Source organism: Equus asinus, chromosome 1, assembly GCF_041296235.1.
Source record: "Equus asinus isolate D_3611 breed Donkey chromosome 1, EquAss-T2T_v2, whole genome shotgun sequence".
In the NCBI taxonomy this organism is placed as follows: domain Eukaryota; kingdom Metazoa; phylum Chordata; class Mammalia; order Perissodactyla; family Equidae; genus Equus; species Equus asinus.
The window spans coordinates 3,035,279-3,177,836 of record NC_091790.1 but is presented as its reverse complement, the minus strand read 5'-3'; positions in this window follow the sequence as shown (position 1 = coordinate 3,177,836).

Sequence of the window (142,558 nt, the reverse complement as noted above, 5' to 3'; positions counted from 1 at the left end):
TCTCGATTTCTTGTCGGTTTCTGTCTTGCCCCTCGAACTTTGGAAGGCCTGCTACATTCTCTCCAGACACTGGTTTCTGTCCTGTAAGATTATCCTGGGTTTCACCTCTTACATTTTATGTAGATGGCCAAGTGGGTGGACGTTCCCCAGAGAAAGTCCTGGACTCCCTCCCAGGTTGAAGTTGCCCGGGCCATCCTCTGATGCGCAATGATCGTGTCATCTCCTAGCACTCTGCCGATTCCACCTTGGCAGGTCCCATGTTTTCCTTCCTTCTTCCTCTGGGGAAGTGTACCAGAGGCGTTCATGGATTGTAAAAGCCTCACGGTTCTTTTTCTGGTGCGTATTGATAAGGTGACCTCACCATTGCTACTTAGTTTATGATCCCTGTCCGCACCGTACCATGAAATCTGTATTTCCTAACACTGCTAATGTGATCTGCACCCGTGATGTGAAACAGTGAGGCCTGGGCCGGCCAAGCAGAACGTGGGCACTTACCCGCTCCGCCACAGGGCCGGCCCTGAATTGGACTTTTGGACCAACCTTTTGCCTGAGCTTGGGAACACGTGGGCCTGTTTGGATTATTCGTGAAGGTCATTAGTAGTAACATCCTGGACGGTAACCTTTTCCGTGGGTGCATGGGTTTAGCAGGCAGCATGTTCTGTGGGTAGTATTCCTCTTCATCTATTTGGAATGGTCTACCTTTCTGTAGCATCAGTACGCATTTTGAGGTGATTTTCCAGCCTTGGAAGTTCACCTTCTCTAATCTCTTTCAGCCCCAAAGCTTTATGCCGTCATTCTGGACCCCATTTTGGATTTTTTTTCCTTTTAGGTGAATTTATTGCCACAACCCTGCACTAGAACATCCTATATCCTTCCGATTTGCATCCTCATCGATGTAGACTTCCGTGTAGCTGACATCATCTTCCCCTGCGTAAGCCTAATAGCAGGCCCTGACCACACACTTGTGCCTCATCATCTGTTTCACCCTCTCACACCTCCCCGCTTTGTCTCTGGGAACCCCCAATCAAATGTCCCGTGCCACCTGTTCCTGACCGCTTGTTTTTGCTTCTCCTCTTAAGTGAGGTCCTACGGTACTTGCCTTGCTCCCTGGGGCTTGTTTCACTTCCCTAAAACCCTCACAGCCATTCTGGTGCTCACAAATGGCTGGATTGCATCCTTGGTTCCGGCTGACTGGTATGCCATTGCGTGGCTACAGCCCATCTTCCTTCTGCACTCGTCCCTTGCTGGGCTCCAGGGAGGCTTCCAAGTCTTGGGTCGTGGGAGCGACGCTGTGGTGAACTCAGCGGTGCACATGTCTTTATGCAGGAGTGTTTCCGAGTTCTTTGGATCAACACGCCGCAGAGGAATAGCTGGATCATATGGGACATGGATTCTTCAAGTTCTGAGGCAGTTCCACACCGCTTGGCGTAGTGGCTGCACCGGTCTGCACTCCCACCAACGGTGCAGGAGGCTTCCCTTCTCTCCACCTCCTCTCTGACACTTGTGGCTTCCTGTCTGCTTCCTTATAGCCATTCTGACCACAGTGAGCTGCTGTGCCCTTGCAGTTTGCATTTGCATTGGCCTGAGACTTAATGACGGTGAACAAGTGTTCATGCACCCATTGGCCCTCTTTCGATCTTCTTGGCAGAAATCTCTGTTTCCATCTTCTGCCCAGGTTTTCATTGGCTTGTTGTTGTTTTTTTTTCCTGTGGGGACGTGCGAGTTGATTGCATCCTTGGGCTTTTCACCCCTTGTCCGATGTGTGGTTTGCAAACATCCTCCCCCAGTCGTTGTGCTATCTTTGCATTCAGTCGATGGTTTCCTTCACTGGGCAGAAGCGTCCGCATTTGACGTGGTCCCGTTGGTTTCTTGTTGACTTGGTTGCCCTGGCCCAGTCGGACTTGCTTCTTCCAAACAGGCGGCTCAGACAGATGGCAAAGAGCACTCTGCCTAGGTCTTCTGCTACAAGGTTCACGGTTTCAAGTCTGCCATTCAAGGCTTTGATCCATTTCAGGTGGTGTGTGTGCCAGGTGTAACATCATGGTGTACTCTCGTTGTGTTCCATGTGGCTGTGCAGGCTTCCCAGCACCGTTTATGGTAGAGACTCTCCTTTCTCCGCTGTCTCCTCTTGGCTCCCTGGTCGAAAATGGGCTGTCCATGTACGTTTGAGTGGGGCTCCGGGTTCTCGATTCTGTTGCATGGGTCTGTGTGCCTGTTTTGGGGCCCAGACTGTGCCGTCTCGGTACCTAGTGCTTCGTCCTATATGTTGAAATCGGAAAGTGTGCCACGTCCTGCTTTTTTCGTTTTCCTGAGGATTCCTTTGCCTAGTCAGGGTGTCTTGTTGCTGGCTAGAAGCTTTAGCATTCCCTCTTCTGTCTCTGTGGGAAACATTGCTGCAACTTTGACTGGGATTGCATGGAATCCAGAGATTCCTTGCTCTGGTAGGGACGTTTCCAGTGTGTTGATGCTTCCACTCCTAGATCCTGGAATCTCCTTCTTTCTCCTTGTGTCTTCTTGAATTTCTTTCCCCCAACGTTGGTTAGTTTTCCATTGCCATGGCTTTCACCTGTTTTGCTAAGTTTCTTCATAGAGATCTCATCCTTCTCACTGGCATGCAGTTTCTCACTTTTTCTTTTCAGCTTCAGTTTCTCTATGCTTTGCAACTTGGAATCGGTTTTGTTCTGGCAGAAGTGCATCGCTGCGCTCACATCTGCTGGCAATGCTCCTGTATTTGCTGTGGAAGTCTGGCCCTGTCTAACGTCCCTTCCCATCTGCCTCTACACTACCTCGGACGCCTGCCCCAGAATGCCTGAAGCAGTGGTGAGCAGGCCCACCCGAGGGTCCACCCGGATCACCACGGGCCACCGACCCAGAAGGTGCGGACCTCACCGCTGCACCCCCGGCCGGCCCCTTTCATGTTCCGTTGGCAACCTGCAGTTGAGGGCAATGGGACTTGAATATGCTACTTGAGCCCAACTCTGGCACTGTGTAGATGAGGCCAGGTTGTTTCTCGGGTCCACTGCGATGTCAGAGGATTTGTCATAATCGTGTCTCTGCTGTCCCGGCAAGCTTCACGCACACACGGTTTCCTGGCCCGCTTGGAGCAGTCTCATAACTCACCCTTCCCACTTAGCCCAGCCTTGACCTTCGCTGCCGTCTTTTGGCTTGTGAATTTCTCTGCCTTTCAAACGTTCCAGCAGAGTCTGTCTAAAGACGGACATCATCTTTCATTGTGGATTATCCAGGTGTGATTTCTGTTCGCCTTCCATTTTCTGGGACCTTTGTCTCTTTTCCATAGGAGAATCGTCATGGTATTTCTCAGCTATCCCCCTTAGACATGCTTATCAGTCCGTTCCCCTTCATTCCAAGTGATTGATTTTGCATTTCTGGAATCACCGTATGTTCTCTAGGCCGAGGTGTGAGTGCTTTCGTGACTCTTGGTTGTTGTCTTTGAATTTGCACCGGTCACTTGAAGGAGTCTTTGCTGTCCTAGCCTGGGTCAAACTAAGCACTGGGAACACGTGGTCGTCTGGGTTGGTTTGACATCCTGAGGTCCGAAACTCCAAACTCGAGGTCGTCCTGGCACCCCCCTTTACAGACACAATGTTTCCAGGACAAATTAGACGAGTCTGATGAATCCCTCTCTCCAGGAAAGATATTTTTCTGTCTCCTTTCCGGATTTGGGAAGTTTCGAACTTCACCCCTGATCCTGGAACGTTCCCCCAGGTGCCGTCTAGATACGGGCTTACTTTATTTCTATAGGCTGTGCCATTTGTTTGCCTTACATCCTCAGCCCTGGCCTGTTTATTTTTCTTGAAACAGAATTGTAATGTTCTCATTTTCAGCCCACTTCCTTACATGTGGTGTCAAAACACATAATCCATAATCCTTCTACGGCAAGAGGTAGGGGGAGAGAATTTCGATGGAGGCAAACTGAGCACACTAGCCTGGGAGGGCAGCCTTCACGAAGGAACGAAGCCCTGTGGAAAAGGGTGCTTTTCAGCACCCTTGTAGAGCACTTCCAAACAAAGAGACATAGCCCAAGCGTGACAGGGCTCCATTCCTTCAAGGCTCCCAAGACATCTCTTGGGACACATTAGCATGTACCCGGTGGGCCCCCGTGACGCCAGAGCTATGGAAAGTGAGACTGATCTGCAAAGAATGCCAGGGGCCTAGGAAAGGAGGCATCGAGTCTTCTCTTCAACGTCCTCAAGACCTCATTCTTGACTTTGGCTTATGCTTAAGGCAGAAGGACCACGTAGGTCTGATAAGGCCCAAGTCCGGCCTCTTGCTTCCAATCAAGTTGCAAGCTTGAATCAGCATGGCCTCCCCATAGACTTGAATAGATGACAACGTTCTCCTCTCGGGGCTTGTCCCTCTATTCTCGCTTCTTGCCAAGGATTCCTTTCTTACCCCTCGAATCAGCGTCTGTTTTATGTCTTCCAGTTTCTGTGTCCGCTTTCTGTTTCTCAAAGCTGTTTCTGGGTATCCCTCCCTTTAATAGCCTAGCCTAGGCCAATCCTCAGTCTGTAACCGTGCGGCCATCTTGGCGGACATGATCCTCGTGATGTCATAAACAACCTCAAAATTCGAAGTTGTCCTGACAACCTGCGTGCACACAGAGTTTCAGAGCCATCTCAGGCCAGGCTGACTCCTCACCCTTTCCTGGTAGGATAGTTTTCCTTTTTCTCGATTTCTTGTCGGTTTCTGTCTTGCCCCTCGAACTTTGGAAGGCCTGCTACATTCTCTCTAGACACTGGTTTCTGTCCTGTAAGATTATCCTGGGTTTCACCTCTTACATTTTATGTAGATGGCCAAGTGGGTGGACGTTCCCCAGAGAAAGTCCTGGACTCCCTCCCAGGTTGAAGTTGCCCGGGCCATCCTCTGATGCGCAATGATCGTGTCATCTCCTAGCACTCTGCCGATTCCACCTTGGCAGGTCCCATGTTTTCCTTCCTTCTTCCTCTGGGGAAGTGTACCAGAGGCGTTCATGGATTGTAAAAGCCTCACGGTTCTTTTTCTGGTGCGTATTGATAAGGTGACCTCACCATTGCTACTTAGTTTATGATCCCTGTCCGCACCGTACCATGAAATCTGTATTTCCTAACACTGCTAATGTGATCTGCACCCGTGATGTGAAACAGTGAGGCCTGGGCCGGCCAAGCAGAACGTGGGCACTTACCCGCTCCGCCACAGGGCCGGCCCTGAATTGGACTTTTGGACCAACCTTTTGCCTGAGCTTGGGAACACGTGGGCCTGTTTGGATTATTCGTGAAGGTCATTAGTAGTAACATCCTGGACGGTAACCTTTTCCGTGGGTGCATGGGTTTAGCAGGCAGCATGTTCTGTGGGTAGTATTCCTCTTCATCTATTTGGAATGGTCTACCTTTCTGTAGCATCAGTACGCATTTTGAGGTGATTTTCCAGCCTTGGAAGTTCACCTTCTCTAATCTCTTTCAGCCCCAAAGCTTTATGCCGTCATTCTGGACCCCATTTTGGATTTTTTTTCCTTTTAGGTGAATTTATTGCCACAACCCTGCACTAGAACATCCTATATCCTTCCGATTTGCATCCTCATCGATGTAGACTTCCGTGTAGCTGACATCATCTTCCCCTGCGTAAGCCTAATAGCAGGCCCTGACCACACACTTGTGCCTCATCATCTGTTTCACCCTCTCACACCTCCCCGCTTTGTCTCTGGGAACCCCCAATCAAATGTCCCGTGCCACCTGTTCCTGACCGCTTGTTTTTGCTTCTCCTCTTAAGTGAGGTCCTACGGTACTTGCCTTGCTCCCTGGGGCTTGTTTCACTTCCCTAAAACCCTCACAGCCATTCTGGTGCTCACAAATGGCTGGATTGCATCCTTGGTTCCGGCTGACTGGTATGCCATTGCGTGGCTACAGCCCATCTTCCTTCTGCACTCGTCCCTTGCTGGGCTCCAGGGAGGCTTCCAAGTCTTGGGTCGTGGGAGCGACGCTGTGGTGAACTCAGGGGTGCACATGTCTTTATGCAGGAGTGTTTCCGAGTTCTTTGGATCAACACGCCGCAGAGGAATAGCTGGATCATATGGGACATGGATTCTTCAAGTTCTGAGGCAGTTCCACACCGCTTGGCGTAGTGGCTGCACCGGTCTGCACTCCCACCAACGGTGCAGGAGGCTTCCCTTCTCTCCACCTCCTCTCTGACACTTGTGGCTTCCTGTCTGCTTCCTTATAGCCATTCTGACCACAGTGAGCTGCTGTGCCCTTGCAGTTTGCATTTGCATTGGCCTGAGACTTAATGACGGTGAACAAGTGTTCATGCACCCGTTGGCCCTCTTTCGATCTTCTTGGCAGAAATCTCTGTTTCCATCTTCTGCCCAGGTTTTCATTGGCTTGTTGTTGTTTTTTTTTCCTGTGGGGACGTGCGAGTTGATTGCATCCTTGGGCTTTTCACCCCTTGTCCGATGTGTGGTTTGCAAACATCCTCCCCCAGTCGTTGTGCTATCTTTGCATTCAGTCGATGGTTTCCTTCACTGGGCAGAAGCGTCCGCATTTGACGTGGTCCCGTTGGTTTCTTGTTGACTTGGTTGCCCTGGCCCAGTCGGACTTGCTTCTTCCAAACAGGCGGCTCAGACAGATGGCAAAGAGCACTCTGCCTAGGTCTTCTGCTACAAGGTTCACGGTTTCAAGTCTGCCATTCAAGGCTTTGATCCATTTCAGGTGGTGTGTGTGCCAGGTGTAACATCATGGTGTACTCTCGTTGTGTTCCATGTGGCTGTGCAGGCTTCCCAGCACCGTTTATGGTTGAGACTCTCCTTTCTCCGCTGTCTCCTCTTGGCTCCCTGGTCGAAAATGGGCTGTCCATGTACGTTTGAGTGGGGCTCCGGGTTCTCGATTCTGTTGCATGGGTCTGTGTGCCTGTTTTGGGGCCCAGACTGTGCCGTCTCGGTACCTAGTGCTTCGTCCTATATGTTGAATTCGGAAAGTGTGCCACGTCCTGCTTTTTTCGTTTTCCTGAGGATTCCTTTGCCTAGTCAGGGTGTCTTGTTGCTGGCTAGAAGCTTTAGCATTCCCTCTTCTGTCTCTGTGGGAAACATTGCTGCAACTTTGACTGGGATTGCATGGAATCCAGAGATTCCTTGCTCTGGTAGGGACGTTTCCAGTGTGTTGATGCTTCCACTCCTAGATCCTGGAATCTCCTTCTTTCTCCTTGTGTCTTCTTGAATTTCTTTCCCCCAACGTTGGTTAGTTTTCCATTGCCATGGCTTTCACCTGTTTTGCTAAGTTTCTTCATAGAGATCTCATCCTTCTCACTGGCATGCAGTTTCTCACTTTTTCTTTTCAGCTTCAGTTTCTCTATGCTTTGCAACTTGGAATCGGTTTTGTTCTGGCAGAAGTGCATCGCTGAGCTCACATCTGCTGGCAATGCTCCTGTATTTGCTGTGGAAGTCTGGCCCTGTCTAACGTCCCTTCCCATCTGCCTCTACACTACCTCGGACGCCTGCCCCAGAATGCCTGAAGCAGTGGTGAGCAGGCTCAGCCGAGGGTCCACCCGGCCCACCACAGGCCACCGACCCAGAAGGTGCGGACCTCACCGCTGCGCCACCGGCCGGCCCCTTTCATGTTCCGTTGGCAACCTGCAGTTGAGGGCAATGGGACTTGAATATGCTACTTGAGCCCAACTCTGGCACTGTGTAGATGAGGCCAGGTTGTTTCTCGGGTCCACTGCGATGTCAGAGGATTTGTCATAATCGTGTCTCTGCTGTCCCGGCAAGCTTCACGCACACACGGTTTCCTGGCCCGCTTGGAGCAGTCTCATAACTCACCCTTCCCACTTAGCCCAGCCTTGACCTTCGCTGCCGTCTTTTGGCTTGTGAATTTCTCTGCCTTTCAAACGTTCCAGCAGAGTCTGTCTAAAGACGGACATCATCTTTCATTGTGGATTATCCAGGTGTGATTTCTGTTCGCCTTCCATTTTCTGGGACCTTGGTCTCTTTTCCATAGGAGAATCGTCATGGTATTTCTCAGCTATCCCCCTTAGACATGCTTATCAGTCCGTTCCCCTTCATTCCAAGTGATTCATTTTGCATTTCTGGAATCACCGTATGTTCTCTAGGCCGAGGTGTGAGTGCTTTCGTGACTCTTGGTTGTTGTCTTTGAATTTGCACCGGTCACTTGAAGGAGTCTTTGCTGTCCTAGCCTGGGTCAAACTAAGCACTGGGAACACGTGGTCGTCTGGGTTGGTTTGACATCCTGAGGTCAGAAACTCCAAACTCGAGGTCGTCCTGGCACCCCCCTTTACAGACACAATGTTTCCAGGACAAATTAGACGAGTCTGATGAATCCCTCTCTCCAGGAAAGATATTTTTCTGTCTCCTTTCCGGATTTGGGAAGTTTCGAACTTCACCCCTGATCCTGGAACGTTCCCCCAGGTGCCGTCTAGATACGGGCTTACTTTATTTCTATAGGCTGTGCCATTTGTTTGCCTTACATCCTCAGCCCTGGCCTGTTTATTTTTCTTGAAACAGAATTGTAATGTTCTCATTTTCAGCCCACTTCCTTACATGTGGTGTCAAAACACATAATCCATAATCCTTCTACGGCAAGAGGTAGGGGGAGAGAATTTCGATGGAGGCAAACTGAGCACACTAGCCTGGGAGGGCAGCCTTCACGAAGGAACGAAGCCCTGTGGAAAAGGGTGCTTTTCAGCACCCTTGTAGAGCACTTCCAAACAAAGAGACATAGCCCAAGCGTGACAGGGCTCCATTCCTTCAAGGCTCCCAAGACATCTCTTGGGACACATTAGCATGTACCCAGTGGGCCCCCGTGACGCCAGAGCTATGGAAAGTGAGACTGATCTGCAAAGAATGCCAGGGGCCTAGGAAAGGAGGCATCGAGTCTTCTCTTCAACGTCCTCAAGACCTCATTCTTGACTTTGGCTTATGCTTAAGGCAGAAGGACCACGTAGGTCTGATAAGGCCCAAGTCCGGCCTCTTGCTTCCAATCAAGTTGCAAGCTTGAATCAGCATGGCCTCCCCATAGACTTGAATAGATGACAACGTTCTCCTCTCGGGGCTTGTCCCTCTATTCTCGCTTCTTGCCAAGGATTCCTTTCTTACCCCTCGAATCAGCGTCTGTTTTATGTCTTCCAGTTTCTGTGTCCGCTTTCTGTTTCTCAAAGCTGTTTCTGGGTATCCCTCCCTTTAATAGCCTAGCCTAGGCCAATCCTCAGTCTGTAACCGTGCGGCCATCTTGGCGGACATGATCCTCGTGATGTCATAAACAACCTCAAAATTCGAAGTTGTCCTGACAACCTGCGTGCACACAGAGTTTCAGAGCCATCTCAGGCCAGGCTGACTCCTCACCCTTTCCTGGTAGGATAGTTTTCCTTTTTCTCGATTTCTTGTCGGTTTCTGTCTTGCCCCTCGAACTTTGGAAGGCCTGCTACATTCTCTCTAGACACTGGTTTCTGTCCTGTAAGATTATCCTGGGTTTCACCTCTTACATTTTATGTAGATGGCCAAGTGGGTGGACGTTCCCCAGAGAAAGTCCTGGACTCCCTCCCAGGTTGAAGTTGCCCGGGCCATCCTCTGATGCGCAATGATCGTGTCATCTCCTAGCACTCTGCCGATTCCACCTTGGCAGGTCCCATGTTTTCCTTCCTTCTTCCTCTGGGGAAGTGTACCAGAGGCGTTCATGGATTGTAAAAGCCTCACGGTTCTTTTTCTGGTGCGTATTGATAAGGTGACCTCACCATTGCTACTTAGTTTATGATCCCTGTCCGCACCGTACCATGAAATCTGTATTTCCTAACACTGCTAATGTGATCTGCACCCGTGATGTGAAACAGTGAGGCCTGGGCCGGCCAAGCAGAACGTGGGCACTTACCCGCTCCGCCACAGGGCCGGCCCTGAATTGGACTTTTGGACCAACCTTTTGCCTGAGCTTGGGAACACGTGGGCCTGTTTGGATTATTCGTGAAGGTGATTAGTAGTAACATCCTGGACGGTAACCTTTTCCGTGGGTGCATGGGTTTAGCAGGCAGCATGTTCTGTGGGTAGTATTCCTCTTCATCTATTTGGAATGGTCTACCTTTCTGTAGCATCAGTACGCATTTTGAGGTGATTTTCCAGCCTTGGAAGTTCACCTTCTCTAATCTCTTTCAGCCCCAAAGCTTTATGCCGTCATTCTGGACCCCATTTTGGATTTTTTTTCCTTTTAGGTGAATTTATTGCCACAACCCTGCACTAGAACATCCTATATCCTTCCGATTTGCATCCTCATCGATGTAGACTTCCGTGTAGCTGACATCATCTTCCCCTGCGTAAGCCTAATAGCAGGCCCTGACCACACACTTGTGCCTCATCATCTGTTTCACCCTCTCACACCTCCCCGCTTTGTCTCTGGGAACCCCCAATCAAATGTCCCGTGCCACCTGTTCCTGACCGCTTGTTTTTGCTTCTCCTCTTAAGTGAGGTCCTACGGTACTTGCCTTGCTCCCTGGGGCTTGTTTCACTTCCCTAAAACCCTCACAGCCATTCTGGTGCTCACAAATGGCTGGATTGCATCCTTGGTTCCGGCTGACTGGTATGCCATTGCGTGGCTACAGCCCATCTTCCTTCTGCACTCGTCCCTTGCTGGGCTCCAGGGAGGCTTCCAAGTCTTGGGTCGTGGGAGTGACGCTGTGGTGAACTCAGCGGTGCACATGTCTTTATGCAGGAGTGTTTCCGAGTTCTTTGGATCAACACGCCACAGAGGAATAGCTGGATCATATGGGACATGGATTCTTCAAGTTCTGAGGCAGTTCCACACCGCTTGGCGTAGTGGCTGCACCGGTCTGCACTCCCACCAACGGTGCAGGAGGCTTCCCTTCTCTCCACCTCCTCTCTGACACTTGTGGCTTCCTGTCTGCTTCCTTATAGCCATTCTGACCACAGTGAGCTGCTGTGCCCTTGCAGTTTGCATTTGCATTGGCCTGAGACTTAATGACGGTGAACAAGTGTTCATGCACCCGTTGGCCCTCTTTCGATCTTCTTGGCAGAAATCTCTGTTTCCATCTTCTGCCCAGGTTTTCATTGGCTTGTTGTTGTTTTTTTTTCCTGTGGGGACGTGCGAGTTGATTGCATCCTTGGGCTTTTCACCCCTTGTCCGATGTGTGGTTTGCAAACATCCTCCCCCAGTCGTTGTGCTATCTTTGCATTCAGTCGATGGTTTCCTTCACTGGGCAGAAGCGTCCGCATTTGACGTGGTCCCGTTGGTTTCTTGTTGACTTGGTTGCCCTGGCCCAGTCGGACTTGCTTCTTCCAAACAGGCGGCTCAGACAGATGGCAAAGAGCACTCTGCCTAGGTCTTCTGCTACAAGGTTCACGGTTTCAAGTCTGCCATTCAAGGCTTTGATCCATTTCAGGTGGTGTGTGTGCCAGGTGTAACATCATGGTGTACTCTCGTTGTGTTCCATGTGGCTGTGCAGGCTTCCCAGCACCGTTGATGGTTGAGACTCTCCTTTCTCCGCTGTCTCCTCTTGGCTCCCTGGTCGAAAATGGGCTGTCCATGTACGTTTGAGTGGGGCTCTGGGTTCTCGATTCTGTTGCATGGGTCTGTGTGCCTGTTTTGGGGCCCAGACTGTGCCGTCTCGGTACCTAGTGCTTCGTCCTATATGTTGAAATCGGAAAGTGTGCCACGTCCTGCTTTTTTCGTTTTCCTGAGGATTCCTTTGCCTAGTCAGGGTGTCTTGTTGCTGGCTAGAAGCTTTAGCATTCCCTCTTCTGTCTCTGTGGGAAACATTGCTGCAACTTTGACTGGGATTGCATGGAATCCAGAGATTCCTTGCTCTGGTAGGGACGTTTCCAGTGTGTTGATGCTTCCACTCCTAGATCCTGGAATCTCCTTCTTTCTCCTTGTGTCTTCTTGAATTTCTTTCCCCCAACGTTGGTTAGTTTTCCATTGCCATGGCTTTCACCTGTTTTGCTAAGTTTCTTCATAGAGATCTCATCCTTCTCACTGGCATGCAGTTTCTCACTTTTTCTTTTCAGCTTCAGTTTCTCTATGCTTTGCAACTTGGAATCGGTTTTGTTCTGGCAGAAGTGCATCGCTGAGCTCACATCTGCTGGCAATGCTCCTGTATTTGCTGTGGAAGTCTGGCCCTGTCTAACGTCCCTTCCCATCTGCCTCTACACTACCTCGGACGCCTGCCCCAGAATGCCTGAAGCAGTGGTGAGCAGGCTCAGCCGAGGGTCCACCCGGCCCACCACAGGCCACCGACCCAGAAGGTGCGGACCTCACCGCTGCGCCACCGGCCGGCCCCTTTCATGTTCCGTTGGCAACCTGCAGTTGAGGGCAATGGGACTTGAATATGCTACTTGAGCCCAACTCTGGCACTGTGTAGATGAGGCCAGGTTGTTTCTCGGGTCCACTGCGATGTCAGAGGATTTGTCATAATCGTGTCTCTGCTGTCCCGGCAAGCTTCACGCACACACGGTTTCCTGGCCCGCTTGGAGCAGTCTCATAACTCACCCTTCCCACTTAGCCCAGCCTTGACCTTCGCTGCCGTCTTTTGGCTTGTGAATTTCTCTGCCTTTCAAACGTTCCAGCAGAGTCTGTCTAAAGACGGACATCATCTTTCATTGTGGATTATCCAGGTGTGATTTCTGTTCGCCTTCCATTTTCTGGGACCTTTGTCTCTTTTCCATAGGAGAATCGTCATGGTATTTCTCAGCTATCCCCCTTAGACATGCTTATCAGTCCGTTCCCCTTCATTCCAAGTGATTGATTTTGCATTTCTGGAATCACCGTATGTTCTCTAGGCCGAGGTGTGAGTGCTTTCGTGACTCTTGGTTGTTGTCTTTGAATTTGCACCGGTCACTTGAAGGAGTCTTTGCTGTCCTAGCCTGGGTCAAACTAAGCACTGGGAACACGTGGTCGTCTGGGTTGGTTTGACATCCTGAGGTCAGAAACTCCAAACTCGAGGTCGTCCTGGCACCCCCCTTTACAGACACAATGTTTCCAGGACAAATTAGACGAGTCTGATGAATCCCTCTCTCCAGGAAAGATATTTTTCTGTCTCCTTTCCGGATTTGGGAAGTTTCGAACTTCACCCCTGATCCTGGAACGTTCCCCCAGGTGCCGTCTAGATACGGGCTTACTTTATTTCTATAGGCTGTGCGATTTGTTTGCCTTACATCCTCAGCCCTGGCCTGTTTATTTTTCTTGAAACAGAATTGTAATGTTCTCATTTTCAGCCCACTTCCTTACATGTGGTGTCAAAACACATAATCCATAATCCTTCTACGGCAAGAGGTAGGGGGAGAGAATTTCGATGGAGGCAAACTGAGCACACTAGCCTGGGAGGGCAGCCTTCACGAAGGAACGAAGCCCTGTGGAAAAGGGTGCTTTTCAGCACCCTTGTAGAGCACTTCCAAACAAAGAGACATAGCCCAAGCGTGACAGGGCTCCATTCCTTCAAGGCTCCCAAGACATCTCTTGGGACACATTAGCATGTACCCGGTGGGCCCCCGTGACGCCAGAGCTATGGAAAGTGAGACTGATCTGCAAAGAATGCCAGGGGCCTAGGAAAGGAGGCATCGAGTCTTCTCTTCAACGTCCTCAAGACCTCATTCTTGACTTTGGCTTATGCTTAAGGCAGAAGGACCACGTAGGTCTGATAAGGCCCAAGTCCGGCCTCTTGCTTCCAATCAAGTTGCAAGCTTGAATCAGCATGGCCTCCCCATAGACTTGAATAGATGACAACGTTCTCCTCTCGGGGCTTGTCCCTCTATTCTCGCTTCTTGCCAAGGATTCCTTTCTTACCCCTCGAATCAGCGTCTGTTTTATGTCTTCCAGTTTCTGTGTCCGCTTTCTGTTTCTCAAAGCTGTTTCTGGGTATCCCTCCCTTTAATAGCCTAGCCTAGGCCAATCCTCAGTCTGTAACCGTGCGGCCATCTTGGCGGACATGATCCTCGTGATGTCATAAACAACCTCAAAATTCGAAGTTGTCCTGACAACCTGCGTGCACACAGAGTTTCAGAGCCATCTCAGGCCAGGCTGACTCCTCACCCTTTCCTGGTAGGATAGTTTTCCTTTTTCTCGATTTCTTGTCGGTTTCTGTCTTGCCCCTCGAACTTTGGAAGGCCTGCTACATTCTCTCTAGACACTGGTTTCTGTCCTGTAAGATTATCCTGGGTTTCACCTCTTACATTTTATGTAGATGGCCAAGTGGGTGGACGTTCCCCAGAGAAAGTCCTGGACTCCCTCCCAGGTTGAAGTTGCCCGGGCCATCCTCTGATGCGCAATGATCGTGTCATCTCCTAGCACTCTGCCGATTCCACCTTGGCAGGTCCCATGTTTTCCTTCCTTCTTCCTCTGGGGAAGTGTACCAGAGGCGTTCATGGATTGTAAAAGCCTCACGGTTCTTTTTCTGGTGCGTATTGATAAGGTGACCTCACCATTGCTACTTAGTTTATGATCCCTGTCCGCACCGTACCATGAAATCTGTATTTCCTAACACTGCTAATGTGATCTGCACCCGTGATGTGAAACAGTGAGGCCTGGGCCGGCCAAGCAGAACGTGGGCACTTACCCGCTCCGCCACAGGGCCGGCCCTGAATTGGACTTTTGGACCAACCTTTTGCCTGAGCTTGGGAACACGTGGGCCTGTTTGGATTATTCGTGAAGGTCATTAGTAGTAACATCCTGGACGGTAACCTTTTCCGTGGGTGCATGGGTTTAGCAGGCAGCATGTTCTGTGGGTAGTATTCCTCTTCATCTATTTGGAATGGTCTACCTTTCTGTAGCATCAGTACGCATTTTGAGGTGATTTTCCAGCCTTGGAAGTTCACCTTCTCTAATCTCTTTCAGCCCCAAAGCTTTATGCCGTCATTCTGGACCCCATTTTGGATTTTTTTTCCTTTTAGGTGAATTTATTGCCACAACCCTGCACTAGAACATCCTATATCCTTCCGATTTGCATCCTCATCGATGTAGACTTCCGTGTAGCTGACATCATCTTCCCCTGCGTAAGCCTAATAGCAGGCCCTGACCACACACTTGTGCCTCATCATCTGTTTCACCCTCTCACACCTCCCCGCTTTGTCTCTGGGAACCCCCAATCAAATGTCCCGTGCCACCTGTTCCTGACCGCTTGTTTTTGCTTCTCCTCTTAAGTGAGGTCCTACGGTACTTGCCTTGCTCCCTGGGGCTTGTTTCACTTCCCTAAAACCCTCACAGCCATTCTGGTGCTCACAAATGGCTGGATTGCATCCTTGGTTCCGGCTGACTGGTATGCCATTGCGTGGCTACAGCCCATCTTCCTTCTGCACTCGTCCCTTGCTGGGCTCCAGGGAGGCTTCCAAGTCTTGGGTCGTGGGAGCGACGCTGTGGTGAACTCAGCGGTGCACATGTCTTTATGCAGGAGTGTTTCCGAGTTCTTTGGATCAACACGCCGCAGAGGAATAGCTGGATCATATGGGACATGGATTCTTCAAGTTCTGAGGCAGTTCCACACCGCTTGGCGTAGTGGCTGCACCGGTCTGCACTCCCACCAACGGTGCAGGAGGCTTCCCTTCTCTCCACCTCCTCTCTGACACTTGTGGCTTCCTGTCTGCTTCCTTATAGCCATTCTGACCACAGTGAGCTGCTGTGCCCTTGCAGTTTGCATTTGCATTGGCCTGAGACTTAATGACGGTGAACAAGTGTTCATGCACCCGTTGGCCCTCTTTCGATCTTCTTGGCAGAAATCTCTGTTTCCATCTTCTGCCCAGGTTTTCATTGGCTTGTTGTTGTTTTTTTTTCCTGTGGGGACGTGCGAGTTGATTGCATCCTTGGGCTTTTCACCCCTTGTCCGATGTGTGGTTTGCAAACATCCTCCCCCAGTCGTTGTGCTATCTTTGCATTCAGTCGATGGTTTCCTTCACTGGGCAGAAGCGTCCGCATTTGACGTGGTCCCGTTGGTTTCTTGTTGACTTGGTTGCCCTGGCCCAGTCGGACTTGCTTCTTCCAAACAGGCGGCTCAGACAGATGGCAAAGAGCACTCTGCCTAGGTCTTCTGCTACAAGGTTCACGGTTTCAAGTCTGCCATTCAAGGCTTTGATCCATTTCAGGTGGTGTGTGTGCCAGGTGTAACATCATGGTGTACTCTCGTTGTGTTCCATGTGGCTGTGCAGGCTTCCCAGCACCGTTGATGGTTGAGACTCTCCTTTCTCCGCTGTCTCCTCTTGGCTCCCTGGTCGAAAATGGGCTGTCCATGTACGTTTGAGTGGGGCTCCGGGTTCTCGATTCTGTTGCATGGGTCTGTGTGCCTGTTTTGGGGCCCAGACTGTGCCGTCTCGGTACCTAGTGCTTCGTCCTATATGTTGAATTCGGAAAGTGTGCCACGTCCTGCTTTTTTCGTTTTCCTGAGGATTCCTTTGCCTAGTCAGGGTGTCTTGTTGCTGGCTAGAAGCTTTAGCATTCCCTCTTCTGTCTCTGTGGGAAACATTGCTGCAACTTTGACTGGGATTGCATGGAATCCAGAGATTCCTTGCTCTGGTAGGGACGTTTCCAGTGTGTTGATGCTTCCACTCCTAGATCCTGGAATCTCCTTCTTTCTCCTTGTGTCTTCTTGAATTTCTTTCCCCCAACGTTGGTTAGTTTTCCATTGCCATGGCTTTCACCTGTTTTGCTAAGTTTCTTCATAGAGATCTCATCCTTCTCACTGGCATGCAGTTTCTCACTTTTTCTTTTCAGCTTCAGTTTCTCTATGCTTTGCAACTTGGAATCGGTTTTGTTCTGGCAGAAGTGCATCGCTGAGCTCACATCTGCTGGCAATGCTCCTGTATTTGCTGTGGAAGTCTGGCCCTGTCTAACGTCCCTTCCCATCTGCCTCTACACTACCTCGGACGCCTGCCCCAGAATGCCTGAAGCAGTGGTGAGCAGGCTCAGCCGAGGGTCCACCCGGCCCACCACAGGCCACCGACCCAGAAGGTGCGGACCTCACCGCTGCGCCACCGGCCGGCCCCTTTCATGTTCCGTTGGCAACCTGCAGTTGAGGGCAATGGGACTTGAATATGCTACTTGAGCCCAACTCTGGCACTGTGTAGATGAGGCCAGGTTGTTTCTCGGGTCCACTGCGATGTCAGAGGATTTGTCATAATCGTGTCTCTGCTGTCCCGGCAAGCTTCACGCACACACGGTTTCCTGGCCCGCTTGGAGCAGTCTCATAACTCACCCTTCCCACTTAGCCCAGCCTTGACCTTCGCTGCCGTCTTTTGGCTTGTGAATTTCTCTGCCTTTCAAACGTTCCAGCAGAGTCTGTCTAAAGACGGACATCATCTTTCATTGTGGATTATCCAGGTGTGATTTCTGTTCGCCTTCCATTTTCTGGGACCTTGGTCTCTTTTCCATAGGAGAATCGTCATGGTATTTCTCAGCTATCCCCCTTAGATATGCTTATCAGTCCGTTCCCCTTCATTCCAAGTGATTGATTTTGCATTTCTGGAATCACCGTATGTTCTCTAGGCCGAGGTGTGAGTGCTTTCGTGACTCTTGGTTGTTGTCTTTGAATTTGCACCGGTCACTTGAAGGAGTCTTTGCTGTCCTAGCCTGGGTCAAACTAAGCACTGGGAACACGTGGTCGTCTGGGTTGGTTTGACATCCTGAGGTCAGAAACTCCAAACTCGAGGTCGTCCTGGCACCCCCCTTTACAGACACAATGTTTCCAGGACAAATTAGACGAGTCTGATGAATCCCTCTCTCCAGGAAAGATATTTTTCTGTCTCCTTTCCGGATTTGGGAAGTTTCGAACTTCACCCCTGATCCTGGAACGTTCCCCCAGGTGCCGTCTAGATACGGGCTTACTTTATTTCTATAGGCTGTGCCATTTGTTTGCCTTACATCCTCAGCCCTGGCCTGTTTATTTTTCTTGAAACAGAATTGTAATGTTCTCATTTTCAGCCCACTTCCTTACATGTGGTGTCAAAACACATAATCCATAATCCTTCTACGGCAAGAGGTAGGGGGAGAGAATTTCGATGGAGGCAAACTGAGCACACTAGCCTGGGAGGGCAGCCTTCACGAAGGAACGAAGCCCTGTGGAAAAGGGTGCTTTTCAGCACCCTTGTAGAGCACTTCCAAACAAAGAGACATAGCCCAAGCGTGACAGGGCTCCATTCCTTCAAGGCTCCCAAGACATCTCTTGGGACACATTAGCATGTACCCGGTGGGCCCCCGTGACGCCAGAGCTATGGAAAGTGAGACTGATCTGCAAAGAATGCCAGGGGCCTAGGAAAGGAGGCATCGAGTCTTCTCTTCAACGTCCTCAAGACCTCATTCTTGACTTTGGCTTATGCTTAAGGCAGAAGGACCACGTAGGTCTGATAAGGCCCAAGTCCGGCCTCTTGCTTCCAATCAAGTTGCAAGCTTGAATCAGCATGGCCTCCCCATAGACTTGAATAGATGACAACGTTCTCCTCTCGGGGCTTGTCCCTCTATTCTCGCTTCTTGCCAAGGATTCCTTTCTTACCCCTCGAATCAGCGTCTGTTTTATGTCTTCCAGTTTCTGTGTCCGCTTTCTGTTTCTCAAAGCTGTTTCTGGGTATCCCTCCCTTTAATAGCCTAGCCTAGGCCAATCCTCAGTCTGTAACCGTGCGGCCATCTTGGCGGACATGATCCTCGTGATGTCATAAACAACCTCAAAATTCGAAGTTGTCCTGACAACCTGCGTGCACACAGAGTTTCAGAGCCATCTCAGGCCAGGCTGACTCCTCACCCTTTCCTGGTAGGATAGTTTTCCTTTTTCTCGATTTCTTGTCGGTTTCTGTCTTGCCCCTCGAACTTTGGAAGGCCTGCTACATTCTCTCTAGACACTGGTTTCTGTCCTGTAAGATTATCCTGGGTTTCACCTCTTACATTTTATGTAGATGGCCAAGTGGGTGGACGTTCCCCAGAGAAAGTCCTGGACTCCCTCCCAGGTTGAAGTTGCCCGGGCCATCCTCTGATGCGCAATGATCGTGTCATCTCCTAGCACTCTGCCGATTCCACCTTGGCAGGTCCCATGTTTTCCTTCCTTCTTCCTCTGGGGAAGTGTACCAGAGGCGTTCATGGATTGTAAAAGCCTCACGGTTCTTTTTCTGGTGCGTATTGATAAGGTGACCTCACCATTGCTACTTAGTTTATGATCCCTGTCCGCACCGTACCATGAAATCTGTATTTCCTAACACTGCTAATGTGATCTGCACCCGTGATGTGAAACAGTGAGGCCTGGGCCGGCCAAGCGGAACGTGGGCACTTACCCGCTCCGCCACAGGGCCGGCCCTGAATTGGACTTTTGGACCAACCTTTTGCCTGAGCTTGGGAACACGTGGGCCTGTTTGGATTATTCGTGAAGGTCATTAGTAGTAACATCCTGGACGGTAACCTTTTCCGTGGGTGCATGGGTTTAGCAGGCAGCATGTTCTGTGGGTAGTATTCCTCTTCATCTATTTGGAATGGTCTACCTTTCTGTAGCATCAGTACGCATTTTGAGGTGATTTTCCAGCCTTGGAAGTTCACCTTCTCTAATCTCTTTCAGCCCCAAAGCTTTATGCCGTCATTCTGGACCCCATTTTGGATTTTTTTTCCTTTTAGGTGAATTTATTGCCACAACCCTGCACTAGAACATCCTATATCCTTCCGATTTGCATCCTCATCGATGTAGACTTCCGTGTAGCTGACATCATCTTCCCCTGCGTAAGCCTAATAGCAGGCCCTGACCACACACTTGTGCCTCATCATCTGTTTCACCCTCTCACACCTCCCCGCTTTGTCTCTGGGAACCCCCAATCAAATGTCCCGTGCCACCTGTTCCTGACCGCTTGTTTTTGCTTCTCCTCTTAAGTGAGGTCCTACGGTACTTGCCTTGCTCCCTGGGGCTTGTTTCACTTCCCTAAAACCCTCACAGCCATTCTGGTGCTCACAAATGGCTGGATTGCATCCTTGGTTCCGGCTGACTGGTATGCCATTGCGTGGCTACAGCCCATCTTCCTTCTGCACTCGTCCCTTGCTGGGCTCCAGGGAGGCTTCCAAGTCTTGGGTCGTGGGAGCGACGCTGTGGTGAACTCAGCGGTGCACATGTCTTTATGCAGGAGTGTTTCCGAGTTCTTTGGATCAACACGCCACAGAGGAATAGCTGGATCATATGGGACATGGATTCTTCAAGTTCTGAGGCAGTTCCACACCGCTTGGCGTAGTGGCTGCACCGGTCTGCACTCCCACCAACGGTGCAGGAGGCTTCCCTTCTCTCCACCTCCTCTCTGACACTTGTGGCTTCCTGTCTGCTTCCTTATAGCCATTCTGACCACAGTGAGCTGCTGTGCCCTTGCAGTTTGCATTTGCATTGGCCTGAGACTTAATGACGGTGAACAAGTGTTCATGCACCCGTTGGCCCTCTTTCGATCTTCTTGGCAGAAATCTCTGTTTCCATCTTCTGCCCAGGTTTTCATTGGCTTGTTGTTGTTTTTTTTTCCTGTGGGGACGTGCGAGTTGATTGCATCCTTGGGCTTTTCACCCCTTGTCCGATGTGTGGTTTGCAAACATCCTCCCCCAGTCGTTGTGCTATCTTTGCATTCAGTCGATGGTTTCCTTCACTGGGCAGAAGCGTCCGCATTTGACGTGGTCCCGTTGGTTTCTTGTTGACTTGGTTGCCCTGGCCCAGTCGGACTTGCTTCTTCCAAACAGGCGGCTCAGACAGATGGCAAAGAGCACTCTGCCTAGGTCTTCTGCTACAAGGTTCACGGTTTCAAGTCTGCCATTCAAGGCTTTGATCCATTTCAGGTGGTGTGTGTGCCAGGTGTAACATCATGGTGTACTCTCGTTGTGTTCCATGTGGCTGTGCAGGCTTCCCAGCACCGTTGATGGTTGAGACTCTCCTTTCTCCGCTGTCTCCTCTTGGCTCCCTGGTCGAAAATGGGCTGTCCATGTACGTTTGAGTGGGGCTCTGGGTTCTCGATTCTGTTGCATGGGTCTGTGTGCCTGTTTTGGGGCCCAGACTGTGCCGTCTCGGTACCTAGTGCTTCGTCCTATATGTTGAAATCGGAAAGTGTGCCACGTCCTGCTTTTTTCGTTTTCCTGAGGATTCCTTTGCCTAGTCAGGGTGTCTTGTTGCTGGCTAGAAGCTGTAGCATTCCCTCTTCTGTCTCTGTGGGAAACATTGCTGCAACTTTGACTGGGATTGCATGGAATCCAGAGATTCCTTGCTCTGGTAGGGACGTTTCCAGTGTGTTGATGCTTCCACTCCTAGATCCTGGAATCTCCTTCTTTCTCCTTGTGTCTTCTTGAATTTCTTTCCCCCAACGTTGGTTAGTTTTCCATTGCCATGGCTTTCACCTGTTTTGCTAAGTTTCTTCATAGAGATCTCATCCTTCTCACTGGCATGCAGTTTCTCACTTTTTCTTTTCAGCTTCAGTTTCTCTATGCTTTGCAACTTGGAATCGGTTTTGTTCTGGCAGAAGTGCATCGCTGAGCTCACATCTGCTGGCAATGCTCCTGTATTTGCTGTGGAAGTCTGGCCCTGTCTAACGTCCCTTCCCATCTGCCTCTACACTACCTCGGACGCCTGCCCCAGAATGCCTGAAGCAGTGGTGAGCAGGCTCAGCCGAGGGTCCACCCGGCCCACCACAGGCCACCGACCCAGAAGGTGCGGACCTCACCGCTGCGCCACCGGCCGGCCCCTTTCATGTTCCGTTGGCAACCTGCAGTTGAGGGCAATGGGACTTGAATATGCTACTTGAGCCCAACTCTGGCACTGTGTAGATGAGGCCAGGTTGTTTCTCGGGTCCACTGCGATGTCAGAGGATTTGTCATAATCGTGTCTCTGCTGTCCCGGCAAGCTTCACGCACACACGGTTTCCTGGCCCGCTTGGAGCAGTCTCATAACTCACCCTTCCCACTTAGCCCAGCCTTGACCTTCGCTGCCGTCTTTTGGCTTGTGAATTTCTCTGCCTTTCAAACGTTCCAGCAGAGTCTGTCTAAAGACGGACATCATCTTTCATTGTGGATTATCCAGGTGTGATTTCTGTTCGCCTTCCATTTTCTGGGACCTTTGTCTCTTTTCCATAGGAGAATCGTCATGGTATTTCTCAGCTATCCCCCTTAGACATGCTTATCAGTCCGTTCCCCTTCATTCCAAGTGATTGATTTTGCATTTCTGGAATCACCGTATGTTCTCTAGGCCGAGGTGTGAGTGCTTTCGTGACTCTTGGTTGTTGTCTTTGAATTTGCACCGGTCACTTGAAGGAGTCTTTGCTGTCCTAGCCTGGGTCAAACTAAGCACTGGGAACACGTGGTCGTCTGGGTTGGTTTGACATCCTGAGGTCAGAAACTCCAAACTCGAGGTCGTCCTGGCACCCCCCTTTACAGACACAATGTTTCCAGGACAAATTAGACGAGTCTGATGAATCCCTCTCTCCAGGAAAGATATTTTTCTGTCTCCTTTCCGGATTTGGGAAGTTTCGAACTTCACCCCTGATCCTGGAACGTTCCCCCAGGTGCCGTCTAGATACGGGCTTACTTTATTTCTATAGGCTGTGCGATTTGTTTGCCTTACATCCTCAGCCCTGGCCTGTTTATTTTTCTTGAAACAGAATTGTAATGTTCTCATTTTCAGCCCACTTCCTTACATGTGGTGTCAAAACACATAATCCATAATCCTTCTACGGCAAGAGGTAGGGGGAGAGAATTTCGATGGAGGCAAACTGAGCACACTAGCCTGGGAGGGCAGCCTTCACGAAGGAACGAAGCCCTGTGGAAAAGGGTGCTTTTCAGCACCCTTGTAGAGCACTTCCAAACAAAGAGACATAGCCCAAGCGTGACAGGGCTCCATTCCTTCAAGGCTCCCAAGACATCTCTTGGGACACATTAGCATGTACCCGGTGGGCCCCCGTGACGCCAGAGCTATGGAAAGTGAGACTGATCTGCAAAGAATGCCAGGGGCCTAGGAAAGGAGGCATCGAGTCTTCTCTTCAACGTCCTCAAGACCTCATTCTTGACTTTGGCTTATGCTTAAGGCAGAAGGACCACGTAGGTCTGATAAGGCCCAAGTCCGGCCTCTTGCTTCCAATCAAGTTGCAAGCTTGAATCAGCATGGCCTCCCCATAGACTTGAATAGATGACAACGTTCTCCTCTCGGGGCTTGTCCCTCTATTCTCGCTTCTTGCCAAGGATTCCTTTCTTACCCCTCGAATCAGCGTCTGTTTTATGTCTTCCAGTTTCTGTGTCCGCTTTCTGTTTCTCAAAGCTGTTTCTGGGTATCCCTCCCTTTAATAGCCTAGCCTAGGCCAATCCTCAGTCTGTAACCGTGCGGCCATCTTGGCGGACATGATCCTCGTGATGTCATAAACAACCTCAAAATTCGAAGTTGTCCTGACAACCTGCGTGCACACAGAGTTTCAGAGCCATCTCAGGCCAGGCTGACTCCTCACCCTTTCCTGGTAGGATAGTTTTCCTTTTTCTCGATTTCTTGTCGGTTTCTGTCTTGCCCCTCGAACTTTGGAAGGCCTGCTACATTCTCTCTAGACACTGGTTTCTGTCCTGTAAGATTATCCTGGGTTTCACCTCTTACATTTTATGTAGATGGCCAAGTGGGTGGACGTTCCCCAGAGAAAGTCCTGGACTCCCTCCCAGGTTGAAGTTGCCCGGGCCATCCTCTGATGCGCAATGATCGTGTCATCTCCTAGCACTCTGCCGATTCCACCTTGGCAGGTCCCATGTTTTCCTTCCTTCTTCCTCTGGGGAAGTGTACCAGAGGCGTTCATGGATTGTAAAAGCCTCACGGTTCTTTTTCTGGTGCGTATTGATAAGGTGACCTCACCATTGCTACTTAGTTTATGATCCCTGTCCGCACCGTACCATGAAATCTGTATTTCCTAACACTGCTAATGTGATCTGCACCCGTGATGTGAAACAGTGAGGCCTGGGCCGGCCAAGCAGAACGTGGGCACTTACCCGCTCCGCCACAGGGCCGGCCCTGAATTGGACTTTTGGACCAACCTTTTGCCTGAGCTTGGGAACACGTGGGCCTGTTTGGATTATTCGTGAAGGTGATTAGTAGTAACATCCTGGACGGTAACCTTTTCCGTGGGTGCATGGGTTTAGCAGGCAGCATGTTCTGTGGGTAGTATTCCTCTTCATCTATTTGGAATGGTCTACCTTTCTGTAGCATCAGTACGCATTTTGAGGTGATTTTCCAGCCTTGGAAGTTCACCTTCTCTAATCTCTTTCAGCCCCAAAGCTTTATGCCGTCATTCTGGACCCCATTTTGGATTTTTTTTCCTTTTAGGTGAATTTATTGCCACAACCCTGCACTAGAACATCCTATATCTTTCCGATTTGCATCCTCATCGATGTAGACTTCCGTGTAGCTGACATCATCTTCCCCTGCGTAAGCCTAATAGCAGGCCCTGACCACACACTTGTGCCTCATCATCTGTTTCACCCTCTCACACCTCCCCGCTTTGTCTCTGGGAACCCCCAATCAAATGTCCCGTGCCACCTGTTCCTGACCGCTTGTTTTTGCTTCTCCTCTTAAGTGAGGTCCTACGGTACTTGCCTTGCTCCCTGGGGCTTGTTTCACTTCCCTAAAACCCTCACAGCCATTCTGGTGCTCACAAATGGCTGGATTGCATCCTTGGTTCCGGCTGACTGGTATGCCATTGCGTGGCTACAGCCCATCTTCCTTCTGCACTCGTCCCTTGCTGGGCTCCAGGGAGGCTTCCAAGTCTTGGGTCGTGGGAGCGACGCTGTGGTGAACTCAGCGGTGCACATGTCTTTATGCAGGAGTGTTTCCGAGTTCTTTGGATCAACACGCCGCAGAGGAATAGCTGGATCATATGGGACATGGATTCTTCAAGTTCTGAGGCAGTTCCACACCGCTTGGCGTAGTGGCTGCACCGGTCTGCACTCCCACCAACGGTGCAGGAGGCTTCCCTTCTCTCCACCTCCTCTCTGACACTTGTGGCTTCCTGTCTGCTTCCTTATAGCCATTCTGACCACAGTGAGCTGCTGTGCCCTTGCAGTTTGCATTTGCATTGGCCTGAGACTTAATGACGGTGAACAAGTGTTCATGCACCCGTTGGCCCTCTTTCGATCTTCTTGGCAGAAATCTCTGTTTCCATCTTCTGCCCAGGTTTTCATTGGCTTGTTGTTGTTTTTTTTTCCTGTGGGGACGTGCGAGTTGATTGCATCCTTGGGCTTTTCACCCCTTGTCCGATGTGTGGTTTGCAAACATCCTCCCCCAGTCGTTGTGCTATCTTTGCATTCAGTCGATGGTTTCCTTCACTGGGCAGAAGCGTCCGCATTTGACGTGGTCCCGTTGGTTTCTTGTTGACTTGGTTGCCCTGGCCCAGTCGGACTTGCTTCTTCCAAACAGGCGGCTCAGACAGATGGCAAAGAGCACTCTGCCTAGGTCTTCTGCTACAAGGTTCACGGTTTCAAGTCTGCCATTCAAGGCTTTGATCCATTTCAGGTGGTGTGTGTGCCAGGTGTAACATCATGGTGTACTCTCGTTGTGTTCCATGTGGCTGTGCAGGCTTCCCAGCACCGTTGATGGTTGAGACTCTCCTTTCTCCGCTGTCTCCTCTTGGCTCCCTGGTCGAAAATGGGCTGTCCATGTACGTTTGAGTGGGGCTCCGGGTTCTCGATTCTGTTGCATGGGTCTGTGTGCCTGTTTTGGGGCCCAGACTGTGCCGTCTCGGTACCTAGTGCTTCGTCCTATATGTTGAATTCGGAAAGTGTGCCACGTCCTGCTTTTTTCGTTTTCCTGAGGATTCCTTTGCCTAGTCAGGGTGTCTTGTTGCTGGCTAGAAGCTTTAGCATTCCCTCTTCTGTCTCTGTGGGAAACATTGCTGCAACTTTGACTGGGATTGCATGGAATCCAGAGATTCCTTGCTCTGGTAGGGACGTTTCCAGTGTGTTGATGCTTCCACTCCTAGATCCTGGAATCTCCTTCTTTCTCCTTGTGTCTTCTTGAATTTCTTTCCCCCAACGTTGGTTAGTTTTCCATTGCCATGGCTTTCACCTGTTTTGCTAAGTTTCTTCATAGAGATCTCATCCTTCTCACTGGCATGCAGTTTCTCACTTTTTCTTTTCAGCTTCAGTTTCTCTATGCTTTGCAACTTGGAATCGGTTTTGTTCTGGCAGAAGTGCATCGCTGAGCTCACATCTGCTGGCAATGCTCCTGTATTTGCTGTGGAAGTCTGGCCCTGTCTAACGTCCCTTCCCATCTGCCTCTACACTACCTCGGACGCCTGCCCCAGAATGCCTGAAGCAGTGGTGAGCAGGCTCAGCCGAGGGTCCACCCGGCCCACCACAGGCCACCGACCCAGAAGGTGCGGACCTCACCGCTGCGCCACCGGCCGGCCCCTTTCATGTTCCGTTGGCAACCTGCAGTTGAGGGCAATGGGACTTGAATATGCTACTTGAGCCCAACTCTGGCACTGTGTAGATGAGGCCAGGTTGTTTCTCGGGTCCACTGCGATGTCAGAGGATTTGTCATAATCGTGTCTCTGCTGTCCCGGCAAGCTTCACGCACACACGGTTTCCTGGCCCGCTTGGAGCAGTCTCATAACTCACCCTTCCCACTTAGCCCAGCCTTGACCTTCGCTGCCGTCTTTTGGCTTGTGAATTTCTCTGCCTTTCAAACGTTCCAGCAGAGTCTGTCTAAAGACGGACATCATCTTTCATTGTGGATTATCCAGGTGTGATTTCTGTTCGCCTTCCATTTTCTGGGACCTTGGTCTCTTTTCCATAGGAGAATCGTCATGGTATTTCTCAGCTATCCCCCTTAGACATGCTTATCAGTCCGTTCCCCTTCATTCCAAGTGATTGATTTTGCATTTCTGGAATCACCGTATGTTCTCTAGGCCGAGGTGTGAGTGCTTTCGTGACTCTTGGTTGTTGTCTTTGAATTTGCACCGGTCACTTGAAGGAGTCTTTGCTGTCCTAGCCTGGGTCAAACTAAGCACTGGGAACACGTGGTCGTCTGGGTTGGTTTGACATCCTGAGGTCCGAAACTCCAAACTCGAGGTCGTCCTGGCACCCCCCTTTACAGACACAATGTTTCCAGGACAAATTAGACGAGTCTGATGAATCCCTCTCTCCAGGAAAGATATTTTTCTGTCTCCTTTCCGGATTTGGGAAGTTTCGAACTTCACCCCTGATCCTGGAACGTTCCCCCAGGTGCCGTCTAGATACGGGCTTACTTTATTTCTATAGGCTGTGCCATTTGTTTGCCTTACATCCTCAGCCCTGGCCTGTTTATTTTTCTTGAAACAGAATTGTAATGTTCTCATTTTCAGCCCACTTCCTTACATGTGGTGTCAAAACACATAATCCATAATCCTTCTACGGCAAGAGGTAGGGGGAGAGAATTTCGATGGAGGCAAACTGAGCACACTAGCCTGGGAGGGCAGCCTTCACGAAGGAACGAAGCCCTGTGGAAAAGGGTGCTTTTCAGCACCCTTGTAGAGCACTTCCAAACAAAGAGACATAGCCCAAGCGTGACAGGGCTCCATTCCTTCAAGGCTCCCAAGACATCTCTTGGGACACATTAGCATGTACCCGGTGGGCCCCCGTGACGCCAGAGCTATGGAAAGTGAGACTGATCTGCAAAGAATGCCAGGGGCCTAGGAAAGGAGGCATCGAGTCTTCTCTTCAACGTCCTCAAGACCTCATTCTTGACTTTGGCTTATGCTTAAGGCAGAAGGACCACGTAGGTCTGATAAGGCCCAAGTCCGGCCTCTTGCTTCCAATCAAGTTGCAAGCTTGAATCAGCATGGCCTCCCCATAGACTTGAATAGATGACAACGTTCTCCTCTCGGGGCTTGTCCCTCTATTCTCGCTTCTTGCCAAGGATTCCTTTCTTACCCCTCGAATCAGCGTCTGTTTTATGTCTTCCAGTTTCTGTGTCCGCTTTCTGTTTCTCAAAGCTGTTTCTGGGTATCCCTCCCTTTAATAGCCTAGCCTAGGCCAATCCTCAGTCTGTAACCGTGCGGCCATCTTGGCGGACATGATCCTCGTGATGTCATAAACAACCTCAAAATTCGAAGTTGTCCTGACAACCTGCGTGCACACAGAGTTTCAGAGCCATCTCAGGCCAGGCTGACTCCTCACCCTTTCCTGGTAGGATAGTTTTCCTTTTTCTCGATTTCTTGTCGGTTTCTGTCTTGCCCCTCGAACTTTGGAAGGCCTGCTACATTCTCTCTAGACACTGGTTTCTGTCCTGTAAGATTATCCTGGGTTTCACCTCTTACATTTTATGTAGATGGCCAAGTGGGTGGACGTTCCCCAGAGAAAGTCCTGGACTCCCTCCCAGGTTGAAGTTGCCCGGGCCATCCTCTGATGCGCAATGATCGTGTCATCTCCTAGCACTCTGCCGATTCCACCTTGGCAGGTCCCATGTTTTCCTTCCTTCTTCCTCTGGGGAAGTGTACCAGAGGCGTTCATGGATTGTAAAAGCCTCACGGTTCTTTTTCTGGTGCGTATTGATAAGGTGACCTCACCATTGCTACTTAGTTTATGATCCCTGTCCGCACCGTACCATGAAATCTGTATTTCCTAACACTGCTAATGTGATCTGCACCCGTGATGTGAAACAGTGAGGCCTGGGCCGGCCAAGCGGAACGTGGGCACTTACCCGCTCCGCCACAGGGCCGGCCCTGAATTGGACTTTTGGACCAACCTTTTGCCTGAGCTTGGGAACACGTGGGCCTGTTTGGATTATTCGTGAAGGTCATTAGTAGTAACATCCTGGACGGTAACCTTTTCCGTGGGTGCATGGGTTTAGCAGGCAGCATGTTCTGTGGGTAGTATTCCTCTTCATCTATTTGGAATGGTCTACCTTTCTGTAGCATCAGTACGCATTTTGAGGTGATTTTCCAGCCTTGGAAGTTCACCTTCTCTAATCTCTTTCAGCCCCAAAGCTTTATGCCGTCATTCTGGACCCCATTTTGGATTTTTTTTCCTTTTAGGTGAATTTATTGCCACAACCCTGCACTAGAACATCCTATATCCTTCCGATTTGCATCCTCATCGATGTAGACTTCCGTGTAGCTGACATCATCTTCCCCTGCGTAAGCCTAATAGCAGGCCCTGACCACACACTTGTGCCTCATCATCTGTTTCACCCTCTCACACCTCCCCGCTTTGTCTCTGGGAACCCCCAATCAAATGTCCCGTGCCACCTGTTCCTGACCGCTTGTTTTTGCTTCTCCTCTTAAGTGAGGTCCTACGGTACTTGCCTTGCTCCCTGGGGCTTGTTTCACTTCCCTAAAACCCTCACAGCCATTCTGGTGCTCACAAATGGCTGGATTGCATCCTTGGTTCTGGCTGACTGGTATGCCATTGCGTGGCTACAGCCCATCTTCCTTCTGCACTCGTCCCTTGCTGGGCTCCAGGGAGGCTTCCAAGTCTTGGGTCGTGGGAGCGACGCTGTGGTGAACTCAGCGGTGCACATGTCTTTATGCAGGAGTGTTTCCGAGTTCTTTGGATCAACACGCCGCAGAGGAATAGCTGGATCATATGGGACATGGATTCTTCAAGTTCTGAGGCAGTTCCACACCGCTTGGCGTAGTGGCTGCACCGGTCTGCACTCCCACCAACGGTGCAGGAGGCTTCCCTTCTCTCCACCTCCTCTCTGACACTTGTGGCTTCCTGTCTGCTTCCTTATAGCCATTCTGACCACAGTGAGCTGCTGTGCCCTTGCAGTTTGCATTTGCATTGGCTTGAGACTTAATGACGGTGAACAAGTGTTCATGCACCCGTTGGCCCTCTTTCGATCTTCTTGGCAGAAATCTCTGTTTCCATCTTCTGCCCAGGTTTTCATTGGCTTGTTGTTGTTTTTTTTTTCCTGTGGGGACGTGCGAGTTGATTGCATCCTTGGGCTTTTCACCCCTTGTCCGATGTGTGGTTTGCAAACATCCTCCCCCAGTCGTTGTGCTATCTTTGCATTCAGTCGATGGTTTCCTTCACTGGGCAGAAGCGTCCGCATTTGACGTGGTCCCGTTGGTTTCTTGTTGACTTGGTTGCCCTGGCCCAGTCGGACTTGCTTCTTCCAAACAGGCGGCTCAGACAGATGGCAAAGAGCACTCTGCCTAGGTCTTCTGCTACAAGGTTCACGGTTTCAAGTCTGCCATTCAAGGCTTTGATCCATTTCAGGTGGTGTGTGTGCCAGGTGTAACATCATGGTGTACTCTCGTTGTGTTCCATGTGGCTGTGCAGGCTTCCCAGCACCGTTTATGGTTGAGACTCTCCTTTCTCCGCTGTCTCCTCTTGGCTCCCTGGTCGAAAATGGGCTGTCCATGTACGTTTGAGTGGGGCTCCGGGTTCTCGATTCTGTTGCATGGGTCTGTGTGCCTGTTTTGGGGCCCAGACTGTGCCGTCTCGGTACCTAGTGCTTCGTCCTATATGTTGAAATCGGAAAGTGTGCCACGTCCTGCTTTTTTCGTTTTCCTGAGGATTCCTTTGCCTAGTCAGGGTGTCTTGTTGCTGGCTAGAAGCTTTAGCATTCCCTCTTCTGTCTCTGTGGGAAACATTGCTGCAACTTTGACTGGGATTGCATGGAATCCAGAGATTCCTTGCTCTGGTAGGGACGTTTCCAGTGTGTTGATGCTTCCACTCCTAGATCCTGGAATCTCCTTCTTTCTCCTTGTGTCTTCTTGAATTTCTTTCCCCCAACGTTGGTTAGTTTTCCATTGCCATGGCTTTCACCTGTTTTGCTAAGTTTCTTCATAGAGATCTCATCCTTCTCACTGGCATGCAGTTTCTCACTTTTTCTTTTCAGCTTCAGTTTCTCTATGCTTTGCAACTTGGAATCGGTTTTGTTCTGGCAGAAGTGCATCGCTGAGCTCACATCTGCTGGCAATGCTCCTGTATTTGCTGTGGAAGTCTGGCCCTGTCTAACGTCCCTTCCCATCTGCCTCTACACTACCTCGGACGCCTGCCCCAGAATGCCTGAAGCAGTGGTGAGCAGGCTCAGCCGAGGGTCCACCCGGCCCACCACAGGCCACCGACCCAGAAGGTGCGGACCTCACCGCTGCGCCACCGGCCGGCCCCTTTCATGTTCCGTTGGCAACCTGCAGTTGAGGGCAATGGGACTTGAATATGCTACTTGAGCCCAACTCTGGCACTGTGTAGATGAGGCCAGGTTGTTTCTCGGGTCCACTGCGATGTCAGAGGATTTGTCATAATCGTGTCTCTGCTGTCCCGGCAAGCTTCACGCACACACGGTTTCCTGGCCCGCTTGGAGCAGTCTCATAACTCACCCTTCCCACTTAGCCCAGCCTTGACCTTCGCTGCCGTCTTTTGGCTTGTGAATTTCTCTGCCTTTCAAACGTTCCAGCAGAGTCTGTCTAAAGACGGACATCATCTTTCATTGTGGATTATCCAGGTGTGATTTCTGTTCGCCTTCCATTTTCTGGGACCTTTGTCTCTTTTCCATAGGAGAATCGTCATGGTATTTCTCAGCTATCCCCCTTAGACATGCTTATCAGTCCGTTCCCCTTCATTCCAAGTGATTGATTTTGCATTTCTGGAATCACCGTATGTTCTCTAGGCCGAGGTGTGAGTGCTTTCGTGACTCTTGGTTGTTGTCTTTGAATTTGCACCGGTCACTTGAAGGAGTCTTTGCTGTCCTAGCCTGGGTCAAACTAAGCACTGGGAACACGTGGTCGTCTGGGTTGGTTTGACATCCTGAGGTCAGAAACTCCAAACTCGAGGTCGTCCTGGCACCCCCCTTTACAGACACAATGTTTCCAGGACAAATTAGACGAGTCTGATGAATCCCTCTCTCCAGGAAAGATATTTTTCTGTCTCCTTTCCGGATTTGGGAAGTTTCGAACTTCACCCCTGATCCTGGAACGTTCCCCCAGGTGCCGTCTAGATACGGGCTTACTTTATTTCTATAGGCTGTGCCATTTGTTTGCCTTACATCCTCAGCCCTGGCCTGTTTATTTTTCTTGAAACAGAATTGTAATGTTCTCATTTTCAGCCCACTTCCTTACATGTGGTGTCAAAACACATAATCCATAATCCTTCTACGGCAAGAGGTAGGGGGAGAGAATTTCGATGGAGGCAAACTGAGCACACTAGCCTGGGAGGGCAGCCTTCACGAAGGAACGAAGCCCTGTGGAAAAGGGTGCTTTTCAGCACCCTTGTAGAGCACTTCCAAACAAAGCGACATAGCCCAAGCGTGACAGGGCTCCATTCCTTCAAGGCTCCCAAGACATCTCTTGGGACACATTAGCATGTACCCGGTGGGCCCCCGTGACGCCAGAGCTATGGAAAGTGAGACTGATCTGCAAATAATGCCAGGGGCCTAGGAAAGGAGGCATCGAGTCTTCTCTTCAACGTCCTCAAGACCTCATTCTTGACTTTGGCTTATGCTTAAGGCAGAAGGACCACGTAGGTCTGATAAGGCCCAAGTCCGGCCTCTTGCTTCCAATCAAGTTGCAAGCTTGAATCAGCATGGCCTCCCCATAGACTTGAATAGATGACAACGTTCTCCTCTCGGGGCTTGTCCCTCTATTCTCGCTTCTTGCCAAGGATTCCTTTCTTACCCCTCGAATCAGCGTCTGTTTTATGTCTTCCAGTTTCTGTGTCCGCTTTCTGTTTCTCAAAGCTGTTTCTGGGTATCCCTCCCTTTAATAGCCTAGCCTAGGCCAATCCTCAGTCTGTAACCGTGCGGCCATCTTGGCGGACATGATCCTCGTGATGTCATAAACAACCTCAAAATTCGAAGTTGTCCTGACAACCTGCGTGCACACAGAGTTTCAGAGCCATCTCAGGCCAGGCTGACTCCTCACCCTTTCCTGGTAGGATAGTTTTCCTTTTTCTCGATTTCTTGTCGGTTTCTGTCTTGCCCCTCGAACTTTGGAAGGCCTGCTACATTCTCTCCAGACACTGGTTTCTGTCCTGTAAGATTATCCTGGGTTTCACCTCTTACATTTTATGTAGATGGCCAAGTGGGTGGACGTTCCCCAGAGAAAGTCCTGGACTCCCTCCCAGGTTGAAGTTGCCCGGGCCATCCTCTGATGCGCAATGATCGTGTCATCTCCTAGCACTCTGCCGATTCCACCTTGGCAGGTCCCATGTTTTCCTTCCTTCTTCCTCTGGGGAAGTGTACCAGAGGCGTTCATGGATTGTAAAAGCCTCACGGTTCTTTTTCTGGTGCGTATTGATAAGGTGACCTCACCATTGCTACTTAGTTTATGATCCCTGTCCGCACCGTACCATGAAATCTGTATTTCCTAACACTGCTAATGTGATCTGCACCCGTGATGTGAAACAGTGAGGCCTGGGCCGGCCAAGCAGAACGTGGGCACTTACCCGCTCCGCCACAGGGCCGGCCCTGAATTGGACTTTTGGACCAACCTTTTGCCTGAGCTTGGGAACACGTGGGCCTGTTTGGATTATTCGTGAAGGTCATTAGTAGTAACATCCTGGACGGTAACCTTTTCCGTGGGTGCATGGGTTTAGCAGGCAGCATGTTCTGTGGGTAGTATTCCTCTTCATCTATTTGGAATGGTCTACCTTTCTGTAGCATCAGTACGCATTTTGAGGTGATTTTCCAGCCTTGGAAGTTCACCTTCTCTAATCTCTTTCAGCCCCAAAGCTTTATGCCGTCATTCTGGACCCCATTTTGGATTTTTTTTCCTTTTAGGTGAATTTATTGCCACAACCCTGCACTAGAACATCCTATATCCTTCCGATTTGCATCCTCATCGATGTAGACTTCCGTGTAGCTGACATCATCTTCCCCTGCGTAAGCCTAATAGCAGGCCCTGACCACACACTTGTGCCTCATCATCTGTTTCACCCTCTCACACCTCCCCGCTTTGTCTCTGGGAACCCCCAATCAAATGTCCCGTGCCACCTGTTCCTGACCGCTTGTTTTTGCTTCTCCTCTTAAGTGAGGTCCTACGGTACTTGCCTTGCTCCCTGGGGCTTGTTTCACTTCCCTAAAACCCTCACAGCCATTCTGGTGCTCACAAATGGCTGGATTGCATCCTTGGTTCCGGCTGACTGGTATGCCATTGCGTGGCTACAGCCCATCTTCCTTCTGCACTCGTCCCTTGCTGGGCTCCAGGGAGGCTTCCAAGTCTTGGGTCGTGGGAGCGACGCTGTGGTGAACTCAGCGGTGCACATGTCTTTATGCAGGAGTGTTTCCGAGTTCTTTGGATCAACACGCCGCAGAGGAATAGCTGGATCATATGGGACATGGATTCTTCAAGTTCTGAGGCAGTTCCACACCGCTTGGCGTAGTGGCTGCACCGGTCTGCACTCCCACCAACGGTGCAGGAGGCTTCCCTTCTCTCCACCTCCTCTCTGACACTTGTGGCTTCCTGTCTGCTTCCTTATAGCCATTCTGACCACAGTGAGCTGCTGTGCCCTTGCAGTTTGCATTTGCATTGGCCTGAGACTTAATGACGGTGAACAAGTGTTCATGCACCCGTTGGCCCTCTTTCGATCTTCTTGGCAGAAATCTCTGTTTCCATCTTCTGCCCAGGTTTTCATTGGCTTGTTGTTGTTTTTTTTTTCCTGTGGGGACGTGCGAGTTGATTGCATCCTTGGGCTTTTCACCCCTTGTCCGATGTGTGGTTTGCAAACATCCTCCCCCAGTCGTTGTGCTATCTTTGCATTCAGTCGATGGTTTCCTTCACTGGGCAGAAGCGTCCGCATTTGACGTGGTCCCGTTGGTTTCTTGTTGACTTGGTTGCCCTGGCCCAGTCGGACTTGCTTCTTCCAAACAGGCGGCTCAGACAGATGGCAAAGAGCACTCTGCCTAGGTCTTCTGCTACAAGGTTCACGGTTTCAAGTCTGCCATTCAAGGCTTTGATCCATTTCAGGTGGTGTGTGTGCCAGGTGTAACATCATGGTGTACTCTCGTTGTGTTCCATGTGGCTGTGCAGGCTTCCCAGCACCGTTTATGGTTGAGACTCTCCTTTCTCCGCTGTCTCCTCTTGGCTCCCTGGTCGAAAATGGGCTGTCCATGTACGTTTGAGTGGGGCTCCGGGTTCTCGATTCTGTTGCATGGGTCTGTGTGCCTGTTTTGGGGCCCAGACTGTGCCGTCTCGGTACCTAGTGCTTCGTCCTATATGTTGAAATCGGAAAGTGTGCCACGTCCTGCTTTTTTCGTTTTCCTGAGGATTCCTTTGCCTAGTCAGGGTGTCTTGTTGCTGGCTAGAAGCTTTAGCATTCCCTCTTCTGTCTCTGTGGGAAACATTGCTGCAACTTTGACTGGGATTGCATGGAATCCAGAGATTCCTTGCTCTGGTAGGGACGTTTCCAGTGTGTTGATGCTTCCACTCCTAGATCCTGGAATCTCCTTCTTTCTCCTTGTGTCTTCTTGAATTTCTTTCCCCCAACGTTGGTTAGTTTTCCATTGCCATGGCTTTCACCTGTTTTGCTAAGTTTCTTCATAGAGATCTCATCCTTCTCACTGGCATGCAGTTTCTCACTTTTTCTTTTCAGCTTCAGTTTCTCTATGCTTTGCAACTTGGAATCGGTTTTGTTCTGGCAGAAGTGCATCGCTGAGCTCACATCTGCTGGCAATGCTCCTGTATTTGCTGTGGAAGTCTGGCCCTGTCTAACGTCCCTTCCCATCTGCCTCTACACTACCTCGGACGCCTGCCCCAGAATGCCTGAAGCAGTGGTGAGCAGGCTCAGCCGAGGGTCCACCCGGCCCACCACAGGCCACCGACCCAGAAGGTGCGGACCTCACCGCTGCGCCACCGGCCGGCCCCTTTCATGTTCCGTTGGCAACCTGCAGTTGAGGGCAATGGGACTTGAATATGCTACTTGAGCCCAACTCTGGCACTGTGTAGATGAGGCCAGGTTGTTTCTCGGGTCCACTGCGATGTCAGAGGATTTGTCATAATCGTGTCTCTGCTGTCCCGGCAAGCTTCACGCACACACGGTTTCCTGGCCCGCTTGGAGCAGTCTCATAACTCACCCTTCCCACTTAGCCCAGCCTTGACCTTCGCTGCCGTCTTTTGGCTTGTGAATTTCTCTGCCTTTCAAACGTTCCAGCAGAGTCTGTCTAAAGACGGACATCATCTTTCATTGTGGATTATCCAGGTGTGATTTCTGTTCGCCTTCCATTTTCTGGGACCTTGGTCTCTTTTCCATAGGAGAATCGTCATGGTATTTCTCAGCTATCCCCCTTAGACATGCTTATCAGTCCGTTCCCCTTCATTCCAAGTGATTGATTTTGCATTTCTGGAATCACCGTATGTTCTCTAGGCCGAGGTGTGAGTGCTTTCGTGACTCTTGGTTGTTGTCTTTGATTTTGCACCGGTCACTTGAAGGAGTCTTTGCTGTCCTAGCCTGGGTCAAACTAAGCACTGGGAACACGTGGTCGTCTGGGTTGGTTTGACATCCTGAGGTCAGAAACTCCAAACTCGAGGTCGTCCTGGCACCCCCCTTTACAGACACAATGTTTCCAGGACAAATTAGACGAGTCTGATGAATCCCTCTCTCCAGGAAAGATATTTTTCTGTCTCCTTTCCGGATTTGGGAAGTTTCGAACTTCACCCCTGATCCTGGAACGTTCCCCCAGGTGCCGTCTAGATACGGGCTTACTTTATTTCTATAGGCTGTGCCATTTGTTTGCCTTACATCCTCAGCCCTGGCCTGTTTATTTTTCTTGAAACAGAATTGTAATGTTCTCATTTTCAGCCCACTTCCTTACATGTGGTGTCAAAACACATAATCCATAATCCTTCTACGGCAAGAGGTAGGGGGAGAGAATTTCGATGGAGGCAAACTGAGCACACTAGCCTGGGAGGGCAGCCTTCACGAAGGAACGAAGCCCTGTGGAAAAGGGTGCTTTTCAGCACCCTTGTAGAGCACTTCCAAACAAAGAGACATAGCCCAAGCGTGACAGGGCTCCATTCCTTCAAGGCTCCCAAGACATCTCTTGGGACACATTAGCATGTACCCGGTGGGCCCCCGTGACGCCAGAGCTATGGAAAGTGAGACTGATCTGCAAAGAATGCCAGGGGCCTAGGAAAGGAGGCATCGAGTCTTCTCTTCAACGTCCTCAAGACCTCATTCTTGACTTTGGCTTATGCTTAAGGCAGAAGGACCACGTAGGTCTGATAAGGCCCAAGTCCGGCCTCTTGCTTCCAATCAAGTTGCAAGCTTGAATCAGCATGGCCTCCCCATAGACTTGAATAGATGACAACGTTCTCCTCTCGGGGCTTGTCCCTCTATTCTCGCTTCTTGCCAAGGATTCCTTTCTTACCCCTCGAATCAGCGTCTGTTTTATGTCTTCCAGTTTCTGTGTCCGCTTTCTGTTTCTCAAAGCTGTTTCTGGGTATCCCTCCCTTTAATAGCCTAGCCTAGGCCAATCCTCAGTCTGTAACCGTGCGGCCATCTTGGCGGACATGATCCTCGTGATGTCATAAACAACCTCAAAATTCGAAGTTGTCCTGACAACCTGCGTGCACACAGAGTTTCAGAGCCATCTCAGGCCAGTCTGACTCCTCACCCTTTCCTGGTAGGATAGTTTTCCTTTTTCTCGATTTCTTGTCGGTTTCTGTCTTGCCCCTCGAACTTTGGAAGGCCTGCTACATTCTCTCCAGACACTGGTTTCTGTCCTGTAAGATTATCCTGGGTTTCACCTCTTACATTTTATGTAGATGGCCAAGTGGGTGGACGTTCCCCAGAGAAAGTCCTGGACTCCCTCCCAGGTTGAAGTTGCCCGGGCCATCCTCTGATGCGCAATGATCGTGTCATCTCCTAGCACTCTGCCGATTCCACCTTGGCAGGTCCCATGTTTTCCTTCCTTCTTCCTCTGGGGAAGTGTACCAGAGGCGTTCATGGATTGTAAAAGCCTCACGGTTCTTTTTCTGGTGCGTATTGATAAGGTGACCTCACCATTGCTACTTAGTTTATGATCCCTGTCCGCACCGTACCATGAAATCTGTATTTCCTAACACTGCTAATGTGATCTGCACCCGTGATGTGAAACAGTGAGGCCTGGGCCGGCCAAGCGGAACGTGGGCACTTACCCGCTCCGCCACAGGGCCGGCCCTGAATTGGACTTTTGGACCAACCTTTTGCCTGAGCTTGGGAACACGTGGGCCTGTTTGGATTATTCGTGAAGGTCATTAGTAGTAACATCCTGGACGGTAACCTTTTCCGTGGGTGCATGGGTTTAGCAGGCAGCATGTTCTGTGGGTAGTATTCCTCTTCATCTATTTGGAATGGTCTACCTTTCTGTAGCATCAGTACGCATTTTGAGGTGATTTTCCAGCCTTGGAAGTTCACCTTCTCTAATCTCTTTCAGCCCCAAAGCTTTATGCCGTCATTCTGGACCCCATTTTGGATTTTTTTTCCTTTTAGGTGAATTTATTGCCACAACCCTGCACTAGAACATCCTATATCCTTCCGATTTGCATCCTCATCGATGTAGACTTCCGTGTAGCTGACATCATCTTCCCCTGCGTAAGCCTAATAGCAGGCCCTGACCACACACTTGTGCCTCATCATCTGTTTCACCCTCTCACACCTCCCCGCTTTGTCTCTGGGAACCCCCAATCAAATGTCCCGTGCCACCTGTTCCTGACCGCTTGTTTTTGCTTCTCCTCTTAAGTGAGGTCCTACGGTACTTGCCTTGCTCCCTGGGGCTTGTTTCACTTCCCTAAAACCCTCACAGCCATTCTGGTGCTCACAAATGGCTGGATTGCATCCTTGGTTCCGGCTGACTGGTATGCCATTGCGTGGCTACAGCCCATCTTCCTTCTGCACTCGTCCCTTGCTGGGCTCCAGGGAGGCTTCCAAGTCTTGGGTCGTGGGAGCGACGCTGTGGTGAACTCAGCGGTGCACATGTCTTTATGCAGGAGTGTTTCCGAGTTCTTTGGATCAACACGCCGCAGAGGAATAGCTGGATCATATGGGACATGGATTCTTCAAGTTCTGAGGCAGTTCCACACCGCTTGGCGTAGTGGCTGCACCGGTCTGCACTCCCACCAATGGTGCAGGAGGCTTCCCTTCTCTCCACCTCCTCTCTGACACTTGTGGCTTCCTGTCTGCTTCCTTATAGCCATTCTGACCACAGTGAGCTGCTGTGCCCTTGCAGTTTGCATTTGCATTGGCCTGAGACTTAATGACGGTGAACAAGTGTTCATGCACCCGTTGGCCCTCTTTCGATCTTCTTGGCAGAAATCTCTGTTTCCATCTTCTGCCCAGGTTTTCATTGGCTTGTTGTTGTTTTTTTTTCCTGTGGGGACGTGCGAGTTGATTGCATCCTTGGGCTTTTCACCCCTTGTCCGATGTGTGGTTTGCAAACATCCTCCCCCAGTCGTTGTGCTATCTTTGCATTCAGTCGATGGTTTCCTTCACTGGGCAGAAGCGTCCGCATTTGACGTGGTCCCATTGGTTTCTTGTTGACTTGGTTGCCCTGGCCCAGTCGGACTTGCTTCTTCCAAACAGGCGGCTCAGACAGATGGCAAAGAACACTCTGCCTAGGTCTTCTGCTACAAGGTTCACGGTTTCAAGTCTGCCATTCAAGGCTTTGATCCATTTCAGGTGGTGTGTGTGCCAGGTGTAACATCATGGTGTACTCTCGTTGTGTTCCATGTGGCTGTGCAGGCTTCCCAGCACCGTTTATGGTAGAGACTCTCCTTTCTCCGCTGTCTCCTCTTGGCTCCCTGGTCGAAAATGGGCTGTCCATGTACGTTTGAGTGGGGCTCCGGGTTCTCGATTCTGTTGCATGGGTCTGTGTGCCTGTTTTGGGGCCCAGACTGTGCCGTCTCGGTACCTAGTGCTTCGTCCTATATGTTGAATTCGGAAAGTGTGCCACGTCCTGCTTTTTTCGTTTTCCTGAGGATTCCTTTGCCTAGTCAGGGTGTCTTGTTGCTGGCTAGAAGCTTTAGCATTCCCTCTTCTGTCTCTGTGGGAAACATTGCTGCAACTTTGACTGGGATTGCATGGAATCCAGAGATTCCTTGCTCTGGTAGGGACGTTTCCAGTGTGTTGATGCTTCCACTCCTAGATCCTGGAATCTCCTTCTTTCTCCTTGTGTCTTCTTGAATTTCTTTCCCCCAACGTTGGTTAGTTTTCCATTGCCATGGCTTTCACCTGTTTTGCTAAGTTTCTTCATAGAGATCTCATCCTTCTCACTGGCATGCAGTTTCTCACTTTTTCTTTTCAGCTTCAGTTTCTCTATGCTTTGCAACTTGGAATCGGTTTTGTTCTGGCAGAAGTGCATCGCTGAGCTCACATCTGCTGGCAATGCTCCTGTATTTGCTGTGGAAGTCTGGCCCTGTCTAACGTCCCTTCCCATCTGCCTCTACACTACCTCGGACGCCTGCCCCAGAATGCCTGAAGCAGTGGTGAGCAGGCTCAGCCGAGGGTCCACCCGGCCCACCACAGGCCACCGACCCAGAAGGTGCGGACCTCACCGCTGCGCCCCCGGCCGGCCCCTTTCATGTTCCGTTGGCAACCTGCAGTTGAGGGCAATGGGACTTGAATATGCTACTTGAGCCCAACTCTGGCACTGTGTAGATGAGGCCAGGTTGTTTCTCGGGTCCACTGCGATGTCAGAGGATTTGTCATAATCGTGTCTCTGCTGTCCCGGCAAGCTTCACGCACACACGGTTTCCTGGCCCGCTTGGAGCAGTCTCATAACTCACCCTTCCCACTTAGCCCAGCCTTGACCTTCGCTGCCGTCTTTTGGCTTGTGAATTTCTCTGCCTTTCAAACGTTCCAGCAGAGTCTGTCTAAAGACGGACATCATCTTTCATTGTGGATTATCCAGGTGTGATTTCTGTTCGCCTTCCATTTTCTGGGACCTTGGTCTCTTTTCCATAGGAGAATCGTCATGGTATTTCTCAGCTATCCCCCTTAGACATGCTTATCAGTCCGTTCCCCTTCATTCCAAGTGATTGATTTGGCATTTCTGGAATCACCGTATGTTCTCTAGGCCGAGGTGTGAGTGCTTTCGTGACTCTTGGTTGTTGTCTTTGAATTTGCACCGGTCACTTGAAGGAGTCTTTGCTGTCCTAGCCTGGGTCAAACTAAGCACTGGGAACACGTGGTCGTCTGGGTTGGTTTGACATCCTGAGGTCAGAAACTCCAAACTCGAGGTCGTCCTGGCACCCCCCTTTACAGACACAATGTTTCCAGGACAAATTAGACGAGTCTGATGAATCCCTCTCTCCAGGAAAGATATTTTTCTGTCTCCTTTCCGGATTTGGGAAGTTTCGAACTTCACCCCTGATCCTGGAACGTTCCCCCAGGTGCCGTCTAGATACGGGCTTACTTTATTTCTATAGGCTGTGCCATTTGTTTGCCTTACATCCTCAGCCCTGGCCTGTTTATTTTTCTTGAAACAGAATTGTAATGTTCTCATTTTCAGCCCACTTCCTTACATGTGGTGTCAAAACACATAATCCATAATCCTTCTACGGCAAGAGGTAGGGGGAGAGAATTTCGATGGAGGCAAACTGAGCACACTAGCCTGGGAGGGCAGCCTTCACGAAGGAACGAAGCCCTGTGGAAAAGGGTGCTTTTCAGCACCCTTGTAGAGCACTTCCAAACAAAGAGACATAGCCCAAGCGTGACAGGGCTCCATTCCTTCAAGGCTCCCAAGACATCTCTTGGGACACATTAGCATGTACCCGGTGGGCCCCCGTGACGCCAGAGCTATGGAAAGTGAGACTGATCTGCAAAGAATGCCAGGGGCCTAGGAAAGGAGGCATCGAGTCTTCTCTTCAACGTCCTCAAGACCTCATTCTTGACTTTGGCTTATGCTTAAGGCAGAAGGACCACGTAGGTCTGATAAGGCCCAAGTCCGGCCTCTTGCTTCCAATCAAGTTGCAAGCTTGAATCAGCATGGCCTCCCCATAGACTTGAATAGATGACAACGTTCTCCTCTCGGGGCTTGTCCCTCTATTCTCGCTTCTTGCCAAGGATTCCTTTCTTACCCCTCGAATCAGCGTCTGTTTTATGTCTTCCAGTTTCTGTGTCCGCTTTCTGTTTCTCAAAGCTGTTTCTGGGTATCCCTCCCTTTAATAGCCTAGCCTAGGCCAATCCTCAGTCTGTAACCGTGCGGCCATCTTGGCGGACATGATCCTCGTGATGTCATAAACAACCTCAAAATTCGAAGTTGTCCTGACAACCTGCGTGCACACAGAGTTTCAGAGCCATCTCAGGCCAGTCTGACTCCTCACCCTTTCCTGGTAGGATAGTTTTCCTTTTTCTCGATTTCTTGTCGGTTTCTGTCTTGCCCCTCGAACTTTGGAAGGCCTGCTACATTCTCTCCAGACACTGGTTTCTGTCCTGTAAGATTATCCTGGGTTTCACCTCTTACATTTTATGTAGATGGCCAAGTGGGTGGACGTTCCCCAGAGAAAGTCCTGGACTCCCTCCCAGGTTGAAGTTGCCCGGGCCATCCTCTGATGCGCAATGATCGTGTCATCTCCTAGCACTCTGCCGATTCCACCTTGGCAGGTCCCATGTTTTCCTTCCTTCTTCCTCTGGGGAAGTGTACCAGAGGCGTTCATGGATTGTAAAAGCCTCACGGTTCTTTTTCTGGTGCGTATTGATAAGGTGACCTCACCATTGCTACTTAGTTTATGATCCCTGTCCGCACCGTACCATGAAATCTGTATTTCCTAACACTGCTAATGTGATCTGCACCCGTGATGTGAAACAGTGAGGCCTGGGCCGGCCAAGCGGAACGTGGGCACTTACCCGCTCCGCCACAGGGCCGGCCCTGAATTGGACTTTTGGACCAACCTTTTGCCTGAGCTTGGGAACACGTGGGCCTGTTTGGATTATTCGTGAAGGTCATTAGTAGTAACATCCTGGACGGTAACCTTTTCCGTGGGTGCATGGGTTTAGCAGGCAGCATGTTCTGTGGGTAGTATTCCTCTTCATCTATTTGGAATGGTCTACCTTTCTGTAGCATCAGTACGCATTTTGAGGTGATTTTCCAGCCTTGGAAGTTCACCTTCTCTAATCTCTTTCAGCCCCAAAGCTTTATGCCGTCATTCTGGACCCCATTTTGGATTTTTTTTCCTTTTAGGTGAATTTATTGCCACAACCCTGCACTAGAACATCCTATATCCTTCCGATTTGCATCCTCATCGATGTAGACTTCCGTGTAGCTGACATCATCTTCCCCTGCGTAAGCCTAATAGCAGGCCCTGACCACACACTTGTGCCTCATCATCTGTTTCACCCTCTCACACCTCCCCGCTTTGTCTCTGGGAACCCCCAATCAAATGTCCCGTGCCACCTGTTCCTGACCGCTTGTTTTTGCTTCTCCTCTTAAGTGAGGTCCTACGGTACTTGCCTTGCTCCCTGGGGCTTGTTTCACTTTCCTAAAACCCTCACAGCCATTCTGGTGCTCACAAATGGCTGGATTGCATCCTTGGTTCCGGCTGACTGGTATGCCATTGCGTGGCTACAGCCCATCTTCCTTCTGCACTCGTCCCTTGCTGGGCTCCAGGGAGGCTTCCAAGTCTTGGGTCGTGGGAGCGACGCTGTGGTGAACTCAGCGGTGCACATGTCTTTATGCAGGAGTGTTTCCGAGTTCTTTGGATCAACACGCCGCAGAGGAATAGCTGGATCATATGGGACATGGATTCTTCAAGTTCTGAGGCAGTTCCACACCGCTTGGCGTAGTGGCTGCACCGGTCTGCACTCCCACCAATGGTGCAGGAGGCTTCCCTTCTCTCCACCTCCTCTCTGACACTTGTGGCTTCCTGTCTGCTTCCTTATAGCCATTCTGACCACAGTGAGCTGCTGTGCCCTTGCAGTTTGCATTTGCATTGGCCTGAGACTTAATGACGGTGAACAAGTGTTCATGCACCCGTTGGCCCTCTTTCGATCTTCTTGGCAGAAATCTCTGTTTCCATCTTCTGCCCAGGTTTTCATTGGCTTGTTGTTGTTTTTTTTTCCTGTGGGGACGTGCGAGTTGATTGCATCCTTGGGCTTTTCACCCCTTGTCCGATGTGTGGTTTGCAAACATCCTCCCCCAGTCGTTGTGCTATCTTTGCATTCAGTCGATGGTTTCCTTCACTGGGCAGAAGCGTCCGCATTTGACGTGGTCCCATTGGTTTCTTGTTGACTTGGTTGCCCTGGCCCAGTCGGACTTGCTTCTTCCAAACAGGCGGCTCAGACAGATGGCAAAGAACACTCTGCCTAGGTCTTCTGCTACAAGGTTCACGGTTTCAAGTCTGCCATTCAAGGCTTTGATCCATTTCAGGTGGTGTGTGTGCCAGGTGTAACATCATGGTGTACTCTCGTTGTGTTCCATGTGGCTGTGCAGGCTTCCCAGCACCGTTTATGGTAGAGACTCTCCTTTCTCCGCTGTCTCCTCTTGGCTCCCTGGTCGAAAATGGGCTGTCCATGTACGTTTGAGTGGGGCTCCGGGTTCTCGATTCTGTTGCATGGGTCTGTGTGCCTGTTTTGGGGCCCAGACTGTGCCGTCTCGGTACCTAGTGCTTCGTCCTATATGTTGAATTCGGAAAGTGTGCCACGTCCTGCTTTTTTCGTTTTCCTGAGGATTCCTTTGCCTAGTCAGGGTGTCTTGTTGCTGGCTAGAAGCTTTAGCATTCCCTCTTCTGTCTCTGTGGGAAACATTGCTGCAACTTTGACTGGGATTGCATGGAATCCAGAGATTCCTTGCTCTGGTAGGGACGTTTCCAGTGTGTTGATGCTTCCACTCCTAGATCCTGGAATCTCCTTCTTTCTCCTTGTGTCTTCTTGAATTTCTTTCCCCCAACGTTGGTTAGTTTTCCATTGCCATGGCTTTCACCTGTTTTGCTAAGTTTCTTCATAGAGATCTCATCCTTCTCACTGGCATGCAGTTTCTCACTTTTTCTTTTCAGCTTCAGTTTCTCTATGCTTTGCAACTTGGAATCGGTTTTGTTCTGGCAGAAGTGCATCGCTGAGCTCACATCTGCTGGCAATGCTCCTGTATTTGCTGTGGAAGTCTGGCCCTGTCTAACGTCCCTTCCCATCTGCCTCTACACTACCTCGGACGCCTGCCCCAGAATGCCTGAAGCAGTGGTGAGCAGGCTCAGCCGAGGGTCCACCCGGCCCACCACAGGCCACCGACCCAGAAGGTGCGGACCTCACCGCTGCGCCCCCGGCCGGCCCCTTTCATGTTCCGTTGGCAACCTGCAGTTGAGGGCAATGGGACTTGAATATGCTACTTGAGCCCAACTCTGGCACTGTGTAGATGAGGCCAGGTTGTTTCTCGGGTCCACTGCGATGTCAGAGGATTTGTCATAATCGTGTCTCTGCTGTCCCGGCAAGCTTCACGCACACACGGTTTCCTGGCCCGCTTGGAGCAGTCTCATAACTCACCCTTCCCACTTAGCCCAGCCTTGACCTTCGCTGCCGTCTTTTGGCTTGTGAATTTCTCTGCCTTTCAAACGTTCCAGCAGAGTCTGTCTAAAGACGGACATCATCTTTCATTGTGGATTATCCAGGTGTGATTTCTGTTCGCCTTCCATTTTCTGGGACCTTGGTCTCTTTTCCATAGGAGAATCGTCATGGTATTTCTCAGCTATCCCCCTTAGACATGCTTATCAGTCCGTTCCCCTTCATTCCAAGTGATTGATTTGGCATTTCTGGAATCACCGTATGTTCTCTAGGCCGAGGTGTGAGTGCTTTCGTGACTCTTGGTTGTTGTCTTTGAATTTGCACCGGTCACTTGAAGGAGTCTTTGCTGTCCTAGCCTGGGTCAAACTAAGCACTGGGAACACGTGGTCGTCTGGGTTGGTTTGACATCCTGAGGTCAGAAACTCCAAACTCGAGGTCGTCCTGGCACCCCCCTTTACAGACACAATGTTTCCAGGACAAATTAGACGAGTCTGATGAATCCCTCTCTCCAGGAAAGATATTTTTCTGTCTCCTTTCCGGATTTGGGAAGTTTCGAACTTCACCCCTGATCCTGGAACGTTCCCCCAGGTGCCGTCTAGATACGGGCTTACTTTATTTCTATAGGCTGTGCCATTTGTTTGCCTTACATCCTCAGCCCTGGCCTGTTTATTTTTCTTGAAACAGAATTGTAATGTTCTCATTTTCAGCCCACTTCCTTACATGTGGTGTCAAAACACATAATCCATAATCCTTCTACGGCAAGAGGTAGGGGGAGAGAATTTCGATGGAGGCAAACTGAGCACACTAGCCTGGGAGGGCAGCCTTCACGAAGGAACGAAGCCCTGTGGAAAAGGGTGCTTTTCAGCACCCTTGTAGAGCACTTCCAAACAAAGAGACATAGCCCAAGCGTGACAGGGCTCCATTCCTTCAAGGCTCCCAAGACATCTCTTGGGACACATTAGCATGTACCCGGTGGGCCCCCGTGACGCCAGAGCTATGGAAAGTGAGACTGATCTGCAAAGAATGCCAGGGGCCTAGGAAAGGAGGCATCGAGTCTTCTCTTCAACGTCCTCAAGACCTCATTCTTGACTTTGGCTTATGCTTAAGGCAGAAGGACCACGTAGGTCTGATAAGGCCCAAGTCCGGCCTCTTGCTTCCAATCAAGTTGCAAGCTTGAATCAGCATGGCCTCCCCATAGACTTGAATAGATGACAACGTTCTCCTCTCGGGGCTTGTCCCTCTATTCTCGCTTCTTGCCAAGGATTCCTTTCTTACCCCTCGAATCAGCGTCTGTTTTATGTCTTCCAGTTTCTGTGTCCGCTTTCTGTTTCTCAAAGCTGTTTCTGGGTATCCCTCCCTTTAATAGCCTAGCCTAGGCCAATCCTCAGTCTGTAACCGTGCGGCCATCTTGGCGGACATGATCCTCGTGATGTCATAAACAACCTCAAAATTCGAAGTTGTCCTGACAACCTGCGTGCACACAGAGTTTCAGAGCCATCTCAGGCCAGTCTGACTCCTCACCCTTTCCTGGTAGGATAGTTTTCCTTTTTCTCGATTTCTTGTCGGTTTCTGTCTTGCCCCTCGAACTTTGGAAGGCCTGCTACATTCTCTCCAGACACTGGTTTCTGTCCTGTAAGATTATCCTGGGTTTCACCTCTTACATTTTATGTAGATGGCCAAGTGGGTGGACGTTCCCCAGAGAAAGTCCTGGACTCCCTCCCAGGTTGAAGTTGCCCGGGCCATCCTCTGATGCGCAATGATCGTGTCATCTCCTAGCACTCTGCCGATTCCACCTTGGCAGGTCCCATGTTTTCCTTCCTTCTTCCTCTGGGGAAGTGTACCAGAGGCGTTCATGGATTGTAAAAGCCTCACGGTTCTTTTTCTGGTGCGTATTGATAAGGTGACCTCACCATTGCTACTTAGTTTATGATCCCTGTCCGCACCATACCATGAAATCTATATTTCCAACACTGCTAATGTGATCTGCACCCGTGATGTGAAACAGTGAGGCCTGGGCCGGCCAAGCGGAACGTGGTCACTTACCCACTCCGCCACATGGCCGGCCCTGAATTGGACTTTTGGACCAACCTTTTGCCTGAGCTTGGGAACACGTGGGCCTGTTTGGATTATTCGTGAAGGTCATTAGTAGTAACATCCTGGACGGTAACCTTTTCCGTGGGTGCATGGGTTTAGCAGGCAGCATGTTCTGTGGGTAGTATTCCTCTTCATCTATTTGGAATGGTCTACCTTTCTGTAGCATCAGTACGCATTTTGAGGTGATTTTCCAGCCTTGGAAGTTCACCTTCTCTAATCTCTTTCAGCCCCAAAGCTTTATGCCGTCATTCTGGACCCCATTTTGGATCTTTTTTGCCTTTAGGTGAATTTATTGCCACAACCCTGCACTAGAACATCCTATATCCTTCCGATTTGCATCCTCATCGATGTAGACTTCCGTGTAGCTGACATCATCTTCCCCTGCGTAAGCCTAATAGCAGGCCCTGACCACACACTTGTGCCTCATCATCTGTTTCACCCTCTCACACCTCCCCGCTTTGTCTCTGGGAACCCCCAATCAAATGTCCCGTGCCACCTGTTCCTGACCGCTTGTTTTTGCTTCTCCTCTTAAGTGAGGTCCTACGGTACTTGCCTTGCTCCCTGGGGCTTGTTTCACTTCCCTAAAACCCTCACAGCCATTCTGGTGCTCACAAATGGCTGGATTGCATCCTTGGTTCCGGCTGACTGGTATGCCATTGCGTGGCTATAGCCCATCTTCCTTCTGCCCTCGTCCCTTGCTGGGCTCCAGGGAGGCTTCCAAGTCTTGGGTCGTGGGAGCGACGCTGTGGTGAACTCAGGGGTGCACATGTCTTTATGCAGGAGTGTTTCCGAGTTCTTTGGATCAACACGCCGCAGAGGAATAGCTGGATCATATGGGACATGGATTCTTCAAGTTCTGAGGCAGTTCCACACCGCTTGGCGTAGTGGCTGCACAGGTCTGCACTCCCACCAACGGTGCAGGAGGCTTCCCTTCTCTCCACCTCCTCTCTGACACTTGTGGCTTCCTGTCTGCTTCCTTATAGCCATTCTGACCACAGTGAGCTGCTGTGCCCTTGCAGTTAGCATTTGCATTGGCCTGAGACTTAATGACGGTGAACAAGTGTTCATGCACCCATTGGCCCTCTTTCGATCTTCTTGGCAGAAATCTCTGTTTCCATCTTCTGCCCAGGTTTTCATTGGCTTGTTGTTGTTTATTTTCCTGTGGGGACGTGCGAGTTGATTGCATCCTTGGGCTTTTCACCCCTTGTCCGATGTGTGGTTTGCAAACATCCTCCCCCAGTCGTTGTGCTATCTTTGCATTCAGTCGATGGTTTCCTTCACTGGGCAGAAGCGTCCGCATTTGACGTGGTCCCGTTGGTTTCTTGTTGACTTGGTTGCCCTGGCCCAGTCGGACTTGCTTCTTCCAAACAGGCGGCTCAGACAGATGGCAAAGAGCACTCTGCCTAGGTCTTCTGCTACAAGGTTCACGGTTTCAAGTCTGCCATTCAAGGCTTTGATCCATTTCAGGTGGTGTGTGTGCCAGGTGTAACATCATGGTGTACTCTCGTTGTGTTCCATGTGGCTGTGCAGGCTTCCCAGCACCGTTTATGGTAGAGACTCTCCTTTCTCCGCTGTCTCCTCTTGGCTCCCTGGTCGAAAATGGGCTGTCCATGTACGTTTGAGTGGGGCTCCGGGTTCTCGATTCTGTTGCATGGGTCTGTGTGCCTGTTTTGGGGCCCAGACTGTGCCGTCTCGGTACCTAGTGCTTCGTCCTATATGTTGAATTCGGAAAGTGTGCCACGTCCTGCTTTTTTCGTTTTCCTGAGGATTCCTTTGCCTAGTCAGGGTGTCTTGTTGCTGGCTAGAAGCTTTAGCATTCCCTCTTCTGTCTCTGTGGGAAACATTGCTGCAACTTTGACTGGGATTGCATGGAATCCAGAGATTCCTTGCTCTGGTAGGGACGTTTCCAGTGTGTTGATGCTTCCACTCCTAGATCCTGGAATCTCCTTCTTTCTCCTTGTGTCTTCTTGAATTTCTTTCCCCCAACGTTGGTTAGTTTTCCATTGCCATGGCTTTCACCTGTTTTGCTAAGTTTCTTCATAGAGATCTCATCCTTCTCACTGGCATGCAGTTTCTCACTTTTTCTTTTCAGCTTCAGTTTCTCTATGCTTTGCAACTTGGAATCGGTTTTGTTCTGGCAGAAGTGCATCGCTGAGCTCACATCTGCTGGCAATGCTCCTGTATTTGCTGTGGAAGTCTGGCCCTGTCTAACGTCCCTTCCCATCTGCCTCTACACTACCTCGGACGCCTGCCCCAGAATGCCTGAAGCAGTGGTGAGCAGGCTCAGCCGAGGGTCCACCCGGCCCACCACAGGCCACCGACCCAGAAGGTGCGGACCTCACCGCTGCGCCACCGGCCGGCCCCTTTCATGTTCCGTTGGCAACCTGCAGTTGAGGGCAATGGGACTTGAATATGCTACTTGAGCCCAACTCTGGCACTGTGTAGATGAGGCCAGGTTGTTTCTCGGGTCCACTGCGATGTCAGAGGATTTGTCATAATCGTGTCTCTGCTGTCCCGGCAAGCTTCACGCACACACGGTTTCCTGGCCCGCTTGGAGCAGTCTCATAACTCACCCTTCCCACTTAGCCCAGCCTTGACCTTCGCTGCCGTCTTTTGGCTTGTGAATTTCTCTGCCTTTCAAACGTTCCAGCAGAGTCTGTCTAAAGACGGACATCATCTTTCATTGTGGATTATCCAGGTGTGATTTCTGTTCGCCTTCCATTTTCTGGGACCTTGGTCTCTTTTCCATAGGAGAATCGTCATGGTATTTCTCAGCTATCCCCCTTAGACATGCTTATCAGTCCGTTCCCCTTCATTCCAAGTGATTGATTTTGCATTTCTGGAATCACCGTATGTTCTCTAGGCCGAGGTGTGAGTGCTTTCGTGACTCTTGGTTGTTGTCTTTGAATTTGCACCGGTCACTTGAAGGAGTCTTTGCTGTCCTAGCCTGGGTCAAACTAAGCACTGGGAACACGTGGTCGTCTGGGTTGGTTTGACATCCTGAGGTCAGAAACTCCAAACTCGAGGTCGTCCTGGCACCCCCCTTTACAGACACAATGTTTCCAGGACAAATTAGACGAGTCTGATGAATCCCTCTCTCCAGGAAAGATATTTTTCTGTCTCCTTTCCGGATTTGGGAAGTTTCGAACTTCACCCCTGATCCTGGAACGTTCCCCCAGGTGCCGTCTAGATACGGGCTTACTTTATTTCTATAGGCTGTGCCATTTGTTTGCCTTACATCCTCAGCCCTGGCCTGTTTATTTTTCTTGAAACAGAATTGTAATGTTCTCATTTTCAGCCCACTTCCTTACATGTGGTGTCAAAACACATAATCCATAATCCTTCTACGGCAAGAGGTAGGGGGAGAGAATTTCGATGGAGGCAAACTGAGCACACTAGCCTGGGAGGGCAGCCTTCACGAAGGAACGAAGCCCTGTGGAAAAGGGTGCTTTTCAGCACCCTTGTAGAGCACTTCCAAACAAAGAGACATAGCCCAAGCGTGACAGGGCTCCATTCCTTCAAGGCTCCCAAGACATCTCTTGGGACACATTAGCATGTACCCGGTGGGCCCCCGTGACGCCAGAGCTATGGAAAGTGAGACTGATCTGCAAAGAATGCCAGGGGCATAGGAAAGGAGGCATCGAGTCTTCTCTTCAACGTCCTCAAGACCTCATTCTTGACTTTGGCTTATGCTTAAGGCAGAAGGACCACGTAGGTCTGATAAGGCCCAAGTCCGGCCTCTTGCTTCCAATCAAGTTGCAAGCTTGAATCAGCATGGCCTCCCCATAGACTTGAATAGATGACAACGTTCTCCTCTCGGGGCTTGTCCCTCTATTCTCGCTTCTTGCCAAGGATTCCTTTCTTACCCCTCGAATCAGCGTCTGTTTTATGTCTTCCAGTTTCTGTGTCCGCTTTCTGTTTCTCAAAGCTGTTTCTGGGTATCCCTCCCTTTAATAGCCTAGCCTAGGCCAATCCTCAGTCTGTAACCGTGCGGCCATCTTGGCGGACATGATCCTCGTGATGTCATAAACAACCTCAAAATTCGAAGTTGTCCTGACAACCTGCGTGCACACAGAGTTTCAGAGCCATCTCAGGCCAGGCTGACTCCTCACCCTTTCCTGGTAGGATAGTTTTCCTTTTTCTCGATTTCTTGTCGGTTTCTGTCTTGCCCCTCGAACTTTGGAAGGCCTGCTACATTCTCTCTAGACACTGGTTTCTGTCCTGTAAGATTATCCTGGGTTTCACCTCTTACATTTTATGTAGATGGCCAAGTGGGTGGACGTTCCCCAGAGAAAGTCCTGGACTCCCTCCCAGGTTGAAGTTGCCCAGGCCATCCTCTGCTGCGCAATGATCGTGTCATCTCCCAGCACTCTGCCGATTCCACCTTGGCAGGTCCCATGTTTTCCTTCCTTCTTCCTCTGGGGAAGTGTACCAGAGGCGTTCATGGATTGTAAAAGCCTCACGGTTCTTTTTCTGGTGCGTATTGATAAGGTGACCTCACCATTGCTACTTAGTTTATGATCCCTGTCCGCACCGTACCATGAAATCTGTATTTCCTAACACTGCTAATGTGATCTGCACCCGTGATGTGAAACAGTGAGGCCTGGGCCGGCCAAGCAGAACGTGGGCACTTACCCACTCCGCCACAGGGCCGGCCCTGAATTGGACTTTTGGACCAACCTTTAGCCTGAGCTTGGGAACACGTGGGCCTGTTTGGATTATTCGTGAAGGTCATTAGTAGTAACATCCTGGACGGTAACCTTTTCCGTGGGTGCATGGGTTTAGCAGGCAGCATGTTCTGTGGGTAGTATTCCTCTTCATCTATTTGGAATGGTCTACCTTTCTGTAGCATCAGTACGCATTTTGAGGTGATTTTCCAGCCTTGGAAGTTCACCTTCTCTAATCTCTTTCAGCCCCAAAGCTTTATGCCGTCATTCTGGACCCCATTTTGGATTTTTTTTCCTTTTAGGTGAATTTATTGCCACAACCCTGCACTAGAACATCCTATATCTTTCCGATTTGCATCCTCATCGATGTAGACTTCCGTGTAGCTGACATCATCTTCCCCTGCGTAAGCCTAATAGCAGGCCCTGACCACACACTTGTGCCTCATCATCTGTTTCACCCTCTCACACCTCCCCGCTTTGTCTCTGGGAACCCCCAATCAAATGTCCCGTGCCACCTGTTCCTGACCGCTTGTTTTTGCTTCTCCTCTTAAGTGAGGTCCTACGGTACTTGCCTTGCTCCCTGGGGCTTGTTTCACTTCCCTAAAACCCTCACAGCCATTCTGGTGCTCACAAATGGCTGGATTGCATCCTTGGTTCCGGCTGACTGGTATGCCATTGCGTGGCTACAGCCCATCTTCCTTCTGCACTCGTCCCTTGCTGGGCTCCAGGGAGGCTTCCAAGTCTTGGGTCGTGGGAGCGACGCTGTGGTGAACTCAGCGGTGCACATGTCTTTATGCAGGAGTGTTTCCGAGTTCTTTGGATCAACACGCCACAGAGGAATAGCTGGATCATATGGGACATGGATTCTTCAAGTTCTGAGGCAGTTCCACACCGCTTGGCGTAGTGGCTGCACCGGTCTGCACTCCCACCAACGGTGCAGGAGGCTTCCCTTCTCTCCACCTCCTCTCTGACACTTGTGGCTTCCTGTCTGCTTCCTTATAGCCATTCTGACCACAGTGAGCTGCTGTGCCCTTGCAGTTTGCATTTGCATTGGCCTGAGACTTAATGACGGTGAACAAGTGTTCATGCACCCGTTGGCCCTCTTTCGATCTTCTTGGCAGAAATCTCTGTTTCCATCTTCTGCCCAGGTTTTCATTGGCTTGTTGTTGTTTTTTTTTCCTGTGGGGACGTGCGAGTTGATTGCATCCTTGGGCTTTTCACCCCTTGTCCGATGTGTGGTTTGCAAACATCCTCCCCCAGTCGTTGTGCTATCTTTGCATTCAGTCGATGGTTTCCTTCACTGGGCAGAAGCGTCCGCATTTGACGTGGTCCCGTTGGTTTCTTGTTGACTTGGTTGCCCTGGCCCAGTCGGACTTGCTTCTTCCAAACAGGCGGCTCAGACAGATGGCAAAGAGCACTCTGCCTAGGTCTTCTGCTACAAGGTTCACGGTTTCAAGTCTGCCATTCAAGGCTTTGATCCATTTCAGGTGGTGTGTGTGCCAGGTGTAACATCATGGTGTACTCTCGTTGTGTTCCATGTGGCTGTGCAGGCTTCCCAGCACCGTTTATGGTAGAGACTCTCCTTTCTCCGCTGTCTCCTCTTGGCTCCCTGGTCGAAAATGGGCTGTCCATGTACGTTTGAGTGGGGCTCCGGGTTCTCGATTCTGTTGCATGGGTCTGTGTGCCTGTTTTGGGGCCCAGACTGTGCCGTCTCGGTACCTAGTGCTTCGTCCTATATGTTGAAATCGGAAAGTGTGCCACGTCCTGCTTTTTTCGTTTTCCTGAGGATTCCTTTGCCTAGTCAGGGTCTCTTGTTGCTGGCTAGAAGCTTTAGGATTCCCTCTTCTGTCTCTGTGGGAAACATTGCTGCAACTTTGACTGGGATTGCATGGAATCCAGAGATTCCTTGCTCTGGTAGGGACGTTTCCAGTGTGTTGATGCTTCCACTCCTAGATCCTGGAATCTCCTTCTTTCTCCTTGTGTCTTCTTGAATTTCTTTCCCCCAACGTTGGTTAGTTTTCCATTGCCATGGCTTTCACCTGTTTTGCTAAGTTTCTTCATAGAGATCTCATCCTTCTCACTGGCATGCAGTTTCTCACTTTTTCTTTTCAGCTTCAGTTTCTCTATGCTTTGCAACTTGGAATCGGTTTTGTTCTGGCAGAAGTGCATCGCTGAGCTCACATCTGCTGGCAATGCTCCTGTATTTGCTGTGGAAGTCTGGCCCTGTCTAACGTCCCTTCCCATCTGCCTCTACACTACCTCGGACGCCTGCCCCAGAATGCCTGAAGCAGTGGTGAGCAGGCTCAGCCGAGGGTCCACCCGGCCCACCACAGGCCACCGACCCAGAAGGTGCGGACCTCACCGCTGCGCCACCGGCCGGCCCCTTTCATGTTCCGTTGGCAACCTGCAGTTGAGGGCAATGGGACTTGAATATGCTACTTGAGCCCAACTCTGGCACTGTGTAGATGAGGCCAGGTTGTTTCTCGGGTCCACTGCGATGTCAGAGGATTTGTCATAATCGTGTCTCTGCTGTCCCGGCAAGCTTCACGCACACACGGTTTCCTGGCCCGCTTGGAGCAGTCTCATAACTCACCCTTCCCACTTAGCCCAGCCTTGACCTTCGCTGCCGTCTTTTGGCTTGTGAATTTCTCTGCCTTTCAAACGTTCCAGCAGAGTCTGTCTAAAGACGGACATCATCTTTCATTGTGGATTATCCAGGTGTGATTTCTGTTCGCCTTCCATTTTCTGGGACCTTGGTCTCTTTTCCATAGGAGAATCGTCATGGTATTTCTCAGCTATCCCCCTTAGACATGCTTATCAGTCCGTTCCCCTTCATTCCAAGTGATTGATTTTGCATTTCTGGAATCACCGTATGTTCTCTAGGCCGAGGTGTGAGTGCTTTCGTGACTCTTGGTTGTTGTCTTTGAATTTGCACCGGTCACTTGAAGGAGTCTTTGCTGTCCTAGCCTGGGTCAAACTAAGCACTGGGAACACGTGGTCGTCTGGGTTGGTTTGACATCCTGAGGTCAGAAACTCCAAACTCGAGGTCGTCCTGGCACCCCCCTTTACAGACACAATGTTTCCAGGACAAATTTGATGAGTCTGATGAATCCCTCTCTCCAGGAAAGATATTTTTCTGTCTCCTTTCCGGATTTGGGAAGTTTCGAACTTCACCCCTGATCCTGGAACGTTCCCCCAGGTGCCGTCTAGATACGGGCTTACTTTATTTCTATAGGCTGTGCCATTTGTTTGCCTTACATCCTCAGCCCTGGCCTGTTTATTTTTCTTGAAACAGAATTGTAATGTTCTCATTTTCAGCCCACTTCCTTACATGTGGTGTCAAAACACATAATCCATAATCCTTCTACGGCAGGAGGTAGGGGGAGAGAATTTCGATGGAGGCAAACTGAGCACACTAGCCTGGGAGGGCAGCCTTCACGAAGGAACGAAGCCCTGTGGAAAAGGGTGCTTTTCAGCACCATTGTAGAGCACTTCCAAACAAAGAGACATAGCCCAAGCGTGACAGGGCTCCATTCCTTCAAGGCTCCCAAGACATCTCTTGGGACACATTAGCATGTACCCGGTGGGCCCCCGTGACGCCAGAGCTATGGAAAGTGAGACTGATCTGCAAAGAATGCCAGGGGTCTAGGAAAGGAGGCATCGAGTCTTCTCTTCAATGTCCTCAAGACCTCATTCTTGACTTTGGCTTATGCTTAAGGCAGAAGGACCACGTAGGTCTGATAAGGCCCAAGTCCGGCCTCTTGCTTCCAATCAAGTTGCAAGCTTGAATCAGCATGGCCTCCCCATAGACTTGAATAGATGACAACGTTCTCCTCTCGGGGCTTGTCCCTCTATTCTCGCTTCTTGCCAAGGATTCCTTTCTTACCCCTCGAATCAGCGTCTGTTTTATGTCTTCCAGTTTCTGTGTCCGCTTTCTGTTTCTCAAAGCTGTTTCTGGGTATCCCTCCCTTTAATAGCCTAGCCTAGGCCAATCCTCAGTCTGTAACCGTGCGGCCATCTTGGCGGACATGATCCTCGTGATGTCATAAACAACCTCAAAATTCGAAGTTGTCCTGACAACCTGCGTGCACACAGAGTTTCAGAGCCATCTCAGGCCAGGCTGACTCCTCACCCTTTCCTGGTAGGATAGTTTTCCTTTTTCTCGATTTCTTGTCGGTTTCTGTCTTGCCCCTCGAACTTTGGAAGGCCTGCTACATTCTCTCTAGACACTGGTTTCTGTCCTGTAAGATTATCCTGGGTTTCACCTCTTACATTTTATGTAGATGGCCAAGTGGGTGGACGTTCCCCAGAGAAAGTCCTGGACTCCCTCCCAGGTTGAAGTTGCCCGGGCCATCCTCTGATGCGCAATGATCGTGTCATCTCCTAGCACTCTGCCGATTCCACCTTGGCAGGTCCCATGTTTTCCTTCCTTCTTCCTCTGGGGAAGTGTACCAGAGGCGTTCATGGATTGTAAAAGCCTCACGGTTCTTTTTCTGGTGCGTATTGATAAGGTGACCTCACCATTGCTACTTAGTTTATGATCCCTGTCCGCACCGTACCATGAAATCTGTATTTCCTAACACTGCTAATGTGATCTGCACCCGTGATGTGAAACAGTGAGGCCTGGGCCGGCCAAGCAGAACGTGGGCACTTACCCGCTCCGCCACAGGGCCGGCCCTGAATTGGACTTTTGGACCAACCTTTTGCCTGAGCTTGGGAACACGTGGGCCTGTTTGGATTATTCGTGAAGGTCATTAGTAGTAACATCCTGGACGGTAACCTTTTCCGTGGGTGCATGGGTTTAGCAGGCAGCATGTTCTGTGGGTAGTATTCCTCTTCATCTATTTGGAATGGTCTACCTTTCTGTAGCATCAGTACGCATTTTGAGGTGATTTTCCAGCCTTGGAAGTTCACCTTCTCTAATCTCTTTCAGCCCCAAAGCTTTATGCCGTCATTCTGGACCCCATTTTGGATTTTTTTTCCTTTTAGGTGAATTTATTGCCACAACCCTGCACTAGAACATCCTATATCCTTCCGATTTGCATCCTCATCGATGTAGACTTCCGTGTAGCTGACATCATCTTCCCCTGCGTAAGCCTAATAGCAGGCCCTGACCACACACTTGTGCCTCATCATCTGTTTCACCCTCTCACACCTCCCCGCTTTGTCTCTGGGAACCCCCAATCAAATGTCCCGTGCCACCTGTTCCTGACCGCTTGTTTTTGCTTCTCCTCTTAAGTGAGGTCCTACGGTACTTGCCTTGCTCCCTGGGGCTTGTTTCACTTCCCTAAAACCCTCACAGCCATTCTGGTGCTCACAAATGGCTGGATTGCATCCTTGGTTCCGGCTGACTGGTATGCCATTGCGTGGCTACAGCCCATCTTCCTTCTGCACTCGTCCCTTGCTGGGCTCCAGGGAGGCTTCCAAGTCTTGGGTCGTGGGAGCGACGCTGTGGTGAACTCAGCGGTGCACATGTCTTTATGCAGGAGTGTTTCCGAGTTCTTTGGATCAACACGCCGCAGAGGAATAGCTGGATCATATGGGACATGGATTCTTCAAGTTCTGAGGCAGTTCCACACCGCTTGGCGTAGTGGCTGCACCGGTCTGCACTCCCACCAACGGTGCAGGAGGCTTCCCTTCTCTCCACCTCCTCTCTGACACTTGTGGCTTCCTGTCTGCTTCCTTATAGCCATTCTGACCACAGTGAGCTGCTGTGCCCTTGCAGTTTGCATTTGCATTGGCCTGAGACTTAATGACGGTGAACAAGTGTTCATGCACCCGTTGGCCCTCTTTCGATCTTCTTGGCAGAAATCTCTGTTTCCATCTTCTGCCCAGGTTTTCATTGGCTTGTTGTTGTTTTTTTTTCCTGTGGGGACGTGCGAGTTGATTGCATCCTTGGGCTTTTCACCCCTTGTCCGATGTGTGGTTTGCAAACATCCTCCCCCAGTCGTTGTGCTATCTTTGCATTCAGTCGATGGTTTCCTTCACTGGGCAGAAGCGTCCGCATTTGACGTGGTCCCGTTGGTTTCTTGTTGACTTGGTTGCCCTGGCCCAGTCGGACTTGCTTCTTCCAAACAGGCGGCTCAGACAGATGGCAAAGAGCACTCTGCCTAGGTCTTCTGCTACAAGGTTCACGGTTTCAAGTCTGCCATTCAAGGCTTTGATCCATTTCAGGTGGTGTGTGTGCCAGGTGTAACATCATGGTGTACTCTCGTTGTGTTCCATGTGGCTGTGCAGGCTTCCCAGCACCGTTTATGGTAGAGACTCTCCTTTCTCCGCTGTCTCCTCTTGGCTCCCTGGTCGAAAATGGGCTGTCCATGTACGTTTGAGTGGGGCTCCGGGTTCTCGATTCTGTTGCATGGGTCTGTGTGCCTGTTTTGGGGCCCAGACTGTGCCGTCTCGGTACCTAGTGCTTCGTCCTATATGTTGAAATCGGAAAGTGTGCCACGTCCTGCTTTTTTCGTTTTCCTGAGGATTCCTTTGCCTAGTCAGGGTCTCTTGTTGCTGGCTAGAAGCTTTAGGATTCCCTCTTCTGTCTCTGTGGGAAACATTGCTGCAACTTTGACTGGGATTGCATGGAATCCAGAGATTCCTTGCTCTGGTAGGGACGTTTCCAGTGTGTTGATGCTTCCACTCCTAGATCCTGGAATCTCCTTCTTTCTCCTTGTGTCTTCTTGAATTTCTTTCCCCCAACGTTGGTTAGTTTTCCATTGCCATGGCTTTCACCTGTTTTGCTAAGTTTCTTCATAGAGATCTCATCCTTCTCACTGGCATGCAGTTTCTCACTTTTTCTTTTCAGCTTCAGTTTCTCTATGCTTTGCAACTTGGAATCGGTTTTGTTCTGGCAGAAGTGCATCGCTGAGCTCACATCTGCTGGCAATGCTCCTGTATTTGCTGTGGAAGTCTGGCCCTGTCTAACGTCCCTTCCCATCTGCCTCTACACTACCTCGGACGCCTGCCCCAGAATGCCTGAAGCAGTGGTGAGCAGGCTCAGCCGAGGGTCCACCCGGCCCACCACAGGCCACCGACCCAGAAGGTGCGGACCTCACCGCTGCGCCACCGGCCGGCCCCTTTCATGTTCCGTTGGCAACCTGCAGTTGAGGGCAATGGGACTTGAATATGCTACTTGAGCCCAACTCTGGCACTGTGTAGATGAGGCCAGGTTGTTTCTCGGGTCCACTGCGATGTCAGAGGATTTGTCATAATCGTGTCTCTGCTGTCCCGGCAAGCTTCACGCACACACGGTTTCCTGGCCCGCTTGGAGCAGTCTCATAACTCACCCTTCCCACTTAGCCCAGCCTTGACCTTCGCTGCCGTCTTTTGGCTTGTGAATTTCTCTGCCTTTCAAACGTTCCAGCAGAGTCTGTCTAAAGACGGACATCATCTTTCATTGTGGATTATCCAGGTGTGATTTCTGTTCGCCTTCCATTTTCTGGGACCTTTGTCTCTTTTCCATAGGAGAATCGTCATGGTATTTCTCAGCTATCCCCCTTAGACATGCTTATCAGTCCGTTCCCCTTCATTCCAAGTGATTCATTTTGCATTTCTGGAATCACCGTATGTTCTCTAGGCCGAGGTGTGAGTGCTTTCGTGACTCTTGGTTGTTGTCTTTGAATTTGCACCGGTCACTTGAAGGAGTCTTTGCTGTCCTAGCCTGGGTCAAACTAAGCACTGGGAACACGTGGTCGTCTGGGTTGGTTTGACATCCTGAGGTCAGAAACTCCAAACTCGAGGTCGTCCTGGCACCCCCCTTTACAGACACAATGTTTCCAGGACAAATTAGACGAGTCTGATGAATCCCTCTCTCCAGGAAAGATATTTTTCTGTCTCCTTTCCGGATTTGGGAAGTTTCGAACTTCACCCCTGATCCTGGAACGTTCCCCCAGGTGCCGTCTAGATACGGGCTTACTTTATTTCTATAGGCTGTGCCATTTGTTTGCCTTACATCCTCAGCCCTGGCCTGTTTATTTTTCTTGAAACAGAATTGTAATGTTCTCATTTTCAGCCCACTTCCTTACATGTGGTGTCAAAACACATAATCCATAATCCTTCTACGGCAAGAGGTAGGGGGAGAGAATTTCGATGGAGGCAAACTGAGCACACTAGCCTGGGAGGGCAGCCTTCACGAAGGAACGAAGCCCTGTGGAAAAGGGTGCTTTTCAGCACCCTTGTAGAGCACTTCCAAACAAAGAGACATAGCCCAAGCGTGACAGGGCTCCATTCCTTCAAGGCTCCCAAGACATCTCTTGGGACACATTAGCATGTACCCGGTGGGCCCCCGTGACGCCAGAGCTATGGAAAGTGAGACTGATCTGCAAAGAATGCCAGGGGCCTAGGAAAGGAGGCATCGAGTCTTCTCTTCAACGTCCTCAAGACCTCATTCTTGACTTTGGCTTATGCTTAAGGCAGAAGGACCACGTAGGTCTGATAAGGCCCAAGTCCGGCCTCTTGCTTCCAATCAAGTTGCAAGCTTGAATCAGCATGGCCTCCCCATAGACTTGAATAGATGACAACGTTCTCCTCTCGGGGCTTGTCCCTCTATTCTCGCTTCTTGCCAAGGATTCCTTTCTTACCCCTCGAATCAGCGTCTGTTTTATGTCTTCCAGTTTCTGTGTCCGCTTTCTGTTTCTCAAAGCTGTTTCTGGGTATCCCTCCCTTTAATAGCCTAGCCTAGGCCAATCCTCAGTCTGTAACCGTGCGGCCATCTTGGCGGACATGATCCTCGTGATGTCATAAACAACCTCAAAATTCGAAGTTGTCCTGACAACCTGCGTGCACACAGAGTTTCAGAGCCATCTCAGGCCAGGCTGACTCCTCACCCTTTCCTGGTAGGATAGTTTTCCTTTTTCTCGATTTCTTGTCGGTTTCTGTCTTGCCCCTCGAACTTTGGAAGGCCTGCTACATTCTCTCTAGACACTGGTTTCTGTCCTGTAAGATTATCCTGGGTTTCACCTCTTACATTTTATGTAGATGGCCAAGTGGGTGGACGTTCCCCAGAGAAAGTCCTGGACTCCCTCCCAGGTTGAAGTTGCCCGGGCCATCCTCTGATGCGCAATGATCGTGTCATCTCCTAGCACTCTGCCGATTCCACCTTGGCAGGTCCCATGTTTTCCTTCCTTCTTCCTCTGGGGAAGTGTACCAGAGGCGTTCATGGATTGTAAAAGCCTCACGGTTCTTTTTCTGGTGCGTATTGATAAGGTGACCTCACCATTGCTACTTAGTTTATGATCCCTGTCCGCACCGTACCATGAAATCTGTATTTCCTAACACTGCTAATGTGATCTGCACCCGTGATGTGAAACAGTGAGGCCTGGGCCGGCCAAGCAGAACGTGGGCACTTACCCGCTCCGCCACAGGGCCGGCCCTGAATTGGACTTTTGGACCAACCTTTTGCCTGAGCTTGGGAACACGTGGGCCTGTTTGGATTATTCGTGAAGGTCATTAGTAGTAACATCCTGGACGGTAACCTTTTCCGTGGGTGCATGGGTTTAGCAGGCAGCATGTTCTGTGGGTAGTATTCCTCTTCATCTATTTGGAATGGTCTACCTTTCTGTAGCATCAGTACGCATTTTGAGGTGATTTTCCAGCCTTGGAAGTTCACCTTCTCTAATCTCTTTCAGCCCCAAAGCTTTATGCCGTCATTCTGGACCCCATTTTGGATTTTTTTTCCTTTTAGGTGAATTTATTGCCACAACCCTGCACTAGAACATCCTATATCCTTCCGATTTGCATCCTCATCGATGTAGACTTCCGTGTAGCTGACATCATCTTCCCCTGCGTAAGCCTAATAGCAGGCCCTGACCACACACTTGTGCCTCATCATCTGTTTCACCCTCTCACACCTCCCCGCTTTGTCTCTGGGAACCCCCAATCAAATGTCCCGTGCCACCTGTTCCTGACCGCTTGTTTTTGCTTCTCCTCTTAAGTGAGGTCCTACGGTACTTGCCTTGCTCCCTGGGGCTTGTTTCACTTCCCTAAAACCCTCACAGCCATTCTGGTGCTCACAAATGGCTGGATTGCATCCTTGGTTCCGGCTGACTGGTATGCCATTGCGTGGCTACAGCCCATCTTCCTTCTGCACTCGTCCCTTGCTGGGCTCCAGGGAGGCTTCCAAGTCTTGGGTCGTGGGAGCGACGCTGTGGTGAACTCAGCGGTGCACATGTCTTTATGCAGGAGTGTTTCCGAGTTCTTTGGATCAACACGCCGCAGAGGAATAGCTGGATCATATGGGACATGGATTCTTCAAGTTCTGAGGCAGTTCCACACCGCTTGGCGTAGTGGCTGCACCGGTCTGCACTCCCACCAACGGTGCAGGAGGCTTCCCTTCTCTCCACCTCCTCTCTGACACTTGTGGCTTCCTGTCTGCTTCCTTATAGCCATTCTGACCACAGTGAGCTGCTGTGCCCTTGCAGTTTGCATTTGCATTGGCCTGAGACTTAATGACGGTGAACAAGTGTTCATGCACCCGTTGGCCCTCTTTCGATCTTCTTGGCAGAAATCTCTGTTTCCATCTTCTGCCCAGGTTTTCATTGGCTTGTTGTTGTTTTTTTTTCCTGTGGGGACGTGCGAGTTGATTGCATCCTTGGGCTTTTCACCCCTTGTCCGATGTGTGGTTTGCAAACATCCTCCCCCAGTCGTTGTGCTATCTTTGCATTCAGTCGATGGTTTCCTTCACTGGGCAGAAGCGTCCGCATTTGACGTGGTCCCGTTGGTTTCTTGTTGACTTGGTTGCCCTGGCCCAGTCGGACTTGCTTCTTCCAAACAGGCGGCTCAGACAGATGGCAAAGAGCACTCTGCCTAGGTCTTCTGCTACAAGGTTCACGGTTTCAAGTCTGCCATTCAAGGCTTTGATCCATTTCAGGTGGTGTGTGTGCCAGGTGTAACATCATGGTGTACTCTCGTTGTGTTCCATGTGGCTGTGCAGGCTTCCCAGCACCGTTTATGGTTGAGACTCTCCTTTCTCCGCTGTCTCCTCTTGGCTCCCTGGTCGAAAATGGGCTGTCCATGTACGTTTGAGTGGGGCTCTGGGTTCTCGATTCTGTTGCATGGGTCTGTGTGCCTGTTTTGGGGCCCAGACTGTGCCGTCTCGGTACCTAGTGCTTCGTCCTATATGTTGAAATCGGAAAGTGTGCCACGTCCTGCTTTTTTCGTTTTCCTGAGGATTCCTTTGCCTAGTCAGGGTGTCTTGTTGCTGGCTAGAAGCTTTAGCATTCCCTCTTCTGTCTCTGTGGGAAACATTGCTGCAACTTTGACTGGGATTGCATGGAATCCAGAGATTCCTTGCTCTGGTAGGGACGTTTCCAGTGTGTTGATGCTTCCACTCCTAGATCCTGGAATCTCCTTCTTTCTCCTTGTGTCTTCTTGAATTTCTTTCCCCCAACGTTGGTTAGTTTTCCATTGCCATGGCTTTCACCTGTTTTGCTAAGTTTCTTCATAGAGATCTCATCCTTCTCACTGGCATGCAGTTTCTCACTTTTTCTTTTCAGCTTCAGTTTCTCTATGCTTTGCAACTTGGAATCGGTTTTGTTCTGGCAGAAGTGCATCGCTGAGCTCACATCTGCTGGCAATGCTCCTGTATTTGCTGTGGAAGTCTGGCCCTGTCTAACGTCCCTTCCCATCTGCCTCTACACTACCTCGGACGCCTGCCCCAGAATGCCTGAAGCAGTGGTGAGCAGGCTCAGCCGAGGGTCCACCCGGCCCACCACAGGCCACCGACCCAGAAGGTGCGGACCTCACCGCTGCGCCACCGGCCGGCCCCTTTCATGTTCCGTTGGCAACCTGCAGTTGAGGGCAATGGGACTTGAATATGCTACTTGAGCCCAACTCTGGCACTGTGTAGATGAGGCCAGGTTGTTTCTCGGGTCCACTGCGATGTCAGAGGATTTGTCATAATCGTGTCTCTGCTGTCCCGGCAAGCTTCACGCACACACGGTTTCCTGGCCCGCTTGGAGCAGTCTCATAACTCACCCTTCCCACTTAGCCCAGCCTTGACCTTCGCTGCCGTCTTTTGGCTTGTGAATTTCTCTGCCTTTCAAACGTTCCAGCAGAGTCTGTCTAAAGACGGACATCATCTTTCATTGTGGATTATCCAGGTGTGATTTCTGTTCGCCTTCCATTTTCTGGGACCTTTGTCTCTTTTCCATAGGAGAATCGTCATGGTATTTCTCAGCTATCCCCCTTAGACATGCTTATCAGTCCGTTCCCCTTCATTCCAAGTGATTCATTTTGCATTTCTGGAATCACCGTATGTTCTCTAGGCCGAGGTGTGAGTGCTTTCGTGACTCTTGGTTGTTGTCTTTGAATTTGCACCGGTCACTTGAAGGAGTCTTTGCTGTCCTAGCCTGGGTCAAACTAAGCACTGGGAACACGTGGTCGTCTGGGTTGGTTTGACATCCTGAGGTCAGAAACTCCAAACTCGAGGTCGTCCTGGCACCCCCCTTTACAGACACAATGTTTCCAGGACAAATTAGACGAGTCTGATGAATCCCTCTCTCCAGGAAAGATATTTTTCTGTCTCCTTTCCGGATTTGGGAAGTTTCGAACTTCACCCCTGATCCTGGAACGTTCCCCCAGGTGCCGTCTAGATACGGGCTTACTTTATTTCTATAGGCTGTGCGATTTGTTTGCCTTACATCCTCAGCCCTGGCCTGTTTATTTTTCTTGAAACAGAATTGTAATGTTCTCATTTTCAGCCCACTTCCTTACATGTGGTGTCAAAACACATAATCCATAATCCTTCTACGGCAAGAGGTAGGGGGAGAGAATTTCGATGGAGGCAAACTGAGCACACTAGCCTGGGAGGGCAGCCTTCACGAAGGAACGAAGCCCTGTGGAAAAGGGTGCTTTTCAGCACCCTTGTAGAGCACTTCCAAACAAAGAGACATAGCCCAAGCGTGACAGGGCTCCATTCCTTCAAGGCTCCCAAGACATCTCTTGGGACACATTAGCATGTACCCGGTGGGCCCCCGTGACGCCAGAGCTATGGAAAGTGAGACTGATCTGCAAAGAATGCCAGGGGCCTAGGAAAGGAGGCATCGAGTCTTCTCTTCAACGTCCTCAAGACCTCATTCTTGACTTTGGCTTATGCTTAAGGCAGAAGGACCACGTAGGTCTGATAAGGCCCAAGTCCGGCCTCTTGCTTCCAATCAAGTTGCAAGCTTGAATCAGCATGGCCTGCCCATAGACTTGAATAGATGACAACGTTCTCCTCTCGGGGCTTGTCCCTCTATTCTCGCTTCTTGCCAAGGATTCCTTTCTTACCCCTCGAATCAGCGTCTGTTTTATGTCTTCCAGTTTCTGTGTCCGCTTTCTGTTTCTCAAAGCTGTTTCTGGGTATCCCTCCCTTTAATAGCCTAGCCTAGGCCAATCCTCAGTCTGTAACCGTGCGGCCATCTTGGCGGACATGATCCTCGTGATGTCATAAACAACCTCAAAATTCGAAGTTGTCCTGACAACCTGCGTGCACACAGAGTTTCAGAGCCATCTCAGGCCAGGCTGACTCCTCACCCTTTCCTGGTAGGATAGTTTTCCTTTTTCTCGATTTCTTGTCGGTTTCTGTCTTGCCCCTCGAACTTTGGAAGGCCTGCTACATTCTCTCTAGACACTGGTTTCTGTCCTGTAAGATTATCCTGGGTTTCACCTCTTACATTTTATGTAGATGGCCAAGTGGGTGGACGTTCCCCAGAGAAAGTCCTGGACTCCCTCCCAGGTTGAAGTTGCCCGGGCCATCCTCTGATGCGCAATGATCGTGTCATCTCCTAGCACTCTGCCGATTGCACCTTGGCAGGTCCCATGTTTTCCTTCCTTCTTCCTCTGGGGAAGTGTACCAGAGGCGTTCATGGATTGTAAAAGCCTCACGGTTCTTTTTCTTGTGCGTATTGATAAGGTGACCTCACCATTGCTACTTAGTTTATGATCCCTGTCCGCACCGTACCATGAAATCTGTATTTCCTAACACTGCTAATGTGATCTGCACCCGTGATGTGAAACAGTGAGGCCTGGGCCGGCCAAGCAGAACGTGGGCACTTACCCGCTCCGCCACAGGGCCGGCCCTGAATTGGACTTTTGGACCAACCTTTTGCCTGAGCTTGGGAACACGTGGGCCTGTTTGGATTATTCGTGAAGGTGATTAGTAGTAACATCCTGGACGGTAACCTTTTCCGTGGGTGCATGGGTTTAGCAGGCAGCATGTTCTGTGGGTAGTATTCCTCTTCATCTATTTGGAATGGTCTACCTTTCTGTAGCATCAGTACGCATTTTGAGGTGATTTTCCAGCCTTGGAAGTTCACCTTCTCTAATCTCTTTCAGCCCCAAAGCTTTATGCCGTCATTCTGGACCCCATTTTGGATTTTTTTTCCTTTTAGGTGAATTTATTGCCACAACCCTGCACTAGAACATCCTATATCCTTCCGATTTGCATCCTCATCGATGTAGACTTCCGTGTAGCTGACATCATCTTCCCCTGCGTAAGCCTAATAGCAGGCCCTGACCACACACTTGTGCCTCATCATCTGTTTCACCCTCTCACACCTCCCCGCTTTGTCTCTGGGAACCCCCAATCAAATGTCCCGTGCCACCTGTTCCTGACCGCTTGTTTTTGCTTCTCCTCTTAAGTGAGGTCCTACGGTACTTGCCTTGCTCCCTGGGGCTTGTTTCACTTCCCTAAAACCCTCACAGCCATTCTGGTGGTCACAAATGGCTGGATTGCATCCTTGGTTCCGGCTGACTGGTATGCCATTGCGTGGCTACAGCCCATCTTCCTTCTGCACTCGTCCCTTGCTGGGCTCCAGGGAGGCTTCCAAGTCTTGGGTCGTGGGAGCGACGCTGTGGTGAACTCAGCGGTGCACATGTCTTTATGCAGGAGTGTTTCCGAGTTCTTTGGATCAACACGCCGCAGAGGAATAGCTGGATCATATGGGACATGGATTCTTCAAGTTCTGAGGCAGTTCCACACCGCTTGGCGTAGTGGCTGCACCGGTCTGCACTCCCACCAACGGTGCAGGAGGCTTCCCTTCTCTCCACCTCCTCTCTGACACTTGTGGCTTCCTGTCTGCTTCCTTATAGCCATTCTGACCACAGTGAGCTGCTGTGCCCTTGCAGTTTGCATTTGCATTGGCCTGAGACTTAATGACGGTGAACAAGTGTTCATGCACCCGTTGTCCCTCTTTCGATCTTCTTGGCAGAAATCTCTGTTTCCATCTTCTGCCCAGGTTTTCATTGGCTTGTTGTTGTTTTTTTTTCCTGTGGGGACGTGCGAGTTGATTGCATCCTTGGGCTTTTCACCCCTTGTCCGATGTGTGGTTTGCAAACATCCTCCCCCAGTCGTTGTGCTATCTTTGCATTCAGTCGATGGTTTCCTTCACTGGGCAGAAGCGTCCGCATTTGACGTGGTCCCGTTGGTTTCTTGTTGACTTGGTTGCCCTGGCCCAGTCGGACTTGCTTCTTCCAAACAGGCGGCTCAGACAGATGGCAAAGAGCACTCTGCCTAGGTCTTCTGCTACAAGGTTCACGGTTTCAAGTCTGCCATTCAAGGCTTTGATCCATTTCAGGTGGTGTGTGTGCCAGGTGTAACATCATGGTGTACTCTCGTTGTGTTCCATGTGGCTGTGCAGGCTTCCCAGCACCGTTTATGGTTGAGACTCTCCTTTCTCCGCTGTCTCCTCTTGGCTCCCTGGTCGAAAATGGGCTGTCCATGTACGTTTGAGTGGGGCTCTGGGTTCTCGATTCTGTTGCATGGGTCTGTGTGCCTGTTTTGGGGCCCAGACTGTGCCGTCTCGGTACCTAGTGCTTCGTCCTATATGTTGAAATCGGAAAGTGTGCCACGTCCTGCTTTTTTCGTTTTCCTGAGGATTCCTTTGCCTAGTCAGGGTGTCTTGTTGCTGGCTAGAAGCTTTAGCATTCCCTCTTCTGTCTCTGTGGGAAACATTGCTGCAACTTTGACTGGGATTGCATGGAATCCAGAGATTCCTTGCTCTGGTAGGGACGTTTCCAGTGTGTTGATGCTTCCACTCCTAGATCCTGGAATCTCCTTCTTTCTCCTTGTGTCTTCTTGAATTTCTTTCCCCCAACGTTGGTTAGTTTTCCATTGCCATGGCTTTCACCTGTTTTGCTAAGTTTCTTCATAGAGATCTCATCCTTCTCACTGGCATGCAGTTTCTCACTTTTTCTTTTCAGCTTCAGTTTCTCTATGCTTTGCAACTTGGAATCGGTTTTGTTCTGGCAGAAGTGCATCGCTGAGCTCACATCTGCTGGCAATGCTCCTGTATTTGCTGTGGAAGTCTGGCCCTGTCTAACGTCCCTTCCCATCTGCCTCTACACTACCTCGGACGCCTGCCCCAGAATGCCTGAAGCAGTGGTGAGCAGGCTCAGCCGAGGGTCCACCCGGCCCACCACAGGCCACCGACCCAGAAGGTGCGGACCTCACCGCTGCGCCACCGGCCGGCCCCTTTCATGTTCCGTTGGCAACCTGCAGTTGAGGGCAATGGGACTTGAATATGCTACTTGAGCCCAACTCTGGCACTGTGTAGATGAGGCCAGGTTGTTTTTCGGGTCCACTGCGATGTCAGAGGATTTGTCATAATCGTGTCTCTGCTGTCCCGGCAAGCTTCACGCACACACGGTTTCCTGGCCCGCTTGGAGCAGTCTCATAACTCACCCTTCCCACTTAGCCCAGCCTTGACCTTCGCTGCCGTCTTTTGGCTTGTGAATTTCTCTGCCTTTCAAACGTTCCAGCAGAGTCTGTCTAAAGACGGACATCATCTTTCATTGTGGATTATCCAGGTGTGATTTCTGTTCGCCTTCCATTTTCTGGGACCTTTGTCTCTTTTCCATAGGAGAATCGTCATGGTATTTCTCAGCTATCCCCCTTAGACATGCTTATCAGTCCGTTCCCCTTCATTCCAAGTGATTCATTTTGCATTTCTGGAATCACCGTATGTTCTCTAGGCCGAGGTGTGAGTGCTTTCGTGACTCTTGGTTGTTGTCTTTGAATTTGCACCGGTCACTTGAAGGAGTCTTTGCTGTCCTAGCCTGGGTCAAACTAAGCACTGGGAACACGTGGTCGTCTGGGTTGGTTTGACATCCTGAGGTCAGAAACTCCAAACTCGAGGTCGTCCTGGCACCCCCCTTTACAGACACAATGTTTCCAGGACAAATTAGACGAGTCTGATGAATCCCTCTCTCCAGGAAAGATATTTTTCTGTCTCCTTTCCGGATTTGGGAAGTTTCGAACTTCACCCCTGATCCTGGAACGTTCCCCCAGGTGCCGTCTAGATACGGGCTTACTTTATTTCTATAGGCTGTGCGATTTGTTTGCCTTACATCCTCAGCCCTGGCCTGTTTATTTTTCTTGAAACAGAATTGTAATGTTCTCATTTTCAACCCACTTCCTTACATGTGGTGTCAAAACACATAATCCATAATCCTTCTACGGCAAGAGGTAGGGGGAGAGAATTTCGATGGAGGCAAACTGAGCACACTAGCCTGGGAGGGCAGCCTTCACGAAGGAACGAAGCCCTGTGGAAAAGGGTGCTTTTCAGCACCCTTGTAGAGCACTTCCAAACAAAGAGACATAGCCCAAGCGTGACAGGGCTCCATTCCTTCAAGGCTCCCAAGACATCTCTTGGGACACATTAGCATGTACCCGGTGGGCCCCGTGACGCCAGAGCTATGGAAAGTGAGACTGATCTGCAAAGAATGCCAGGGGCCTAGGAAAGGAGGCATCGAGTCTTCTCTTCAACGTCCTCAAGACCTCATTCTTGACTTTGGCTTATGCTTAAGGCAGAACGACCACATAGGTCTGATAAGGCCCAAGTCCGGCCTCTTGCTTCCAATCAAGTTGCAAGCTTGAATCAGCATGGCCTCCCCATAGACTTGAATAGATGACAACGTTCTCCTCTCGGGGCTTGTCCCTCTATTCTCGCTTCTTGCCAAGGATTCCTTTCTTACCCCTCGAATCAGCGTCTGTTTTATGTCTTCCAGTTTCTGTGTCCGCTTTCTGTTTCTCAAAGCTGTTTCTGGGTATCCCTCCCTTTAATAGCCTAGCCTAGGCCAATCCTCAGTCTGTAACCGTGCGGCCATCTTGGCGGACATGATCCTCGTGATGTCATAAACAACCTCAAAATTCGAAGTTGTCCTGACAACCTGCGTGCACACAGAGTTTCAGAGCCATCTCAGGCCAGGCTGACTCCTCACCCTTTCCTGGTAGGATAGTTTTCCTTTTTCTCGATTTCTTGTCGGTTTCTGTCTTGCCCCTCGAACTTTGGAAGGCCTGCTACATTCTCTCCAGACACTGGTTTCTGTCCTGTAAGATTATCCTGGGTTTCACCTCTTACATTTTATGTAGATGGCCAAGTGGGTGGACGTTCCCCAGAGAAAGTCCTGGACTCCCTCCCAGGTTGAAGTTGCCCGGGCCATCCTCTGATGCGCAATGATCGTGTCATCTCCTAGCACTCTGCCGATTCCACCTTGGCAGGTCCCATGTTTTCCTTCCTTCTTCCTCTGGGGAAGTGTACCAGAGGCGTTCATGGATTGTAAAAGCCTCACGGTTCTTTTTCTGGTGCGTATTGATAAGGTGACCTCACCATTGCTACTTAGTTTATGATCCCTGTCCGCACCGTACCATGAAATCTGTATTTCCTAACACTGCTAATGTGATCTGCACCCGTGATGTGAAACAGTGAGGCCTGGGCCGGCCAAGCAGAACGTGGGCACTTACCCGCTCCGCCACAGGGCCGGCCCTGAATTGGACTTTTGGACCAACCTTTTGCCTGAGCTTGGGAACACGTGGGCCTGTTTGGATTATTCGTGAAGGTCATTAGTAGTAACATCCTGGACGGTAACCTTTTCCGTGGGTGCATGGGTTTAGCAGGCAGCATGTTCTGTGGGTAGTATTCCTCTTCATCTATTTGGAATGGTCTACCTTTCTGTAGCATCAGTACGCATTTTGAGGTGATTTTCCAGCCTTGGAAGTTCACCTTCTCTAATCTCTTTCAGCCCCAAAGCTTTATGCCGTCATTCTGGACCCCATTTTGGATTTTTTTTCCTTTTAGGTGAATTTATTGCCACAACCCTGCACTAGAACATCCTATATCCTTCCGATTTGCATCCTCATCGATGTAGACTTCCGTGTAGCTGACATCATCTTCCCCTGCGTAAGCCTAATAGCAGGCCCTGACCACACACTTGTGCCTCATCATCTGTTTCACCCTCTCACACCTCCCCGCTTTGTCTCTGGGAACCCCCAATCAAATGTCCCGTGCCACCTGTTCCTGACCGCTTGTTTTTGCTTCTCCTCTTAAGTGAGGTCCTACGGTACTTGCCTTGCTCCCTGGGGCTTGTTTCACTTCCCTAAAACCCTCACAGCCATTCTGGTGGTCACAAATGGCTGGATTGCATCCTTGGTTCCGGCTGACTGGTATGCCATTGCGTGGCTACAGCCCATCTTCCTTCTGCACTCGTCCCTTGCTGGGCTCCAGGGAGGCTTCCAAGTCTTGGGTCGTGGGAGCGACGCTGTGGTGAACTCAGTGGTGCACATGTCTTTATGCAGGAGTGTTTCCGAGTTCTTTGGATCAACACGCCGCAGAGGAATAGCTGGATCATATGGGACATGGATTCTTCAAGTTCTGAGGCAGTTCCACACCGCTTGGCGTAGTGGCTGCACCGGTCTGCACTCCCACCAACGGTGCAGGAGGCTTCCCTTCTCTCCACCTCCTCTCTGACACTTGTGGCTTCCTGTCTGCTTCCTTATAGCCATTCTGACCACAGTGAGCTGCTGTGCCCTTGCAGTTTGCATTTGCATTGGCCTGAGACTTAATGACGGTGAACAAGTGTTCATGCACCCGTTGTCCCTCTTTCGATCTTCTTGGCAGAAATCTCTGTTTCCATCTTCTGCCCAGGTTTTCATTGGCTTGTTGTTGTTTTTTTTTCCTGTGGGGACGTGCGAGTTGATTGCATCCTTGGGCTTTTCACCCCTTGTCCGATGTGTGGTTTGCAAACATCCTCCCCCAGTCGTTGTGCTATCTTTGCATTCAGTCGATGGTTTCCTTCACTGGGCAGAAGCGTCCGCATTTGACGTGGTCCCGTTGGTTTCTTGTTGACTTGGTTGCCCTGGCCCAGTCGGACTTGCTTCTTCCAAACAGGCGGCTCAGACAGATGGCAAAGAGCACTCTGCCTAGGTCTTCTGCTACAAGGTTCACGGTTTCAAGTCTGCCATTCAAGGCTTTGATCCATTTCAGGTGGTGTGTGTGCCAGGTGTAACATCATGGTGTACTCTCGTTGTGTTCCATGTGGCTGTGCAGGCTTCCCAGCACCGTTTATGGTTGAGACTCTCCTTTCTCCGCTGTCTCCTCTTGGCTCCCTGGTCGAAAATGGGCTGTCCATGTACGTTTGAGTGGGGCTCTGGGTTCTCGATTCTGTTGCATGGGTCTGTGTGCCTGTTTTGGGGCCCAGACTGTGCCGTCTCGGTACCTAGTGCTTCGTCCTATATGTTGAAATCGGAAAGTGTGCCACGTCCTGCTTTTTTCGTTTTCCTGAGGATTCCTTTGCCTAGTCAGGGTGTCTTGTTGCTGGCTAGAAGCTTTAGCATTCCCTCTTCTGTCTCTGTGGGAAACATTGCTGCAACTTTGACTGGGATTGCATGGAATCCAGAGATTCCTTGCTCTGGTAGGGACGTTTCCAGTGTGTTGATGCTTCCACTCCTAGATCCTGGAATCTCCTTCTTTCTCCTTGTGTCTTCTTGAATTTCTTTCCCCCAACGTTGGTTAGTTTTCCATTGCCATGGCTTTCACCTGTTTTGCTAAGTTTCTTCATAGAGATCTCATCCTTCTCACTGGCATGCAGTTTCTCACTTTTTCTTTTCAGCTTCAGTTTCTCTATGCTTTGCAACTTGGAATCGGTTTTGTTCTGGCAGAAGTGCATCGCTGAGCTCACATCTGCTGGCAATGCTCCTGTATTTGCTGTGGAAGTCTGGCCCTGTCTAACGTCCCTTCCCATCTGCCTCTACACTACCTCGGACGCCTGCCCCAGAATGCCTGAAGCAGTGGTGAGCAGGCTCAGCCGAGGGTCCACCCGGCCCACCACAGGCCACCGACCCAGAAGGTGCGGACCTCACCGCTGCGCCACCGGCCGGCCCCTTTCATGTTCCGTTGGCAACCTGCAGTTGAGGGCAATGGGACTTGAATATGCTACTTGAGCCCAACTCTGGCACTGTGTAGATGAGGCCAGGTTGTTTCTCGGGTCCACTGCGATGTCAGAGGATTTGTCATAATCGTGTCTCTGCTGTCCCGGCAAGCTTCACGCACACACGGTTTCCTGGCCCGCTTGGAGCAGTCTCATAACTCACCCTTCCCACTTAGCCCAGCCTTGACCTTCGCTGCCGTCTTTTGGCTTGTGAATTTCTCTGCCTTTCAAACGTTCCAGCAGAGTCTGTCTAAAGACGGACATCATCTTTCATTGTGGATTATCCAGGTGTGATTTCTGTTCGCCTTCCATTTTCTGGGACCTTTGTCTCTTTTCCATAGGAGAATCGTCATGGTATTTCTCAGCTATCCCCCTTAGACATGCTTATCAGTCCGTTCCCCTTCATTCCAAGTGATTCATTTTGCATTTCTGGAATCACCGTATGTTCTCTAGGCCGAGGTGTGAGTGCTTTCGTGACTCTTGGTTGTTGTCTTTGAATTTGCACCGGTCACTTGAAGGAGTCTTTGCTGTCCTAGCCTGGGTCAAACTAAGCACTGGGAACACGTGGTCGTCTGGGTTGGTTTGACATCCTGAGGTCAGAAACTCCAAACTCGAGGTCGTCCTGGCACCCCCCTTTACAGACACAATGTTTCCAGGACAAATTAGACGAGTCTGATGAATCCCTCTCTCCAGGAAAGATATTTTTCTGTCTCCTTTCCGGATTTGGGAAGTTTCGAACTTCACCCCTGATCCTGGAACGTTCCCCCAGGTGCCGTCTAGATACGGGCTTACTTTATTTCTATAGGCTGTGCCATTTGTTTGCCTTACATCCTCAGCCCTGGCCTGTTTATTTTTCTTGAAACAGAATTGTAATGTTCTCATTTTCAGCCCACTTCCTTACATGTGGTGTCAAAACACATAATCCATAATCCTTCTACGGCAAGAGGTAGGGGGAGAGAATTTCGATGGAGGCAAACTGAGCACACTAGCCTGGGAGGGCAGCCTTCACGAAGGAACGAAGCCCTGTGGAAAAGGGTGCTTTTCAGCACCCTTGTAGAGCACTTCCAAACAAAGAGACATAGCCCAAGCGTGACAGGGCTCCATTCCTTCAAGGCTCCCAAGACATCTCTTGGGACACATTAGCATGTACCCGGTGGGCCCCCGTGACGCCAGAGCTATGGAAAGTGAGACTGATCTGCAAAGAATGCCAGGGGCCTAGGAAAGGAGGCATCGAGTCTTCTCTTCAATGTCCTCAAGACCTCATTCTTGACTTTGGCTTATGCTTAAGGCAGAAGGACCACGTAGGTCTGATAAGGCCCAAGTCCGGCCTCTTGCTTCCAATCAAGTTGCAAGCTTGAATCAGCATGGCCTCCCCATAGACTTGAATAGATGACAACGTTCTCCTCTCGGGGCTTGTCCCTCTATTCTCGCTTCTTGCCAAGGATTCCTTTCTTACCCCTCGAATCAGCGTCTGTTTTATGTCTTCCAGTTTCTGTGTCCGCTTTCTGTTTCTCAAAGCTGTTTCTGGGTATCCCTCCCTTTAATAGCCTAGCCTAGGCCAATCCTCAGTCTGTAACCGTGCGGCCATCTTGGCGGACATGATCCTCGTGATGTCATAAACAACCTCAAAATTCGAAGTTGTCCTGACAACCTGCGTGCACACAGAGTTTCAGAGCCATCTCAGGCCAGGCTGACTCCTCACCCTTTCCTGGTAGGATAGTTTTCCTTTTTCTCGATTTCTTGTCGGTTTCTGTCTTGCCCCTCGAACTTTGGAAGGCCTGCTACATTCTCTCTAGACACTGGTTTCTGTCCTGTAAGATTATCCTGGGTTTCACCTCTTACATTTTATGTAGATGGCCAAGTGGGTGGACGTTCCCCAGAGAAAGTCCTGGACTCCCTCCCAGGTTGAAGTTGCCCGGGCCATCCTCTGATGCGCAATGATCGTGTCATCTCCTAGCACTCTGCCGATTCCACCTTGGCAGGTCCCATGTTTTCCTTCCTTCTTCCTCTGGGGAAGTGTACCAGAGGCGTTCATGGATTGTAAAAGCCTCACGGTTCTTTTTCTGGTGCGTATTGATAAGGTGACCTCACCATTGCTACTTAGTTTATGATCCCTGTCCGCACCGTACCATGAAATCTGTATTTCCTAACACTGCTAATGTGATCTGCACCCGTGATGTGAAACAGTGAGGCCTGGGCCGGCCAAGCAGAACGTGGGCACTTACCCGCTCCGCCACAGGGCCGGCCCTGAATTGGACTTTTGGACCAACCTTTTGCCTGAGCTTGGGAACACGTGGGCCTGTTTGGATTATTCGTGAAGGTCATTAGTAGTAACATCCTGGACGGTAACCTTTTCCGTGGGTGCATGGGTTTAGCAGGCAGCATGTTCTGTGGGTAGTATTCCTCTTCATCTATTTGGAATGGTCTACCTTTCTGTAGCATCAGTACGCATTTTGAGGTGATTTTCCAGCCTTGGAAGTTCACCTTCTCTAATCTCTTTCAGCCCCAAAGCTTTATGCCGTCATTCTGGACCCCATTTTGGATTTTTTTTCCTTTTAGGTGAATTTATTGCCACAACCCTGCACTAGAACATCCTATATCCTTCCGATTTGCATCCTCATCGATGTAGACTTCCGTGTAGCTGACATCATCTTCCCCTGCGTAAGCCTAATAGCAGGCCCTGACCACACACTTGTGCCTCATCATCTGTTTCACCCTCTCACACCTCCCCGCTTTGTCTCTGGGAACCCCCAATCAAATGTCCCGTGCCACCTGTTCCTGACCGCTTGTTTTTGCTTCTCCTCTTAAGTGAGGTCCTACGGTACTTGCCTTGCTCCCTGGGGCTTGTTTCACTTCCCTAAAACCCTCACAGCCATTCTGGTGGTCACAAATGGCTGGATTGCATCCTTGGTTCCGGCTGACTGGTATGCCATTGCGTGGCTACAGCCCATCTTCCTTCTGCACTCGTCCCTTGCTGGGCTCCAGGGAGGCTTCCAAGTCTTGGGTCGTGGGAGCGACGCTGTGGTGAACTCAGCGGTGCACATGTCTTTATGCAGGAGTGTTTCCGAGTTCTTTGGATCAACACGCCGCAGAGGAATAGCTGGATCATATGGGACATGGATTCTTCAAGTTCTGAGGCAGTTCCACACCGCTTGGCGTAGTGGCTGCACCGGTCTGCACTCCCACCAACGGTGCAGGAGGCTTCCCTTCTCTCCACCTCCTCTCTGACACTTGTGGCTTCCTGTCTGCTTCCTTATAGCCATTCTGACCACAGTGAGCTGCTGTGCCCTTGCAGTTTGCATTTGCATTGGCCTGAGACTTAATGACGGTGAACAAGTGTTCATGCACCCGTTGGCCCTCTTTCGATCTTCTTGGCAGAAATCTCTGTTTCCATCTTCTGCCCAGGTTTTCATTGGCTTGTTGTTGTTTTTTTTTCCTGTGGGGACGTGCGAGTTGATTGCATCCTTGGGCTTTTCACCCCTTGTCCGATGTGTGGTTTGCAAACATCCTCCCCCAGTCGTTGTGCTATCTTTGCATTCAGTCGATGGTTTCCTTCACTGGGCAGAAGCGTCCGCATTTGACGTGGTCCCGTTGGTTTCTTGTTGACTTGGTTGCCCTGGCCCAGTCGGACTTGCTTCTTCCAAACAGGCGGCTCAGACAGATGGCAAAGAGCACTCTGCCTAGGTCTTCTGCTACAAGGTTCACGGTTTCAAGTCTGCCATTCAAGGCTTTGATCCATTTCAGGTGGTGTGTGTGCCAGGTGTAACATCATGGTGTACTCTCGTTGTGTTCCATGTGGCTGTGCAGGCTTCCCAGCACCGTTTATGGTTGAGACTCTCCTTTCTCCGCTGTCTCCTCTTGGCTCCCTGGTCGAAAATGGGCTGTCCATGTACGTTTGAGTGGGGCTCTGGGTTCTCGATTCTGTTGCATGGGTCTGTGTGCCTGTTTTGGGGCCCAGACTGTGCCGTCTCGGTACCTAGTGCTTCGTCCTATATGTTGAAATCGGAAAGTGTGCCACGTCCTGCTTTTTTCGTTTTCCTGAGGATTCCTTTGCCTAGTCAGGGTGTCTTGTTGCTGGCTAGAAGCTTTAGCATTCCCTCTTCTGTCTCTGTGGGAAACATTGCTGCAACTTTGACTGGGATTGCATGGAATCCAGAGATTCCTTGCTCTGGTAGGGACGTTTCCAGTGTGTTGATGCTTCCACTCCTAGATCCTGGAATCTCCTTCTTTCTCCTTGTGTCTTCTTGAATTTCTTTCCCCCAACGTTGGTTAGTTTTCCATTGCCATGGCTTTCACCTGTTTTGCTAAGTTTCTTCATAGAGATCTCATCCTTCTCACTGGCATGCAGTTTCTCACTTTTTCTTTTCAGCTTCAGTTTCTCTATGCTTTGCAACTTGGAATCGGTTTTGTTCTGGCAGAAGTGCATCGCTGAGCTCACATCTGCTGGCAATGCTCCTGTATTTGCTGTGGAAGTCTGGCCCTGTCTAACGTCCCTTCCCATCTGCCTCTACACTACCTCGGACGCCTGCCCCAGAATGCCTGAAGCAGTGGTGAGCAGGCTCAGCCGAGGGTCCACCCGGCCCACCACAGGCCACCGACCCAGAAGGTGCGGACCTCACCGCTGCGCCACCGGCCGGCCCCTTTCATGTTCCGTTGGCAACCTGCAGTTGAGGGCAATGGGACTTGAATATGCTACTTGAGCCCAACTCTGGCACTGTGTAGATGAGGCCAGGTTGTTTCTCGGGTCCACTGCGATGTCAGAGGATTTGTCATAATCGTGTCTCTGCTGTCCCGGCAAGCTTCACGCACACACGGTTTCCTGGCCCGCTTGGAGCAGTCTCATAACTCACCCTTCCCACTTAGCCCAGCCTTGACCTTCGCTGCCGTCTTTTGGCTTGTGAATTTCTCTGCCTTTCAAACGTTCCAGCAGAGTCTGTCTAAAGACGGACATCATCTTTCATTGTGGATTATCCAGGTGTGATTTCTGTTCGCCTTCCATTTTCTGGGACCTTTGTCTCTTTTCCATAGGAGAATCGTCATGGTATTTCTCAGCTATCCCCCTTAGACATGCTTATCAGTCCGTTCCCCTTCATTCCAAGTGATTCATTTTGCATTTCTGGAATCACCGTATGTTCTCTAGGCCGAGGTGTGAGTGCTTTCGTGACTCTTGGTTGTTGTCTTTGAATTTGCACCGGTCACTTGAAGGAGTCTTTGCTGTCCTAGCCTGGGTCAAACTAAGCACTGGGAACACGTGGTCGTCTGGGTTGGTTTGACATCCTGAGGTCAGAAACTCCAAACTCGAGGTCGTCCTGGCACCTCCCTTTACAGACACAATGTTTCCAGGACAAATTAGACGAGTCTGATGAATCCCTCTCTCCAGGAAAGATATTTTTCTGTCTCATTTCCGGATTTGGGAAGTTTCGAACTTCACCCCTGATCCTGGAACGTTCCCCCAGGTGCCGTCTAGATACGGGCTTACTTTATTTCTATAGGCTGTGCCATTTGTTTGCCTTACATCCTCAGCCCTGGCCTGTTTATTTTTCTTGAAACAGAATTGTAATGTTCTCATTTTCAGCCCACTTCCTTACATGTGGTGTCAAAACACATAATCCATAATCCTTCTACGGCAAGAGGTAGGGGGAGAGAATTTCGATGGAGGCAAACTGAGCACACTAGCCTGGGAGGGCAGCCTTCACGAAGGAACGAAGCCCTGTGGAAAAGGGTGCTTTTCAGCACCCTTGTAGAGCCCTTCCAAACAAAGAGACATAGCCCAAGCGTGACAGGGCTCCATTCCTTCAAGGCTCCCAAGACATCTCTTGGGACACATTAGCATGTACCCGGTGGGCCCCCGTGACGCCAGAGCTATGGAAAGTGAGACTGATCTGCAAAGAATGCCAGGGGCCTAGGAAAGGAGGCATCGAGTCTTCTCTTCAACGTCCTCAAGACCTCATTCTTGACTTTGGCTTATGCTTAAGGCAGAAGGACCACGTAGGTCTGATAAGGCCCAAGTCCGGCCTCTTGCTTCCAATCAAGTTGCAAGCTTGAATCAGCATGGCCTCCCCATAGACTTGAATAGATGACAACGTTCTCCTCTCGGGGCTTGTCCCTCTATTCTCGCTTCTTGCCAAGGATTCCTTTCTTACCCCTCGAATCAGCGTCTGTTTTATGTCTTCCAGTTTCTGTGTCCGCTTTCTGTTTCTCAAAGCTGTTTCTGGGTATCCCTCCCTTTAATAGCCTAGCCTAGGCCAATCCTCAGTCTGTAACCGTGCGGCCATCTTGGCGGACATGATCCTCGTGATGTCATAAACAACCTCAAAATTCGAAGTTGTCCTGACAACCTGCGTGCACACAGAGTTTCAGAGCCATCTCAGGCCAGGCTGACTCCTCACCCTTTCCTGGTAGGATAGTTTTCCTTTTTCTCGATTTCTTGTCGGTTTCTGTCTTGCCCCTCGAACTTTGGAAGGCCTGCTACATTCTCTCCAGACACTGGTTTCTGTCCTGTAAGATTATCCTGGGTTTCACCTCTTACATTTTATGTAGATGGCCAAGTGGGTGGACGTTCCCCAGAGAAAGTCCTGGACTCCCTCCCAGGTTGAAGTTGCCCGGGCCATCCTCTGATGCGCAATGATCGTGTCATCTCCTAGCACTCTGCCGATTCCACCTTGGCAGGTCCCATGTTTTCCTTCCTTCTTCCTCTGGGGAAGTGTACCAGAGGCGTTCATGGATTGTAAAAGCCTCACGGTTCTTTTTCTGGTGCGTATTGATAAGGTGACCTCACCATTGCTACTTAGTTTATGATCCCTGTCCGCACCGTACCATGAAATCTGTATTTCCTAACACTGCTAATGTGATCTGCACCCGTGATGTGAAACAGTGAGGCCTGGGCCGGCCAAGCAGAACGTGGGCACTTACCCGCTCCGCCACAGGGCCGGCCCTGAATTGGACTTTTGGACCAACCTTTTGCCTGAGCTTGGGAACACGTGGGCCTGTTTGGATTATTCGTGAAGGTCATTAGTAGTAACATCCTGGACGGTAACCTTTTCCGTGGGTGCATGGGTTTAGCAGGCAGCATGTTCTGTGGGTAGTATTCCTCTTCATCTATTTGGAATGGTCTACCTTTCTGTAGCATCAGTACGCATTTTGAGGTGATTTTCCAGCCTTGGAAGTTCACCTTCTCTAATCTCTTTCAGCCCCAAAGCTTTATGCCGTCATTCTGGACCCCATTTTGGATTTTTTTTCCTTTTAGGTGAATTTATTGCCACAACCCTGCACTAGAACATCCTATATCCTTCCGATTTGCATCCTCATCGATGTAGACTTCCGTGTAGCTGACATCATCTTCCCCTGCGTAAGCCTAATAGCAGGCCCTGACCACACACTTGTGCCTCATCATCTGTTTCACCCTCTCACACCTCCCCGCTTTGTCTCTGGGAACCCCCAATCAAATGTCCCGTGCCACCTGTTCCTGACCGCTTGTTTTTGCTTCTCCTCTTAAGTGAGGTCCTACGGTACTTGCCTTGCTCCCTGGGGCTTGTTTCACTTCCCTAAAACCCTCACAGCCATTCTGGTGCTCACAAATGGCTGGATTGCATCCTTGGTTCCGGCTGACTGGTATGCCATTGCGTGGCTACAGCCCATCTTCCTTCTGCACTCGTCCCTTGCTGGGCTCCAGGGAGGCTTCCAAGTCTTGGGTCGTGGGAGCGACGCTGTGGTGAACTCAGCGGTGCACATGTCTTTATGCAGGAGTGTTTCCGAGTTCTTTGGATCAACACGCCGCAGAGGAATAGCTGGATCATATGGGACATGGATTCTTCAAGTTCTGAGGCAGTTCCACACCGCTTGGCGTAGTGGCTGCACCGGTCTGCACTCCCACCAACGGTGCAGGAGGCTTCCCTTCTCTCCACCTCCTCTCTGACACTTGTGGCTTCCTGTCTGCTTCCTTATAGCCATTCTGACCACAGTGAGCTGCTGTGCCCTTGCAGTTTGCATTTGCATTGGCCTGAGACTTAATGACGGTGAACAAGTGTTCATGCACCCGTTGGCCCTCTTTCGATCTTCTTGGCAGAAATCTCTGTTTCCATCTTCTGCCCAGGTTTTCATTGGCTTGTTGTTGTTTTTTTTTCCTGTGGGGACGTGCGAGTTGATTGCATCCTTGGGCTTTTCACCCCTTGTCCGATGTGTGGTTTGCAAACATCCTCCCCCAGTCGTTGTGCTATCTTTGCATTCAGTCGATGGTTTCCTTCACTGGGCAGAAGCGTCCGCATTTGACGTGGTCCCGTTGGTTTCTTGTTGACTTGGTTGCCCTGGCCCAGTCGGACTTGCTTCTTCCAAACAGGCGGCTCAGACAGATGGCAAAGAGCACTCTGCCTAGGTCTTCTGCTACAAGGTTCACGGTTTCAAGTCTGCCATTCAAGGCTTTGATCCATTTCAGGTGGTGTGTGTGCCAGGTGTAACATCATGGTGTACTCTCGTTGTGTTCCATGTGGCTGTGCAGGCTTCCCAGCACCGTTTATGGTAGAGACTCTCCTTTCTCCGCTGTCTCCTCTTGGCTCCCTGGTCGAAAATGGGCTGTCCATGTACGTTTGAGTGGGGCTCCGGGTTCTCGATTCTGTTGCATGGGTCTGTGTGCCTGTTTTGGGGCCCAGACTGTGCCGTCTCGGTACCTAGTGCTTCGTCCTATATGTTGAAATCGGAAAGTGTGCCACGTCCTGCTTTTTTCGTTTTCCTGAGGATTCCTTTGCCTAGTCAGGGTGTCTTGTTGCTGGCTAGAAGCTTTAGCATTCCCTCTTCTGTCTCTGTGGGAAACATTGCTGCAACTTTGACTGGGATTGCATGGAATCCAGAGATTCCTTGCTCTGGTAGGGACGTTTCCAGTGTGTTGATGCTTCCACTCCTAGATCCTGGAATCTCCTTCTTTCTCCTTGTGTCTTCTTGAATTTCTTTCCCCCAACGTTGGTTAGTTTTCCATTGCCATGGCTTTCACCTGTTTTGCTAAGTTTCTTCATAGAGATCTCATCCTTCTCACTGGCATGCAGTTTCTCACTTTTTCTTTTCAGCTTCAGTTTCTCTATGCTTTGCAACTTGGAATCGGTTTTGTTCTGGCAGAAGTGCATCGCTGAGCTCACATCTGCTGGCAATGCTCCTGTATTTGCTGTGGAAGTCTGGCCCTGTCTAACGTCCCTTCCCATCTGCCTCTACACTACCTCAGATGCCTGCCCCAGAATGCCTGAAGCAGTGGTGAGCAGGCCCACCCGAGGGTCCACCCGGCCCACCACGGGCCACCGACCCAGAAGGTGCGGACCTCACTGCTGCGCCCCCGGCCGGCCCCTTTCATGTTCCGTTGGCAACCTGCAGTTGAGGGCAATGGGACTTGAATATGCTACTTGAGCCCAACTCTGGCACTGTGTAGATGAGGCCAGGTTGTTTTTCGGGTCCACTGCGATGTCAGAGGATTTGTCATAATCGTGTCTCTGCTGTCCCGGCAAGCTTCACGGACACACGGTTTCCTGGCCCGCTTGGAGCAGTCTCATAACTCACCCTTCCCACTTAGCCCAGCCTTGACCTTCGCTGCCGTCTTTTGGCTTGTGAATTTCTCTGCCTTTCAAACGTTCCAGCAGAGTCTGTCTAAAGACGGACATCATCTTTCATTGTGGATTATCCAGGTGTGATTTCTGTTCGCCTTCCATTTTCTGGGACCTTTGTCTCTTTTCCATAGGAGAATCGTCATGGTATTTCTCAGCTATCCCCCTTAGACATGCTTATCAGTCCGTTCCCCTTCATTCCAAGTGATTCATTTTGCATTTCTGGAATCACCGTATGTTCTCTAGGCCGAGGTGTGAGTGCTTTCGTGACTCTTGGTTGTTGTCTTTGAATTTGCACCGGTCACTTGAAGGAGTCTTTGCTGTCCTAGCCTGGGTCAAACTAAGCACTGGGAACACGTGGTCGTCTGGGTTGGTTTGACATCCTGAGGTCAGAAACTCCAAACTCGAGGTCGTCCTGGCACCCCCCTTTACAGACACAATGTTTCCAGGACAAATTAGACGAGTCTGATGAATCCCTCTCTCCAGGAAAGATATTTTTCTGTCTCCTTTCCGGATTTGGGAAGTTTCGAACTTCACCCCTGATCCTGGAACGTTCCCCCAGGTGCCGTCTAGATACGGGCTTACTTTATTTCTATAGGCTGTGCCATTTGTTTGCCTTACATCCTCAGCCCTGGCCTGTTTATTTTTCTTGAAACAGAATTGTAATGTTCTCATTTTCAGCCCACTTCCTTACATGTGGTGTCAAAACACATAATCCATAATCCTTCTACGGCAAGAGGTAGGGGGAGAGAATTTCGATGGAGGCAAACTGAGCACACTAGCCTGGGCGGGCAGCCTTCACGAAGGAACGAAGCCCTGTGGAAAAGGGTGCTTTTCAGCACCCTTGTAGAGCACTTCCAAACAAAGAGACATAGCCCAAGCGTGACAGGGCTCCATTCCTTCAAGGCTCCCAAGACATCTCTTGGGACACATTAGCATGTACCCGGTGGGCCCCCGTGACGCCAGAGCTATGGAAAGTGAGACTGATCTGCAAAGAATGCCAGGGGCCTAGGAAAGGAGGCATCGAGTCTTCTCTTCAACGTCCTCAAGACCTCATTCTTGACTTTGGCTTATGCTTAAGGCAGAAGGACCACGTAGGTCTGATAAGGCCCAAGTCCGGCCTCTTGCTTCCAATCAAGTTGCAAGCTTGAATCAGCATGGCCTCCCCATAGACTTGAATAGATGACAACGTTCTCCTCTCGGGGCTTGTCCCTCTATTCTCGCTTCTTGCCAAGGATTCCTTTCTTACCCCTCGAATCAGCGTCTGTTTTATGTCTTCCAGTTTCTGTGTCCGCTTTCTGTTTCTCAAAGCTGTTTCTGGGTATCCCTCCCTTTAATAGCCTAGCCTAGGCCAATCCTCAGTCTGTAACCGTGCGGCCATCTTGGCGGACATGATCCTCGTGATGTCATAAACAACCTCAAAATTCGAAGTTGTCCTGACAACCTGCATGCACACAGAGTTTCAGAGCCATCTTAGGCCAGGCTGACTCCTCACCCTTTCCTGGTAGGATAGTTTTCCTTTTTCTCGATTTCTTGTCGGTTTCTGTCTTGCCCCTCGAACTTTGGAAGGCCTGCTACATTCTCTCTAGACACTGGTTTCTGTCCTGTAAGATTATCCTGGGTTTCACCTCTTACATTTTATGTAGATGGCCAAGTGGGTGGACGTTCCCCAGAGAAAGTCCTGGACTCCCTCCCAGGTTGAAGTTGCCCGGGCCATCCTCTGATGCGCAATGATCGTGTCATCTCCTAGCACTCTGCCGATTCCACCTTGGCAGGTCCCATGTTTTCCTTCCTTCTTCCTCTGGGGAAGTGTACCAGAGGCGTTCATGGATTGTAAAAGCCTCACGGTTCTTTTTCTGGTGCGTATTGATAAGGTGACCTCACCATTGCTACTTAGTTTATGATCCCTGTCCGCACCGTACCATGAAATCTGTATTTCCTAACACTGCTAATGTGATCTGCACCCGTGATGTGAAACAGTGAGGCCTGGGCCGGCCAAGCAGAACGTGGGCACTTACCCACTCCGCCACAGGGCCGGCCCTGAATTGGACTTTTGGACCAACCTTTAGCCTGAGCTTGGGAACACGTGGGCCTGTTTGGATTATTCGTGAAGGTGATTAGTAGTAACATCCTGGACGGTAACCTTTTCCGTGGGTGCATGGGTTTAGCAGGCAGCATGTTCTGTGGGTAGTATTCCTCTTCATCTATTTGGAATGGTCTACCTTTCTGTAGCATCAGTACGCATTTTGAGGTGATTTTCCAGCCTTGGAAGTTCACCTTCTCTAATCTCTTTCAGCCCCAAAGCTTTATGCCGTCATTCTGGACCCCATTTTGGATTTTTTTTGCTTTTAGGTGAATTTATTGCCACAACCCTGCACTAGAACATCCTATATCTTTCCGATTTGCATCCTCATCGATGTAGACTTCCGTGTAGCTGACATCATCTTCCCCTGCGTAAGCCTAATAGCAGGCCCTGACCACACACTTGTGCCTCATCATCTGTTTCACCCTCTCACACCTCCCCGCTTTGTCTCTGGGAACCCCCAATCAAATGTCCCGTGCCACCTGTTCCTGACCGCTTGTTTTTGCTTCTCCTCTTAAGTGAGGTCCTACGGTACTTGCCTTGCTCCCTGGGGCTTGTTTCACTTCCCTAAAACCCTCACAGCCATTCTGGTGCTCACAAATGGCTGGATTGCATCCTTGGTTCCGGCTGACTGGTATGCCATTGCGTGGCTACAGCCCATCTTCCTTCTGCACTCGTCCCTTGCTGGGCTCCAGGGAGGCTTCCAAGTCTTGGGTCGTGGGAGCGACGCTGTGGTGAACTCAGCGGTGCACATGTCTTTATGCAGGAGTGTTTCCGAGTTCTTTGGATCAACACGCCGCAGAGGAATAGCTGGATCATATGGGACATGGATTCTTCAAGTTCTGAGGCAGTTCCACACCGCTTGGCGTAGTGGCTGCACCGGTCTGCACTCCCACCAACGGTGCAGGAGGCTTCCCTTCTCTCCACCTCCTCTCTGACACTTGTGGCTTCCTGTCTGCTTCCTTATAGCCATTCTGACCACAGTGAGCTGCTGTGCCCTTGCAGTTTGCATTTGCATTGGCCTGAGACTTAATGACGGTGAACAAGTGTTCATGCACCCGTTGGCCCTCTTTCGATCTTCTTGGCAGAAATCTCTGTTTCCATCTTCTGCCCAGGTTTTCATTGGCTTGTTGTTGTTTTTTTTTCCTGTGGGGACGTGCGAGTTGATTGCATCCTTGGGCTTTTCACCCCTTGTCCGATGTGTGGTTTGCAAACATCCTCCCCCAGTCGTTGTGCTATCTTTGCATTCAGTCGATGGTTTCCTTCACTGGGCAGAAGCGTCCGCATTTGACGTGGTCCCGTTGGTTTCTTGTTGACTTGGTTGCCCTGGCCCAGTCGGACTTGCTTCTTCCAAACAGGCGGCTCAGACAGATGGCAAAGAGCACTCTGCCTAGGTCTTCTGCTACAAGGTTCACGGTTTCAAGTCTGCCATTCAAGGCTTTGATCCATTTCAGGTGGTGTGTGTGCCAGGTGTAACATCATGGTGTACTCTCGTTGTGTTCCATGTGGCTGTGCAGGCTTCCCAGCACCGTTTATGGTAGAGACTCTCCTTTCTCCGCTGTCTCCTCTTGGCTCCCTGGTCGAAAATGGGCTGTCCATGTACGTTTGAGTGGGGCTCCGGGTTCTCGATTCTGTTGCATGGGTCTGTGTGCCTGTTTTGGGGCCCAGACTGTGCCGTCTCGGTACCTAGTGCTTCGTCCTATATGTTGAAATCGGAAAGTGTGCCACGTCCTGCTTTTTTCGTTTTCCTGAGGATTCCTTTGCCTAGTCAGGGTCTCTTGTTGCTGGCTAGAAGCTTTAGGATTCCCTCTTCTGTCTCTGTGGGAAACATTGCTGCAACTTTGACTGGGATTGCATGGAATCCAGAGATTCCTTGCTCTGGTAGGGACGTTTCCAGTGTGTTGATGCTTCCACTCCTAGATCCTGGAATCTCCTTCTTTCTCCTTGTGTCTTCTTGAATTTCTTTCCCCCAACGTTGGTTAGTTTTCCATTGCCATGGCTTTCACCTGTTTTGCTAAGTTTCTTCATAGAGATCTCATCCTTCTCACTGGCATGCAGTTTCTCACTTTTTCTTTTCAGCTTCAGTTTCTCTATGCTTTGCAACTTGGAATCGGTTTTGTTCTGGCAGAAGTGCATCGCTGAGCTCACATCTGCTGGCAATGCTCCTGTATTTGCTGTGGAAGTCTGGCCCTGTCTAACGTCCCTTCCCATCTGCCTCTACACTACCTCGGACGCCTGCCCCAGAATGCCTGAAGCAGTGGTGAGCAGGCTCAGCCGAGGGTCCACCCGGCCCACCACAGGCCACCGACCCAGAAGGTGCGGACCTCACCGCTGCGCCCCCGGCCGGCCCCTTTCATGTTCCGTTGGCAACCTGCAGTTGAGGGCAATGGGACTTGAATATGCTACTTGAGCCCAACTCTGGCACTGTGTAGATGAGGCCAGGTTGTTTCTCGGGTCCACTGCGATGTCAGAGGATTTGTCATAATCGTGTCTCTGCTGTCCCGGCAAGCTTCACGCACACACGGTTTCCTGGCCCGCTTGGAGCAGTCTCATAACTCACCCTTCCCACTTAGCCCAGCCTTGACCTTCGCTGCCGTCTTTTGGCTTGTGAATTTCTCTGCCTTTCAAACGTTCCAGCAGAGTCTGTCTAAAGACGGACATCATCTTTCATTGTGGATTATCCAGGTGTGATTTCTGTTCGCCTTCCATTTTCTGGGACCTTGGTCTCTTTTCCATAGGAGAATCGTCATGGTATTTCTCAGCTATCCCCCTTAGACATGCTTATCAGTCCGTTCCCCTTCATTCCAAGTGATTCATTTTGCATTTCTGGAATCACCGTATGTTCTCTAGGCCGAGGTGTGAGTGCTTTCGTGACTCTTGGTTGTTGTCTTTGAATTTGCACCGGTCACTTGAAGGAGTCTTTGCTGTCCTAGCCTGGGTCAAACTAAGCACTGGGAACACGTGGTCGTCTGGGTTGGTTTGACATCCTGAGGTCAGAAACTCCAAACTCGAGGTCGTCCTGGCATCCCCCTTTACAGACACAATGTTTCCAGGACAAATTAGACGAGTCTGATGAATCCCTCTCTCCAGGAAAGATATTTTTCTGTCTCCTTTCCGGATTTGGGAAGTTTCGAACTTCACCCCTGATCCTGGAACGTTCCCCCAGGTGCCGTCTAGATACGGGCTTACTTTATTTCTATAGGCTGTTCCATTTGTTTGCCTTACATCCTCAGCCCTGGCCTGTTTATTTTTCTTGAAACAGAATTGTAATGTTCTCATTTTCAGCCCACTTCCTTACATGAGGTGTCAAAACACATAATCCATAATACTTCTACGGCAAGAGGTAGGGGGAGAGAATTTCGATGGAGGCAAACTGAGCACACTAGCCTGGGAGGGCAGCCTTCACGAAGGAATGAAGCCCTGTGGGAAAGGGTGCTTTTCAGCACCCTTGTAGAGCACTTCCAAACAAAGAGACATAGCCCAAGCGTGACAGGGCTCCATTCCTTCAAGGCTCCCAAGACATCTCTTGGGACACATTAGCATGTACCCGGTGGGCCCCCGTGACGCCAGAGCTATGGAAAGTGAGACTGATCTGCAAAGAATGCCAGGGGCCTAGGAAAGGAGGCATCGAGTCTTCTCTTCAACGTCCTCAAGACCTCATTCTTGACTTTGGCTTATGCTTAAGGCAGAAGGACCACGTAGGTCTGATAAGGCCCAAGTCCGGCCTCTTGCTTCCAATCAAGTTGCAAGCTTGAATCAGCATGGCCTCCCCATAGACTTGAATAGATGACAACGTTCTCCTCTCGGGGCTTGTCCCTCTATTCTCGCTTCTTGCCAAGGATTCCTTTCTTACCCCTCGAATCAGCGTCTGTTTTATGTCTTCCAGTTTCTGTGTCCGCTTTCTGTTTCTCAAAGCTGTTTCTGGGTATCCCTCCCTTTAATAGCCTAGCCTAGGCCAATCCTCAGTCTGTAACCGTGCGGCCATCTTGGCGGACATGATCCTCGTGATGTCATAAACAACCTCAAAATTCGAAGTTGTCCTGACAACCTGCGTGCACACAGAGTTTCAGAGCCATCTCAGGCCAGGCTGACTCCTCACCCTTTCCTGGTAGGATAGTTTTCCTTTTTCTCGATTTCTTGTCGGTTTCTGTCTTGCCCCTCGAACTTTGGAAGGCCTGCTACATTCTCTCTAGACACTGGTTTCTGTCCTGTAAGATTATCCTGGGTTTCACCTCTTACATTTTATGTAGATGGCCAAGTGGGTGGACGTTCCCCAGAGAAAGTCCTGGACTCCCTCCCAGGTTGAAGTTGCCCGGGCCATCCTCTGATGCGCAATGATCGTGTCATCTCCTAGCACTCTGCCGATTCCACCTTGGCAGGTCCCATGTTTTCCTTCCTTCTTCCTCTGGGGAAGTGTACCAGAGGCGTTCATGGATTGTAAAAGCCTCACGGTTCTTTTTCTGGTGCGTATTGATAAGGTGACCTCACCATTGCTACTTAGTTTATGATCCCTGTCCGCACCGTACCATGAAATCTGTATTTCCTAACACTGCTAATGTGATCTGCACCCGTGATGTGAAACAGTGAGGCCTGGGCCGGCCAAGCAGAACGTGGGCACTTACCCACTCCGCCACAGGGCCGGCCCTGAATTGGACTTTTGGACCAACCTTTAGCCTGAGCTTGGGAACACGTGGGCCTGTTTGGATTATTCGTGAAGGTCATTAGTAGTAACATCCTGGACGGTAACCTTTTCCGTGGGTGCATGGGTTTAGCAGGCAGCATGTTCTGTTGGTAGTATTCCTCTTCATCTATTTGGAATGGTCTACATTTCTGTAGCATCAGTACGCATTTTGAGGTGATTTTCCAGCCTTGGAAGTTCACCTTCTCTAATCTCTTTCAGCCCCAAAGCTTTATGCCGTCATTCTGGACCCCATTTTGGATTTTTTTTGCTTTTAGGTGAATTTATTGCCACAACCCTGCACTAGAACATCCTATATCTTTCCGATTTGCATCCTCATCGATGTAGACTTCCGTGTAGCTGACATCATCTTCCCCTGCGTAAGCCTAATAGCAGGCCCTGACCACACACTTGTGCCTCATCATCTGTTTCACCCTCTCACACCTCCCCGCTTTGTCTCTGGGAACCCCCAATCAAATGTCCCGTGCCACCTGTTCCTGACCGCTTGTTTTTGCTTCTCCTCTTAAGTGAGGTCCTACGGTACTTGCCTTGCTCCCTGGGGCTTGTTTCACTTCCCTAAAACCCTCACAGCCATTCTGGTGCTCACAAATGGCTGGATTGCATCCTTGGTTCCGGCTGACTGGTATGCCATTGCGTGGCTACAGCCCATCTTCCTTCTGCACTCGTCCCTTGCTGGGCTCCAGGGAGGCTTCCAAGTCTTGGGTCGTGGGAGCGACGCTGTGGTGAACTCAGCGGTGCACATGTCTTTATGCAGGAGTGTTTCCGAGTTCTTTGGATCAACACGCCGCAGAGGAATAGCTGGATCATATGGGACATGGATTCTTCAAGTTCTGAGGCAGTTCCACACCGCTTGGCGTAGTGGCTGCACCGGTCTGCACTCCCACCAACGGTGCAGGAGGCTTCCCTTCTCTCCACCTCCTCTCTGACACTTGTGGCTTCCTGTCTGCTTCCTTATAGCCATTCTGACCACAGTGAGCTGCTGTGCCCTTGCAGTTTGCATTTGCATTGGCCTGAGACTTAATGACGGTGAACAAGTGTTCATGCACCCGTTGGCCCTCTTTCGATCTTCTTGGCAGAAATCTCTGTTTCCATCTTCTGCCCAGGTTTTCATTGGCTTGTTGTTGTTTTTTTTTCCTGTGGGGACGTGCGAGTTGATTGCATCCTTGGGCTTTTCACCCCTTGTCCGATGTGTGGTTTGCAAACATCCTCCCCCAGTCGTTGTGCTATCTTTGCATTCAGTCGATGGTTTCCTTCACTGGGCAGAAGCGTCCGCATTTGACGTGGTCCCGTTGGTTTCTTGTTGACTTGGTTGCCCTGGCCCAGTCGGACTTGCTTCTTCCAAACAGGCGGCTCAGACAGATGGCAAAGAGCACTCTGCCTAGGTCTTCTGCTACAAGGTTCACGGTTTCAAGTCTGCCATTCAAGGCTTTGATCCATTTCAGGTGGTGTGTGTGCCAGGTGTAACATCATGGTGTACTCTCGTTGTGTTCCATGTGGCTGTGCAGGCTTCCCAGCACCGTTTATGGTAGAGACTCTCCTTTCTCCGCTGTCTCCTCTTGGCTCCCTGGTCGAAAATGGGCTGTCCATGTACGTTTGAGTGGGGCTCCGGGTTCTCGATTCTGTTGCATGGGTCTGTGTGCCTGTTTTGGGGCCCAGACTGTGCCGTCTCGGTACCTAGTGCTTCGTCCTATATGTTGAATTCGGAAAGTGTGCCACGTCCTGCTTTTTTCATTTTCCTGAGGATTCCTTTGCCTAGTCAGGGTGTCTTGTTGCTGGCTAGAAGCTTTAGCATTCCCTCTTCTGTCTCTGTGGGAAACATTGCTGCAACTTTGACTGGGATTGCATGGAATCCAGAGATTCCTTGCTCTGGTAGGGACGTTTCCAGTGTGTTGATGCTTCCACTCCTAGATCCTGGAATCTCCTTCTTTCTCCTTGTGTCTTCTTGAATTTCTTTCCCCCAACGTTGGTTAGTTTTCCATTGCCATGGCTTTCACCTGTTTTGCTAAGTTTCTTCATAGAGATCTCATCCTTCTCACTGGCATGCAGTTTCTCACTTTTTCTTTTCAGCTTCAGTTTCTCTATGCTTTGCAACTTGGAATCGGTTTTGTTCTGGCAGAAGTGCATCGCTGAGCTCACATCTGCTGGCAATGCTCCTGTATTTGCTGTGGAAGTCTGGCCCTGTCTAACGTCCCTTCCCATCTGCCTCTAAACTACCTCAGATGCATGCCCCAGAATGCCTGAAGCAGTGGTGAGCAGGCCCACCCGAGGGTCCACCCGGCCCACCACGGGACACCGACCCAGAAGGTGCGGACCTCACTGCTGCGCCCCCGGCCGGCCCCTTTCATGTTCCGTTGGCAACCTGCAGTTGAGGGCAATGGGACTTGAATATGCTACTTGAGCCCAACTCTGGCACTGTGTAGATGAGGCCAGGTTGTTTTTCGGGTCCACTGCGATGTCAGAGGATTTGTCATAATCGTGTCTCTGCTGTCCCGGCAAGCTTCACGGACACACGGTTTCCTGGCCCGCTTGGAGCAGTCTCATAACTCACCCTTCCCACTTAGCCCAGCCTTGACCTTCGCTGCCGTCTTTTGGCTTGTGAATTTCTCTGCCTTTCAAACGTTCCAGCAGAGTCTGTCTAAAGACGGACATCATCTTTCATTGTGGATTATCCAGGTGTGATTTCTGTTCGCCTTCCATTTTCTGGGACCTTTGTCTCTTTTCCATAGGAGAATCGTCATGGTATTTCTCAGCTATCCCCCTTAGACATGCTTATCAGTCCGTTCCCCTTCATTCCAAGTGATTCATTTTGCATTTCTGGAATCACCGTATGTTCTCTAGGCCGAGGTGTGAGTGCTTTCGTGACTCTTGGTTGTTGTCTTTGAATTTGCACCGGTCACTTGAAGGAGTCTTTGCTGTCCTAGCCTGGGTCAAACTAAGCACTGGGAACACGTGGTCGTCTGGGTTGGTTTGACATCCTGAGGTCAGAAACTCCAAACTCGAGGTCGTCCTGGCACCCCCCTTTACAGACACAATGTTTCCAGGACAAATTAGACGAGTCTGATGAATCCCTCTCTCCAGGAAAGATATTTTTCTGTCTCCTTTCCGGATTTGGGAAGTTTCGAACTTCACCCCTGATCCTGGAACGTTCCCCCAGGTGCCGTCTAGATACGGGCTTACTTTATTTCTATAGGCTGTGCCATTTGTTTGCCTTACATCCTCAGCCCTGGCCTGTTTATTTTTCTTGAAACAGAATTGTAATGTTCTCATTTTCAGCCCACTTCCTTACATGTGGTGTCAAAACACATAATCCATAATCCTTCTACGGCAAGAGGTAGGGGGAGAGAATTTCGATGGAGGCAAACTGAGCACACTAGCCTGGGCGGGCAGCCTTCACGAAGGAACGAAGCCCTGTGGAAAAGGGTGCTTTTCAGCACCCTTGTAGAGCACTTCCAAACCAAGAGACATAGCCCAAGCGTGACAGGGCTCCATTCCTTCAAGGCTCCCAAGACATCTCTTGGGACACATTAGCATGTACCCGGTGGGCCCCCGTGACGCCAGAGCTATGGAAAGTGAGACTGATCTGCAAAGAATGCCAGGGGCCTAGGAAAGGAGGCATCGAGTCTTCTCTTCAACGTCCTCAAGACCTCATTCTTGACTTTGGCTTATGCTTAAGGCAGAAGGACCACGTAGGTCTGATAAGGCCCAAGTCCGGCCTCTTGCTTCCAATCAAGTTGCAAGCTTGAATCAGCATGGCCTCCCCATAGACTTGAATAGATGACAACGTTCTCCTCTCGGGGCTTGTCCCTCTATTCTCGCTTCTTGCCAAGGATTCCTTTCTTACCCCTCGAATCAGCGTCTGTTTTATGTCTTCCAGTTTCTGTGTCCGCTTTCTGTTTCTCAAAGCTGTTTCTGGGTATCCCTCCCTTTAATAGCCTAGCCTAGGCCAATCCTCAGTCTGTAACCGTGCGGCCATCTTGGCGGACATGATCCTCGTGATGTCATAAACAACCTCAAAATTCGAAGTTGTCCTGACAACCTGCGTGCACACAGAGTTTCAGAGCCATCTCAGGCCAGGCTGACTCCTCACCCTTTCCTGGTAGGATAGTTTTCCTTTTTCTCGATTTCTTGTCGGTTTCTGTCTTGCCCCTCGAACTTTGGAAGGCCTGCTACATTCTCTCCAGACACTGGTTTCTGTCCTGTAAGATTATCCTGGGTTTCACCTCTTACATTTTATGTAGATGGCCAAGTGGGTGGACGTTCCCCAGAGAAAGTCCTGGACTCCCTCCCAGGTTGAAGTTGCCCGGGCCATCCTCTGATGTGCAATGATCGTGTCATCTCCTAGCACTCTGCCGATTCCACCTTGGCAGGTCCCATGTTTTCCTTCCTTCTTCCTCTGGGGAAGTGTACCAGAGGCGTTCATGGATTGTAAAAGCCTCACGGTTCTTTTTCTGGTGCGTATTGATAAGGTGACCTCACCATTGCTACTTAGTTTATGATCCCTGTCCGCACCGTACCATGAAATCTGTATTTCCTAACACTGCTAATGTGATCTGCACCCGTGATGTGAAACAGTGAGGCCTGGGCCGGCCAAGCAGAACGTGGGCACTTACCCACTCCGCCACAGGGCCGGCCCTGAATTGGACTTTTGGACCAACCTTTTGCCTGAGCTTGGGAACACGTGGGCCTGTTTGGATTATTCGTGAAGGTGATTAGTAGTAACATCCTGGACGGTAACCTTTTCCGTGGGTGCATGGGTTTAGCAGGCAGCATGTTCTGTGGGTAGTATTCCTCTTCATCTATTTGGAATGGTCTACCTTTCTGTAGCATCAGTACGCATTTTGAGGTGATTTTCCAGCCTTGGAAGTTCACCTTCTCTAATCTCTTTCAGCCCCAAAGCTTTATGCCGTCATTCTGGACCCCATTTTGGATTTTTTTTGCTTTTAGGTGAATTTATTGCCACAACCCTGCACTAGAACATCCTATATCTTTCCGATTTGCATCCTCATCGATGTAGACTTCCGTGTAGCTGACATCATCTTCCCCTGCGTAAGCCTAATAGCAGGCCCTGACCACACACTTGTGCCTCATCATCTGTTTCACCCTCTCACACCTCCCCGCTTTGTCTCTGGGAACCCCCAATCAAATGTCCCGTGCCACCTGTTCCTGACCGCTTGTTTTTGCTTCTCCTCTTAAGTGAGGTCCTACGGTACTTGCCTTGCTCCCTGGGGCTTGTTTCACTTCCCTAAAACCCTCACAGCCATTCTGGTGCTCACAAATGGCTGGATTGCATCCTTGGTTCCGGCTGACTGGTATGCCATTGCGTGGCTACAGCCCATCTTCCTTCTGCACTCGTCCCTTGCTGGGCTCCAGGGAGGCTTCCAAGTCTTGGGTCGTGGGAGCGACGCTGTGGTGAACTCAGCGGTGCACATGTCTTTATGCAGGAGTGTTTCCGAGTTCTTTGGATCAACACGCCGCAGAGGAATAGCTGGATCATATGGGACATGGATTCTTCAAGTTCTGAGGCAGTTCCACACCGCTTGGCGTAGTGGCTGCACCGGTCTGCACTCCCACCAACGGTGCAGGAGGCTTCCCTTCTCTCCACCTCCTCTCTGACACTTGTGGCTTCCTGTCTGCTTCCTTATAGCCATTCTGACCACAGTGAGCTGCTGTGCCCTTGCAGTTTGCATTTGCATTGGCCTGAGACTTAATGACGGTGAACAAGTGTTCATGCACCCGTTGGCCCTCTTTCGATCTTCTTGGCAGAAATCTCTGTTTCCATCTTCTGCCCAGGTTTTCATTGGCTTGTTGTTGTTTTTTTTTCCTGTGGGGACGTGCGAGTTGATTGCATCCTTGGGCTTTTCACCCCTTGTCCGATGTGTGGTTTGCAAACATCCTCCCCCAGTCGTTGTGCTATCTTTGCATTCAGTCGATGGTTTCCTTCACTGGGCAGAAGCGTCCGCATTTGACGTGGTCCCGTTGGTTTCTTGTTGACTTGGTTGCCCTGGCCCAGTCGGACTTGCTTCTTCCAAACAGGCGGCTCAGACAGATGGCAAAGAGCACTCTGCCTAGGTCATCTGCTACAAGGTTCACGGTTTCAAGTCTGCCATTCAAGGCTTTGATCCATTTCAGGTGGTGTGTGTGCCAGGTGTAACATCATGGTGTACTCTCGTTGTGTTCCATGTGGCTGTGCAGGCTTCCCAGCACCGTTTATGGTAGAGACTCTCCTTTCTCCGCTGTCTCCTCTTGGCTCCCTGGTCGAAAATGGGCTGTCCATGTACGTTTGAGTGGGGCTCCGGGTTCTCGATTCTGTTGCATGGGTCTGTGTGCCTGTTTTGGGGCCCAGACTGTGCCGTCTCGGTACCTAGTGCTTCGTCCTATATGTTGAAATCGGAAAGTGTGCCACGTCCTGCTTTTTTCGTTTTCCTGAGGATTCCTTTGCCTAGTCAGGGTGTCTTGTTGCTGGCTAGAAGCTTTAGCATTCCCTCTTCTGTCTCTGTGGGAAACATTGCTGCAACTTTGACTGGGATTGCATGGAATCCAGAGATTCCTTGCTCTGGTAGGGACGTTTCCAGTGTGTTGATGCTTCCACTCCTAGATCCTGGAATCTCCTTCTTTCTCCTTGTGTCTTCTTGAATTTCTTTCCCCCAACGTTGGTTAGTTTTCCATTGCCATGGCTTTCACCTGTTTTGCTAAGTTTCTTCATAGAGATCTCATCCTTCTCACTGGCATGCAGTTTCTCACTTTTTCTTTTCAGCTTCAGTTTCTCTATGCTTTGCAACTTGGAATCGGTTTTGTTCTGGCAGAAGTGCATCGCTGAGCTCACATCTGCTGGCAATGCTCCTGTATTTGCTGTGGAAGTCTGGCCCTGTCTAACGTCCCTTCCCATCTGCCTCTACACTACCTCGGACGCCTGCCCCAGAATGCCTGAAGCAGTGGTGAGCAGGCTCAGCCGAGGGTCCACCCGGCCCACCACAGGCCACCGACCCAGAAGGTGCGGACCTCACCGCTGCGCCCCCGGCCGGCCCCTTTCATGTTCCGTTGGCAACCTGCAGTTGAGGGCAATGGGACTTGAATATGCTACTTGAGCCCAACTCTGGCACTGTGTAGATGAGGCCAGGTTGTTTCTCGGGTCCACTGCGATGTCAGAGGATTTGTCATAATCGTGTCTCTGCTGTCCCGGCAAGCTTCACGCACACACGGTTTCCTGGCCCGCTTGGAGCAGTCTCATAACTCACCCTTCCCACTTAGCCCAGCCTTGACCTTCGCTGCCGTCTTTTGGCTTGTGAATTTCTCTGCCTTTCAAACGTTCCAGCAGAGTCTGTCTAAAGACGGACATCATCTTTCATTGTGGATTATCCAGGTGTGATTTCTGTTCGCCTTCCATTTTCTGGGACCTTGGTCTCTTTTCCATAGGAGAATCGTCATGGTATTTCTCAGCTATCCCCCTTAGACATGCTTATCAGTCCGTTCCCCTTCATTCCAAGTGATTCATTTTGCATTTCTGGAATCACCGTATGTTCTCTAGGCCGAGGTGTGAGTGCTTTCGTGACTCTTGGTTGTTGTCTTTGAATTTGCACCGGTCACTTGAAGGAGTCTTTGCTGTCCTAGCCTGGGTCAAACTAAGCACTGGGAACACGTGGTCGTCTGGGTTGGTTTGACATCCTGAGGTCAGAAACTCCAAACTCGAGGTCGTCCTGGCACCCCCCTTTACAGACACAATGTTTCCAGGACAAATTAGACGAGTCTGATGAATCCCTCTCTCCAGGAAAGATATTTTTCTGTCTCCTTTCCGGATTTGGGAAGTTTCGAACTTCACCCCTGATCCTGGAACGTTCCCCCAGGTGCCGTCTAGATACGGGCTTACTTTATTTCTATAGGCTGTGCCATTTGTTTGCCTTACATCCTCAGCCCTGGCCTGTTTATTTTTCTTGAAACAGAATTGTAATGTTCTCATTTTCAGCCCACTTCCTTACATGTGGTGTCAAAACACATAATCCATAATCCTTCTACGGCAAGAGGTAGGGGGAGAGAATTTCGATGGAGGCAAACTGAGCACACTAGCCTGGGAGGGCAGCCTTCACGAAGGAACGAAGCCCTGTGGAAAAGGGTGCTTTTCAGCACCCTTGTAGAGCACTTCCAAACAAAGAGACATAGCCCAAGCGTGACAGGGCTCCATTCCTTCAAGGCTCCCAAGACATCTCTTGGGACACATTAGCATGTACCCGGTGGGCCCCCGTGACGCCAGAGCTATGGAAAGTGAGACTGATCTGCAAAGAATGCCAGGGGCCTAGGAAAGGAGGCATCGAGTCTTCTCTTCAACGTCCTCAAGACCTCATTCTTGACTTTGGCTTATGCTTAAGGCAGAAGGACCACGTAGGTCTGATAAGGCCCAAGTCCGGCCTCTTGCTTCCAATCAAGTTGCAAGCTTGAATCAGCATGGCCTCCCCATAGACTTGAATAGATGACAACGTTCTCCTCTCGGGGCTTGTCCCTCTATTCTCGCTTCTTGCCAAGGATTCCTTTCTTACCCCTCGAATCAGCGTCTGTTTTATGTCTTCCAGTTTCTGTGTCCGCTTTCTGTTTCTCAAAGCTGTTTCTGGGTATCCCTCCCTTTAATAGCCTAGCCTAGGCCAATCCTCAGTCTGTAACCGTGCGGCCATCTTGGCGGACATGATCCTCGTGATGTCATAAACAACCTCAAAATTCGAAGTTGTCCTGACAACCTGCGTGCACACAGAGTTTCAGAGCCATCTCAGGCCAGGCTGACTCCTCACCCTTTCCTGGTAGGATAGTTTTCCTTTTTCTCGATTTCTTGTCGGTTTCTGTCTTGCCCCTCGAACTTTGGAAGGCCTGCTACATTCTCTCCAGACACTGGTTTCTGTCCTGTAAGATTATCCTGGGTTTCACCTCTTACATTTTATGTAGATGGCCAAGTGGGTGGACGTTCCCCAGAGAAAGTCCTGGACTCCCTCCCAGGTTGAAGTTGCCCGGGCCATCCTCTGATGCGCAATGATCGTGTCATCTCCTAGCACTCTGCCGATTCCACCTTGGCAGGTCCCATGTTTTCCTTCCTTCTTCCTCTGGGGAAGTGTACCAGAGGCGTTCATGGATTGTAAAAGCCTCACGGTTCTTTTTCTGGTGCGTATTGATAAGGTGACCTCACCATTGCTACTTAGTTTATGATCCCTGTCCGCACCGTACCATGAAATCTGTATTTCCTAACACTGCTAATGTGATCTGCACCCGTGATGTGAAACAGTGAGGCCTGGGCCAGCCAAGCAGAACGTGGGCACTTACCCGCTCCGCCACAGGGCCGGCCCTGAATTGGACTTTTGGACCAACCTTTTGCCTGAGCTTGGGAACACGTGGGCCTGTTTGGATTATTCGTGAAGGTCATTAGTAGTAACATCCTGGACGGTAACCTTTTCCGTGGGTGCATGGGTTTAGCAGGCAGCATGTTCTGTGGGTAGTATTCCTCTTCATCTATTTGGAATGGTCTACCTTTCTGTAGCATCAGTACGCATTTTGAGGTGATTTTCCAGCCTTGGAAGTTCACCTTCTCTAATCTCTTTCAGCCCCAAAGCTTTATGCCGTCATTCTGGACCCCATTTTGGATTTTTTTTCCTTTTAGGTGAATTTATTGCCACAACCCTGCACTAGAACATCCTATATCCTTCCGATTTGCATCCTCATCGATGTAGACTTCCGTGTAGCTGACATCATCTTCCCCTGCGTAAGCCTAATAGCAGGCCCTGACCACACACTTGTGCCTCATCATCTGTTTCACCCTCTCACACCTCCCCGCTTTGTCTCTGGGAACCCCCAATCAAATGTCCCGTGCCACCTGTTCCTGACCGCTTGTTTTTGCTTCTCCTCTTAAGTGAGGTCCTACGGTACTTGCCTTGCTCCCTGGGGCTTGTTTCACTTCCCTAAAACCCTCACAGCCATTCTGGTGCTCACAAATGGCTGGATTGCATCCTTGGTTCCGGCTGACTGGTATGCCATTGCGTGGCTACAGCCCATCTTCCTTCTGCACTCGTCCCTTGCTGGGCTCCAGGGAGGCTTCCAAGTCTTGGGTCGTGGGAGCGACGCTGTGGTGAACTCAGCGGTGCACATGTCTTTATGCAGGAGTGTTTCCGAGTTCTTTGGATCAACACGCCGCAGAGGAATAGCTGGATCATATGGGACATGGATTCTTCAAGTTCTGAGGCAGTTCCACACCGCTTGGCGTAGTGGCTGCACCGGTCTGCACTCCCACCAACGGTGCAGGAGGCTTCCCTTCTCTCCACCTCCTCTCTGACACTTGTGGCTTCCTGTCTGCTTCCTTATAGCCATTCTGACCACAGTGAGCTGCTGTGCCCTTGCAGTTTGCATTTGCATTGGCCTGAGACTTAATGACGGTGAACAAGTGTTCATGCACCCGTTGGCCCTCTTTCGATCTTCTTGGCAGAAATCTCTGTTTCCATCTTCTGCCCAGGTTTTCATTGGCTTGTTGTTGTTTTTTTTTCCTGTGGGGACGTGCGAGTTGATTGCATCCTTGGGCTTTTCACCCCTTGTCCGATGTGTGGTTTGCAAACATCCTCCCCCAGTCGTTGTGCTATCTTTGCATTCAGTCGATGGTTTCCTTCACTGGGCAGAAGCGTCCGCATTTGACGTGGTCCCGTTGGTTTCTTGTTGACTTGGTTGCCCTGGCCCAGTCGGACTTGCTTCTTCCAAACAGGCGGCTCAGACAGATGGCAAAGAGCACTCTGCCTAGGTCTTCTGCTACAAGGTTCACGGTTTCAAGTCTGCCATTCAAGGCTTTGATCCATTTCAGGTGGTGTGTGTGCCAGGTGTAACATCATGGTGTACTCTCGTTGTGTTCCATGTGGCTGTGCAGGCTTCCCAGCACCGTTTATGGTAGAGACTCTCCTTTCTCCGCTGTCTCCTCTTGGCTCCCTGGTCGAAAATGGGCTGTCCATGTACGTTTGAGTGGGGCTCCGGGTTCTCGATTCTGTTGCATGGGTCTGTGTGCCTGTTTTGGGGCCCAGACTGTGCCGTCTCGGTACCTAGTGCTTCGTCCTATATGTTGAATTCGGAAAGTGTGCCACGTCCTGCTTTTTTCGTTTTCCTGAGGATTCCTTTGCCTAGTCAGGGTGTCTTGTTGCTGGCTAGAAGCTTTAGCATTCCCTCTTCTGTCTCTGTGGGAAACATTGCTGCAACTTTGACTGGGATTGCATGGAATCCAGAGATTCCTTGCTCTGGTAGGGACGTTTCCAGTGTGTTGATGCTTCCACTCCTAGATCCTGGAATCTCCTTCTTTCTCCTTGTGTCTTCTTGAATTTCTTTCCCCCAACGTTGGTTAGTTTTCCATTGCCATGGCTTTCACCTGTTTTGCTAAGTTTCTTCATAGAGATCTCATCCTTCTCACTGGCATGCAGTTTCTCACTTTTTCTTTTCAGCTTCAGTTTCTCTATGCTTTGCAACTTGGAATCGGTTTTGTTCTGGCAGAAGTGCATCGCTGAGCTCACATCTGCTGGCAATGCTCCTGTATTTGCTGTGGAAGTCTGGCCCTGTCTAACGTCCCTTCCCATCTGCCTCTACACTACCTCGGACGCCTGCCCCAGAATGCCTGAAGCAGTGGTGAGCAGGCTCAGCCGAGGGTCCACCCGGCCCACCACAGGCCACCGACCCAGAAGGTGCGGACCTCACCGCTGCGCCCCCGGCCGGCCCCTTTCATGTTCCGTTGGCAACCTGCAGTTGAGGGCAATGGGACTTGAATATGCTACTTGAGCCCAACTCTGGCACTGTGTAGATGAGGCCAGGTTGTTTCTCGGGTCCACTGCGATGTCAGAGGATTTGTCATAATCGTGTCTCTGCTGTCCCGGCAAGCTTCACGCACACACGGTTTCCTGGCCCGCTTGGAGCAGTCTCATAACTCACCCTTCCCACTTAGCCCAGCCTTGACCTTCGCTGCCGTCTTTTGGCTTGTGAATTTCTCTGCCTTTCAAACGTTCCAGCAGAGTCTGTCTAAAGACGGACATCATCTTTCATTGTGGATTATCCAGGTGTGATTTCTGTTCGCCTTCCATTTTCTGGGACCTTGGTCTCTTTTCCATAGGAGAATCGTCATGGTATTTCTCAGCTATCCCCCTTAGACATGCTTATCAGTCCGTTCCCCTTCATTCCAAGTGATTGATTTTGCATTTCTGGAATCACCGTATGTTCTCTAGGCCGAGGTGTGAGTGCTTTCGTGACTCTTGGTTGTTGTCTTTGAATTTGCACCGGTCACTTGAAGGAGTCTTTGCTGTCCTAGCCTGTGTCAAACTAAGCACTGGGAACACGTGGTCGTCTGGGTTGGTTTGACATCCTGAGGTCAGAAACTCCAAACTCGAGGTCGTCCTGGCACCCCCCTTTACAGACACAATGTTTCCAGGACAAATTAGACGAGTCTGATGAATCCCTCTCTCCAGGAAAGATATTTTTCTGTCTCCTTTCCGGATTTGGGAAGTTTCGAACTTCACCCCTGATCCTGGAACGTTCCCCCAGGTGCCGTCTAGATACGGGCTTACTTTATTTCTATAGGCTGTGCCATTTGTTTGCCTTACATCCTCAGCCCTGGCCTGTTTATTTTTCTTGAAACAGAATTGTAATGTTCTCATTTTCAGCCCACTTCCTTACATGTGGTGTCAAAACACATAATCCATAATCCTTCTACGGCAAGAGGTAGGGGGAGAGAATTTCGATGGAGGCAAACTGAGCACACTAGCCTGGGAGGGCAGCCTTCACGAAGGAACGAAGCCCTGTGGGAAAGGGTGCTTTTCAGCACCCTTGTAGAGCACTTCCAAACCAAGAGACATAGCCCAAGCGTGACAGGGCTCCATTCCTTCAAGGCTCCCAAGACATCTCTTGGGACACATTAGCATGTACCCGGTGGGCCCCCGTGACGCCAGAGCTATGGAAAGTGAGACTGATCTGCAAAGAATGCCAGGGGCCTAGGAAAGGAGGCATCGAGTCTTCTCTTCAACGTCCTCAAGACCTCATTCTTGACTTTGGCTTATGCTTAAGGCAGAAGGACCACGTAGGTCTGATAAGGCCCAAGTCCGGCCTCTTGCTTCCAATCAAGTTGCAAGCTTGAATCAGCATGGCCTCCCCATAGACTTGAATAGATGACAACGTTCTCCTCTCGGGGCTTGTCCCTCTATTCTCGCTTCTTGCCAAGGATTCCTTTCTTACCCCTCGAATCAGCGTCTGTTTTATGTCTTCCAGTTTCTGTGTCCGCTTTCTGTTTCTCAAAGCTGTTTCTGGGTATCCCTCCCTTTAATAGCCTAGCCTAGGCCAATCCTCAGTCTGTAACCGTGCGGCCATCTTGGCGGACATGATCCTCGTGATGTCATAAACAACCTCAAAATTCGAAGTTGTCCTGACAACCTGCGTGCACACAGAGTTTCAGAGCCATCTCAGGCCAGGCTGACTCCTCACCCTTTCCTGGTAGGATAGTTTTCCTTTTTCTCGATTTCTTGTCGGTTTCTGTCTTGCCCCTCGAACTTTGGAAGGCCTGCTACATTCTCTCCAGACACTGGTTTCTGTCCTGTAAGATTATCCTGGGTTTCACCTCTTACATTTTATGTAGATGGCCAAGTGGGTGGACGTTCCCCAGAGAAAGTCCTGGACTCCCTCCCAGGTTGAAGTTGCCCGGGCCATCCTCTGATGCGCAATGATCGTGTCATCTCCTAGCACTCTGCCGATTCCACCTTGGCAGGTCCCATGTTTTCCTTCCTTCTTCCTCTGGGGAAGTGTACCAGAGGCGTTCATGGATTGTAAAAGCCTCACGGTTCTTTTTCTGGTGCGTATTGATAAGGTGACCTCACCATTGCTACTTAGTTTATGATCCCTGTCCGCACCGTACCATGAAATCTGTATTTCCTAACACTGCTAATGTGATCTGCACCCGTGATGTGAAACAGTGAGGCCTGGGCCGGCCAAGCAGAACGTGGGCACTTACCCGCTCCGCCACAGGGCCGGCCCTGAATTGGACTTTTGGACCAACCTTTTGCCTGAGCTTGGGAACACGTGGGCCTGTTTGGATTATTCGTGAAGGTCATTAGTAGTAACATCCTGGACGGTAACCTTTTCCGTGGGTGCATGGGTTTAGCAGGCAGCATGTTCTGTGGGTAGTATTCCTCTTCATCTATTTGGAATGGTCTACCTTTCTGTAGCATCAGTACGCATTTTGAGGTGATTTTCCAGCCTTGGAAGTTCACCTTCTCTAATCTCTTTCAGCCCCAAAGCTTTATGCCGTCATTCTGGACCCCATTTTGGATTTTTTTTCCTTTTAGGTGAATTTATTGCCACAACCCTGCACTAGAACATCCTATATCCTTCCGATTTGCATCCTCATCGATGTAGACTTCCGTGTAGCTGACATCATCTTCCCCTGCGTAAGCCTAATAGCAGGCCCTGACCACACACTTGTGCCTCATCATCTGTTTCACCCTCTCACACCTCCCCGCTTTGTCTCTGGGAACCCCCAATCAAATGTCCCGTGCCACCTGTTCCTGACCGCTTGTTTTTGCTTCTCCTCTTAAGTGAGGTCCTACGGTACTTGCCTTGCTCCCTGGGGCTTGTTTCACTTCCCTAAAACCCTCACAGCCATTCTGGTGCTCACAAATGGCTGGATTGCATCCTTGGTTCCGGCTGACTGGTATGCCATTGCGTGGCTACAGCCCATCTTCCTTCTGCACTCGTCCCTTGCTGGGCTCCAGGGAGGCTTCCAAGTCTTGGGTCGTGGGAGCGACGCTGTGGTGAACTCAGCGGTGCACATGTCTTTATGCAGGAGTGTTTCCGAGTTCTTTGGATCAACACGCCGCAGAGGAATAGCTGGATCATATGGGACATGGATTCTTCAAGTTCTGAGGCAGTTCCACACCGCTTGGCGTAGTGGCTGCACCGGTCTGCACTCCCACCAACGGTGCAGGAGGCTTCCCTTCTCTCCACCTCCTCTCTGACACTTGTGGCTTCCTGTCTGCTTCCTTATAGCCATTCTGACCACAGTGAGCTGCTGTGCCCTTGCAGTTTGCATTTGCATTGGCCTGAGACTTAATGACGGTGAACAAGTGTTCATGCACCCGTTGGCCCTCTTTCGATCTTCTTGGCAGAAATCTCTGTTTCCATCTTCTGCCCAGGTTTTCATTGGCTTGTTGTTGTTTTTTTTTCCTGTGGGGACGTGCGAGTTGATTGCATCCTTGGGCTTTTCACCCCTTGTCCGATGTGTGGTTTGCAAACATCCTCCCCCAGTCGTTGTGCTATCTTTGCATTCAGTCGATGGTTTCCTTCACTGGGCAGAAGCGTCCGCATTTGACGTGGTCCCGTTGGTTTCTTGTTGACTTGGTTGCCCTGGCCCAGTCGGACTTGCTTCTTCCAAACAGGCGGCTCAGACAGATGGCAAAGAGCACTCTGCCTAGGTCTTCTGCTACAAGGTTCACGGTTTCAAGTCTGCCATTCAAGGCTTTGATCCATTTCAGGTGGTGTGTGTGCCAGGTGTAACATCATGGTGTACTCTCGTTGTGTTCCATGTGGCTGTGCAGGCTTCCCAGCACCGTTTATGGTAGAGACTCTCCTTTCTCCGCTGTCTCCTCTTGGCTCCCTGGTCGAAAATGGGCTGTCCATGTACGTTTGAGTGGGGCTCCGGGTTCTCGGTTCTGTTGCATGGGTCTGTGTGCCTGTTTTGGGGCCCAGACTGTGCCGTCTCGGTACCTAGTGCTTCGTCCTATATGTTGAATTCGGAAAGTGTGCCACGTCCTGCTTTTTTCGTTTTCCTGAGGATTCCTTTGCCTAGTCAGGGTGTCTTGTTGCTGGCTAGAAGCTTTAGCATTCCCTCTTCTGTCTCTGTGGGAAACATTGCTGCAACTTTGACTGGGATTGCATGGAATCCAGAGATTCCTTGCTCTGGTAGGGACGTTTCCAGTGTGTTGATGCTTCCACTCCTAGATCCTGGAATCTCCTTCTTTCTCCTTGTGTCTTCTTGAATTTCTTTCCCCCAACGTTGGTTAGTTTTCCATTGCCATGGCTTTCACCTGTTTTGCTAAGTTTCTTCATAGAGATCTCATCCTTCTCACTGGCATGCAGTTTCTCACTTTTTCTTTTCAGCTTCAGTTTCTCTATGCTTTGCAACTTGGAATCGGTTTTGTTCTGGCAGAAGTGCATCGCTGCGCTCACATCTGCTGGCAATGCTCCTGTATTTGCTGTGGAAGTCTGGCCCTGTCTAACGTCCCTTCCCATCTGCCTCTACACTACCTCGGACGCCTGCCCCAGAATGCCTGAAGCAGTGGTGAGCAGGCTCAGCCGAGGGTCCACCCGGCCCACCACAGGCCACCGACCCAGAAGGTGCGGACCTCACCGCTGCGCCCCCGGCCGGCCCCTTTCATGTTCCGTTGGCAACCTGCAGTTGAGGGCAATGGGACTTGAATATGCTACTTGAGCCCAACTCTGGCACTGTGTAGATGAGGCCAGGTTGTTTCTCGGGTCCACTGCGATGTCAGAGGATTTGTCATAATCGTGTCTCTGCTGTCCCGGCAAGCTTCACGCACACACGGTTTCCTGGCCCGCTTGGAGCAGTCTCATAACTCACCCTTCCCACTTAGCCCAGCCTTGACCTTCGCTGCCGTCTTTTGGCTTGTGAATTTCTCTGCCTTTCAAACGTTCCAGCAGAGTCTGTCTAAAGACGGACATCATCTTTCATTGTGGATTATCCAGGTGTGATTTCTGTTCGCCTTCCATTTTCTGGGACCTTGGTCTCTTTTCCATAGGAGAATCGTCATGGTATTTCTCAGCTATCCCCCTTAGACATGCTTATCAGTCCGTTCCCCTTCATTCCAAGTGATTGATTTTGCATTTCTGGAATCACCGTATGTTCTCTAGGCCGAGGTGTGAGTGCTTTCGTGACTCTTGGTTGTTGTCTTTGAATTTGCACCGGTCACTTGAAGGAGTCTTTGCTGTCCTAGCCTGGGTCAAACTAAGCACTGGGAACACGTGGTCGTCTGGGTTGGTTTGACATCCTGAGGTCAGAAACTCCAAACTCGAGGTCGTCCTGGCACCCCCCTTTACAGACACAATGTTTCCAGGACAAATTAGACGAGTCTGATGAATCCCTCTCTCCAGGAAAGATATTTTTCTGTCTCCTTTCCGGATTTGGGAAGTTTCGAACTTCACCCCTGATCCTGGAACGTTCCCCCAGGTGCCGTCTAGATACGGGCTTACTTTATTTCTATAGGCTGTGCCATTTGTTTGCCTTACATCCTCAGCCCTGGCCTGTTTATTTTTCTTGAAACAGAATTGTAATGTTCTCATTTTCAGCCCACTTCCTTACATGTGGTGTCAAAACACATAATCCATAATCCTTCTACGGCAAGAGGTAGGGGGAGAGAATTTCGATGGAGGCAAACTGAGCACACTAGCCTGGGCGGGCAGCCTTCACGAAGGAACGAAGCCCTGTGGAAAAGGGTGCTTTTCAGCACCCTTGTAGAGCACTTCCAAACCAAGAGACATAGCCCAAGCGTGACAGGGCTCCATTCCTTCAAGGCTCCCAAGACATCTCTTGGGACACATTAGCATGTACCCGGTGGGCCCCCGTGACGCCAGAGCTATGGAAAGTGAGACTGATCTGCAAAGAATGCCAGGGGCCTAGGAAAGGAGGCATCGAGTCTTCTCTTCAACGTCCTCAAGACCTCATTCTTGACTTTGGCTTATGCTTAAGGCAGAAGGACCACGTAGGTCTGATAAGGCCCAAGTCCGGCCTCTTGCTTCCAATCAAGTTGCAAGCTTGAATCAGCATGGCCTCCCCATAGACTTGAATAGATGACAACGTTCTCCTCTCGGGGCTTGTCCCTCTATTCTCGCTTCTTGCCAAGGATTCCTTTCTTACCCCTCGAATCAGCGTCTGTTTTATGTCTTCCAGTTTCTGTGTCCGCTTTCTGTTTCTCAAAGCTGTTTCTGGGTATCCCTCCCTTTAATAGCCTAGCCTAGGCCAATCCTCAGTCTGTAACCGTGCGGCCATCTTGGCGGACATGATCCTCGTGATGTCATAAACAACCTCAAAATTCGAAGTTGTCCTGACAACCTGCGTGCACACAGAGTTTCAGAGCCATCTCAGGCCAGTCTGACTCCTCACCCTTTCCTGGTAGGATAGTTTTCCTTTTTCTCGATTTCTTGTCGGTTTCTGTCTTGCCCCTCGAACTTTGGAAGGCCTGCTACATTCTCTCCAGACACTGGTTTCTGTCCTGTAAGATTATCCTGGGTTTCACCTCTTACATTTTATGTAGATGGCCAAGTGGGTGGACGTTCCCCAGAGAAAGTCCTGGACTCCCTCCCAGGTTGAAGTTGCCCGGGCCATCCTCTGATGCGCAATGATCGTGTCATCTCCTAGCACTCTGCCGATTCCACCTTGGCAGGTCCCATGTTTTCCTTCCTTCTTCCTCTGGGGAAGTGTACCAGAGGCGTTCATGGATTGTAAAAGCCTCACGGTTCTTTTTCTGGTGCGTATTGATAAGGTGACCTCACCATTGCTACTTAGTTTATGATCCCTGTCCGCACCGTACCATGAAATCTGTATTTCCTAACACTGCTAATGTGATCTGCACCCGTGATGTGAAACAGTGAGGCCTGGGCCGGCCAAGCAGAACGTGGGCACTTACCCACTCCGCCACAGGGCCGGCCCTGAATTGGACTTTTGGACCAACCTTTTGCCTGAGCTTGGGAACACGTGGGCCTGTTTGGATTATTCGTGAAGGTGATTAGTAGTAACATCCTGGACGGTAACCTTTTCCGTGGGTGCATGGGTTTAGCAGGCAGCATGTTCTGTGGGTAGTATTCCTCTTCATCTATTTGGAATGGTCTACCTTTCTGTAGCATCAGTACGCATTTTGAGGTGATTTTCCAGCCTTGGAAGTTCACCTTCTCTAATCTCTTTCAGCCCCAAAGCTTTATGCCGTCATTCTGGACCCCATTTTGGATTTTTTTTCCTTTTAGGTGAATTTATTGCCACAACCCTGCACTAGAACATCCTATATCCTTCCGATTTGCATCCTCATCGATGTAGACTTCCGTGTAGCTGACATCATCTTCCCCTGCGTAAGCCTAATAGCAGGCCCTGACCACACACTTGTGCCTCATCATCTGTTTCACCCTCTCACACCTCCCCGCTTTGTCTCTGGGAACCCCCAATCAAATGTCCCGTGCCACCTGTTCCTGACCGCTTGTTTTTGCTTCTCCTCTTAAGTGAGGTCCTACGGTACTTGCCTTGCTCCCTGGGGCTTGTTTCACTTCCCTAAAACCCTCACAGCCATTCTGGTGCTCACAAATGGCTGGATTGCATCCTTGGTTCCGGCTGACTGGTATGCCATTGCGTGGCTACAGCCCATCTTCCTTCTGCACTCGTCCCTTGCTGGGCTCCAGGGAGGCTTCCAAGTCTTGGGTCGTGGGAGCGACGCTGTGGTGAACTCAGCGGTGCACATGTCTTTATGCAGGAGTGTTTCCGAGTTCTTTGGATCAACACGCCGCAGAGGAATAGCTGGATCATATGGGACATGGATTCTTCAAGTTCTGAGGCAGTTCCACACCGCTTGGCGTAGTGGCTGCACCGGTCTGCACTCCCACCAACGGTGCAGGAGGCTTCCCTTCTCTCCACCTCCTCTCTGACACTTGTGGCTTCCTGTCTGCTTCCTTATAGCCATTCTGACCACAGTGAGCTGCTGTGCCCTTGCAGTTTGCATTTGCATTGGCCTGAGACTTAATGACGGTGAACAAGTGTTCATGCACCCGTTGGCCCTCTTTCGATCTTCTTGGCAGAAATCTCTGTTTCCATCTTCTGCCCAGGTTTTCATTGGCTTGTTGTTGTTTTTTTTTCCTGTGGGGACGTGCGAGTTGATTGCATCTTTGGGCTTTTCACCCCTTGTCCGATGTGTGGTTTGCAAACATCCTCCCCCAGTCGTTGTGCTATCTTTGCATTCAGTCGATGGTTTCCTTCACTGGGCAGAAGCGTCCGCATTTGACGTGGTCCCGTTGGTTTCTTGTTGACTTGGTTGCCCTGGCCCAGTCGGACTTGCTTCTTCCAAACAGGCGGCTCAGACAGATGGCAAAGAGCACTCTGCCTAGGTCTTCTGCTACAAGGTTCACGGTTTCAAGTCTGCCATTCAAGGCTTTGATCCATTTCAGGTGGTGTGTGTGCCAGGTGTAACATCATGGTGTACTCTCGTTGTGTTCCATGTGGCTGTGCAGGCTTCCCAGCACCGTTTATGGTAGAGACTCTCCTTTCTCCGCTGTCTCCTCTTGGCTCCCTGGTCGAAAATGGGCTGTCCATGTACGTTTGAGTGGGGCTCCGGGTTCTCGATTCTGTTGCATGGGTCTGTGTGCCTGTTTTGGGGCCCAGACTGTGCCGTCTCGGTACCTAGTGCTTCGTCCTATATGTTGAAATCGGAAAGTGTGCCACGTCCTGCTTTTTTCGTTTTCCTGAGGATTCCTTTGCCTAGTCAGGGTGTCTTGTTGCTGGCTAGAAGCTTTAGCATTCCCTCTTCTGTCTCTGTGGGAAACATTGCTGCAACTTTGACTGGGATTGCATGGAATCCAGAGATTCCTTGCTCTGGTAGGGACGTTTCCAGTGTGTTGATGCTTCCACTCCTAGATCCTGGAATCTCCTTCTTTCTCCTTGTGTCTTCTTGAATTTCTTTCCCCCAACGTTGGTTAGTTTTCCATTGCCATGGCTTTCACCTGTTTTGCTAAGTTTCTTCATAGAGATCTCATCCTTCTCACTGGCATGCAGTTTCTCACTTTTTCTTTTCAGCTTCAGTTTCTCTATGCTTTGCAACTTGGAATCGGTTTTGTTCTGGCAGAAGTGCATCGCTGCGCTCACATCTGCTGGCAATGCTCCTGTATTTGCTGTGGAAGTCTGGCCCTGTCTAACGTCCCTTCCCATCTGCCTCTACACTACCTTGGACGCCTGCCCCAGAATGCCTGAAGCAGTGGTGAGCAGGCTCAGCCGAGGGTCCACCCGGCCCACCACAGGCCACCGACCCAGAAGGTGCGGACCTCACCGCTGCGCCCCCGGCCGGCCCCTTTCATGTTCCGTTGGCAACCTGCAGTTGAGGGCAATGGGACTTGAATATGCTACTTGAGCCCAACTCTGGCACTGTGTAGATGAGGCCAGGTTGTTTCTCGGGTCCACTGCGATGTCAGAGGATTTGTCATAATCGTGTCTCTGCTGTCCCGGCAAGCTTCACGCACACACGGTTTCCTGGCCCGCTTGGAGCAGTCTCATAACTCACCCTTCCCACTTAGCCCAGCCTTGACCTTCGCTGCCGTCTTTTGGCTTGTGAATTTCTCTGCCTTTCAAACGTTCCAGCAGAGTCTGTCTAAAGACGGACATCATCTTTCATTGTGGATTATCCAGGTGTGATTTCTGTTCGCCTTCCATTTTCTGGGACCTTGGTCTCTTTTCCATAGGAGAATCGTCATGGTATTTCTCAGCTATCCCCCTTAGACATGCTTATCAGTCCGTTCCCCTTCATTCCAAGTGATTGATTTTGCATTTCTGGAATCACCGTATGTTCTCTAGGCCGAGGTGTGAGTGCTTTCGTGACTCTTGGTTGTTGTCTTTGAATTTGCACCGGTCACTTGAAGGAGTCTTTGCTGTCCTAGCCTGGGTCAAACTAAGCACTGGGAACACGTGGTCGTCTGGGTTGGTTTGACATCCTGAGGTCAGAAACTCCAAACTCGAGGTCGTCCTGGCACCCCCCTTTACAGACACAATGTTTCCAGGACAAATTAGACGAGTCTGATGAATCCCTCTCTCCAGGAAAGATATTTTTCTGTCTCCTTTCCGGATTTGGGAAGTTTCGAACTTCACCCCTGATCCTGGAACGTTCCCCCAGGTGCCGTCTAGATACGGGCTTACTTTATTTCTATAGGCTGTGCCATTTGTTTGCCTTACATCCTCAGCCCTGGCCTGTTTATTTTTCTTGAAACAGAATTGTAATGTTCTCATTTTCAGCCCACTTCCTTACATGTGGTGTCAAAACACATAATCCATAATCCTTCTACGGCAAGAGGTAGGGGGAGAGAATTTCGATGGAGGCAAACTGAGCACACTAGCCTGGGCGGGCAGCCTTCACGAAGGAACGAAGCCCTGTGGAAAAGGGTGCTTTTCAGCACCCTTGTAGAGCACTTCCAAACCAAGAGACATAGCCCAAGCGTGACAGGGCTCCATTCCTTCAAGGCTCCCAAGACATCTCTTGGGACACATTAGCATGTACCCGGTGGGCCCCCGTGACGCCAGAGCTATGGAAAGTGAGACTGATCTGCAAAGAATGCCAGGGGCCTAGGAAAGGAGGCATCGAGTCTTCTCTTCAACGTCCTCAAGACCTCATTCTTGACTTTGGCTTATGCTTAAGGCAGAAGGACCACGTAGGTCTGATAAGGCCCAAGTCCGGCCTCTTGCTTCCAATCAAGTTGCAAGCTTGAATCAGCATGGCCTCCCCATAGACTTGAATAGATGACAACGTTCTCCTCTCGGGGCTTGTCCCTCTATTCTCGCTTCTTGCCAAGGATTCCTTTCTTACCCCTCGAATCAGCGTCTGTTTTATGTCTTCCAGTTTCTGTGTCCGCTTTCTGTTTCTCAAAGCTGTTTCTGGGTATCCCTCCCTTTAATAGCCTAGCCTAGGCCAATCCTCAGTCTGTAACCGTGCGGCCATCTTGGCGGACATGATCCTCGTGATGTCATAAACAACCTCAAAATTCGAAGTTGTCCTGACAACCTGCGTGCACACAGAGTTTCAGAGCCATCTCAGGCCAGGCTGACTCCTCACCCTTTCCTGGTAGGATAGTTTTCCTTTTTCTCGATTTCTTGTCGGTTTCTGTCTTGCCCCTCGAACTTTGGAAGGCCTGCTACATTCTCTCCAGACACTGGTTTCTGTCCTGTAAGATTATCCTGGGTTTCACCTCTTACATTTTATGTAGATGGCCAAGTGGGTGGACGTTCCCCAGAGAAAGTCCTGGACTCCCTCCCAGGTTGAAGTTGCCCGGGCCATCCTCTGATGCGCAATGATCGTGTCATCTCCTAGCACTCTGCCGATTCCACCTTGGCAGGTCCCATGTTTTCCTTCCTTCTTCCTCTGGGGAAGTGTACCAGAGGCGTTCATGGATTGTAAAAGCCTCACGGTTCTTTTTCTGGTGCGTATTGATAAGGTGACCTCACCATTGCTACTTAGTTTATGATCCCTGTCCGCACCGTACCATGAAATCTGTATTTCCTAACACTGCTAATGTGATCTGCACCCGTGATGTGAAACAGTGAGGCCTGGGCCGGCCAAGCAGAACGTGGGCACTTACCCGCTCCGCCACAGGGCCGGCCCTGAATTGGACTTTTGGACCAACCTTTTGCCTGAGCTTGGGAACACGTGGGCCTGTTTGGATTATTCGTGAAGGTCATTAGTAGTAACATCCTGGACGGTAACCTTTTCCGTGGGTGCATGGGTTTAGCAGGCAGCATGTTCTGTGGGTAGTATTCCTCTTCATCTATTTGGAATGGTCTACCTTTCTGTAGCATCAGTACGCATTTTGAGGTGATTTTCCAGCCTTGGAAGTTCACCTTCTCTAATCTCTTTCAGCCCCAAAGCTTTATGCCGTCATTCTGGACCCCATTTTGGATTTTTTTTCCTTTTAGGTGAATTTATTGCCACAACCCTGCACTAGAACATCCTATATCCTTCCGATTTGCATCCTCATCGATGTAGACTTCCGTGTAGCTGACATCATCTTCCCCTGCGTAAGCCTAATAGCAGGCCCTGACCACACACTTGTGCCTCATCATCTGTTTCACCCTCTCACACCTCCCCGCTTTGTCTCTGGGAACCCCCAATCAAATGTCCCGTGCCACCTGTTCCTGACCGCTTGTTTTTGCTTCTCCTCTTAAGTGAGGTCCTACGGTACTTGCCTTGCTCCCTGGGGCTTGTTTCACTTCCCTAAAACCCTCACAGCCATTCTGGTGCTCACAAATGGCTGGATTGCATCCTTGGTTCCGGCTGACTGGTATGCCATTGCGTGGCTACAGCCCATCTTCCTTCTGCACTCGTCCCTTGCTGGGCTCCAGGGAGGCTTCCAAGTCTTGGGTCGTGGGAGCGACGCTGTGGTGAACTCAGCGGTGCACATGTCTTTATGCAGGAGTGTTTCCGAGTTCTTTGGATCAACACGCCGCAGAGGAATAGCTGGATCATATGGGACATGGATTCTTCAAGTTCTGAGGCAGTTCCACACCGCTTGGCGTAGTGGCTGCACCGGTCTGCACTCCCACCAACGGTGCAGGAGGCTTCCCTTCTCTCCACCTCCTCTCTGACACTTGTGGCTTCCTGTCTGCTTCCTTATAGCCATTCTGACCACAGTGAGCTGCTGTGCCCTTGCAGTTTGCATTTGCATTGGCCTGAGACTTAATGACGGTGAACAAGTGTTCATGCACCCGTTGGCCCTCTTTCGATCTTCTTGGCAGAAATCTCTGTTTCCATCTTCTGCCCAGGTTTTCATTGGCTTGTTGTTGTTTTTTTTTCCTGTGGGGACGTGCGAGTTGATTGCATCCTTGGGCTTTTCACCCCTTGTCCGATGTGTGGTTTGCAAACATCCTCCCCCAGTCGTTGTGCTATCTTTGCATTCAGTCGATGGTTTCCTTCACTGGGCAGAAGCGTCCGCATTTGACGTGGTCCCGTTGGTTTCTTGTTGACTTGGTTGCCCTGGCCCAGTCGGACTTGCTTCTTCCAAACAGGCGGCTCAGACAGATGGCAAAGAGCACTCTGCCTAGGTCTTCTGCTACAAGGTTCACGGTTTCAAGTCTGCCATTCAAGGCTTTGATCCATTTCAGGTGGTGTGTGTGCCAGGTGTAACATCATGGTGTACTCTCGTTGTGTTCCATGTGGCTGTGCAGGCTTCCCAGCACCGTTTATGGTAGAGACTCTCCTTTCTCCGCTGTCTCCTCTTGGCTCCCTGGTCGAAAATGGGCTGTCCATGTACGTTTGAGTGGGGCTCCGGGTTCTCGATTCTGTTGCATGGGTCTGTGTGCCTGTTTTGGGGCCCAGACTGTGCCGTCTCGGTACCTAGTGCTTCGTCCTATATGTTGAAATCGGAAAGTGTGCCACGTCCTGCTTTTTTCGTTTTCCTGAGGATTCCTTTGCCTAGTCAGGGTGTCTTGTTGCTGGCTAGAAGCTTTAGCATTCCCTCTTCTGTCTCTGTGGGAAACATTGCTGCAACTTGGACTGGGATTGCATGGAATCCAGAGATTCCTTGCTCTGGTAGGGACGTTTCCAGTGTGTTGATGCTTCCACTCCTAGATCCTGGAATCTCCTTCTTTCTCCTTGTGTCTTCTTGAATTTCTTTCCCCCAACGTTGGTTAGTTTTCCATTGCCATGGCTTTCACCTGTTTTGCTAAGTTTCTTCATAGAGATCTCATCCTTCTCACTGGCATGCAGTTTCTCACTTTTTCTTTTCAGCTTCAGTTTCTCTATGCTTTGCAACTTGGAATCGGTTTTGTTCTGGCAGAAGTGCATCGCTGCGCTCACATCTGCTGGCAATGCTCCTGTATTTGCTGTGGAAGTCTGGCCCTGTCTAACGTCCCTTCCCATCTGCCTCTACACTACCTCGGACGCCTGCCCCAGAATGCCTGAAGCAGTGGTGAGCAGGCCCACCCGAGGGTCCACCCGGCCCACCACGGGCCACCGACCCAGAAGGTGCGGACCTCACCGCTGCGCCCCCGGCCGGCCCCTTTCATATTCCGTTGGCAACCTGCAGTTGAGGGCAATGGGACTTGAATATGCTACTTGAGCCCAACTCTGGCACTGTGTAGATGAGGCCAGGTTGTTTTTCGGGTCCACTGCGATGTCAGAGGATTTGTCATAATCGTGTCTCTGCTGTCCCGGCAAGCTTCACGGACACACGGTTTCCTGGCCCGCTTGGAGCAGTCTCATAACTCACCCTTCCCACTTAGCCCAGCCTTGACCTTCGCTGCCGTCTTTTGGCTTGTGAATTTCTCTGCCTTTCAAACGTTCCAGCAGAGTCTGTCTAAAGACGGACATCATCTTTCATTGTGGATTATCCAGGTGTGATTTCTGTTCGCCTTCCATTTTCTGGGACCTTTGTCTCTTTTCCATAGGAGAATCGTCATGGTATTTCTCAGCTATCCCCCTTAGACATGCTTATCAGTCCGTTCCCCTTCATTCCAAGTGATTCATTTTGCATTTCTGGAATCACCGTATGTTCTCTAGGCCGAGGTGTGAGTGCTTTCGTGACTCTTGGTTGTTGTCTTTGAATTTGCACCGGTCACTTGAAGGAGTCTTTGCTGTCCTAGCCTGGGTCAAACTAAGCACTGGGAACACGTGGTCGTCTGGGTTGGTTTGACATCCTGAGGTCAGAAACTCCAAACTCGAGGTCGTCCTGGCACCCCCCTTTACAGACACAATGTTTCCAGGACAAATTAGACGAGTCTGATGAATCCCTCTCTCCAGGAAAGATATTTTTCTGTCTCCTTTCCGGATTTGGGAAGTTTCGAACTTCACCCCTGATCCTGGAACGTTCCCCCAGGTGCCGTCTAGATAGGGGCTTACTTTATTTCTATAGGCTGTGCCATTTGTTTGCCTTACATCCTCAGCCCTGGCCTGTTTATTTTTCTTGAAACAGAATTGTAATGTTCTCATTTTCAGCCCACTTCCTTACATGTGGTGTCAAAACACATAATCCATAATCCTTCTACGGCAAGAGGTAGGGGGAGAGAATTTCGATGGAGGCAAACTGAGCACACTAGCCTGGGAGGGCAGCCTTCACGAAGGAACGAAGCCCTGTGGAAAAGGGTGCTTTTCAGCACCCTTGTAGAGCACTTCCAAACAAAGAGACATAGCCCAAGCGTGACAGGGCTCCATTCCTTCAAGGCTCCCAAGACATCTCTTGGGACACATTAGCATGTACCCGGTGGGCCCCCGTGACGCCAGAGCTATGGAAAGTGAGACTGATCTGCAAAGAATGCCAGGGGCCTAGGAAAGGAGGCATCGAGTCTTCTCTTCAACGTCCTCAAGACCTCATTCTTGACTTTGGCTTATGCTTAAGGCAGAAGGACCACGTAGGTCTGATAAGGCCCAAGTCCGGCCTCTTGCTTCCAATCAAGTTGCAAGCTTGAATCAGCATGGCCTCCCCATAGACTTGAATAGATGACAACGTTCTCCTCTCGGGGCTTGTCCCTCTATTCTCGCTTCTTGCCAAGGATTCCTTTCTTACCCCTCGAATCAGCGTCTGTTTTATGTCTTCCAGTTTCTGTGTCCGCTTTCTGTTTCTCAAAGCTGTTTCTGGGTATCCCTCCCTTTAATAGCCTAGCCTAGGCCAATCCTCAGTCTGTAACCGTGCGGCCATCTTGGCGGACATGATCCTCGTGATGTCATAAACAACCTCAAAATTCGAAGTTGTCCTGACAACCTGCGTGCACACAGAGTTTCAGAGCCATCTCAGGCCAGGCTGACTCCTCACCCTTTCCTGGTAGGATAGTTTTCCTTTTTCTCGATTTCTTGTCGGTTTCTGTCTTGCCCCTCGAACTTTGGAAGGCCTGCTACATTCTCTCCAGACACTGGTTTCTGTCCTGTAAGATTATCCTGGGTTTCACCTCTTACATTTTATGTAGATGGCCAAGTGGGTGGACGTTCCCCAGAGAAAGTCCTGGACTCCCTCCCAGGTTGAAGTTGCCCGGGCCATCCTCTGATGCGCAATGATCGTGTCATCTCCTAGCACTCTGCCGATTCCACCTTGGCAGGTCCCATGTTTTCCTTCCTTCTTCCTCTGGGGAAGTGTACCAGAGGCGTTCATGGATTGTAAAAGCCTCACGGTTCTTTTTCTGGTGCGTATTGATAAGGTGACCTCACCATTGCTACTTAGTTTATGATCCCTGTCCGCACCGTACCATGAAATCTGTATTTCCTAACACTGCTAATGTGATCTGCACCCGTGATGTGAAACAGTGAGGCCTGGGCCGGCCAAGCAGAACGTGGGCACTTACCCACTCCGCCACAGGGCCGGCCCTGAATTGGACTTTTGGACCAACCTTTTGCCTGAGCTTGGGAACACGTGGGCCTGTTTGGATTATTCGTGAAGGTGATTAGTAGTAACATCCTGGACGGTAACCTTTTCCGTGGGTGCATGGGTTTAGCAGGCAGCATGTTCTGTGGGTAGTATTCCTCTTCATCTATTTGGAATGGTCTACCTTTCTGTAGCATCAGTACGCATTTTGAGGTGATTTTCCAGCCTTGGAAGTTCACCTTCTCTAATCTCTTTCAGCCCCAAAGCTTTATGCCGTCATTCTGGACCCCATTTTGGATTTTTTTTCCTTTTAGGTGAATTTATTGCCACAACCCTGCACTAGAACATCCTATATCCTTCCGATTTGCATCCTCATCGATGTAGACTTCCGTGTAGCTGACATCATCTTCCCCTGCGTAAGCCTAATAGCAGGCCCTGACCACACACTTGTGCCTCATCATCTGTTTCACCCTCTCACACCTCCCCGCTTTGTCTCTGGGAACCCCCAATCAAATGTCCCGTGCCACCTGTTCCTGACCGCTTGTTTTTGCTTCTCCTCTTAAGTGAGGTCCTACGGTACTTGCCTTGCTCCCTGGGGCTTGTTTCACTTCCCTAAAACCCTCACAGCCATTCTGGTGCTCACAAATGGCTGGATTGCATCCTTGGTTCCGGCTGACTGGTATGCCATTGCGTGGCTACAGCCCATCTTCCTTCTGCACTCGTCCCTTGCTGGGCTCCAGGGAGGCTTCCAAGTCTTGGGTCGTGGGAGCGACGCTGTGGTGAACTCAGCGGTGCACATGTCTTTATGCAGGAGTGTTTCCGAGTTCTTTGGATCAACACGCCGCAGAGGAATAGCTGGATCATATGGGACATGGATTCTTCAAGTTCTGAGGCAGTTCCACACCGCTTGGCGTAGTGGCTGCACCGGTCTGCACTCCCACCAACGGTGCAGGAGGCTTCCCTTCTCTCCACCTCCTCTCTGACACTTGTGGCTTCCTGTCTGCTTCCTTATAGCCATTCTGACCACAGTGAGCTGCTGTGCCCTTGCAGTTTGCATTTGCATTGGCCTGAGACTTAATGACGGTGAACAAGTGTTCATGCACCCGTTGGCCCTCTTTCGATCTTCTTGGCAGAAATCTCTGTTTCCATCTTCTGCCCAGGTTTTCATTGGCTTGTTGTTGTTTTTTTTTCCTGTGGGGACGTGCGAGTTGATTGCATCTTTGGGCTTTTCACCCCTTGTCCGATGTGTGGTTTGCAAACATCCTCCCCAAGTCGTTGTGCTATCTTTGCATTCAGTCGATGGTTTCCTTCACTGGGCAGAAGCGTCCGCATTTGACGTGGTCCCGTTGGTTTCTTGTTGACTTGGTTGCCCTGGCCCAGTCGGACTTGCTTCTTCCAAACAGGCGGCTCAGACAGATGGCAAAGAGCACTCTGCCTAGGTCTTCTGCTACAAGGTTCACGGTTTCAAGTCTGCCATTCAAGGCTTTGATCCATTTCAGGTGGTGTGTGTGCCAGGTGTAACATCATGGTGTACTCTCGTTGTGTTCCATGTGGCTGTGCAGGCTTCCCAGCACCGTTTATGGTAGAGACTCTCCTTTCTCCGCTGTCTCCTCTTGGCTCCCTGGTCGAAAATGGGCTGTCCATGTACGTTTGAGTGGGGCTCCGGGTTCTCGATTCTGTTGCATGGGTCTGTGTGCCTGTTTTGGGGCCCAGACTGTGCCGTCTCGGTACCTAGTGCTTCGTCCTATATGTTGAAATCGGAAAGTGTGCCACGTCCTGCTTTTTTCGTTTTCCTGAGGATTCCTTTGCCTAGTCAGGGTGTCTTGTTGCTGGCTAGAAGCTTTAGCATTCCCTCTTCTGTCTCTGTGGGAAACATTGCTGCAACTTTGACTGGGATTGCATGGAATCCAGAGATTCCTTGCTCTGGTAGGGACGTTTCCAGTGTGTTGATGCTTCCACTCCTAGATCCTGGAATCTCCTTCTTTCTCCTTGTGTCTTCTTGAATTTCTTTCCCCCAACGTTGGTTAGTTTTCCATTGCCATGGCTTTCACCTGTTTTGCTAAGTTTCTTCATAGAGATCTCATCCTTCTCACTGGCATGCAGTTTCTCACTTTTTCTTTTCAGCTTCAGTTTCTCTATGCTTTGCAACTTGGAATCGGTTTTGTTCTGGCAGAAGTGCATCGCTGCGCTCACATCTGCTGGCAATGCTCCTGTATTTGCTGTGGAAGTCTGGCCCTGTCTAACGTCCCTTCCCATCTGCCTCTACACTACCTCGGACGCCTGCCCCAGAATGCCTGAAGCAGTGGTGAGCAGGCTCAGCCGAGGGTCCACCCGGCCCACCACAGGCCACCGACCCAGAAGGTGCGGACCTCACCGCTGCGCCCCCGGCCGGCCCCTTTCATGTTCCGTTGGCAACCTGCAGTTGAGGGCAATGGGACTTGAATATGCTACTTGAGCCCAACTCTGGCACTGTGTAGATGAGGCCAGGTTGTTTCTCGGGTCCACTGCGATGTCAGAGGATTTGTCATAATCGTGTCTCTGCTGTCCCGGCAAGCTTCACGCACACACGGTTTCCTGGCCCGCTTGGAGCAGTCTCATAACTCACCCTTCCCACTTAGCCCAGCCTTGACCTTCGCTGCCGTCTTTTGGCTTGTGAATTTCTCTGCCTTTCAAACGTTCCAGCAGAGTCTGTCTAAAGACGGACATCATCTTTCATTGTGGATTATCCAGGTGTGATTTCTGTTCGCCTTCCATTTTCTGGGACCTTGGTCTCTTTTCCATAGGAGAATCGTCATGGTATTTCTCAGCTATCCCCCTTAGACATGCTTATCAGTCCGTTCCCCTTCATTCCAAGTGATTCATTTTGCATTTCTGGAATCACCGTATGTTCTCTAGGCCGAGGTGTGAGTGCTTTCGTGACTCTTGGTTGTTGTCTTTGAATTTGCACCGGTCACTTGAAGGAGTCTTTGCTGTCCTAGCCTGGGTCAAACTAAGCACTGGGAACACGTGGTCGTCTGGGTTGGTTTGACATCCTGAGGTCAGAAACTCCAAACTCGAGGTCGTCCTGGCACCCCCCTTTACAGACACAATGTTTCCAGGACAAATTAGACGAGTCTGATGAATCCCTCTCTCCAGGAAAGATATTTTTCTGTCTCCTTTCCGGATTTGGGAAGTTTCGAACTTCACCCCTGATCCTGGAACGTTCCCCCAGGTGCCGTCTAGATAGGGGCTTACTTTATTTCTATAGGCTGTGCCATTTGTTTGCCTTACATCCTCAGCCCTGGCCTGTTTATTTTTCTTGAAACAGAATTGTAATGTTCTCATTTTCAGCCCACTTCCTTACATGTGGTGTCAAAACACATAATCCATAATCCTTCTACGGCAAGAGGTAGGGGGAGAGAATTTCGATGGAGGCAAACTGAGCACACTAGCCTGGGAGGGCAGCCTTCACGAAGGAACGAAGCCCTGTGGAAAAGGGTGCTTTTCAGCACCCTTGTAGAGCACTTCCAAACAAAGAGACATAGCCCAAGCGTGACAGGGCTCCATTCCTTCAAGGCTCCCAAGACATCTCTTGGGACACATTAGCATGTACCCGGTGGGCCCCCGTGACGCCAGAGCTATGGAAAGTGAGACTGATCTGCAAAGAATGCCAGGGGCCTAGGAAAGGAGGCATCGAGTCTTCTCTTCAACGTCCTCAAGACCTCATTCTTGACTTTGGCTTATGCTTAAGGCAGAAGGACCACGTAGGTCTGATAAGGCCCAAGTCCGGCCTCTTGCTTCCAATCAAGTTGCAAGCTTGAATCAGCATGGCCTCCCCATAGACTTGAATAGATGACAACGTTCTCCTCTCGGGGCTTGTCCCTCTATTCTCGCTTCTTGCCAAGGATTCCTTTCTTACCCCTCGAATCAGCGTCTGTTTTATGTCTTCCAGTTTCTGTGTCCGCTTTCTGTTTCTCAAAGCTGTTTCTGGGTATCCCTCCCTTTAATAGCCTAGCCTAGGCCAATCCTCAGTCTGTAACCGTGCGGCCATCTTGGCGGACATGATCCTCGTGATGTCATAAACAACCTCAAAATTCGAAGTTGTCCTGACAACCTGCGTGCACACAGAGTTTCAGAGCCATCTCAGGCCAGGCTGACTCCTCACCCTTTCCTGGTAGGATAGTTTTCCTTTTTCTCGATTTCTTGTCGGTTTCTGTCTTGCCCCTCGAACTTTGGAAGGCCTGCTACATTCTCTCCAGACACTGGTTTCTGTCCTGTAAGATTATCCTGGGTTTCACCTCTTACATTTTATGTAGATGGCCAAGTGGGTGGACGTTCCCCAGAGAAAGTCCTGGACTCCCTCCCAGGTTGAAGTTGCCCGGGCCATCCTCTGATGCGCAATGATCGTGTCATCTCCTAGCACTCTGCCGATTCCACCTTGGCAGGTCCCATGTTTTCCTTCCTTCTTCCTCTGGGGAAGTGTACCAGAGGCGTTCATGGATTGTAAAAGCCTCACGGTTCTTTTTCTGGTGCGTATTGATAAGGTGACCTCACCATTGCTACTTAGTTTATGATCCCTGTCCGCACCGTACCATGAAATCTGTATTTCCTAACACTGCTAATGTGATCTGCACCCGTGATGTGAAACAGTGAGGCCTGGGCCGGCCAAGCAGAACGTGGGCACTTACCCGCTCCGCCACAGGGCCGGCCCTGAATTGGACTTTTGGACCAACCTTTTGCCTGAGCTTGGGAACACGTGGGCCTGTTTGGATTATTCGTGAAGGTCATTAGTAGTAACATCCTGGACGGTAACCTTTTCCGTGGGTGCATGGGTTTAGCAGGCAGCATGTTCTGTGGGTAGTATTCCTCTTCATCTATTTGGAATGGTCTACCTTTCTGTAGCATCAGTACGCATTTTGAGGTGATTTTCCAGCCTTGGAAGTTCACCTTCTCTAATCTCTTTCAGCCCCAAAGCTTTATGCCGTCATTCTGGACCCCATTTTGGATTTTTTTTCCTTTTAGGTGAATTTATTGCCACAACCCTGCACTAGAACATCCTATATCCTTCCGATTTGCATCCTCATCGATGTAGACTTCCGTGTAGCTGACATCATCTTCCCCTGCGTAAGCCTAATAGCAGGCCCTGACCACACACTTGTGCCTCATCATCTGTTTCACCCTCTCACACCTCCCCGCTTTGTCTCTGGGAACCCCCAATCAAATGTCCCGTGCCACCTGTTCCTGACCGCTTGTTTTTGCTTCTCCTCTTAAGTGAGGTCCTACGGTACTTGCCTTGCTCCCTGGGGCTTGTTTCACTTCCCTAAAACCCTCACAGCCATTCTGGTGCTCACAAATGGCTGGATTGCATCCTTGGTTCCGGCTGACTGGTATGCCATTGCGTGGCTACAGCCCATCTTCCTTCTGCACTCGTCCCTTGCTGGGCTCCAGGGAGGCTTCCAAGTCTTGGGTCGTGGGAGCGACGCTGTGGTGAACTCAGCGGTGCACATGTCTTTATGCAGGAGTGTTTCCGAGTTCTTTGGATCAACACGCCGCAGAGGAATAGCTGGATCATATGGGACATGGATTCTTCAAGTTCTGAGGCAGTTCCACACCGCTTGGCGTAGTGGCTGCACCGGTCTGCACTCCCACCAACGGTGCAGGAGGCTTCCCTTCTCTCCACCTCCTCTCTGACACTTGTGGCTTCCTGTCTGCTTCCTTATAGCCATTCTGACCACAGTGAGCTGCTGTGCCCTTGCAGTTTGCATTTGCATTGGCCTGAGACTTAATGACGGTGAACAAGTGTTCATGCACCCGTTGGCCCTCTTTCGATCTTCTTGGCAGAAATCTCTGTTTCCATCTTCTGCCCAGGTTTTCATTGGCTTGTTGTTGTTTTTTTTTCCTGTGGGGACGTGCGAGTTGATTGCATCTTTGGGCTTTTCACCCCTTGTCCGATGTGTGGTTTGCAAACATCCTCCCCAAGTCGTTGTGCTATCTTTGCATTCAGTCGATGGTTTCCTTCACTGGGCAGAAGCGTCCGCATTTGACGTGGTCCCGTTGGTTTCTTGTTGACTTGGTTGCCCTGGCCCAGTCGGACTTGCTTCTTCCAAACAGGCGGCTCAGACAGATGGCAAAGAGCACTCTGCCTAGGTCTTCTGCTACAAGGTTCACGGTTTCAAGTCTGCCATTCAAGGCTTTGATCCATTTCAGGTGGTGTGTGTGCCAGGTGTAACATCATGGTGTACTCTCGTTGTGTTCCATGTGGCTGTGCAGGCTTCCCAGCACCGTTTATGGTAGAGACTCTCCTTTCTCCGCTGTCTCCTCTTGGCTCCCTGGTCGAAAATGGGCTGTCCATGTACGTTTGAGTGGGGCTCCGGGTTCTCGATTCTGTTGCATGGGTCTGTGTGCCTGTTTTGGGGCCCAGACTGTGCCGTCTCGGTACCTAGTGCTTCGTCCTATATGTTGAAATCGGAAAGTGTGCCACGTCCTGCTTTTTTCGTTTTCCTGAGGATTCCTTTGCCTAGTCAGGGTGTCTTGTTGCTGGCTAGAAGCTTTAGCATTCCCTCTTCTGTCTCTGTGGGAAACATTGCTGCAACTTGGACTGGGATTGCATGGAATCCAGAGATTCCTTGCTCTGGTAGGGACGTTTCCAGTGTGTTGATGCTTCCACTCCTAGATCCTGGAATCTCCTTCTTTCTCCTTGTGTCTTCTTGAATTTCTTTCCCCCAACGTTGGTTAGTTTTCCATTGCCATGGCTTTCACCTGTTTTGCTAAGTTTCTTCATAGAGATCTCATCCTTCTCACTGGCATGCAGTTTCTCACTTTTTCTTTTCAGCTTCAGTTTCTCTATGCTTTGCAACTTGGAATCGGTTTTGTTCTGGCAGAAGTGCATCGCTGCGCTCACATCTGCTGGCAATGCTCCTGTATTTGCTGTGGAAGTCTGGCCCTGTCTAACGTCCCTTCCCATCTGCCTCTACACTACCTCGGACGCCTGCCCCAGAATGCCTGAAGCAGTGGTGAGCAGGCCCACCCGAGGGTCCACCCGGCCCACCACGGGCCACCGACCCAGAAGGTGCGGACCTCACCGCTGCGCCCCCGGCCGGCCCCTTTCATATTCCGTTGGCAACCTGCAGTTGAGGGCAATGGGACTTGAATATGCTACTTGAGCCCAACTCTGGCACTGTGTAGATGAGGCCAGGTTGTTTTTCGGGTCCACTGCGATGTCAGAGGATTTGTCATAATCGTGTCTCTGCTGTCCCGGCAAGCTTCACGGACACACGGTTTCCTGGCCCGCTTGGAGCAGTCTCATAACTCACCCTTCCCACTTAGCCCAGCCTTGACCTTCGCTGCCGTCTTTTGGCTTGTGAATTTCTCTGCCTTTCAAACGTTCCAGCAGAGTCTGTCTAAAGACGGACATCATCTTTCATTGTGGATTATCCAGGGGTGATTTCTGTTCGCCTTTCATTTTCTGGGACCTTTGTCTCTTTTCCATAGGAGAATCGTCATGGTATTTCTCAGCTATCCCCCTTAGACATGCTTATCAGTCCGTTCCCCTTCATTCCAAGTGATTCATTTTGCATTTCTGGAATCACCGTATGTTCTCTAGGCCGAGGTGTGAGTGCTTTCGTGACTCTTGGTTGTTGTCTTTGAATTTGCACCGGTCACTTGAAGGAGTCTTTGCTGTCCTAGCCTGGGTCAAACTAAGCACTGGGAACACGTGGTCGTCTGGGTTGGTTTGACATCCTGAGGTCAGAAACTCCAAACTCGAGGTCGTCCTGGCATCCCCCTTTACAGACACAATGTTTCCAGGACAAATTAGACGAGTCTGATGAATCCCTCTCTCCAGGAAAGATATTTTTCTGTCTCCTTTCCGGATTTGGGAAGTTTCGAACTTCACCCCTGATCCTGGAACGTTCCCCCAGGTGCCGTCTAGATACGGGCTTACTTTATTTCTATAGGCTGTGCCATTTGTTTGCCTTACATCCTCAGCCCTGGCCTGTTTATTTTTCTTGAAACAGAATTGTAATGTTCTCATTTTCAGCCCACTTCCTTACATGTGGTGTCAAAACACATAATCCATAATCCTTCTACGGCAAGAGGTAGGGGGAGAGAATTTCGATGGAGGCAAACTGAGCACACTAGCCTGGGAGGGCAGCCTTCACGAAGGAACGAAGCCCTGTGGGAAAGGATGCTTTTCAGCACCCTTGTAGAGCACTTCCAAACAAAGAGACATAGCCCAAGCGTGACAGGGCTCCATTCCTTCAAGGCTCCCAAGACATCTCTTGGGACACATTAGCATGTACCCGGTGGGCCCCCGTGACGCCAGAGCTATGGAAAGTGAGACTGATCTGCAAAGAATGCCAGGGGCCTAGGAAAGGAGGCATCGAGTCTTCTCTTCAACGTCCTCAAGACCTCATTCTTGACTTTGGCTTATGCTTAAGGCAGAAGGACCACGTAGGTCTGATAAGGCCCAAGTCCGGCCTCTTGCTTCCAATCAAGTTGCAAGCTTGAATCAGCATGGCCTCCCCATAGACTTGAATAGATGACAACGTTCTCCTCTCGGGGCTTGTCCCTCTATTCTCGCTTCTTGCCAAGGATTCCTTTCTTACCCCTCGAATCAGCGTCTGTTTTATGTCTTCCAGTTTCTGTGTCCGCTTTCTGTTTCTCAAAGCTGTTTCTGGGTATCCCTCCCTTTAATAGCCTAGCCTAGGCCAATCCTCAGTCTGTAACCGTGCGGCCATCTTGGCGGACATGATCCTCGTGATGTCATAAACAACCTCAAAATTCGAAGTTGTCCTGACAACCTGCGTGCACACAGAGTTTCAGAGCCATCTCAGGCCAGGCTGACTCCTCACCCTTTCCTGGTAGGATAGTTTTCCTTTTTCTCGATTTCTTGTCGGTTTCTGTCTTGCCCCTCGAACTTTGGAAGGCCTGCTACATTCTCTCCAGACACTGGTTTCTGTCCTGTAAGATTATCCTGGGTTTCACCTCTTACATTTTATGTAGATGGCCAAGTGGGTGGACGTTCCCCAGAGAAAGTCCTGGACTCCCTCCCAGGTTGAAGTTGCCCGGGCCATCCTCTGATGCGCAATGATCGTGTCATCTCCTAGCACTCTGCCGATTCCACCTTGGCAGGTCCCATGTTTTCCTTCCTTCTTCCTCTGGGGAAGTGTACCAGAGGCGTTCATGGATTGTAAAAGCCTCACGGTTCTTTTTCTGGTGCGTATTGATAAGGTGACCTCACCATTGCTACTTAGTTTATGATCCCTGTCCGCACCGTACCATGAAATCTGTATTTCCTAACACTGCTAATGTGATCTGCACCCGTGATGTGAAACAGTGAGGCCTGGGCCGGCCAAGCAGAACGTGGGCACTTACCCACTCCGCCACAGGGCCGGCCCTGAATTGGACTTTTGGACCAACCTTTTGCCTGAGCTTGGGAACACGTGGGCCTGTTTGGATTATTCGTGAAGGTCATTAGTAGTAACATCCTGGACGGTAACCTTTTCCGTGGGTGCATGGGTTTAGCAGGCAGCATGTTCTGTGGGTAGTATTCCTCTTCATCTATTTGGAATGGTCTACCTTTCTGTAGCATCAGTACGCATTTTGAGGTGATTTTCCAGCCTTGGAAGTTCACCTTCTCTAATCTCTTTCAGCCCCAAAGCTTTATGCCGTCATTCTGGACCCCATTTTGGATTTTTTTTCCTTTTAGGTGAATTTATTGCCACAACCCTGCACTAGAACATCCTATATCCTTCCGATTTGCATCCTCATCGATGTAGACTTCCGTGTAGCTGACATCATCTTCCCCTGCGTAAGCCTAATAGCAGGCCCTGACCACACACTTGTGCCTCATCATCTGTTTCACCCTCTCACACCTCCCCGCTTTGTCTCTGGGAACCCCCAATCAAATGTCCCGTGCCACCTGTTCCTGACCGCTTGTTTTTGCTTCTCCTCTTAAGTGAGGTCCTACGGTACTTGCCTTGCTCCCTGGGGCTTGTTTCACTTCCCTAAAACCCTCACAGCCATTCTGGTGCTCACAAATGGCTGGATTGCATCCTTGGTTCCGGCTGACTGGTATGCCATTGCGTGGCTACAGCCCATCTTCCTTCTGCACTCGTCCCTTGCTGGGCTCCAGGGAGGCTTCCAAGTCTTGGGTCGTGGGAGCGACGCTGTGGTGAACTCAGCGGTGCACATGTCTTTATGCAGGAGTGTTTCCGAGTTCTTTGGATCAACACGCCGCAGAGGAATAGCTGGATCATATGGGACATGGATTCTTCAAGTTCTGAGGCAGTTCCACACCGCTTGGCGTAGTGGCTGCACCGGTCTGCACTCCCACCAACGGTGCAGGAGGCTTCCCTTCTCTCCACCTCCTCTCTGACACTTGTGGCTTCCTGTCTGCTTCCTTATAGCCATTCTGACCACAGTGAGCTGCTGTGCCCTTGCAGTTTGCATTTGCATTGGCCTGAGACTTAATGACGGTGAACAAGTGTTCATGCACCCGTTGGCCCTCTTTCGATCTTCTTGGCAGAAATCTCTGTTTCCATCTTCTGCCCAGGTTTTCATTGGCTTGTTGTTGTTTTTTTTTCCTGTGGGGACGTGCGAGTTGATTGCATCTTTGGGCTTTTCACCCCTTGTCCGATGTGTGGTTTGCAAACATCCTCCCCAAGTCGTTGTGCTATCTTTGCATTCAGTCGATGGTTTCCTTCACTGGGCAGAAGCGTCCGCATTTGACGTGGTCCCGTTGGTTTCTTGTTGACTTGGTTGCCCTGGCCCAGTCGGACTTGCTTCTTCCAAACAGGCGGCTCAGACAGATGGCAAAGAGCACTCTGCCTAGGTCTTCTGCTACAAGGTTCACGGTTTCAAGTCTGCCATTCAAGGCTTTGATCCATTTCAGGTGGTGTGTGTGCCAGGTGTAACATCATGGTGTACTCTCGTTGTGTTCCATGTGGCTGTGCAGGCTTCCCAGCACCGTTTATGGTAGAGACTCTCCTTTCTCCGCTGTCTCCTCTTGGCTCCCTGGTCGAAAATGGGCTGTCCATGTACGTTTGAGTGGGGCTCCGGGTTCTCGATTCTGTTGCATGGGTCTGTGTGCCTGTTTTGGGGCCCAGACTGTGCCGTCTCGGTACCTAGTGCTTCGTCCTATATGTTGAAATCGGAAAGTGTGCCACGTCCTGCTTTTTTCGTTTTCCTGAGGATTCCTTTGCCTAGTCAGGGTGTCTTGTTGCTGGCTAGAAGCTTTAGCATTCCCTCTTCTGTCTCTGTGGGAAACATTGCTGCAACTTTGACTGGGATGGCATGGAATCCAGAGATTCCTTGCTCTGGTAGGGACGTTTCCAGTGTGTTGATGCTTCCACTCCTAGATCCTGGAATCTCCTTCTTTCTCCTTGTGTCTTCTTGAATTTCTTTCCCCCAACGTTGGTTAGTTTTCCATTGCCATGGCTTTCACCTGTTTTGCTAAGTTTCTTCATAGAGATCTCATCCTTCTCACTGGCATGCAGTTTCTCACTTTTTCTTTTCAGCTTCAGTTTCTCTATGCTTTGCAACTTGGAATCGGTTTTGTTCTGGCAGAAGTGCATCGCTGCGCTCACATCTGCTGGCAATGCTCCTGTATTTGCTGTGGAAGTCTGGCCCTGTCTAACGTCCCTTCCCATCTGCCTCTACACTACCTCGGACGCCTGCCCCAGAATGCCTGAAGCAGTGGTGAGCAGGCCCACCCGAGGGTCCACCCGGCCCACCACGGGCCACCGACCCAGAAGGTGCGGACCTCACCGCTGCGCCCCCGGCCGGCCCCTTTCATGTTCCGTTGGCAACCTGCAGTTGAGGGCAATGGGACTTGAATATGCTACTTGAGCCCAACTCTGGCACTGTGTAGATGAGGCCAGGTTGTTTTTCGGGTCCACTGCGATGTCAGAGGATTTGTCATAATCGTGTCTCTGCTGTCCCGGCAAGCTTCACGGACACACGGTTTCCTGGCCCGCTTGGAGCAGTCTCATAACTCACCCTTCCCACTTAGCCCAGCCTTGACCTTCGCTGCCGTCTTTTGGCTTGTGAATTTCTCTGCCTTTCAAACGTTCCAGCAGAGTCTGTCTAAAGACGGACATCATCTTTCATTGTGGATTATCCAGGTGTGATTTCTGTTCGCCTTCCATTTTCTGGGACCTTTGTCTCTTTTCCATAGGAGAATCGTCATGGTATTTCTCAGCTATCCCCCTTAGACATGCTTATCAGTCCGTTCCCCTTCATTCCAAGTGATTCATTTTGCATTTCTGGAATCACCGTATGTTCTCTAGGCCGAGGTGTGAGTGCTTTCGTGACTCTTGGTTGTTGTCTTTGAATTTGCACCGGTCACTTGAAGGAGTCTTTGCTGTCCTAGCCTGGGTCAAACTAAGCACTGGGAACACGTGGTCGTCTGGGTTGGTTTGACATCCTGAGGTCAGAAACTCCAAACTCGAGGTCGTCCTGGCATCCCCCTTTACAGACACAATGTTTCCAGGACAAATTAGACGAGTCTGATGAATCCCTCTCTCCAGGAAAGATATTTTTCTGTCTCCTTTCCGGATTTGGGAAGTTTCGAACTTCACCCCTGATCCTGGAACGTTCCCCCAGGTGCCGTCTAGATACGGGCTTACTTTATTTCTATAGGCTGTGCCATTTGTTTGCCTTACATCCTCAGCCCTGGCCTGTTTATTTTTCTTGAAACAGAATTGTAATGTTCTCATTTTCAGCCCACTTCCTTACATGTGGTGTCAAAACACATAATCCATAATCCTTCTACGGCAAGAGGTAGGGGGAGAGAATTTCGATGGAGGCAAACTGAGCACACTAGCCTGGGAGGGCAGCCTTCACGAAGGAACGAAGCCCTGTGGGAAAGGATGCTTTTCAGCACCCTTGTAGAGCACTTCCAAACAAAGAGACATAGCCCAAGCGTGACAGGGCTCCATTCCTTCAAGGCTCCCAAGACATCTCTTGGGACACATTAGCATGTACCCGGTGGGCCCCCGTGACGCCAGAGCTATGGAAAGTGAGACTGATCTGCAAAGAATGCCAGGGGCCTAGGAAAGGAGGCATCGAGTCTTCTCTTCAACGTCCTCAAGACCTCATTCTTGACTTTGGCTTATGCTTAAGGCAGAAGGACCACGTAGGTCTGATAAGGCCCAAGTCCGGCCTCTTGCTTCCAATCAAGTTGCAAGCTTGAATCAGCATGGCCTCCCCATAGACTTGAATAGATGACAACGTTCTCCTCTCGGGGCTTGTCCCTCTATTCTCGCTTCTTGCCAAGGATTCCTTTCTTACCCCTCGAATCAGCGTCTGTTTTATGTCTTCCAGTTTCTGTGTCCGCTTTCTGTTTCTCAAAGCTGTTTCTGGGTATCCCTCCCTTTAATAGCCTAGCCTAGGCCAATCCTCAGTCTGTAACCGTGCGGCCATCTTGGCGGACATGATCCTCGTGATGTCATAAACAACCTCAAAATTCGAAGTTGTCCTGACAACCTGCGTGCACACAGAGTTTCAGAGCCATCTCAGGCCAGGCTGACTCCTCACCCTTTCCTGGTAGGATAGTTTTCCTTTTTCTCGATTTCTTGTCGGTTTCTGTCTTGCCCCTCGAACTTTGGAAGGCCTGCTACATTCTCTCCAGACACTGGTTTCTGTCCTGTAAGATTATCCTGGGTTTCACCTCTTACATTTTATGTAGATGGCCAAGTGGGTGGACGTTCCCCAGAGAAAGTCCTGGACTCCCTCCCAGGTTGAAGTTGCCCGGGCCATCCTCTGATGCGCAATGATCGTGTCATCTCCTAGCACTCTGCCGATTCCACCTTGGCAGGTCCCATGTTTTCCTTCCTTCTTCCTCTGGGGAAGTGTACCAGAGGCGTTCATGGATTGTAAAAGCCTCACGGTTCTTTTTCTGGTGCGTATTGAAAAGGTGACCTCACCATTGATACTTAGTTTATGATCCCTGTCCGCACCGTACCATGAAATCTGTATTTCCTAACACTGCTAATGTGATCTGCACCCGTGATGTGAAACAGTGAGGCCTGGGCCGGCCAAGCAGAACGTGGGCACTTACCCGCTCCGCCACAGGGCCGGCCCTGAATTGGACTTTTGGACCAACCTTTTGCCTGAGCTTGGGAACACGTGGGCCTGTTTGGATTATTCGTGAAGGTGATTAGTAGTAACATCCTGGACGGTAACCTTTTCCGTGGGTGCATGGGTTTAGCAGGCAGCATGTTCTGTGGGTAGTATTCCTCTTCATCTATTTGGAATGGTCTACCTTTCTGTAGCATCAGTACGCATTTTGAGGTGATTTTCCAGCCTTGGAAGTTCACCTTCTCTAATCTCTTTCAGCCCCAAAGCTTTATGCCGTCATTCTGGACCCCATTTTGGATTTTTTTTGCTTTTAGGTGAATTTATTGCCACAACCCTGCACTAGAACATCCTATATCTTTCCGATTTGCATCCTCATCGATGTAGACTTCCGTGTAGCTGACATCATCTTCCCCTGCGTAAGCCTAATAGCAGGCCCTGACCACACACTTGTGCCTCATCATCTGTTTCACCCTCTCACACCTCCCCGCTTTGTCTCTGGGAACCCCCAATCAAATGTCCCGTGCCACCTGTTCCTGACCGCTTGTTTTTGCTTCTCCTCTTAAGTGAGGTCCTACGGTACTTGCCTTGCTCCCTGGGGCTTGTTTCACTTCCCTAAAACCCTCACAGCCATTCTGGTGCTCACAAATGGCTGGATTGCATCCTTGGTTCCGGCTGACTGGTATGCCATTGCGTGGCTACAGCCCATCTTCCTTCTGCACTCGTCCCTTGCTGGGCTCCAGGGAGGCTTCCAAGTCTTGGGTCGTGGGAGCGACGCTGTGGTGAACTCAGCGGTGCACATGTCTTTATGCAGGAGTGTTTCCGAGTTCTTTGGATCAACACGCCGCAGAGGAATAGCTGGATCATATGGGACATGGATTCTTCAAGTTCTGAGGCAGTTCCACACCGCTTGGCGTAGTGGCTGCACCGGTCTGCACTCCCACCAACGGTGCAGGAGGCTTCCCTTCTCTCCACCTCCTCTCTGACACTTGTGGCTTCCTGTCTGCTTCCTTATAGCCATTCTGACCACAGTGAGCTGCTGTGCCCTTGCAGTTTGCATTTGCATTGGCCTGAGACTTAATGACGGTGAACAAGTGTTCATGCACCCGTTGGCCCTCTTTCGATCTTCTTGGCAGAAATCTCTGTTTCCATCTTCTGCCCAGGTTTTCATTGGCTTGTTGTTGTTTTTTTTTCCTGTGGGGACGTGCGAGTTGATTGCATCCTTGGGCTTTTCACCCCTTGTCCGATGTGTGGTTTGCAAACATCCTCCCCCAGTCGTTGTGCTATCTTTGCATTCAGTCGATGGTTTCCTTCACTGGGCAGAAGCGTCCGCATTTGACGTGGTCCCGTTGGTTTCTTGTTGACTTGGTTGCCCTGGCCCAGTCGGACTTGCTTCTTCCAAACAGGCGGCTCAGACAGATGGCAAAGAGCACTCTGCCTAGGTCTTCTGCTACAAGGTTCACGGTTTCAAGTCTGCCATTCAAGGCTTTGATCCATTTCAGGTGGTGTGTGTGCCAGGTGTAACATCATGGTGTACTCTCGTTGTGTTCCATGTGGCTGTGCAGGCTTCCCAGCACCGTTTATGGTAGAGACTCTCCTTTCTCCGCTGTCTCCTCTTGGCTCCCTGGTCGAAAATGGGCTGTCCCTGTACGTTTGAGAGGGGCTCCGGGTTCTCGATTCTGTTGCATGGGTCTGTGTGCCTGTTTTGGGGCCCAGACTGTGCCGTCTCGGTACCTAGTGCTTCGTCCTATATGTTGAATTCGGAAAGTGTGCCACGTCCTGCTTTTTTCGTTTTCCTGAGGATTCCTTTGCCTAGTCAGGGTGTCTTGTTGCTGGCTAGAAGCTTTAGCATTCCCTCTTCTGTCTCTGTGGGAAACATTGCTGCAACTTTGACTGGGATTGCATGGAATCCAGAGATTCCTTGCTCTGGTAGGGACGTTTCCAGTGTGTTGATGCTTCCACTCCTAGATCCTGGAATCTCCTTCTTTCTCCTTGTGTCTTCTTGAATTTCTTTCCCCCAACGTTGGTTAGTTTTCCATTGCCATGGCTTTCACCTGTTTTGCTAAGTTTCTTCATAGAGATCTCATCCTTCTCACTGGCATGCAGTTTCTCACTTTTTCTTTTCAGCTTCAGTTTCTCTATGCTTTGCAACTTGGAATCGGTTTTGTTCTGGCAGAAGTGCATCGCTGCGCTCACATCTGCTGGCAATGCTCCTGTATTTGCTGTGGAAGTCTGGCCCTGTCTAACGTCCCTTCCCATCTGCCTCTACACTACCTCGGACGCCTGCCCCAGAATGCCTGAAGCAGTGGTGAGCAGGCCCACCCGAGGGTCCACCCGGCCCACCACGGGCCACCGACCCAGAAGGTGCGGACCTCACCGCTGCGCCCCCGGCCGGCCCCTTTCATGTTCCGTTGGCAACCTGCAGTTGAGGGCAATGGGACTTGAATATGCTACTTGAGCCCAACTCTGGCACTGTGTAGATGAGGCCAGGTTGTTTTTCGGGTCCACTGCGATGTCAGAGGATTTGTCATAATCGTGTCTCTGCTGTCCCGGCAAGCTTCACGGACACACGGTTTCCTGGCCCGCTTGGAGCAGTCTCATAACTCACCCTTCCCACTTAGCCCAGCCTTGACCTTCGCTGCCGTCTTTTGGCTTGTGAATTTCTCTGCCTTTCAAACGTTCCAGCAGAGTCTGTCTAAAGACGGACATCATCTTTCATTGTGGATTATCCAGGTGTGATTTCTGTTCGCCTTCCATTTTCTGGGACCTTTGTCTCTTTTCCATAGGAGAATCGTCATGGTATTTCTCAGCTATCCCCCTTAGACATGCTTATCAGTCCGTTCCCCTTCATTCCAAGTGATTCATTTTGCATTTCTGGAATCACCGTATGTTCTCTAGGCCGAGGTGTGAGTGCTTTCGTGACTCTTGGTTGTTGTCTTTGAATTTGCACCGGTCACTTGAAGGAGTCTTTGCTGTCCTAGCCTGGGTCAAACTAAGCACTGGGAACACGTGGTCGTCTGGGTTGGTTTGACATCCTGAGGTCAGAAACTCCAAACTCGAGGTCGTCCTGGCATCCCCCTTTACAGACACAATGTTTCCAGGACAAATTAGACGAGTCTGATGAATCCCTCTCTCCAGGAAAGATATTTTTCTGTCTCCTTTCCGGATTTGGGAAGTTTCGAACTTCACCCCTGATCCTGGAACGTTCCCCCAGGTGCCGTCTAGATACGGGCTTACTTTATTTCTATAGGCTGTGCCATTTGTTTGCCTTACATCCTCAGCCCTGGCCTGTTTATTTTTCTTGAAACAGAATTGTAATGTTCTCATTTTCAGCCCACTTCCTTACATGTGGTGTCAAAACACATAATCCATAATCCTTCTACGGCAAGAGGTAGGGGGAGAGAATTTCGATGGAGGCAAACTGAGCACACTAGCCTGGGAGGGCAGCCTTCACGAAGGAACGAAGCCCTGTGGGAAAGGATGCTTTTCAGCACCCTTGTAGAGCACTTCCAAACAAAGAGACATAGCCCAAGCGTGACAGGGCTCCATTCCTTCAAGGCTCCCAAGACATCTCTTGGGACACATTAGCATGTACCCGGTGGGCCCCCGTGACGCCAGAGCTATGGAAAGTGAGACTGATCTGCAAAGAATGCCAGGGGCCTAGGAAAGGAGGCATCGAGTCTTCTCTTCAACGTCCTCAAGACCTCATTCTTGACTTTGGCTTATGCTTAAGGCAGAAGGACCACGTAGGTCTGATAAGGCCCAAGTCCGGCCTCTTGCTTCCAATCAAGTTGCAAGCTTGAATCAGCATGGCCTCCCCATAGACTTGAATAGATGACAACGTTCTCCTCTCGGGGCTTGTCCCTCTATTCTCGCTTCTTGCCAAGGATTCCTTTCTTACCCCTCGAATCAGCGTCTGTTTTATGTCTTCCAGTTTCTGTGTCCGCTTTCTGTTTCTCAAAGCTGTTTCTGGGTATCCCTCCCTTTAATAGCCTAGCCTAGGCCAATCCTCAGTCTGTAACCGTGCGGCCATCTTGGCGGACATGATCCTCGTGATGTCATAAACAACCTCAAAATTCGAAGTTGTCCTGACAACCTGCGTGCACACAGAGTTTCAGAGCCATCTCAGGCCAGGCTGACTCCTCACCCTTTCCTGGTAGGATAGTTTTCCTTTTTCTCGATTTCTTGTCGGTTTCTGTCTTGCCCCTCGAACTTTGGAAGGCCTGCTACATTCTCTCCAGACACTGGTTTCTGTCCTGTAAGATTATCCTGGGTTTCACCTCTTACATTTTATGTAGATGGCCAAGTGGGTGGACGTTCCCCAGAGAAAGTCCTGGACTCCCTCCCAGGTTGAAGTTGCCCGGGCCATCCTCTGATGCGCAATGATCGTGTCATCTCCTAGCACTCTGCCGATTCCACCTTGGCAGGTCCCATGTTTTCCTTCCTTCTTCCTCTGGGGAAGTGTACCAGAGGCGTTCATGGATTGTAAAAGCCTCACGGTTCTTTTTCTGGTGCGTATTGAAAAGGTGACCTCACCATTGATACTTAGTTTATGATCCCTGTCCGCACCGTACCATGAAATCTGTATTTCCTAACACTGCTAATGTGATCTGCACCCGTGATGTGAAACAGTGAGGCCTGGGCCGGCCAAGCAGAACGTGGGCACTTACCCGCTCCGCCACAGGGCCGGCCCTGAATTGGACTTTTGGACCAACCTTTTGCCTGAGCTTGGGAACACGTGGGCCTGTTTGGATTATTCGTGAAGGTGATTAGTAGTAACATCCTGGACGGTAACCTTTTCCGTGGGTGCATGGGTTTAGCAGGCAGCATGTTCTGTGGGTAGTATTCCTCTTCATCTATTTGGAATGGTCTACCTTTCTGTAGCATCAGTACGCATTTTGAGGTGATTTTCCAGCCTTGGAAGTTCACCTTCTCTAATCTCTTTCAGCCCCAAAGCTTTATGCCGTCATTCTGGACCCCATTTTGGATTTTTTTTGCTTTTAGGTGAATTTATTGCCACAACCCTGCACTAGAACATCCTATATCTTTCCGATTTGCATCCTCATCGATGTAGACTTCCGTGTAGCTGACATCATCTTCCCCTGCGTAAGCCTAATAGCAGGCCCTGACCACACACTTGTGCCTCATCATCTGTTTCACCCTCTCACACCTCCCCGCTTTGTCTCTGGGAACCCCCAATCAAATGTCCCGTGCCACCTGTTCCTGACCGCTTGTTTTTGCTTCTCCTCTTAAGTGAGGTCCTACGGTACTTGCCTTGCTCCCTGGGGCTTGTTTCACTTCCCTAAAACCCTCACAGCCATTCTGGTGCTCACAAATGGCTGGATTGCATCCTTGGTTCCGGCTGACTGGTATGCCATTGCGTGGCTACAGCCCATCTTCCTTCTGCACTCGTCCCTTGCTGGGCTCCAGGGAGGCTTCCAAGTCTTGGGTCGTGGGAGCGACGCTGTGGTGAACTCAGCGGTGCACATGTCTTTATGCAGGAGTGTTTCCGAGTTCTTTGGATCAACACGCCGCAGAGGAATAGCTGGATCATATGGGACATGGATTCTTCAAGTTCTGAGGCAGTTCCACACCGCTTGGCGTAGTGGCTGCACCGGTCTGCACTCCCACCAACGGTGCAGGAGGCTTCCCTTCTCTCCACCTCCTCTCTGACACTTGTGGCTTCCTGTCTGCTTCCTTATAGCCATTCTGACCACAGTGAGCTGCTGTGCCCTTGCAGTTTGCATTTGCATTGGCCTGAGACTTAATGACGGTGAACAAGTGTTCATGCACCCGTTGGCCCTCTTTCGATCTTCTTGGCAGAAATCTCTGTTTCCATCTTCTGCCCAGGTTTTCATTGGCTTGTTGTTGTTTTTTTTTCCTGTGGGGACGTGCGAGTTGATTGCATCCTTGGGCTTTTCACCCCTTGTCCGATGTGTGGTTTGCAAACATCCTCCCCCAGTCGTTGTGCTATCTTTGCATTCAGTCGATGGTTTCCTTCACTGGGCAGAAGCGTCCGCATTTGACGTGGTCCCGTTGGTTTCTTGTTGACTTGGTTGCCCTGGCCCAGTCGGACTTGCTTCTTCCAAACAGGCGGCTCAGACAGATGGCAAAGAGCACTCTGCCTAGGTCTTCTGCTACAAGGTTCACGGTTTCAAGTCTGCCATTCAAGGCTTTGATCCATTTCAGGTGGTGTGTGTGCCAGGTGTAACATCATGGTGTACTCTCGTTGTGTTCCATGTGGCTGTGCAGGCTTCCCAGCACCGTTTATGGTAGAGACTCTCCTTTCTCCGCTGTCTCCTCTTGGCTCCCTGGTCGAAAATGGGCTGTCCCTGTACGTTTGAGAGGGGCTCCGGGTTCTCGATTCTGTTGCATGGGTCTGTGTGCCTGTTTTGGGGCCCAGACTGTGCCGTCTCGGTACCTAGTGCTTCGTCCTATATGTTGAATTCGGAAAGTGTGCCACGTCCTGCTTTTTTCGTTTTCCTGAGGATTCCTTTGCCTAGTCAGGGTGTCTTGTTGCTGGCTAGAAGCTTTAGCATTCCCTCTTCTGTCTCTGTGGGAAACATTGCTGCAACTTTGACTGGGATTGCATGGAATCCAGAGATTCCTTGCTCTGGTAGGGACGTTTCCAGTGTGTTGATGCTTCCACTCCTAGATCCTGGAATCTCCTTCTTTCTCCTTGTGTCTTCTTGAATTTCTTTCCCCCAACGTTGGTTAGTTTTCCATTGCCATGGCTTTCACCTGTTTTGCTAAGTTTCTTCATAGAGATCTCATCCTTCTCACTGGCATGCAGTTTCTCACTTTTTCTTTTCAGCTTCAGTTTCTCTATGCTTTGCAACTTGGAATCGGTTTTGTTCTGGCAGAAGTGCATCGCTGCGCTCACATCTGCTGGCAATGCTCCTGTATTTGCTGTGGAAGTCTGGCCCTGTCTAACGTCCCTTCCCATCTGCCTCTACACTACCTCGGACGCCTGCCCCAGAATGCCTGAAGCAGTGGTGAGCCGGCCCACCCGAGGGTCCACCCGGCCCACCACAGGCCACCGACCCAGAAGGTGCGGACCTCACCGCTGCGCCCCCGGCCGGCCCCTTTCATGTTCCGTTGGCAACCTGCAGTTGAGGGCAATGGGACTTGAATATGCTACTTGAGCCCAACTCTGGCACTGTGTAGATGAGGCCAGGTTGTTTCTCGGGTCCACTGCGATGTCAGAGGATTTGTCATAATCGTGTCTCTGCTGTCCCGGCAAGCTTCACGCACACACGGTTTCCTGGCCCGCTTGGAGCAGTCTCATAACTCACCCTTCCCACTTAGCCCAGCCTTGACCTTCGCTGCCGTCTTTTGGCTTGTGAATTTCTCTGCCTTTCAAACGTTCCAGCAGAGTCTGTCTAAAGACGGACATCATCTTTCATTGTGGATTATCCAGGTGTGATTTCTGTTCGCCTTCCATTTTCTGGGACCTTTGTCTCTTTTCCATAGGAGAATCGTCATGGTATTTCTCAGCTATCCCCCTTAGACATGCTTATCAGTCCGTTGCCCTTCATTCCAAGTGATTCGTTTTGCATTTCGGGAATCACCGTATGTTCTCTAGGCCGAGGTGTGAGTGCTTTCGTGACTCTTGGTTGTTGTCTTTGAATTTGCACCGGTCACTTGAAGGAGTCTTTGCTGTCCTAGCCTGGGTCAAACTAAGCACTGGGAACACGTGGTCATCTGGGTTGGTTTGACATCCTGAGGTCACAAACTCCAAACTCGAGGTCGTCCTGGCACCCCCCTTTACAGACACAATGTTTCCAAGACAAATTAGACGAATCTGATGAATCCCTCTCTCCAGGAAAGATATTTTTCTGTCTCCTTTCCGGATTTGGGAAGTTTCGAACTTCATCCCTGATCCTGGAACGTTCCCCCAGGTGCCGTCTAGATACGGGCTTGCTTTATTTCTATAGGCTGTGCCATTTGTTTGCCTTACATCCTCAGCCCTGGCCTGTTTATTTTTCTTGAAACAGAATTGTAATGTTCTCATTTTCAGCCCACTTCCTTACATGTGGTGTCAAAACACATAATCAATAATCCTTCTACGGCAAGAGGTAGGGGGAGAGAATTTCGATGGAGGCAAACTGAGCACACTAGCCTGGGCGGGCAGCCTTCACGAAGGAACGAAGCCCTGTGGAAAAGGGTGCTTTTCAGCACCCTTGTAGAGCACTTCCAAACAAAGAGACATAGCCCAAGCGGGACAGGGCTCCATTCCTTCAAGGCTTCCAAGACATCTCTTGGGGCACATTAGCATGTACCCGGTGGGCCCCCGTGACGCCAGAGCTATGGAAAGTGAGACTGATCTGCAAAGAATGCCAGGGGCCTAGGAAAGGAGGCATCGAGTCTTCTCTTCAACGTCCTCAAGACCTCATTCTTGACTTTGGCTTATGCTTAAGGCAGAAGGACCACGTAGGTCTGATAAGGCCCAAGTCCAGCCTCTTGCTTCCAATCAAGTTGCAAGCTTGAATCAGCATGGCCTCCCCATAGACTTGAATAGATGACAACGTTCTCCTCTCGGGGCTTGTCCCTCTATTCTCGCTTCTTGCCAAGGATTCCTTTCTTACCCCTCGAATCAGCGTCTGTTTTATGTCTTCCAGTTTCTGTGTCCGCTTTCTGTTTCTCAAAGCTGTTTCTGGGTATCCCTCCCTTTAATAGCCTAGCCTAGGCCAATCCTCAGTCTGTAACCGTGCGGCCATCTTGGCGGACATGATCCTCGTGATGTCATAAACAACCACAAAATTCGAAGTTGTCCTGACAACCTGCGTGCACACAGAGTTTCAAAGCCATCTCAGGCCAGTCTGACTCCTCACCCTTTCCTGGTAGGATAGTTTTCCTTTTTGTCGATTTCTTGTCGGTTTCTGTCTTGCCCCTCGAACTTTGGAAGGCCTGCTACATTCTCTCTAGACACTGGTTTCTGTCCTGTAAGATTATCCTGGGTTTCACCTCTTACATTTTATGTAGATGGCCAAGTGGGTGGACGTTCCCCAGAGAAAGTCCTGGACTCCCTCCCAGGTTGAAGTTGCCCGGGCCATCCTCTGATGCGCAATGATCGTGTCATCTCCTAGCACTCTGCCGATTCCACCTTGGCAGGTCCCATGTTTTCCTTCCTTCTTCCTCTGGGGAAGTGTACCAGAGGCGTTCATGGATTGTAAAAGCCTCACGGTTCTTTTTCTGGTGCGTATTGATAAGGTGACCTCACCATTGCTACTTAGTTTATGATCCCTGTCCGCACCGTACCATGAAATCTGTATTTCCTAACACTGCTAATGTGATCTGCACCCGTGATGTGAAACAGTGAGGCCTGGGCCGGCCAAGCAGAACGTGGGCACTTACCCGCTCCGCCACAGGGCCGGCCCTGAATTGGACTTTTGGACCAACCTTTTGCCTGAGCTTGGGAACACGTGGGCCTGTTTGGATTATTCGTGAAGGTCATTAGTAGTAACATCCTGGACGGTAACCTTTTCCGTGGGTGCATGGGTTTAGCAGGCAGCATGTTCTGTGGGTAGTATTCCTCTTCATCTATTTGGAATGGTCTACCTTTCTGTAGCATCAGTACGCATTTTGAGGTGATTTTCCAGCCTTGGAAGTTCACCTTCTCTAATCTCTTTCAGCCCCAAAGCTTTATGCCGTCATTCTGGACCCCATTTTGGATTTTTTTTGCTTTTAGGTGAATTTATTGCCACAACCCTGCACTAGAACATCCTATATCTTTCCGATTTGCATCCTCATCGATGTAGACTTCCGTGTAGCTGACATCATCTTCCCCTGCGTAAGCCTAATAGCAGGCCCTGACCACACACTTGTGCCTCATCATCTGTTTCACCCTCTCACACCTCCCCGCTTTGTCTCTGGGAACCCCCAATCAAATGTCCCGTGCCACCTGTTCCTGACCACTTGTTTTTGCTTCTCCTCTTAAGTGAGGTCCTACGGTACTTGCCTTGCTCCCTGGGGCTTGTTTCACTTCCCTAAAACCCTCACAGCCATTCTGGTGCTCACAAATGGCTGGATTGCATCCTTGGTTCCGGCTGACTGGTATGCCATTGCGTGGCTACAGCCCATCTTCCTTCTGCACTCGTCCCTTGCTGGGCTCCAGGGAGGCTTCCAAGTCTTGGGTCGTGGGAGCGACGCTGTGGTGAACTCAGCGGTGCACATGTCTTTATGCAGGAGTGTTTCCGAGTTCTTTGGATCAACACGCCGCAGAGGAATAGCTGGATCATATGGGACATGGATTCTTCAAGTTCTGAGGCAGTTCCACACCGCTTGGCGTAGTGGCTGCACCGGTCTGCACTCCCACCAACGGTGCAGGAGGCTTCCCTTCTCTCCACCTCCTCTCTGACACTTGTGGCTTCCTGTCTGCTTCCTTATAGCCATTCTGACCACAGTGAGCTGCTGTGCCCTTGCAGTTTGCATTTGCATTGGCCTGAGACTTAATGACGGTGAACAAGTGTTCATGCACCCGTTGGCCCTCTTTCGATCTTCTTGGCAGAAATCTCTGTTTCCATCTTCTGCCCAGGTTTTCATTGGCTTGTTGTTGTTTTTTTTTCCTGTGGGGACGTGCGAGTTGATTGCATCCTTGGGCTTTTCACCCCTTGTCCGATGTGTGGTTTGCAAACATCCTCCCCCAGTCGTTGTGCTATCTTTGCATTCAGTCGATGGTTTCCTTCACTGGGCAGAAGCGTCCGCATTTGACGTGGTCCCGTTGGTTTCTTGTTGACTTGGTTGCCCTGGCCCAGTCGGACTTGCTTCTTCCAAACAGGCGGCTCAGACAGATGGCAAAGAGCACTCTG